Source organism: Colletes gigas, unplaced genomic scaffold, assembly GCF_013123115.1.
Source record: "Colletes gigas isolate AHSC1104 unplaced genomic scaffold, ASM1312311v1 Colletes_gigas_Sc00007, whole genome shotgun sequence".
Classification (NCBI taxonomy): Eukaryota; Metazoa; Arthropoda; class Insecta; order Hymenoptera; family Colletidae; genus Colletes; species Colletes gigas.
The window spans coordinates 6,979,113-7,121,704 of record NW_025106636.1 but is presented as its reverse complement, the minus strand read 5'-3'; the positions used below and the strand labels follow the sequence as shown (position 1 = coordinate 7,121,704).

The 142,592-nt window shown below is 42.6% G+C and overlaps 10 protein-coding genes across 13 annotated transcripts; 5 read left to right on the top strand and 5 right to left on the bottom strand.

Annotated features, from left to right (window-relative positions):
* The first annotated feature begins 8,003 nt into the window (after positions 1 to 8,003).
* On the top strand, positions 8,004 to 12,832 carry LOC122396178 (insulin-like growth factor I). The gene is made up of 3 exons (XM_043394348.1): positions 8,004 to 8,338; positions 10,763 to 11,015; positions 11,385 to 12,832. Exons 1-3 carry the CDS (start codon positions 8,004 to 8,006, stop codon positions 11,451 to 11,453), a joined length of 657 nt encoding a protein of 218 aa, XP_043250283.1. The 3' UTR covers positions 11,454 to 12,832.
* Positions 12,833 to 15,656: 2,824 nt separating this feature from the next.
* Positions 15,657 to 16,813, bottom strand: LOC122396602. Its single transcript, XM_043395155.1, has 3 exons — positions 16,609 to 16,813; positions 16,206 to 16,459; positions 15,657 to 15,851 (listed from the first exon to the last, which is right to left on the bottom strand). Exons 1-3 carry the CDS (start codon positions 16,811 to 16,813, stop codon positions 15,657 to 15,659), a joined length of 654 nt encoding a protein of 217 aa, XP_043251090.1.
* A 2,638-nt stretch (positions 16,814 to 19,451) lies between these two features.
* Positions 19,452 to 23,668, top strand: LOC122396148 (coatomer subunit beta). The gene is made up of 10 exons (XM_043394297.1): positions 19,452 to 19,579; positions 19,756 to 20,171; positions 20,246 to 20,579; positions 20,647 to 20,935; positions 21,002 to 21,342; positions 21,417 to 21,681; positions 21,760 to 22,127; positions 22,210 to 22,654; positions 22,737 to 22,972; positions 23,045 to 23,668. Exons 2-10 carry the CDS (start codon positions 19,804 to 19,806, stop codon positions 23,273 to 23,275), a joined length of 2,877 nt encoding a protein of 958 aa, XP_043250232.1. The 5' UTR covers positions 19,452 to 19,579; positions 19,756 to 19,803; the 3' UTR covers positions 23,276 to 23,668.
* A 153-nt stretch (positions 23,669 to 23,821) lies between these two features.
* Positions 23,822 to 31,987, bottom strand: LOC122396147 (transient-receptor-potential-like protein). Of its 2 annotated transcripts, none has more exons than XM_043394296.1 (18): positions 31,815 to 31,987; positions 30,755 to 30,972; positions 30,454 to 30,676; positions 30,170 to 30,367; positions 29,799 to 29,988; positions 29,248 to 29,433; positions 28,855 to 29,045; positions 28,611 to 28,789; positions 27,802 to 28,086; positions 27,542 to 27,732; positions 27,390 to 27,472; positions 27,214 to 27,335; positions 26,691 to 26,878; positions 26,369 to 26,559; positions 26,000 to 26,196; positions 25,654 to 25,926; positions 25,359 to 25,497; positions 23,822 to 24,119 (listed from the first exon to the last, which is right to left on the bottom strand). In XM_043394296.1, exons 2-18 carry the CDS (start codon positions 30,932 to 30,934, stop codon positions 23,836 to 23,838), a joined length of 3,300 nt encoding a protein of 1,099 aa, XP_043250231.1. In that variant the 5' UTR covers positions 30,935 to 30,972; positions 31,815 to 31,987; the 3' UTR covers positions 23,822 to 23,835. The 2 variants fall into 2 exon arrangements, 1 of the variants encoding a protein (XP_043250231.1); XR_006259016.1 differs by having other exon boundaries at positions 23,985 to 24,119; positions 25,644 to 25,926.
* Positions 31,988 to 34,198: 2,211 nt separating this feature from the next.
* On the top strand, positions 34,199 to 36,479 carry LOC122396601 (putative eggshell protein). The gene is made up of 5 exons (XM_043395154.1): positions 34,199 to 34,352; positions 34,470 to 34,552; positions 35,376 to 35,609; positions 35,991 to 36,134; positions 36,312 to 36,479. The coding sequence occupies exons 1-5, from the start codon at positions 34,199 to 34,201 to the stop codon at positions 36,477 to 36,479; spliced, it is 783 nt and encodes a 260-aa protein (XP_043251089.1).
* A 17,170-nt stretch (positions 36,480 to 53,649) lies between these two features.
* On the top strand, positions 53,650 to 69,024 carry LOC122396126 (allatostatins). The gene is made up of 3 exons (XM_043394264.1): positions 53,650 to 53,807; positions 66,665 to 66,944; positions 67,435 to 69,024. Exons 2-3 carry the CDS (start codon positions 66,684 to 66,686, stop codon positions 67,771 to 67,773), a joined length of 600 nt encoding a protein of 199 aa, XP_043250199.1. The 5' UTR covers positions 53,650 to 53,807; positions 66,665 to 66,683; the 3' UTR covers positions 67,774 to 69,024.
* A 283-nt stretch (positions 69,025 to 69,307) lies between these two features.
* Positions 69,308 to 76,395, top strand: LOC122396219. Its single transcript, XM_043394412.1, has 6 exons — positions 69,308 to 69,720; positions 70,608 to 70,912; positions 71,263 to 71,386; positions 71,491 to 71,725; positions 73,007 to 73,160; positions 75,461 to 76,395. The coding sequence occupies exons 1-6, from the start codon at positions 69,448 to 69,450 to the stop codon at positions 75,804 to 75,806; spliced, it is 1,437 nt and encodes a 478-aa protein (XP_043250347.1). The 5' UTR covers positions 69,308 to 69,447; the 3' UTR covers positions 75,807 to 76,395.
* A 563-nt stretch (positions 76,396 to 76,958) lies between these two features.
* Positions 76,959 to 106,617, bottom strand: LOC122396342 (cyclic AMP response element-binding protein A). 3 transcript variants are annotated; one of them, XM_043394650.1, is made up of 7 exons: positions 106,238 to 106,617; positions 102,059 to 102,263; positions 83,570 to 83,906; positions 82,696 to 83,027; positions 82,283 to 82,558; positions 82,060 to 82,203; positions 76,959 to 81,367 (listed from the first exon to the last, which is right to left on the bottom strand). In XM_043394650.1, the coding sequence occupies exons 2-7, from the start codon at positions 102,122 to 102,124 to the stop codon at positions 81,182 to 81,184; spliced, it is 1,341 nt and encodes a 446-aa protein (XP_043250585.1). In that variant the 5' UTR covers positions 102,125 to 102,263; positions 106,238 to 106,617; the 3' UTR covers positions 76,959 to 81,181. The 3 variants fall into 3 exon arrangements, with proteins under 3 accessions (XP_043250585.1, XP_043250586.1, XP_043250588.1); XM_043394651.1 differs by having other exon boundaries at positions 106,333 to 106,617; XM_043394653.1 differs by lacking the exons at positions 102,059 to 102,263; positions 106,238 to 106,617 and adding an exon at positions 85,658 to 85,873.
* Positions 106,618 to 107,337: 720 nt separating this feature from the next.
* Positions 107,338 to 113,149, bottom strand: LOC122396600. Its single transcript, XM_043395153.1, has 6 exons — positions 112,950 to 113,149; positions 112,819 to 112,879; positions 110,435 to 110,509; positions 110,053 to 110,356; positions 109,512 to 109,975; positions 107,338 to 109,357 (listed from the first exon to the last, which is right to left on the bottom strand). Exons 1-6 carry the CDS (start codon positions 113,147 to 113,149, stop codon positions 108,827 to 108,829), a joined length of 1,635 nt encoding a protein of 544 aa, XP_043251088.1. The 3' UTR covers positions 107,338 to 108,826.
* Positions 113,150 to 114,764: 1,615 nt separating this feature from the next.
* Positions 114,765 to 138,435, bottom strand: LOC122396429 (sushi, von Willebrand factor type A, EGF and pentraxin domain-containing protein 1). The gene is made up of 34 exons (XM_043394810.1): positions 138,364 to 138,435; positions 135,430 to 135,463; positions 131,442 to 131,523; positions 130,957 to 131,123; positions 130,191 to 130,331; positions 129,889 to 130,118; positions 129,464 to 129,817; positions 128,906 to 129,280; positions 128,664 to 128,832; positions 128,239 to 128,601; positions 127,971 to 128,153; positions 127,714 to 127,890; positions 127,446 to 127,648; positions 126,745 to 127,368; positions 126,556 to 126,679; positions 125,165 to 126,487; positions 124,630 to 125,082; positions 124,344 to 124,561; positions 124,014 to 124,266; positions 123,101 to 123,942; positions 122,150 to 123,033; positions 121,687 to 122,066; positions 121,453 to 121,618; positions 121,127 to 121,378; positions 120,495 to 121,036; positions 120,210 to 120,422; positions 119,973 to 120,128; positions 119,789 to 119,912; positions 118,333 to 118,523; positions 117,564 to 118,201; positions 117,007 to 117,356; positions 116,732 to 116,934; positions 116,555 to 116,668; positions 114,765 to 115,731 (listed from the first exon to the last, which is right to left on the bottom strand). Exons 1-34 carry the CDS (start codon positions 138,433 to 138,435, stop codon positions 115,700 to 115,702), a joined length of 10,632 nt encoding a protein of 3,543 aa, XP_043250745.1. The 3' UTR covers positions 114,765 to 115,699.
* Between the last annotated feature and the right edge of the window lie 4,157 nt (positions 138,436 to 142,592).

Here is a 142,592-nt window from a genome sequence, read left to right as displayed (position 1 = left end):
CTACGTGACCTCGAGGCGATCACAAGTATGTGATTTATCCCCTGGTCTACTAACCCCCACAAGCTTGAATGAGACCATATTGACCCAGAGTCCTTTTAGTTCTGGTTGAGTCTATAATTTAACTGCACCATAACCAGGTCCATGACCCATGTTGGTAACCTGGGTATGTATACATCACCAAACACTGTCACGTTCATTAATATGCACAAAACATACTTCTCTTCACCTTCACTTGCTTCAACCACCAAACTTCAGGATTGGTTCACAATCAGGCACATGACCTGAGTAGAAACACGTTAACCAAACACTATCATCTTCACAAATATGTTCAACACAAAACTCAGTTTACTTCATCTCGATTTACTCCTGCCTCATTTACCACTCACTCTTTCGCACCCTGCACCGACACAAGTCGATACAGGGTCCCGGGGGCCCCACGAGGAGGTGAGATGAGTGGATTTGACCGGAGGGGGCCCACCAACTTCGCCGAAATTCTCCGCACCAGACTACCACCTAAGTAGAAACCCAGATATAGGAGAACATCAGTTTCATCGGGGTTTTCCATCTGACCAAAGTCAAAAAGTCCCACTCCAGACTCATGCCCCCATGCCCAAGTATAAATCTATTCTGAAATATGAACCATCTCTTTTGTACGTCCTTAGATTTTACGAGATGTGGTCATCATATCATGGTAACCTGACAGCAAATAGTAACACAAGTGGGATTATTGTGAATTTATCTTGCTACCGTAGTTTCTCAAATTTGCAAATTGGACGAAGCCCAACTGTTAAACTAGAACAATTTCAGAAGAGACATGTTTTATAGTTGCCTTCTATTTATAAGGCGGCCCTGAAGTAACAGACAGAAATAAAACAAAACCTTTCCTCCGCTAAAATCGGATCCTACGCACAGGATGATGTCAAACAGTTCGATTGCCACGAAGTTTATAAATATTTCATGCGATGCTTATCGCCGAACATCCGGTGCAATCGATTTCGAGACCAGATATTAGGAAAGTCGAGCGAATATCAATCGCAGAGACAGGAAGTGTTGAAATAAATAATAAAAATCTGCACTGCGTGAAAATGTTCGAGTGGTTAAGTTTAGCATAAATATTCCGGGGGAAAAAGTATCCTTTTATCGTCATATATCTGATGCAGTCTCTCGTTTCCTGTATGAATCTGCGTTACGGATACTTGCAAATTGTACTATTACGCGTATGTGAGTTCGTGTCTGTATTTAACGTAATATTCAAGGTTGCACAAGGTCAAGAATTAACATTTTTAGAAACAAATTACTTAAGTAAATAATTTTGGTATTAATGGTACACTATTGGTTACAGAATATAATAATATAAAAATTAAAAGTAAATTCGCATGTATTAGTATCGATGAAGAGATTAAATAAATAAAAAGGATGTGTACGGAACTGTGGAAACTTAATCGTTGGTCAACCGTGTTTTTAATATGTATCAGATCCTCATTACTTTTATTCGTTATCACGCGTGACCTTAAACATTGTTATGTCATGCATCGTTCCTCTTGATAACCGCTTTCACGCGACGTAAATAAAGCCACAACTTCTTGATGCGCACAATTAACACTTAGCTAACCTAATGGGGAGATCTCCCCGCTTTCAAGTAAAATTGGTTAAGCGTTAAGATCACCTTCAAATTTATTATATTCAAAAATAGACTTCAACTTTTGCATTTCTTTTAACACTGTTCACACGCTAGAAAAATCAATCGACTTAGAGTATTCCATTACAAAACCAACGCGTCTCGTTCCGGGTCTTTTATAGTCTAACTTAATTGACAGAAACGAATGCAACCGTCGATAAAATTCCTGAACCAATAGTTAACAACAACAGTAACGATCACGATGAAAATTATCGGTCAATAAATGATTTTGTTTGTTTGTGCAACATGGTCTGCCGCGCTCTAAAACTAGGCCAATCAGCTTGAAGTTTGCACAGCAACAAACGGCATTTTTCCCGATCGAATCAAGGGAAAATGCAACGGGCGCGCGGGACGATTTGCCATTGCGTTCACACGATAAAACGAGTCAATTATTATTTCCTCGTTCGTCATATCGGCTTCAGGTCGTACACGAGCCGACCTCGGACCTCGAACAACGCGTCTCGCTTCTATCTGTTACCTCCAGCAAACTCTTCCATCGAAATATCTAGGAAAATTGCTCCCTTAAATGGTAAACAACTGCGTACGAGAAAATAATATTTAAAACGTAATATTCATCCACGTTTCATATTTAGATCTCGTGACTGGTCGAGTGCCTTTTAAAATCCTTAAAAGCTATCAGTAAGTCGAATACATAAGGTTACGTTGAATTCAAAATGGCGCGAACTGGAGGGAAATTTGAATCATTCGTAGTCATATCTAGTTTTTCATCGATATTTCTAGACGAACAATCCTCTTATTGACGCTTTCGAATACTTGGATTGAAATCGAGAGAGTCACAGTTCACGCAAACGTTTATTCGAACAGAATAAAGTGATAGCGTAGTGCAAAAGTAAGCGTTTTATTAACAGAAGTAGTTCAACCGACAAGAAAAACATCTTGCATCTATTTCTTGGAATGTCAAGTGCAAGGAACAGTGGTGCAACCGTCCACTTTACGCAGTCATGCTGAGTTTTGTAATTCCGCTATGAGCAGTGGAAGAGGTCGGTGTCTGAGCGGACCAAAATTTCGGGGACGACCGGACCGACAGCGTAGCTTTGATCTCGTAATACGAGCAAGGCGTAATCAGTGGATCCCGGCTCGTGATCCGCATATCGGGTCGAGCCTTGGCCAGACACTAGTTTCGTCTTCGTCGAATCGATAGGGCGGCCTAAACGCGTGCAGATATCGCCCCCCGCGAGCCTGTAGCTTCGATTTCAAAGTACAATCAACAGCGGCTCACGTGATATCCTGGACGCGGATCGGACCTAGATTCCACCAGCTGCACGACCGCGTTTCCGTTGCGATGCTTTCGGACGGCAGTGCGCGAAAAATTCAGTGCAAAACAGCCGATAGAGAATGATCGACTGCCGACGATAGGAGACCCGTTCGAACTTAACCCCGTTCGCGCGGCTCCCGGGGAGCACTCGCCACTTTTCGGGGCGAAGTCTAACCGGTCAAGTTGAAAAATCATTCCCCGCGATGTTCTACAGGACGGCCCAACGACAAATGTCATTCTAGATGACTTGGAAACTGCTTGGACCAACAGAATTGATCACCTCAATTCTCTGTTTTGAGGTACTTGCTCCATCTCTTGCTCTGGAGGAGGATTCTTTAGGTATTTGTGGGTTTATCTTTGTGGGTTCAGCCACTTATTGTCTAATTTAGGCATTACAAATGTCAAATGTCACTCTCGATGGCTTGGAAACTGCTTGGACCAACAGAATTGATCACCTCAATTCTTTGTTTTGGGGTACTTGCTCTACTCCTTTCTCTGGAAGAGGATTCTTTGAGTGTTTATGTATTCATCATTGTGGGTTCAGCCACTTATTGTTCAGTTTGGGTACTACAAATGTCAAATGTCACTCTTGATGGCTTGGAAACTGCTTGGACCAACAGAATTGATCACCTCAATTCTTTGTTTTGGGGTACTTGCTCCATCTCTTGCTCTGGAGGAGGATTCTTTAGGTATTTGTGGGTTTATCCTTGTGGGTTCAGCCACTTACTGTCCAATTTAGGTATTACAAATGTCAAATGTCACTCTCGATGGCTTGGACCAACAAAGCTGATCACCTCAATTCTTTGTTTTGGGGTACTCGCTCCACCTATTGCTTTGGAAGAGGATTCTTTGAGTGATTATGGATTCATCTTTGTGGGTTCAGTCACTTACTGCTCAGTTTGGGTATCGTGTAATACATGACAACGTATATAACCATGAAATATTGTTATTGTTGAATGATAAGCCTCTTGTTTTTCAGAAAAATTCTTGGCTCTCGTTCGTGCTCTATCATGCTCTACCACTTCTAGGTGTTAACCCTGAGACATACCGTGATATATCTGTAAGCTTAAGGTTTTCGTTTTAACAAAAATGTTACGAAGATTGCAGCAGTATTGCTGTTTTTTTCTTTTCTTTCTGCCACTGAAAATATTCAACGTTTTTATGACTGTTACAAAGTCATTGTTTGTAACGATCGAATCCATTGGAAAGTTTGTTCCAGAAATGTTCGAGCCAGAGATTCGAGTACCCATCGCTACTGGCAATTACACGGTCACTGGCAGCAGCAAATTGAAAAATGATCGCGAACATTCGAATCCACGCGGTCGAATAATCAAGCTGGACACGGGAGTTTCGTCTCGATTTGCTAATCTCTTCAGACGAAATTGCCGGCGTTGCAAGTCGTCGCGGGTCAACCAAACCGTCTGGATCATCGTTCCTCCTGTCTGACACGTCGAAATACAATCGCTTATTTATGGGAGACGATAACTGTATTAAGAACATCGATAACGCTTTCTCAGACCCAGTCGAATATCTCTAAATAACGTCCAAAGATCTCGTGAGCGTTTAATACACGAGGATCGCTAGATTCCAGGCTGGAATCGAATATTCTTGGGGACATTGACAGCGTCTATAGGGTGTTCCAAAAACAATGGGACTCCATGATTTTATAGGAAACTCAATTTTGAATAAAAATCGTAATTATTTTTCTTTGCGCACCAATCACATATCTCTTATGCTCTGTAGCAACAAATAAAGATAAATAGAAAATGTTGTAGCGAGTATTGGTTAAAAAATGCTTCATCAAAGTGTCGTTGCTGAAACATTTCGAGCGCTATGTTTCTCGAAGAGTACGTCATTTGTCGTACGATGCGATCAGAACCTCTTATCTCCTGTATAATTCCAATTCAAAATGCAATCTATTTGAAACCGTTGAATTTTTGTTTTTGGGGAAGATTAAAAGATGATATAATATATCGAATTTATACGGTAATAAGATATAATAATTTTTTTCCGTTTCCATTCTGTTAATTTAACATCGAAAGAAAGTTATAAATTCTCGGCCATGTTATTATATAAATTTTATAATTCTTCAGGATTACTCCAATGAAACATTCGATAATCCCATTGTATATTTTACAGTATTGTTATTTGTAATTATATAAATACTATATGCCAGCGAAAATGATTTTACAATATGTAAGTTCCAACTGTCGGTCATCAGTGACCACCATGGCAGACAACCTAACCAATTAAAACTTAACCTATTTAGAATGCAAATTGAAAGAAGAAAAATACAAACAGTCCGCAGAGGATATTGTACTCGCTTGTAAATTACCTTGCAATCAAGCGCAGATAAAAAATGAACATTCTCGAAACGGTGAATCGGCCAATTACACAAATGGCGAGTTACCCAACGCGATGCATAACGCGCGTCTCGCCCCGCTAGAACTGTAACCACCATTGATGGCTTACACGTGTCGCGTGCTGTGTCCTTAGCATCGTTCCTTCGCCCCCGGAATAATTTGAAGAATTTCCTTCTAAATCACGATCACGTGCATCGGAATTTACTATCGTTCCACACGTGGCGAGATCGCTAGCGGCTGAACGTGACGCTTGAGGTTAAACACCAACAATCGCTAACAGTGCGACGCACTCACCGTCATTGATAAAGGCGCGCGTCTTAAACGAATTCGACTTGGGTATGGGTTACCAACCCTGAATCATACAAAGAACAATGTATACAAGACACGGTGATCGCTAAAAGAAGAAAGAAAACTAGAAAATAAGACTAGAAATTGCAAATGCAAAGTCGAAATGGGTACAAATAAAACGTTAAACGAGAGTTGATCCAAAATAAGGTTACCTCGGTAATAATTTTTTTTATACGCTGCGAGAAATGTATATTTCCTTGACGTAGTAAGGCCACGTGCCAGTAACTTTATCAGGTAAATGAGCCACCGACAAATTAAAAACATTTACGACTTATAATAATTGAAGTTCCATTGATCTTTATAAGTACCTTTCTTTTCTAGGAATAACTAGTCAAATATTGCTTGTATCTAGTGATGTTTACAAGACCTATGCTCATTAAGTATTTACGTAACATGAGGTTGCCAATGCAACATAGTAGAAAGGGTTAAGTGTTGACTATCGCGTGGTAGTTTTTTTCCATTGTTTCCTGTCGGTCAGCCTGTACGACATTCTATAACCTAATAACATTAGCGAGCTTACAAATTGCAAGTAAACTCACTAATATTATTAGAATTTAGAAACTTACACTCGTAGCGAAGACTTTCTGCTTAGGGCATGCCTTTCTATCGTCATTTCTTATTAATTAGGTTTGCCTCCACCGACATTGTAGCAGCGTGCGGAGAAGTTAGGGTACACGTAAGTGCATATGCACTAACGACAAAGAATAAAGAGCTGCTTTGTAAGTTGTGTTTAATGGCGAATCTGGAAAATCCTAAATGGGGAAGTACAAACCCCTGTACCCCCTTGAGAAATAATTTCCCTAGAAGATCAAATATGACAATTTATGCACTCGTCGACATATTTTCCAGAGGTTATCGTCCCATTTGCAATTCGATCAAAGGATTCGGTCGAATCGTTTAGTATTTTATTTCGTCACCGGCTCGTCGGTAATCCTATATTCGACGATTCTCGACGGAATCAGCGCGAAACACGACGAGGATTGCAAAACGGCGGCATAAATATGAAAATTGATACAAACGCTGACAATTCGTAAACCGACGCCGCGAGGTTGCAGCGACCGTTGTACTCGTCGTCGCTTCGTGTCATTCCGATTAAACAGACCACCGGGAGAAAATACCCCTGAATCAGCGAACCAGACACGCACGTCGGAGCCCGAGGAAATCACGACGGTCGTCGTAAACAGCAACGTATCGCGGTCGTTTAACCGTAGGAGTAGAATAACCGGGCGTTACCTGCGTTCTAAATCGAGAGTGGAAAAAACTGTATCTAATCGGGGTGAATAAGACTCCGGTGATCGTCGGAACGCGAATTCCACGGGCAGAAATGAGAGGAGGACGGATCGAGCGAAGGCCTCCTCCGCGTCGTTCGAACGATATCGGAAACTGGTACGATCGTCGGAAAGAAACGAGGGTAGGAGGTCGACCGGACGTCTCCCGCGGTTGTATCTGTTCAAAAAATACGCGCGAATTTATCGGGTCGAGGCAAAATAGCCGTGATTAATTGACAGTCCCGATAATCGCCACCCTTTGTTGGGCGTCGCGCGGACACGCCGCACTGGACACTGCCGGCGACACTAGAGAACGTCTTCCTCGTGACCACCCGTGAAATCGATCGGGGGAAAAAAAGGAAAAACGAAAGCCAGAGGAACGAAACACTGGTACGATAGGTAATAGCAAGACGCTGGGTGTTGATAGCTGCTGAATCTGATAGGCCAAGCAGCTTCCTCTGCGATGAGAACACGGGAAAGAGATCGAGCGATCTCGCTTCATCGACCCCTTCTCCCGATCTACTGGGGAGCACACACGAGCACCGTCTACCGCCAGTAGTCCAGCTTGACCTCTTCTCCCTCCTCTGTCCTTCCATCTTCCTCCTCCGCCTACTCCTCCATCTTTTCCCCTCTCTCAATGTGTCTTCTTATCGTTCCTCTCCTCTAATCCGTGAAATCTGGAACAAGAACCGCGTGGCGAGGCAAGCCGGTACCAGTGGCACCGAGGAACTCGGTACCAGCGGAGGTCTCTTCAGCAAACGACTTCGAGGCTGCTGTACAACCACACGAGTCACCTAACACCTGCAACAACAGACATCCACGAACACCAGAGATCGATTCGACCGTTGAGACAGACCGCTGGAGAACCTCAGCCACCAGACAAAGACTGTTACATAGGATTAAGCTAGACACCCAACACGCTTGGACGTACTCGAAGACACGTGGCGATCAGTCGGAGAATGCCGCAGCTTGCGGTCCAAACGTGATCGAATCTCAAAAAACAAGAGTCCTCCAGTTTGTCGTGAACGATAGTCGATCATCTCGCGGACGTACAGTGTCGAAGAGCCAAGATGTCGAGGACCGGTTGTGCAACGGTGACGTCCAGAAGAATCAGAGCCGGTAGGCTGGTCCTGGTCGGGCTGATTCTCCTGGCGCTCCTGGACTCCGTCAGCGGCGTTCCCTACAAACGATCGTTGCTCAGACTGTGCTCCAGGAGCCTGAGCGACGCCCTGGCGCTGGCGTGCAAGGACCGCGGATACAACGAGCCGTTCTCTTACAGCGCGGAGGCAGATCCTCAAGACTCGATGGAGACGGGACTGGTGGAGGAGTGCTGCTACCGTCAGTGCTCGTTCTCGCACCTGCAACAATACTGCAAGCAGGACACAGAGGGCCCCGCGGCCGACGTGTGAGTGGATGTTAGTTTCTTCTTTTTTCTTTGGTATTTTCTTTCAGTGCTCGCCTGTACGCCTTGTTTTTTGCACGATCCCAGGTGTCCCCCTATCCCACGAGTTTCCAAGAACCGTATCGTCTCCAATTGGGTTCGCGGAACGCGTCTCTTGTCAGTGGACTTTGCGTCTCGATATCGCGCGAGTGCACAGGGAGGTGAAATTTAAAGGTCAGCTGTCGATCGAGGTCTGGATTAGGTTGATGGTGTCTCTCGTACTCGTACTCGGCCTCGATCAACGATCTACCGATTCCGTGGCGCCAAGGCCGTCTCGAACGCTAAATTGAACCGCTCGTTAGCTCGCTAGTTATGCAAAAACCACCGAGAGCCTTTCCGCCTTGGATTTTTCCATCTCCGGCCTGCAATTACGGGCAGAGAGATTAATCCGCGACCGACTAGTTCCGATCGTGCTCAAAGACTGGCTTGTCAAAACACGATTGCGTAACGGGTCGAGTGCACGCTTCTGTACGCCTCGTAATAGCAGCGTCGCGCTGCTTAGAATCGCTCAAGGCTGCCCAGGATTAGGTCTGAGTTACGTTGACTCTCGAACACCTGACTTCGAGACTTCATTGTCTCCTCCGTTGTTCGTCGGTGCGGTTGAACTGGGGTTCTCCAGCGATCCAGAGGCTGGAATCTCCGTCCAGTGGACACCTATTTACGCGAACGTTCCTCGAACCGCGGCCAACGAGCTGATCCCTGCAATCAACAAGTTGTTATTCTTTCGATAGAAGGCTTCGAGTGGACTTTTACCTCGTCGATAGTAGGTGGTTTACACCAGAGAGCGTGTTATTAACCGTGCACGGACGCAACGGAACAGAAAACCGGAACAACGCGCGCGGGCGAGCTAGTGAGAGCGTCCCGCGCTACGCTTTATCAACCAGCTCGACAGATAATCTCTGTCGCTTTTCCTAAAGTTCACGGCTGCGTGTGGTGGCCTCAGCAGGAAGGTTAGTCCGAAGTGCTAGGACAATCCGTCTTACTATCTCTCGTCCCCTGGTTTTTTATGCCTTTCTATCCTCCTTTCGTTTCTTGTCTTTCACGAGATCGCGCTCGCGCGCGTGTCCCGGCCACCGCCATCTTTACTTTTTCTTTCCCTCCGCGGTTTCGCGCCTCGAGTATCGGTTTCGCTGTTTACTCGAGATACGAGCTCGCACGATACACGTGAATCACGCTCCAATATTTGACCGAGCACTCGTAAACATCAACAACCGCACTTGTTCCGTTGATAACAGCTATTTGTAGATCGCCGCTCCGGGATCTATGCATCTGCGTTCCTCCCACTGTTCGCGTCTAATGGCGCTCGGTGTCTAGACGGATTTGCTTTGGGCTTTTAACACCCGTAATGGATACATAAAGATACGATCCGAAAGGGTCGCGTGCTCTCGCTCGGCGCGTTCTAAAATTGGAGACAGTAAATGAAAATATATTTGATTAAGACGTTTGTAGCTTGCGACAGATTCTTGCAGCTGGTACTTGTTTAGGTTATAATTACCTGTAGGAGCAATAAACTCTGTAGCTGGTCCTCAGCAATGGGTGTAAATTTTATTGGCCAACCTGTAAGGATAGATAGATCAGGTTAGATCATATTGTTTCAACTTTGTAATTATGTTGTATAAGTTTGCAAGATTACAGTGAAGAATATCTAGGTCTTCTGTCAATAGATGTAAACACTGACAGATCAGTTTACATTTTATTTCAATGGCTTAGATTCCATGGTTCTATAATTTATTATCAGAAGTTAAGATTACCGTCAACCTGATGTTTCCTCAACTAAACGGTTGATTGATATGTGCAATCCTGAACATAATCTATTATTTGCTGTCATTGATAGCTGTGTGTAAACTGAGACGTTTGCTTTGTGTTATTATCTTTCTTGACTTTGACAAAACTTGATGTACAGTAACGCCCACTTTAGCCCAGACCTAACCTAGATCTGAACTCTGATATATTACATAATGATGACAAGATCTTAACCTCTAAGATTTGTAAGATTTGGACCTAGGATAGAGAACATAGATGAGAGGCTAGGTACCCAGATAAATAGTTATCAGAACCACGCGTAAGGGGAATCTGAACTGAGTTCATAAGCTCTGGAAGACTACCTGAAACGTCTGACCCAACACGGTGCATGCTCCCTTACAAGATACTATCTTTTCCCATGCTCCTTTCAGGCCTATTCTCTCGAGATCCTAACTCAATACTAACTCCGTAGTATCTCCTGTTGGCATACACTTAACAATCTTTTCTAATGTATCCTTTGCTACTGAGGTAGTACAACCACCTGCTTCCCAAGTATAATTTGCTATCTGAACCAGTGCACGTTGCTTAATGTGTCTTGGCGATCTGGACCATATGCTCACGAGTGTTTTCTTTACGTTTCTTCAGAGACAAGTCGGTTTGGATAGAAAATTTACCGTATCCCTCCGGGAGGCTGGGAACGTCGTCGGAGGAGAGATCGAGATCGGACACTGACTACGACGCCAGCACGATAAAGTGTAGGACCCACGGGTTGCACGGGCCACGAAAGAAAGGAACTAACACGAACCACGACGACTGGGTTGGCTGCGATGTGAAGGTCTCGGTGAGGAGGCATCGCGGCGGCTGGCATCGACGCCAGATACGTCGTCGTCTTGGCAAGGTACTTACACCAATACCGCCACGACATCATCAGTTTTTCACTTTCTCATCTCTCCTGTACAAAGCATAAACAGGGGGTACCTCCGTTGCATAGTATCCCTAACGCAAATCGTTGCAAGAAGCGAGGCGTACTGTATATGGCTACTTAAGGCCACTGACAGGACATCCTCATTTCGTAACATTCAGGAAAAGTTGTATCCTCGAGGTAATTTAGAGTGGGGTTAGATGCTAGTTAAATTTGATCCCTCTATGTGGACCCAGAGATTTCACCCAACCGCCCATCCTCATCAACATCACTGACCTATCGCCCATCAGAAGTATGGAGGACCATGGTTCCATCTAACGTAAGGTGTTTCGTGGTTTGTTCCAGGTATCGGAGATGGCACTAGCCGAGAAGACATCGAGGATCAGAAAGTTCAAGGGTTTACCGTTCCCTTAAGACACGAAGTCCATAGGTCGAAGACTCAAGCGATATGGTAATCGGCTAGGAATGCGTGGAGTCACGGGATCATCGTCATTTCGCGTAACTCTTGTTTCTCGTCTCTGCGAACTCGGTTCTTCCGAAAAATCTGGAAGATTCGAGGAGAAGAGGGAGACGAGAAACCGACGGAGCGATGGCAACCAGAACCGTGAAGCTCGGTGAAGAGAGAAAGGAAACTGGAAATGGATGTAAAGAATCAGTAAGACGTCTAGTCCCATAGAAGAGTGATAATTGGTCGTTGTATTTGCGCCTAGAATCCACGGGACAGTAACTCGAGACAGACGTAACGACGCTAAAACGATTATTATAGCACCATACGTCGATTCGTATCTCGATTACGGCCTGCCAGCGACCACAGACGCACGCCTCTTCCAGACGCTTCGTCCACCGAACGAGCAAGAGACTGGTCGTTTAATTATTATTTTTTTTTTTCTATTGAACGGCTCTCGCGAGCGTGTTGCGTCGAGTTTTGCGACAGGATCCGATCCTAGAATGAAATTCGAACGGTCGGGCTTGATATTAGTCGCGCGATCTCTTAGAGAAAGACTTAAATAAGTGTTGCGTATAGATACAGTAGGACCTCGACAGTTGCAAGTATCGAGGTTGCAGTTGTCCGGTTAACCACGGCGAAAAGAAAATTCTGTCGTTGCTCGTCTGTTGCCAAGCCACCGTCCCTCTCGCGTTGCAACAGTCGTGCAGATATCGAGGTTTCGCGGCGCGAACATCGGGGTCCTACTGTATGCGTATGTATGTATATATTTTGTTTGTTTGTTTTTTTGTTTTTTTATAAACACACGTATACGTAAATCAGCCATTCGAAGAGCTGAAGGAGCCTCGAGCTGCTTCCTCTTCCGGTTGCCGGTAGCTTTTAGCTCCTTTTGTCGAACAATGATCTCACTAGTATTAAACCGATAAAATATTTTAACGTTAGTGCTAACTGAACTAGTCACTAATGGCGATTGGCCAGAAGCTACAGGCAACCGTTCTATCGAGAGAAAGAGCTGTCGGTGAATATACCGCGCGAAGGAAAGAAGATTAGAAACCGCGCGAAAGGAGAAGTGATATCGCGAGAAAGTAGAAACGTGTACGGGGTTTCCCCGTTAATTTTTGCTCAGTTTCACCGAAAACGTCCGATCCAATTTTCCTCGCAGCTCCTTTCGGGTTCGATCTTTCGTTATTCCATCGATAGTTGCGCGCCTCGCTGCAAAAAGGAACGAACACGATTGCAATAGATTATTGCAACGCTTGTATTGTACGCATATACATGCATGTTTGTGTGTATATATATGTGTGTGTATTTACCACGAGTGCTTTTGAACATTCGCTGTAGTCTGTATTCCACGTCTGTTAAGGATAAATGAGTATTTATACCGATTGAACTGCTACTTGGTCGTCTTGTTTTTCCTTCCTGTCCTGGCGCACCGATTGAGTGGGAGTGGGAGGAGGGGTGGGAGGGGTAGGGTAGAGGAACGTGATCAGCGATTTGTAACGGACACGTGGTTACTCTTACGTAACCAGCGGCGCGCGGGTAGCGATGGGATCAAAGTTTTCGATTTAGTTTTTCTAAAAACGACGATAAGTTTCGGTAAGTATATCGATGGAAAAGAAATTTTTCAATTTTCAAATATAACGTGGAAACGCCAACTTTCAGTTGTTTTTCAAGCAATCCTCGCGAAAGAAAGCCATTCGTTAGTCGTATAGTTGAGGTTATACGTAACGAGCGGTAGGATAACAAATTTGCAAATATCTAACGCTGCCATAATCGCGTTAATATTATTACATAATGAACGATAAAGACGTAACGCCGTTGCGGCGGCTTCAGAGTTTTATAAGAAACTTTCGACGGCGCCTGTGTGGCGCCTTCCGAGTAAGGGGTTAAAATCCATGTCCTTTTCATTGATTAACTTTTTCTGAAAAACAATTACAATGCAATAATTAAACTTGGAACGTTCATTCATGAATTCCTCCACCCCGGAGGAATTTTATCGTTACCTTCTATAGCCTGTTTCAAAATAAATGTCAATTGTACGAGGTGAGGTGACCCGCGTGGTAAACGAATTCTGGTGATCATTTCGTTTCGTACAATCTGAAATTAAAAATAGAGGAATGATTCTATTTATAGAATCCTAATGTAAAAATAAAATAAGTTATTGCATATATTTGAGGTCAAGGAATCTTTCTTTGCTGATCACCCAAGCAGTAATAAATTAATTATAGTGGAGATGACCTATCGATATTTTTCAGCCTGTTACTTCGACCATTAATCATGGTAATTGAATAATTAAAGAAAATAAACTGTTTAAATGCCAACGATACGTTAAGCGAACGTAAAATAGCTATTTAAATTGCATGAACATTTATATATATGTGTGTGCTTTTAGCGCGAAAATTTGAATATCAAATTAAAATTTTCTTTTCAATTTCAATCGTAATTATTCAATTAATTATAATTATTATTATTATTGTTTGTTATGTGACCCGACGTGTCATTCTTCCCAGTTTCTTTCTGGTAAGCTGATTTCTGAACGGTGCATCTTCTGACAGATTGAACTATTAACAGGTCACGTTGGCATCAACGTGTTAGACCATACTCGTGCACGAGAAACGAGCACGATGATAGAATCTTCGTCTTTTCAGCTAGCAATCAGTAGAAAGACACGTCGAATCTACGAGAATTCAATCTTTATTGAAGAATTTCGTGACGAGTACATACTTCGAAACAGTTAAGTCCGCGGTAGCCACATAAAATGCCACGTCTGCAATAGCGTCTCTCACAACCTTCGCAAAATTACACGTATTCAAATCATTGAATGTCCTATGTAACAATTCCCCCAAACCGTAACCGCTATCCTAAGCTCGTTACGCGAAACTTTATATAAGTCGTCTAAAAATAAAACCTCCAGAATCTCGTTTGCACACGTTCTTGTTTACAATTTTCTGTGCACGCGTTGGCGGGATCGTTCGGCGCAATAATAAATTTTATGGTTGCTACGAAGGTCCCTCTGCGAGCGTGGTAATAAAATTTTTAATTCGTATTGGAATAAATTATCCGAAATTAAAATTTATTAAAAGTGGATCGGCTTTGGGTAAAAACTTTTGTATATCGTTATGGGCTGGAATTATTTTCTGCGATCGTTTCGAGCGGACTGCACGTTTCGAATCTATCACTACCTGCAAGTAGCCCATTACACTGACAGCCATTAACCGCTGCACACGGTTCGCTTGTAAATTGGATGATAGTAGCAAACCCACTACGGGACATCGTCTCTCGCTGTTCTTCGTGCAAGTGCACTTCCAGCTGAAGATGATGCCGTTTGGGATAATAGATGATTCAAGGCTCGCCGGGGTGCGCGCGAACTCTTTTATCCGGAAGCGGGATACTCGCCTTGTTTACATTCGCGACGCCATTTCTGTCAGGTTCCGAGGTGGAAAAATGTCTTATTTAAATACATGTCTCGAATAACGTTTAGACAGCAAACGACTGTTTATCGTTAGATAAATATAAATAAAACTTAATTACTCGAACGAATAACATGTTACATGATGATTTTATCGATTATATATTTATACTTCGACTGAATTTTTATTCAGCTTGAATAAATTAACTTCAAAATTAATTATGGTACAGATGACAGTATAGACATATTATTTTTTTTTTTTTTTTTTTTAATTAAGATACAAATTGGTAAACCACGCGGTTGCATAACCTAAAATATTCACTCGAGTTGTGTTCGAACGATTATTTTCTTAAAACTAAATATAATTTAAATATGCATTAGGCTCGTTTGCTCTATTGTAGTCGATGCCAGGTCAACAGACCGCCCAAAGTCACTTTCTTGTCAGTAAATCACTCCTAACAGACCTCCCATTTTTACGCCACGCCCCTCTGAGCCACGGAGAGCAATGGGTACAGTCGAACGGTATAATAGTACCACTAGATCGCGTTTTAAAAATCATTTTACGTAAATGAATACTCTACTTAATTCTCGAACATAATTATATTTTACGTTTGCCTGTCTGAGTCGAATGGATTAAATTTTAATTAAGTCTGATCTAAGTGTAAATCAATTTTATTTAGTTATTAAGGACCCTAACAAGGTAAATGTTGAATACTCGTAGTTTTTTTATTCAAAATCACGGTAACGACGTTCGTGGGAACCGTCAGAATCCCATACACGGAATTACGTCCGGATTGTTATAGCACACCTTCTCGTCAGGGCAACACATCTTCGCAACTTTCAGGAAAATTTGCGTATTCAGAGCCTTGGAATTCCTGGGCATCCTTTCGCCCATCTCCCTGTGGAGTTCCTCGAGTTCTACAGCGCTCAGGTCGTAGCCAAGAAGCTCGTCAGGATCCTGCCAGTTAAAATTAAGCGTTATTAAGATGTTTAAAAATATTATCAAAACTTGGAATACACTAGAACGCTTTATTTTAATCCTGTCAACATTTTTAAAGCAAACAGTGTATCCGTAGCAATTTCTTTCGTTGTATAAACAATTTAATTCGCGACTGAAGTACGGGAGAAATTAATTGGCCGCTCGAGGCTATCCCCACCACTCTGACTCTATCTGTTACAAAAAGCTTAACTGATATTCTGTACTTCTGGTACACTTTTGTCCATGACAAGTTCTACATCTTTTAATATACTTCGTCTAGTGTTATTCATAAAATGAATATCAATAAATACGATCGTTAAGTACTTTGCTCACAGAATGCCTAAATTCAGGATTCATCATCGATCCCATAGGCTGGTATGGCATGGGCAAGTAAGCCTCGGGTCCGAACTGTTGGTTAACCGTATCAGTCTGACGGTCGTCGTAGAAATTTAATAATGGAGTCGCCAATTCCGTAATATGATGGCTTCCCGCCATTGAACCCGAGTATCCACCTGGCAGTCTCGGTGGTAATCCCCATTGTCGCTTTCGTTGGATCATGGGTGGCACGTTGTCCGTATCTACCGCGTCTAAAAGTCAGATTCTCAATTGATTGATTCATTCACGAACACTTCAAACGCCCATTTATTTTAAATTACATCCCCAATTCGAATACTCCGGCAATAAATACTCCAATTGTTCACTTATTCTAGTCCCTTGGTCGACTCTGATAGCTCACCAATTTTCATCTGGTCAGCCAATATATCCTGATCGAGGTCCTCGGTGGTTCGTTTGATCCTGCGTCCCTTGCAGCTGTTCAATATGACGTTCCTGGCGATGTTCTTGCAATTCAAAGATTGTCGTCTTTCGTCGTTGGCGACCGCCACTGCGACGAGCGCCGCGACGAAAAGCGCGACGCGGATTGTTTGCTGCGCTCGATGCATGCTCGTTAACGAAATGAGGTTGCCAGCTATTTACAAGTCGCGAGATTCTCGATCGAATGGTCCTTGTGCTACTCAAGACGTCCGTCGATCCTTCGTAACTTTTAATCCCGCTGTTATCCGCTGAAACGTGTCGCTGGCACGTTCTTGCAATCGGCTTTGTTTTCACATTCCGATCGTGTTTGATGCAATTCGTTATCGCGCGTCCCGAGAATGCCGTTCTCGCCTTCGGGCAGGTGAAACAGGCCGCATTTGCGTTTCATTTGCGACAAAACGCAGATCAGTCAAAATTGGATCCATCCGTAACTTCAGGGGAAAGTAAACAACATAAATTCTACCATTTTCTATGGAATAATCTGATCACTCGTTGGTCTAACGAACTATTTCCATTCGGTTGATCAAAGAAAACGTACGTATTGTATTGTATTCAGCGCCCGAATGAAATAAAAGAAGAACGATCTTGGCAAGTGGCCGCGAAGAAAGAGATCGCGCCGCCATGTTGGTAGTCGCGAGAATTAGCAGGATATATCGAAACTCGCACGGTTCGTAAAAATTTCGTCTGCGAACCGGTCGGTTAAGCGAGACAGATGAGGTCGTCTACAGAGAGCCGCCGACAACGTGGCAAGCGCGAAATAGTTTAGATCAATAACGATGATTCCGATGATTATCTTCACTCCGTGGAACTCCTTGCGTGGCCAGGGAGCGAAAGGGAGACGGAGGAACGTGTGTGTGACCCCCTTTGTGTGGAGACGATGCAACGGCCAGTGTAATAGGAGTTAATCAAAAAAAGTAGGGAAGACAGAGACGGGAAACAATTGAAGATTGGCTCCGGCGTCGCGTCGAGACGTTTGCAATTAGCTGGCGCACCCGAGGGCACGATGGTCTAGTCGCTAATTTCGTCTGATGTAATAGGAATGGTCGTGCAGGAATTTGATTTCAGGGTGAGACGAGGAGAGATCGTTCCTTTCTCTGTCTTTTCCATTCGTTTCCCCAGCGATCGCGGGTCGCCGTATGACGTACGGTGTGACTTTTATTTTAAAATACACTATTGGAGACTCGTAGTACGGTACTTCGTAACATCGTTAATGCACAGTTATCGTACGCAATGCACCTTATCGTGGGTCACCGATTACTCGTGGAGAACTTTCCGTTTAGATCGTACGAGACTTTCTCTATTAACATCGCCACGTACATCAGAATATCGTGGATCGCCGTGGGTCATCGTCGATACGCAAACTTTTCGTGCTCGAGAAGAAAGAGACTCGCTTGTTACGCAAACTGACAAAAAATGCACGTGCCAATCATAAAGATCTGATCGTTCGTTATAATAGATCAAGAGTTTATCGCGGCGTCGATAGTGACCGCCGCGCAAAAATCAAATATATTTTCCACGTCGGCAAAAAAATATACTCCGCGTGCTTGCAAAGCAGCAGTTGCTCTGAAATATTCTAAATAACCGATGTAATCGCAATTATGCAGGCGCGTGAAGTATCGTCGAAATAATCCTGTTTTCGTAACATTTCGTCGAGCGGCGAAAACAACATACAAAATATTTTTCTCGAATCGTCTAGAACATTATTACTACGGCGAATATAATTTATAACGTACGAAATTCACGAACAAGTTATTTGCTTCTTTAAACTCAATTAAGGTCTATTCAGTTCAGTTTGTTTTCTGGGTCAGTGGTGCCCCAGTTAAAGTATTGCATTAACGAAGATCGCTTATCCCTCGAGATATAAATTAATAATATCATGTAAAAAAAAAAATATTATTATAATCTGTCGGGCATTCGGATTTTCATATTTTTTACGTACGTGCCTTATATAAATCAAGTTATTAGTAAGTACGTGATCTGCGACGTCCGAATAACTGAATGCTATCGATTATGCGATTTAGTGACGTCTAATTGAATAATTTATGTTTCGAGTATGCACTATCTTGGTTTATTGTATATTTGCAAATGTTTTTCCATGTACTTGTAATTTTTATCTGTTAAATACTTAACATCGTTTCTTTTCGTAAATAAATAACATCACAAATTTATATAACTCGTACATATTATTTCCATCAATATCTTTCTGTTTAGTACAATTTTAGATGGCTATAATTGAACCATAAACCAAACAAATCCCTTCTACAGATTTTTTGCATTTACTAAAACAAAATTCTGGTAGAAGTAACTTTACTTGCGATAGAAACGAAGACAACGGGTTGCATATCTTCAGGGATCGTTTACGATACAACGTGTCGCCATCGTATAGCATCGGTCGGTTTATAACCTTACATAGATAAAGAAAACTCCCTGCAATATTATATCACAGACGTGTGCTAGGATTATAAAACGATCTAGACTATTCTAGACGCGAGTAACATATAAAAGTCGCCATTTTCTATTTCTTTCGATCCCTTTTCATTCGTATAAATCGATACGCGAAACATTTTACGAACACGCGATCGTACGGTCGTTTGAAATCAAAGTATTTTAGTACAGGGACAAAAACCGAGATACGAATTATTATCTTTGTAAATTATGAACGCTTGAGCGATATTTAACAAAAGAAACAATTACGAAAGTTTCGAAGATTTTTCGATCTACGTGGAGGCTTAGACCGTGGCGCTACCTGTCCTTACTTCAGTAGTTCCCGTGGTCTCCTGATTGGGGGGTTGACACGTATGCTGTTTCCCTAGTTTTCAGATTTGCATAAATGTCAGTTGATCACCGGAAGAATATTGTTGTCCTTTATTTTTGCGTGATTTTCTCGTGATCAGGTACGTCTAACGCCATCGACGCCCACAAATTCGTGTGCGTTCGATGTGTTGCACGATATAGCTACACTCGAACATAACCTCACTTTCGATCTATTCCGCGGACAACATTACTTCTTACTCATATCATTATTCATTTTTCAACAGTGAACTATACGTCGATCAATTTTATTTTCCAGATCACAAGACTAGTTTTTCTTGGCACAGTGTGAGAAACAATAGCAAAAATGAGCACGGTCGTTGAACAACCTTGCTACACTTTGATAAACATTCCGACCGATTCGGAGCCGTTAAATGAGCTCCAACTGAAGCAAGATCTCGAAAAGGGCGATGTTCAAACGAAAATCGAAGCCCTTAAGAAAACAATTCATATGATACTGAGCGGGGAACGCTTGCCAGGACTTCTGATGACTATTATTAGATTTGTCCTGCCCCTGCAGGATCACACAATTAAAAAGCTTCTGTTAATATTCTGGGAAATAGTTCCAAAAACGTCTCCTGATGGCAAGTTGCTGCAAGAAATGATATTAGTCTGCGATGCTTATAGAAAGGACTTGCAGCATCCGAATGAATTTGTCAGAGGTTCAACTCTTAGGTATTAGCCGTACAAATGGTTTATCACGTCGATTGAAGCTTGCATAAATGCAAGAATACTTTTGCATCTTTCAGATTTTTGTGCAAATTGAAAGAGCCAGAACTTCTGGAGCCACTGATGCCAGCAATAATTGCCTGTTTAGAGCACAGACACTCCTATGTCAGGCGTAATGCTGTTCTGGCTATTTTTACAATTTACAGAAACTTTGAGTTTCTCATACCGGATGCGCCAGAATTGATAGCAAAATACTTGGAGGGGGAACAGGATATGTCGTGTAGGAGAAACGCGTTTTTGATGCTCTTGCATGCCGATCAGAGCACAGCGTTGTCTTATTTAGCTTCTTGTCTGGACCAAGTGCCCAGTTTCGGCGACATACTGCAACTGGTTATCGTCGAATTAATTTACAAGGTGCATACGCGCGGCAAAATTTTCTAATCTTCATTCGTCTTCGATTCTAGAGCGTACGCGTTTCCAGGTTTGCCTCGCGAATCCATTGGAAAGGGCGCGTTTCATCAGATGCATTTACAGTTTGTTGAATTCCCCGAGTGCTGCCGTTCGTTACGAAGCGGCTGGCACTCTGGTGACGCTCTCCAGCGCGCCCACGGCGATCAAGGCCGCGGCTTCTTGCTACATCGAATTGGTCGTCAAAGAAAGCGACAATAACGTGAAACTGATCGTATTAGATCGTTTGATCGCGATGAAGGATAGCCCCGTCTACGAAAGAGTCCTTCAGGACCTGGTCATGGATGTACTCAGAGTTCTAGGTGGGTTTCAGAAGCAAATGCACTGAGAATGTTCATCGGGAAGGGAAACGTTCGTTCGTGTTGCAGGTTCGCCGGCATTGGAAGTCAGAACCAAAACGTTGGCTCTGGCCATGGATTTGGTGACCACTCGTACGATCGAGGAAATGGTCCAACTTCTGAAGAAGGAAGTGCTCAGAACGGCTGGCGGGGAACACGAAGATGCTGGCAGATATCGTCAGCTTCTTGTGCGGACTTTGCACGCTTGTTCCATTAAATTCTCCGACGTGGCGGCTACAGTGATTCCTGTGCTGACGGATTTCCTCTCGGAGAACAACGAGGCCGCAGCCACGGACGTATTGGTGTTCGTTCGCGAAGCGATTCAGCGTTTCGAGAACCTCAGACCGCTTATCGTTGAGAAGCTTCTTGAGGTAGGTATCTCGAGCAGTCGCTTACGTCCATCCTTGATTAAGTTATTCTCAATATCTTGTTTGTTTGTATGCAGGTGTTTCCACATATCAGATCCGTGAAAGTGCACAGGGCGGCCCTGTGGATTCTCGGTGAATACGCAACGTCCAAGGAAGACATAGAGGCAGTGATGGGTCGTATACGAGCTGCCCTGGGAGAATTGCCGTTGCTCGAAGCAGAAAACAAACGTCAGGCTGGCGAGAAGTCGGTGGATGACGGAAACACCGACGCTGCACCGGCGCAATTGGTCACGTCGGATGGAACCTATGCTACTCAGAGTGCATTCAGCGCGGCATCTTCACGTAATTATCTCTTCCTCCAACACGACCATCAGGTATCAACCGGGTTATCGTTTTAATAATTGCTTGGTGGAGCTGCAGGGAAGAAAGAAGAGAAGCGTCCAGCGTTGGTTCAGTACATGATGGAGGGCGACTTCTTCATTGGCGCCTCTTTGGCTACCACCTTGGCGAAGTTAGCGCTCCGCTACAAGAGTCTCGAGAGCGATCTTCAAAAGAGCAATCGTATGCAGGCGGAGGCGATGCTGGTGATGTCCAGCGTGTTGCAGTTGGGCCGTTCTGGTCTTCCCACGAAGGCAATGACCCACGACGACGCTGAACGGCTGTCCTTGTGTCTGAGGTCCTTGGCCTGCCCGATGCCGCTGGTTCAAAAAGTGTTCACCGAGGGTTGCCGCGACGCTCTTGGCAGAATGTTAGCAGCGAAGGCCGAGGAAGACTCGCAGAACCAAAAGGTTAGTTATTGAGGAGAGATGCTTTTATTCAAAGAGAATCGATTCATCGAAATGAAGAAAATTGGCTTGTATATGATCGCAGGCGAAGGAGAAGCCAGGTAGCATCGTCCAGGTGGACGACGCGATCCAGTTCCTACAGCTGAGTCGTGGATCGGATCTAGCCGGCGGAGCTGGTGACATGTTCGAGCAGAGCCTTAGCGCGGCCGTCGCTGGAAGACCTGGTGCTGCCGGAGATGCCCCAGCACCGAGTGCTTTGAGCAAGGTCACCCAGCTGACTGGCTTTTCAGATCCCGTTTACGCCGAGGCCTTGGTCCACGTTAATCAATACGACATCGTGCTGGACGTCTTAATAGTAAATCAAACCGAGGATACGCTGCAAAATTGCACGTTAGAGCTGGCGACGATGGGCGATTTGAAGCTCGTGGAGAGGCCACAGCCTATCGTGCTCGCCCCGAGGGACTTCGCGAGCATCAAAGCGAACGTGAAGGTGGCATCCACGGAGAACGGAATAATATTCGGAAATATAGGTGCGGTTGTGAAGCGTATCGAAACGAAGGTTAGCTTAGGTTAGAGTACATGATCTAAAATATGTCGATCGTTTTTGTTCAGTGTACGACGTGTCCGGTGCTGGGTCCGATAGGAGCGTCGTTGTCCTAAACGATATACACATAGATATTATGGATTATATAGTGCCTGCAACGTGCACCGACGCAGAGTTCCGACAAATGTGGGCAGAGTTCGAGTGGGAGAACAAGGTGTCCGTAAACACGACGTTGTCGGATCTCAGGGAGTATCTTGCCCATTTATTGAAGTCCACGAATATGCGCTGCCTAACCCCGGAAAAGGTACGTAATTTTAATTTTCACGGTCTATGGAACGGAAATACAGTCAACTCGGTATTATAATACTGTTTTCAGGCTCTTTCCGGACAGTGCGGGTTCATGGCTGCTAATATGTACGCGAAATCAATATTTGGTGAAGATGCATTAGCAAATATGTCTATCGAAAAGCCATTGAATAAACCGTATGCACCGGTGGTCGGCCATATTCGTATCAGAGCGAAGAGCCAAGGAATGGCATTGTCGTTAGGAGATAAAATTAATTCCACGCAAAAAGGTCCACATAGTAAAGTTGTTCAGGCTGCTTAAGCCGCATAGTTTTAAATCTATCCCCTCCGACGTCAGTATTCGAATTGTTTCGATAAAAATGTACCCCAATTTGATTCGTCTGATCCAAATGGCGCCTCCCTCCATTTTCCTTTGCCAATTTCACAATTTCAATCTTTTGCATTAGACATTCAGGTATATTCTATACGATATACGCTCGTACTAATTTCGGCGCCATTTTTATTTTACTTTTCCTTTGTTTTGTACCGTAAATGCCGTCGAACGATGATACTTACGTATCTGTAAGTGAAGACAATGTAGTACACACGATACTTTAGCTATAAGCCTGTATTTTATTTAATTAAAACTGATCTTTCTGATACATATTTTTTAAGGAATAAAGAACCAACACTACACACTCGTTTTCAGTGCCAGTTTATTCCCGTACGACATAAAAATATTCCAGAGTGCGATATGCTTCGACGAAGTGCCTGATCTATTTGCGCCCGTGAATAAAAAAAAAGTTGACTCGATTTGTACGATCTCGTACTGCTAAGACGACGTTCGGTACATTGTTTTAAACATTTTCGCGATTTGATATTTTACAACCAACCTCCCCTTCGAGGTGATCTGCTGGTCGGAAATCGCGGCGATTTCGGCATAACCGATACCAATTTTTCCTTATCCTCTGGTGTACCCGACATCCCAATACTCGTAATTTTTTTAGGACTTACTGTTGGCTTTACTCGCGATTTGATCGTTCGATTATCGGTAGCAGGCCCAGATAACATGGAATCTGTGGCTGCATTAGGTTGGTGGCCAAGTCTCGATGAACCAGATGGAACTTTGGGGGCGTTCATGGAATGGATGGACAGTGTTGATGCTTCTGTAATTTACAAATAAAATTTGAACAAAAAAAAACAAAGAAAATGTTTAAGCTTGGTTGTATCCAGAGGGTTTCGATGTCCTGCAATAGTGAAAGTGCTGTTACATAATAGACAACACTCATGTAAAAGTCGAATGACGAATCGTGACATATAGTAACTTTCTTCGAAAATCACTAGCGGCGTATGCGATGCCATTTTGTATCTAGCCTTCACATCCAATATGGACGTCGTACCATTCTAAGGTTAAGAATGGATGGAACTTAGAATATTTTCTAAGACAGGTTTCATAGAATTAGAAACAAAATACAGGAACGGGATTTTTACATTTATTAACTCCGGTGGTTCGCTTGCATATGGTTCCCAAAATCATAATCTTAAACCATAGACGAGGTATAGACTAGATGTTGCATGCAATGCTTTTTTCTGACGCAAAAATTTTCTTATCACTTCCGTATCACTTCCAACGTTATCGGTACACATTGGGATTCGAATTTGAAGAATTTTTTTCTCGAGACTGCGTTGGATTTTGAGGGTACGTCTATTCACCAAAAATGATTGTAATTGACCCCCGCAATAGAAAATAATTTTTTTAGAACGATTTGAAATTTTTTTTTTCGCCGAAAATTTAGGCACCAACCCCCTGTCGATTTTTCTTAGAAATTCGTTTTTGATTTTTAGTAATTTTGTTTGACGCTCTACAGAAAAGTTGTCTAATACTTTTTTTGACGGTATCCATGGGCTCTACTTCAGAAAAAAATTTCAATGAAATATATTCACTATTGTAGAAGTTATGGCCGTTCGAAAATTGAATCATTTTTATGGGGGTTTTCCCATTTTACGGGGTTAAGGAGTAACTTTTTGAATATTTTTGGAATTTCTACATATTCTCCATCAAAATACGCGTTATTTGCCTTTTGAAACTTTAAAATCGTCCAATCCGTTCAGAAGTTATGACGTTTTAAAGATACGCATGAAATTTCGGAGAGACATTTCTGGCTAAAAATTATATTTTCGGTAATGAATTTTTTTCTCATAAGTGCGTAGAATTTTCTCTAAAGTATTGATTTTTTACGATGTTGGTACTTCAATGCACGAACCAGAAATTCTTATTAAACGTTAGATCCATTGTACACTTCATTAGTGATAGTATTAATTATAATCTAAAAATTTATTTTCAAGCAATTGGTTTAAATCTTTAGTGCCACGGAATAATTTACTAGCGCTCTACCGAGCCTTACCAGTCGATTGTTGGCAGGTCGCCGATGATAAGTTTGGAGATTTTCGTTTGCTGGTGCACGATGGCGTTCGAGGCGGCACCGATGGTGTACCTTTACTAGATTTCTCGTCGACATAGTCCATCGATATCACTGGCTTCGGCTGTAAAAGAAAGTATACTTGGGGGGGGTGCTTTAAGCAATTAACAATCTTTTTATAAATAGTAATATAAGACTGTAAACAGTGGTATTAAATAATTTATGTTACTACCTTATTGGGCTTCGATTAAATCCTGCTTTTGCTCTTACCTACTCTTACCTTAATAACACGTGCATCGGGACTGGCCGTCACTGTCAGTTTGGGAGGATCAGATGATCCTTCCTGAGGGGCTTCGTCGGTTTCGACAATGTCTTCAAGAACGTGAAGAATCGTCGCCGCCGTGCTCTCGGGTAGTTCGATAGGCGACACAGGTGACAAAGGGCATTTGCTAGTCAGCTTCTGTGCTTCCTCCATGGCTTTCTTCAAGGTCTGCTGAGAGGCCTTGCTGTTGCTCTTACCGATTTGTGAGCTTTTAATAGCACTGTTCACGACCTGCAATCGGTCCCTTCGTGCAAAACTATCTACAAACTCCGGTGTAACAATTTCTAGAGAATCGAGATCGTACTTGGGTCCAACGATGGTTAGGCGATCGCATCACGGCCAGCTTGGCGATTCTTTTCCATCTGGCAACGTTGTCCTCGCCTTCGGCGGGTGGTTGAAGAGTCGCCATCTCCTCTATTTCTGATCCTGCGACCGGAGCTGCCACTTGGAAGTCCTTCATCAGCCTCCTCTCCCAAACCTTCATTCTCTTGCCTAGAACAGCTGGATACCATTTATATCCATTAGCAACGATTTTGTCACAGTCGTTCCTCGTTCTCTTTCCAGAAACAAGAGATAGCAAATTATGCGCAAAGACAATTCCATTGTAATTAATATTCCAGGACCTAGTCTCTCCGTTAAGATTTTCTCCTTGGTTGGGGATGATTGTGCTTACTTCTTTCTTTGGTGTCAGCGCCATTGATGTCCATGCCATTCCGCCTGAGGATCTCCAGCAGCTCGCACCGCCACGAGGACAGGTCCGACTTGAGCTCGTGAATGTCGTCCTCGGTAACAGGATCCATTTCGTGCTCGGAGTGTGAGTTCACGACGTATCGCCATACCAGGGCCCTCATAACGGCCCCGTACCTAGCGCAAAAAAACGTACAAATAAGCTCCGTCGTAAAAGACGAGAGCGCCTGGGCTCCCGCGTCGACGCCGTTATCGAGTCGTTATGTTCTTCTAGAGATCATAAAATTGCCATCCAGTATCATTATTACTTGTAGCCGTGCGTTCGCTTGTAATCGCTCGGCTGTCTGGCAACCCGTTTCCTCTGCAGACCGCACAGCCTGAACAGCAGTTTAGGCGGCGGTAGGACGTTGAACGGGGGCGGAAGCGTGCCGCCTTCCTCGAAGTAGCTCATCCACAGCTTCGTTCTTGCGAACTTCCACTCCGTGTCTGCGCGTTCCTGCCAAGTTAAATAAGAAAACGTGAGCCCCCTCGGCAAAGAGGTTTGCGATGGTGGCGCCACATGTCGCTTTCCAAGATGGCGGGAACAGCTGAGCGCGAGGGGACACTGTCTCGCAACTTCTATCGAAGATTTTCGCCATTCGAACCTATGAGAGTGAGTCAATAATTATCAGCAATTATTGTCCCCGTTGGCAAGATTGTCTATAGGTAGTCTCCATCTTATTGCTTCTATACAGTTTTGTTATTGGTTATGTTAGCCGTTTGCACCATTTAAATAGAATTGACTCACTCTAGTATTTTGCATGCATACTTCATAGCTAAAGACCCGTGTACCTCGATCATGGCGTAGCTGTTGCTCATCATAGCTATCAGGAGATTCAGCAGAACGATCACGTTGATCACGGAGTACGAGCCGAACATCAACAAGCCCCAAAATCGAGTGTAAGACTTGATTCCTGAAAATCCAATCGAGCTTACGGAACCGTCTTGCGCTTGCACCTTCAACTTACCGGCGAGTTCGAAGCTGTCTATCCCAATGCCGCCGAAACTGGCCCAGAACAAACTCTGACAGGACTCGAAGAGACTGCTGAAGCTGCATAGACAAGAAAAAAACGATCGGGGGTAGTTTTTAACGGACTGACAATGACATTGTGCCACGTACCTTCGCCATCGTAAGCAGGACTCACTGGCTGCGTCCCAGGAGGGATCTCCGAAGTTGATGTAGCACTTCTTTCGTTCCAATTCAGCGAAGTACCAGAGTAACTGATTCAACCCGCAAGCGAAGGCAAAGAGCACCAGGGTGTAGATGAAGAAGAATTTCACAATGTCTATCACCATCCTGCCTAGGGATATCTGAGGCAACAGGCTTATTAACCACGTGTCGTGAATAGAACATCATTCTACGAGAGTCAATGAAGGTACCTGAAGAGGACCCAGATGAGGATTGATGCTGAACAAATGGATCAACTTCAAAGCACTGAAGACATTGGCCCCCGCGAACAGACCTTCGGCTATCAACTGAGGATCAAAATCGCTCCAGGTTTCCCTGGGCACCATGGCCGCCATCGCGTCCTGTTTTATTTCAGTCCTTTGCTGAAGGTACGCGGCTATTCTCAACACCGCGGTTCCGACGTAGAGAAAATTCCTGGTAAAATCGATGAAGTTCCACATGTCTCGCAGATACGCCTTCAATCCATCCACGTAAGCCTTGAAATTTGAACGCAACACGTGCCTCTGTAAGCACTTCTTTATGCTCAAATTTACTACTCGAAGGAAGACTAATCTGCTACACCGGAATAGCTATTTTGCTTATTTTTATTGGTCAGGTACTTAGTACCTTTGAGTCTATAGTACTCTAGAACACTTAACATTCTAGTGTTCTCAGTACCTTTGAGTTTATAGTACTCTAGAGCACTTAACACCCTAAAGTTGTTAGTCCCTTTGAGTCTATAGTACTCTAGAACACTTAACATTCTAGAGTTCTCAATACCTTTGAGTTTATAGTACTCTAGAGCACTTAACACCCTAAAGTTGTTAGTACCTTTGAGTCTATAGTATTCTAGAGCATTTAACACCTTAGAGTTCTTAGTACCTTTGAGTCTATAGTACTTTAGAGTCGTTAGCTTCTTAGTAGCAACTTCAAGCAACAAGATGTAAGAAGAGAATTTAATCTTTGGTCGAAGCATCTTAACTACAATAGTAAAAATATAGTTGCTGGACATCTCCAGTACCTCTCTCATCTCTTGCCAAATAAATCCAAGAACGTATAAGACAACGATACCCTCTAAAAACGACGGGGCAGCGCCTCGTTGCCTAGCCAGATCAATTTCAATGTTCCTCTTCGCCTTCTGGCTGCTGAAAATTTTCACTAGTTCCACGTCTGCACGTTGCGACACCAATATGAGGATAACTGCAACGATCGTTCTTACTCGTAGCTTCATTGTGTATTACAATTAGATGGATCTGAAGACTCACATAGAAAGAATACGTAGGACGAGGCGTGAACAAGGAACTTGACGAACGGCCTTCGCATCTGTTGGCCATTCTTTGATCTAGGCGCCAGGAAATACATTATGCAATAAAAGGGGAACAGCATTGAGGTTTTTGCGACCACTCCGAACCTCTGCAAAGTGGACATGCGTCGAAAACCAGGTAAACCGTCGTACCTTTAATTGCAAATGGAAATTCAATCACAAATTAATGCACTTAAAGAGACGAAGTATTATTAACAGAGGTGTTCGCTTCGTTCCATTGTCTCGAGAAGATAATGAGCGAAACGGGCTTCGCAATTTTCTCGCGGCAATTCCGGAATGGTGATTCGGTAAATTCAAAAGCGGGAAAGTTGAAATAACTTGTTAACGAACTCACCAAATCGCCGCCAAGAGTTGCTGTACCCGGGGATGAGCGACGAAAGTTTTCTGTTTATATTGTATGGCCAGCTCCAATCTGGCCAAATGCTTCGTGACCAAATTGTTCTCGTCGTCCGGGTCGTAGTTGAGTATGGTATACAGTTCAGTCGTGGTTCGCACTTGTTGCAGCAGATCGACGGCGAACCTAATTAAAACCGAAGGGTGACGTAACACTTGATCCTGTTAAGTGTTAATATTCTCGCGTTTACAGGCACACAGCTATGGAAGACGTGCTTACACCACGCATTTCCGAGCTGGAATGTTACTATGGTGCTACTACAATAATGTACATAATTCATTCTCTAATACCATCAGCGTCTTATAAATCCTAGTAGTCAAACTGAGGAATTATGACCCTCTATGTAAATAGGGACCCATATCAACCTAGTCGTTTTTAAAACTTAGTTGAGGTAACTGCATCAAATGGATCATATATGAATTTAGCTGCAATGCTGGAGAAATTTTGGGTTCAATAACAATAAATGATAGATCTAGTAGAATGATCCTTACTTCTCTACTTGCTTACGAAGCTTCAAGTACTCTCCCCTGCTCTCTGGTTCGGCGATCGCCAAGTCACGAAGTTCCCAGCTTAATTGGAAGGCAGTTAACAGAGGATCTGGTGAGCTCAGTGCTATCAAGCATCGACTGGCCAAGGCCTTGTACTCGGACATCCTAGTAGCCGATAGTCTAAGAGGATCACCTAAGTACCAAGAAAGGAGATCGACATTGAAGATCACTGTCCACCTGGATACCTTAACATCTTAGAGTTCTTAGTACCTTTGAGTCTATAGCACTCTAGAGCACTTAACATCTTAGAGCTCTTAGTACCTTAGAGTCTATAGCAAAGATCTCGTTGTGCAGGAATTTAATGGATGTCTCACCCGTGGTAGATCGAAGGCAATCGCTACATCCGCACTTGATGTCGTGTGGCATGGGTAAGCTCGCCCCGCGATCCAACAATAACTTCAAGATCTCGTAATTATTACGCTGCGCGGCCAGAATCAGGGGAGTTATTTCCGGTGCATACCTAGCGGATACCGGATCGACTTTCTGCCAACTGTGAGTGATCTCTTGAACGTCTACGAAGGAATAATGTGAAAATGTTACAAAACTTTACGAAGCAGGTCCATTGAACATCCTCAACCGATGGCAAAAGTAGTCTCACCATTGTTTTCGGCTATGGAATCGGCAGTGAGAAGTTCCTCGTGCTCCAAGAGCAGTTCGACAGCCTCCACAAATTCCTGATCGATCGCGCGAAGAAGGGAGTCCTTCGTCTCGACGCCCAACACGATCAGCAGCTCGACCATCTCCAAATTTTCCGCCTCGATCGCCAGGGACAGGGCACTGCGACCAAGACTGTCCATGCAGTTTATGTCTACCGACTTGCCCTGAAAGTCAGGACACAGTTCCGATGGTTCCTCGTTCCTTATCAGACAGAAATATAAAAATTCTGGCGGATGACTCACGTTAACGCCGCCCTTGTTAGCCGACTGAATGAATCTCTTCACGTTGACCAGGTCGCCTCTTTCCACCGCCAGCAAGTACTTCTTCTCCTCGATGTTCAGGGGCCTGGGCAGATGGATGGTGTAGCTTTCTGTCTCGCTGGGAGGAGACTCCAGTTCTTTCTCGGACTTTTCACAGCCCATTTTGGACCACGGTTTGCACGTGGATCCCCTGACAGCCACTGTTGAAGAAGCCAAGGTGGTAAACGTCAAGGTGCAACTAGTTGTATCGACGTTTGCGAAGGTGCGAAGAAGCGTGACAATGTTTGGTTGATCTACCCAGGTTATTAAGAGATCGTGGACCCGATGGTGGTGTTGGGAAACCAGACTCAACCAAAAGGAAACGTCTTTAGATGCAATTGCACTGGGAGTTAAGATGAGTCGCTTAAGTATGTCCTGGTGTAGCTAAAGATAGATACTGTGGGATCTTCGAAGCTTGGTGTTATAGGTAAGTCAGTCCCAGGTATACTAGAGCAACGCCCAAGTTGCTAATTGAGAGTTGGTAGGTGGTGGTTCAAGAGGTGTGTAGCAGGTGATAGAATGAGATCAGTTGAACGACCCTCCAGGTGGCGTGCTCCGACAGTACTGGCATACTTGTCGCTTTCCAGCAATACGCTATCTTCGTCATTCCATCAACCATTTTAACAGTATACTGTCTACCTTGCAATTTACTAATTATGTCATCAAGAGGTCTATTAATGGAAGCTAGTGATCGATAAAAAGAGAGTATAATCACAAATTGCTCTCATGAAAATAAGACATTCTGATACACCTGCCTTGCCAAAGAGTTAATTGATTAGAGAAGAGAACTATAGAGTTTCAATTCTCATTTGACCACTAACAGTTACATCCTATGTTCACTAGGTTAATAAAGAGACCAGTTTAGAAACTAAAACTTCTGCTTAAAGGTCTAAACTAACACCACGATGCTGTTCCCAATTACGAGAGGTCTCAACCATTGATGGAAAACACTTAGTACTGCCCTAGCAGTAGCTAGGGGACCTGTTCTTAATTATTTACGAACCTCGGTCGTTTCCCCCGCCACGTCACGCCCGCACAAGATCCACGAGTCCCCGCAGTTTACTCAGTTTTTGGTATCGGAACAGCACTCCGGTCGACACTAAAAATCCCACGAGGTGAAAGGTCAATATCGTGAAATCGTTCGAGGGAACGACATGGGGCTCCGCGAAGCCGCAAACGAAGGGAAGTTTGCAGCTAAACACTGGTCGTCCACCGGCCGCGCTTATATAGCGGATGATGGAAATCGAATTACGAGCATTAACCGAGACCCTGTTTACTTGTCCGGTTGTTTAAAGTACCGCAAACACGCGGACTAATTTGCTTACCGATATCTCGTTAGCCACGCGAGGGATCGTTAGAAGGTGCCAGGCACAGAGAATCGAACAGTGTTCGTACAATACGAACGGAGATGATCCGGAGTGGTTGATGTCGTTTGGCGACGCCATGCTTTTACCTCGAGCTACAGTCCATCAGCTTGGCGCAACACGAGGAACGCGATGGTGCATTTTAATGCATCCTGTGAATATTCACGACTCGGTCAACCCGCGAGGATTGATATCTTTCAAGGATGTCAGAGGTTCGTAAAATCCGACTGTCGATGGGGGTTTGGAGCCATCAAATTACAGCTCGAGGAGCACGTACCGTCTTTACAACTCTGCAATACGATCGTCCCGGATCGGTGCTTTCACGCGATTCCTTTTTTTACGAGGATTGTCCACTCAAACGACCCCTAAAACTGACGACCCCCCCTGGCCCGTTGATTTTCCGCGTCGGTCGATACGGCGCGGGCAGAAGGCAACGAACGACAGGAGCAACAGCGCCCGGCGAATCAATATTTGGCTATTAATTCGGTACACAGTGCAGCCTCGGATCAACAGTTCGTCGATGTCGCCACGAAACGCGCTAGAAAACACGTGCAACGTGCGAATCGAATGCCCCCCGATCCTCGAATCGAGGCTACAGTCAGGGTGAGATCGAGTGACGGGTCAAGGCCGCCTTCTGGATCGTAAATTACCGCGGACATAACCTCCACTTCTGCGTTATGTTAGCTCACGTTTGTATTAGGAATTTGAATGAGCGAAATGCAACGAGAGTCTTCATTTGAATTTCAACTTTAGCTGAGGCATTAAAAAGTATTAAACAGATGTTTTTTTATTGGTTAATATTCATATCGAAGACAAGGATGAATTATCTCCTCGATTGAACGTTTTAAAAACTAATAGAGTTGCAGAAAAACATTAAATAGTGTGGGACTTAGATTTCTGGTGAGTAAGATCTGAATAAGAAGTTCATGAGATCGTAGATGGTGCCACTGTAGTCAGCTGGAACATCAGTTCATAGATATCGGAGGTGGCGCCATTGCAGACAGTTGGATCACTTGCTTATAGCCTGATTTATTTACATATTCAATTATTTTTCATCTTTATCCATTACTTTTTGATGTGTTCAAATAAATAAATATGTTATTTGAACATAACCTAAATTTAACTCGATATTGTATTCCCTCGTGTTTGACATGCGCATAATGAGAACGAAGCAGCTAAGAAATCGCGTAACGTCTTCGTGGCAAAGGCCTCAAAGTAACCAGTATTAAGGCCGGTTAACAACGCAATCCACAGAGTTGCAGCTGAGAAATTCATTAAACTGGCTCTGTATTAAAATGTTGAGCCGCGGGAGGACGAAGGTGGCTGGATTCATAAGCAAGAAAAGAAGCCAGCTGTTTACGCCGCGGCTTCATCCGCTCCGCCGTCGTTTCGTGCAATGTTTGCTCGGTGGCTCCATCCACGGAAGATGGTCGGCCATCATGGATCAGCTCGTCCCATAATTAATGCGAATTTTCTTTCATATTTTGTTTTTTTGTAAAATCTAAAGGAAAGTTAATAAATTCTACCTTCGCGCGTGCCCCATTATTATAATACTTCCTAGTTAAATAAACGCGAGCCAGTCGTAAATTTAACAAATAAAAAAAGAACAAAGAGAATAAGGAGAAAAGAGCTTGTCCCAGTTTTGTAGATCCGCTACAGGATGACTCGATGTCTCTATCGTGCCAGGATTAAACGCAAAAAAGTATTGTCTGTTTAAACCAGCTGGGTAAAAGGTATCACGTTTTCGCGGTCAAATATTAATATTGAACGACAGAAGAGTCTATCCCGAGTGAAAGCGGACGTGCCTGGGACGCCCGGATCGTAAAGAAGCGTCCCTTTGATCGCTCGGAAGCGAAAACTTTCTTTTGGCTCGTGAAACGGGGGAAAAACACGTCGGACACGAAGCGGAAAGAAAAAGGATCCATCGAACGCTGTCAATAAATCTCTGCCACGGCCGAACGAGATCTTCAGTGTCAGGATTCGTTCATCTCGACGCTCTTCGAGCTCCTGTGGTGTCGTCAAAATGGTGTCGTTCGGTCGAACGTCGAGACTCGTCGGGTTTCTCGTCGTTTCGACGATTCTGTTCGACGGTTCGCGAGCCACCGAGAAAATTAAGACGGCTTCTGTTGACTTGAAACGCGTGGAGGACCTCGAAGCTTCTCCCAGCGTCCATGGAGGCACGTATTTATGCTTATCGAGTGATTTGGAAAGATTAGAGCAGTCAGAAGCTGCCATTTTGAAAATTAACCAGAATGCACATTTTCAATGAACACATTTGCAATTAATTGAAACAGATGGAGGCAAATACGGGGAGAAGGGTGGAGGTACAAAGTTTCACGAGGATCACCATTCTGTCGATGAAGAAAAGGGCGACAAGGTACATTAATATTATTTCAAAAATGATCATATCGAGTAGTATAAATTTCGTGGGAGGCTTTCTGAGATGAGTGACCTCGCGAGCCAGTGGCTTTGGCCGCCATTGTTGCATCCTTCGCCCAGCTTTCTCCGTGAGCATCGATGCTAGGTGGGTTGCTACGCTGCAGGCGGATTTTAGTCGATCTTTAAACGCTTATCACCACAAAACAAAGACTCCGTACATTATATATTAACATACAAAGTGCATCGTTTGTTAATTATTCGAGAATTCTTGTGCAGAAAAAGGAATTCATCATCATTTGGAACTGTTAGAGCTGTTCCTGGCATATGAGACTCTTTCTCTCTCACTCCTTAGCCGACATCGACGTACCAGTGCTCGTCATTGTCGACGACTTTTTTCTCTTTTTATCGCCCCGTAATATTAGAGTCGACGGCATCCAAGGATTATTTATTATACGGTCGTTTTTACGCGAACGATATCCTTGCAGCACCAAATGACGCTTCTTTCTTCACCGGGAAAATATTCTCTGAAACGATACCGTGTTTTTCCGGACCCCTTTTGTACTACGCCGACGCTTCTGATATTGCTTTTCACTTTTACTTCGCGAGGGGACGCTGCCCGTGGGGTGATTAATTCGTCGGCGAACTCGTCGCTCTCCGACTCGATGCAATGCTTTGAAACCGTAAACGATGTTTGGACATGGCATTTAGTTTTTTTTGGGAAATTCCTGCCCGTCTCTCGTCCGTTAAATCCTTTGCAATCGAGACACGCAATATGCATACATTCAATGACGAAAGGGTTAATTATGCCCCGTTTGGAACAGGGCTACAAAGTTTTCCACGAGCACGATAAGGGCCAGAAAGGGCATCACGACATAGAGAACCATAAAGGAAAATATGATGAAAAGAAAGGGGAAGAGGAGAAAGAGCACGAGGAGGTAGATCATTACGATGAAAAGCATCATGGCGAGGAAGGCGAAAAGGCAGCGAAATTCGACGAGGAAGGGAAACACCAGAAGGGCTACAGCACTAAAGGTGGCCACAGTATCTTCAAGAAGGTTCGTTTGCTTTGTAGTTAATGTTAACTATAATTTCTGCGAGCACGCAAAGAGATATTAAACAAAATTTCATTTGGATCGGACAAAAATAGTAGGAGTTATAAGGGAATCACAAACACACAGATCTTGAATTTTTCTCTACGATCTAAAGTATACTTGGTATTTTATTATATTAATCAATTAATTAGGGCACCGTTTATTTGTCGCGGAGAGTCTTCGATACACTTTTTCTGAACTTCGTCGAACCTGTCGGCGAGATAAGTTTCTTTCTTGCATCGAGCTTGTAACGACTTGGGCGGACAATTTTCCGAGCATCAACGGCAGTGATGCAGTTAACGTATTAATTAAAAATTGCTCGGTTAACGCGAGATCGCGTTGCAGGACGAGTACGAAAAGAAGCACGACTTTTACGACGAGTACCACGAAGACGGTGAAAATGAGAAGCATGGAGGTTACCATCACGAACACGAGGGCAAAAAGGGTGGCCACGAGAAGAAGGGACAGCTGGACTCTGCTCGTCACGAGGTCAGTCTAAACGTTTAAATATTTACAGCATTAATTATTGTGATATTAGACCAATCTAAAGAATGGCGCTACGTGTAAATATCTCCTGTAGATCACGACAGATGGCGCCAACAGAGACGCTTTTTTAATAAAACGAAATCAATTATTCGAAGTGTCTCGACTTAACTGATGTTTCAGCATCATCACGGCAAGAAGAAGAAGCAAGAGCAGGGCCATCATCATCGTAATCAGAAGGGTCGTAAACAAAGCGAGGGCCAGGACAGCCATCATCGAGGCGAGAAGAAATATGGGAAAAATGGTGGACACGAATCGGGGAAGAAATGGTTCGCGAGCAACGGACATTAACACCTGAGGGAATTAACCTAGTTGTTGCGACAATATACAGGGTGTTTACGAGTAATCTTTTAGGGGATGATTAAAAAATCAAAAGGTCTTATAGGTTATTATTCGAATAAAATTTTTTCCAACTTTCCTAACTACGAGACATAGATATTAAAACAAGTCACCTTTTTTTTACTTTTTCACTTATGTAATTAACTATAATTTGTATCATTTTGCGTATAACTATTGTACTGATATAATAATAATCTCATTAGTAATACAAAATTAAAAATCTGTGTGTTTGCTTTGGGTTCAAGGACATTTAAAAGTTTCCCCATTCATTATTGCAAAATATCTTCTACGGAAAAACTATAGTTCCATGTAATTAAAAGCTCCACGGATGTTACACTGTGAAATTATGCAAATGTTGCATGAAATATGTAACCGCATATCCTTTGCTAGCAGTGTGGAGTGCGATTTTCGTCGCAGCTCGGAGAAAATGGTGGTCCAGGTTATTCGCCGGGTGCCGTAATTATTCAGAAAAATAGCCCATTGAAGCGATCCCCGATGCTTTGTAACACGATTCCCTTGATCGTTCCCGCGCGTTCTAATTACACCGCTACAACATTGGACGTGGTCATTTTAAGTGATAACAGTACCCGTCGCGAAAGATTACCTTTCAGCCGACGAAATTATACAGAGACCGACGAGAAACGGGCAAAAAATACCAGTAATAGTCGCCACTACGATTTTCGCGCCCTCGACGCCATTTTTCGTACATTTTGCCAACCTTCCATTGCAAGATTTGACATTTGTTTATCAATATTTCAACTATTTGAACACGTCACATATACATCGATATTTATAAAAAGCAATATACTTTTTTTAAAAAATTTTACAATTTTATTTTAGGAGAGGACTATCGCCATCGTTGTCCATTTTTATATCCGCCACTGTTCGAGGCGGAGCAGAACAGAAATTCGTACCCAGGTCTCTCGAGATGATGAAATATCTTCGATCACGCTGACCGATCAAGCGAGAAGTCGTTTTCGTCGCTCGGCTATACGCCGTGGAAAGTGAAAATCTTGGCGTGAAATTGGCTACGGTCCGCTACCTGTTCTATTGTCGCGATCGCGAACGCTCTATGAATAAGCGGCTGGTATGCGATATCGACTCGCGGAATTGCGAGTCTTCGCTACGACAGGAAGCCAGACGTCGCGTCTCCGAGCATCGGGGCTGCGTTCCGTTCGAAGAGCAAGCCTTTCTTCGCGTAGGAGAACGTTAATTACTTTCGCTGAATGTACACCGCCGTTACGTCGATACTTTTCCTCTTATTTCATGTACAAACGACGGCTGAGAAACGTCTTGCCCCTTCGAATCGATCACGAATTATTATCCACGTGCAAGTCGAACTCTGTGTGTTTGTGATTTCTCTGTAACTTCTACTAGCCTCGTACAAATCGTATTATACTTTGTCAAGTTGTAGTTCGTGGTCCCACGGACGATATAGGCTATCTAATTTTTGGGAATATTAGGTATATAGTAGGCTACAAGATTGTTTAAATGAGCGGGACATTGTATTATATGTCGAGTGAAACTTCTTAAATTTATCTATATGAGAGTATTCGTACTGCATTGTGAGCAGATTTCATTTTTATGAAGAATGTTATGGCATTCCTGCTGATAGAACCTTGCATAATACTGAAGAATGCCAAGAATGTCATAACAATACTGCGCGATGTGTGTAGGATGTAGATTAAGCATGCAGAACCACCGTAGTGAAATGTTAGAGAGAAGTTGGAATGGAATGAATTGACCGCCAAGGTCACTGACAGCTGTTACCCCCACCCTAGTCACTTGGTGTACGCTGCGTGCAGATAGAGTCCCAAGAAACTCGTAATGCGTAGTTAAAATCATGCAAAGCCTTTACTTCATCCGAATATAATTTTCTTAAAATGATTTTAAATGCTCCTAAACAACATTTATGCAACATAACAATCTATTTGCTTGTGTTATAAAACACTGCTGTTAATTTGAAGGCACCTAAAGTAGACTAAATTCCTGTAAATAGATTTTCTCATAGGAATACAATACTGCCTCGTTTATTGCACAAATCTGCGTTATGGATACATGCAACGAAGCCATCCTCACCACCAATTGTGGACGTCAAACTCCATTCGAGCGGCCCAATTTTGAGTTCAGTAGATTCCAAAAAAACGAAATCTGGTCCACACCTCTCTATATGCAATCTGGCAATCCCGATTTTATTGCAAGAAGAGAGGTACTGGTATCAAAAAAGCAGAATTCACCGATCGACGAACAATTTTAGAGCAAAGTTCAAAGAGGCGCAGGTAAGTGGTGACCGTAACGAAGTCATCGTTCGTAAATCGAGTAAAATTTCTAAGATGAGCCCAAGATTGCGCCAAGAGATAGTTAAGGGCACCTGTTTGCAGGGTAATGGCGCACGTCGTAGGAGGTTTTGTGACGCTAGGCTCGGTGAATCTTCTTTGCCGCCAGTAAATTAATCGGCGGAACTAATCCCGGGGTCCTTTTTTTTGTTCCATTATTTCACTCCTACGTTATCCACTCCCACGCGACGCTTCTACCTGTAGAATCCTCGTTGTAGATTCGTCGACCATCAATTTCACCTTTTCTCGTTAAATTACTGCACTTGTTAGCTCTGTCCACGACCTTCTAGACTTCGAATCCTCGACTTCCAAGCTTCTTTTGGTTCTTATTTTTTTTTTTAAACGAGTATGAGCACCATCGATTACTTAGGGGTGGATTCAATCCCCTTTTCCCCGAGAACTAAGGTTATAAAAGTTCCATTCGAACCGTTTCGACGGAAGTTGTAACTCGATTAAAATTCATAAAATAAATAAATTCGATTGGAATCAATCGCGTAATTACAAAAGCGGACGCAAACGCGTTGGAACTCGTTAATTATTCTCAATCGTTGGAGATTATTTGTCGTTGCGAACGATGATTGTTCGCGCGCCACGTTAATCGAAATTGTCTCGTTAATGTTATAAAACTGCGGCGAGGGGACCGCTGAAGCTCGACGGGAGGCAAAAAGAAATCCGTTGCGAAATAACGAACGATTTGTCGTCTGTTGCAAGCGAGCATAATCAGATTAGTCCTACGAATCGATTGGAAGTTTCGTTCATTTTCCATTTTTATGAAATATAAAAGGTATTTTCCAATAAATGCACTTACCAAAATTAATAACATTTCTGAAACTATAATATAGGAACAATTTCTGATTTTGATGGAGTTTTCTATTTTTACTTTTTTTTGGAGGTCACGTCAAAGTCAATGTAAGTTACGTACGATATTATGTTAGATCAAACAACGACGATAAGTTCAGTGGTAAATAAAATTTTATCAATCAAAATTCTATTTAATCGAACGAATCGTCAGCCATTTTCAGGTTAATATCTTCCTACTTTGCAATCGTAATATGTCATTCTTTTTTATACGATTTCACGCGCGAAGAGACGAGAGTTGTGTTACGCAAAATCGCGAATCGTAAACGGGGATTTCCCGTGTTTCTATCGGACGGATTACGTGACGGAACGTGTGCCATTTTTCTGCGGGTTGTTGCAAAAGTGAAAGTTTTCGACCACAAATGAAAAGCACCAAAAACCAGCTGAAATATATTTTACTGTTCGAACGGATCACTGAGAAAATAGTGCACAGACGCGCTGAGTCGATTTTGTCACTTGAATCCGGGGTAAAAATTGTCACTTGAAAGCGGGGGCTACTTCCAAGGCGAATAAAACAAATATTAACGTCGTTGATTAAATTTTTAATGCGATCTTTTACAAATGTCCTATTTTGGAATCATCTAATTCAATTTCTTGATCATCGGTTCAAAATTAAAGATCAATAGTCGATCGAGCGACACCCAAATGAAAAAGAAATAGTAAAACGATCTCGCGGAGACTGTACTTTTCTACTTTTAGCTTCGACACACACTTCCACCATTTACTTTCATTTCCACGAGATCAAATATGTAATCGAAGTTCTTGTTAACCACGATATACGCTGTATATTCTAGCTCTGTGCAACTTTTTTTTACGATCAACGATCTAATAATTATTTTCACTGTTGTTTCTAGTTTACTACATTGTTGACGTTACGAGGGAGATCTTTTTGCCATCCGGATTTCTGTGATTTTAATTGACCGATTGCTCGGTGCGATCTGGCCGAGCGACGAATTCTTGTGCAACTGTTCGGAGAAAGGAGGAAGCCGAATCGAGAGAACGATCGACAGAATCGACGTGATTCGCCCCGGCGCCGTTGCTCCCTCGGCTGAACGCGCGCCTCCTAATCGCTGTGAAATTGTCATATTATTCGCGAACGGTTTTCTAAGACGGGAAATCACACGATATAATTGCCTGGTCAGCCCAGAAACACAGTTCAGTCTCGGTTGTGTCCCCGACGAGCCATGCAAACCGCCCGACCAACGGCGGCTACCCTGCTGCTTCTATTTTACCTGGTAACGTCCATTTTTTAAATATTCTCTTCCAAAACACTCTTTTGGTAATTTATTTACATATAATTACTATTTAATTTTTAATAGATCACAATATCTACTGATATTTCAAGAATTTACCATTTTTGCCATTTTTACCATTTTGATATTTCATAAGTAGATCGGCATATATTCGTATATAGAATATAAATGCTTTTAATGTACGATCTATTGATGTTTTTAGAATGTTTTACCATTTTTAATTTTTCAAATGGCCAATAATTAGAATTAATGATATCTACTATAATTTATGTTTCACAGACAACAAGACCAGCCCCCGCAAACGGAAACACCGTCAGATCGTGGAGATCCGTTCCATCAGCTTCAGATCAGATCGCCTTAAACGATACGACCGCCATAAACGATGGTAACGACGAACGATCGACCAAATTCCCAACCATTCTCAATCCAACGAAGATCAATAGCGAGATTTTGTCGCTCGTAGACAATGAAAGTGACGATTCAGGGAAAAATATTGCTCCTCCGAGCACCGACCAACAGGTGAATCAATCCGAGATGCGGATCGTCATGGCGGATGACACCTTAGACCCGGAGAGCATGGAACATGCCTTGTCTGTCGTCGAATACGAGCCCCAGAAGATCAACAAAAAGACCAAACGAAAAACTATCAAAGATCTCAGCATTAATTCCGGTGAATAATTTCGACAATATTAAAATTTCAATTTTTAATGTTTCATTATTATTTAGTGAAAAATTAATATTCGCAAGTATCATTCTAAACAGATTTAAAAATAAATTTCACTTTCAGGCTCCGTAGAACCCATCATAGAGAGTGCAACCCTAAGCGTTGACACTGCATACTATGAGGTGCCACGTACCAAGCAACCGAAGAAGCCATCGTTGCAGTATCACTTCAAACCCGGCTACGAAAGCCAAAAACCGCTCGAAATCGATCCAAAACTCACCCCCAGAGACGTGCACTACTCATACGTAGCGCCAGTGCTGGACAAAGCGATCAAACAGAGGAACTTCAAGGATCGTGCATCAGTGAACCCTCAAACTACCCCCTTAATAGAAGAACCTAAGCTGAAAAACGTTCTTCCGTCGAAAATCCCTGCTGTGTACAGGTACTCTTCGTTGACAGGTGATCAGAGGAGGCCAACGAAGCCATTGGTGGAGTCAACTATCACCACCACCCCTTCGAATGGGGATTCTTATTCCACCAAAGCACCTAGAAGAAGGAAGAGTCGCAAACGGGTAGCGGAGAGGACTTGGAATCGTCGAGATACGGTCAATTCCCAGAACGACGACAACAGCTACGTCAGCGATGCACCCAAGGTTCACAGAGCGATCAATCTCGAAGGCAGGAACAAATCTAGGTATTTGGGATCGGTTGGCAAGCATGGCGTTGCGTCCAAGACGCTCGCCAGGTCTGTTAAGCCAAGCCAGAAAACAGGGGTGGAGAGATTGACGGATGAAAGCGCAGCTTTAAGTGGGAACCGCGAGTCTAACAACAGGAATCCTCATCCGAAAGCATCGAGGAGCAACGACGGAGAGTCTAGTGGTCATTTCCGGGAGACTGAGTCGGTCGGGAGTCTTCCGTCCGGCTTAAATAGAAAGCTGTACGAGAGACACGACAACAAAAAGAGCTCCAGCGAGCAGACACCCGTGAACAACGGTCCTCTGCCTTACATAGAGAAGCCAAATTCGCTCGAGTACTCAGAAACTGTCACAGGAAGACCTCTGTCTACCTACAAGACTGGTCTGCCAGAGGACAGGAGTCCTAAACTGAAGACTCCTGGGTACGCAAACGACCTAGAGTCGGGCTCTAAAGTCCCATCGGTGGATATCTATCATACCATCAGAGCTCCAGGTGCTGGTCTAGAGTCTGCTAGCTCGGTATCCTCCACAGTGTTGCCTCTAGTATCCCCAAGCTCTTATTCGTCGAACCTGGTGCTCTATCCGCCAGGGTCGACGACTTTGGCACCTGTTCAGAGCCACGAAGCCACCTGGACCCCGCAGGGGGAACAGAGTCATCAGGACAGGGATTTGGGATCCAGTGAAAAGGGTCAGAAAAGGGAGGCTGAGGCTACAAACTATGGAAGCAACGAGGATGAGTCGAAGAGTCAAGAAAGGGTTAAGATCCCTGACTCTTCGGATGGAGGACACCAGGGTGGACCTGGGGATCAGGATCAACACGATCAGAGTGCACACGGAAGTGGTGAGGATCATGATCAGTACGATGGCAAGAGGTATGATCGGTGGAAGGACGAGGTACATGGCGATAGCTCGCACGAGTCCTCCCAGAAGAGCCAACGTCATCAGGACATGAACGAGGACGGAGACAAGGAAGGTGGAGGCGGTGACGGCAAGTTTGAGAAGGGCGAGGGCACCGAGCACACAGAGGGCCATCAAGAAACTGAGGGTGATAAGGGAGAGAAGGTAGAATGTTAATTGGATTAACCCCAACTCGTGCTAATGGGGGGAATGATGTGAGAATGAGAGTAAGCGAAGCAGTTGTGATTGTGTTATCTGTGGTGGAAATCGAACTGAGATCTTTCAAGACACCTTGCATTAAACATTTCTCTGTTTAAAATTAAGAAATGGTCCACAGTGTCTACTATAGAAAGCAAAAGATTGTTTTCATGTGATTTTGTATTTCCCATAGGCCTACAAGAGCTGGCACGGGCACGAGAAGGCCAACAAGGGTTACAGTGACAAGGAACGCAAGAGCAATTACTACGACGAGAAAGATGGCAAGGAGAAAGAACACAAAGACGAGGGCGGTTATCACGAGGAACATCAGCATGGCGAGAAGGGCGAGAAACAGGCGGAGTTCGACGAGAAGGGCCAGCACCAGAAGGGTTACAACACGAAGGGTGAACATTCTGTGCATAAGAAGGTACGTTTGAGATGGATCAATCGGTCTGCTTGAATTAAATCGATCGCCTCTGAAATTCCTAACTCCGCGCAGTAGTCCTTCGTTTAATGACAAAAAATCGGTTCCCCCAGACGCCAATTAGGGAGAGTTGAATCGAATTCTACTTCGGGCAATGACCCAACCACGCGAGAACCGACGAGAAAAACAAATACACTAAAAAGTAACAGAAAAAGTAATTAAAAACTTCTTACATCTGTGATTATATCACCACAAAAGTACTATTAATGGAGTGGCGAGACTTTCCCAATAAAAATAAAAGTTCCGCAAAGAGTTCAGTAAAAATATAAAAATTTCAAGACGTAATTATCCACGTTTCTTTCGATGGGGATAAAATTCAGTCAATAAGCGAGGGAATACTGTATGTCTATGGATCTCGTTAATTCCTGTTCAAGGACGAGTTCGAGAAGCGGACAGAGTTTTTCGACGAGTTCCACGAGGATGGCGAACAAGAGAAGGACGGTGAATACTATCAAGAGCACGAAAATAAAAAGGGCGGTCACGAAAAGGTGAGCCACCATAAAGAGGGTGACCTGGAGGAGAAGTATGGCAAGGAGGCGGAGTACATGAAGGGCAAGCACTATCACGAAGACAAAGGTCACAAGGTAAACGAGGGCAAAGAGAATCATTACGAACACGATGACATGCACGGGAAGAAAAACGAGTACAAGGATAGGAAGAAGTGGGAGTACAAAAAGGGCGATGATGGAAACGCGGGTGGCAAGGATGAGAAGTCTGCTCATTGATTTGCTTCTGCTGGGGCGACTGCAGAAACTTGGATGCAATTTTTATCATTGTCCGATCGATATTTTAATATTCTCTGGAGACATTGTGTAACTTTGTTGTAAAAACTAGGTAGTTAAACATTCTAAATATCGGTTATAGTTTCTAGTTATAATTATTGATAGCAGGTCAGAAAATTTAATCGTTTCTATACTTTAAACTAGTACTAGTTATCGAATCAAAACTTCTATTTAAAACTGCGAACATACGCGAGCTGTGGCCGCACTCGAATATGGCGCCACGCTGCGAATGCACTCAACGACTTTGAAATGGTTTTTCTCAAAAACTGAGCCTAGGATGAAAAAATTTTATTCCACATATTTGATATATTTCGTCCCAAGGTATCGTTTTCTCGACTTTATAAGGAACTATACCACAGTGATAATCCGCTAGTATACTTGTTTATAGATAGTTTGTTGTATCTCTGTACTTATGATGTAAATTGTAAAACTATTGTTGCTTGTTGAAATAAACAGAACACTCGAACAGTGAGACCACGATATTTTGATAAATTCCAGAGCAAAAAATGGCACGCACGGAGTTCAATTTCATTAACCCAGCTGGCAGACATACACGGTGCTGGTAAAATTCATTCGTTAAGTTTTCAGACACACGTTGCTTCCTTCTATCGTTCCTTGGACGAGAACAAACGCACCGGTGTGTGAAAAATGAGCATCTGCGCGAAACTGCGAGAAGGAAGGTCAGTATCATCCGCGACAGGAGAATATAGGGAGCTTTAAAAAGCTTCCAGTGTTACGCAAACTGGCTGGCCGTACGTAGCTTTCCTCAAAATTGCTCAAGAAACGAGGCAAGAAGCCACAACGGTAATTTTAGTGTGCAATTCCTGGTAATTCAGTAGACTGGGAATTCTATAAATGGTTCTCAAATGGTGTAAACGAATAAAGTGGTTTACTAGAAGGGATAGGATTACCACGTGAGCCAACAGAAAATAACGTCTTTCATAATTAGACCCAAAGTAGTATGGAATATTTGCCCACTAAAATCTCTGTGGTAGCCTTTCTTGGACGCAAAGGGGGACCTAGGAATACTTAAGGACATGGCGCAGTGCCATCCACAGGATATTTATGATAATAAAGATTACTCTTAGATCAAAACAGTTGTATTAACCCTTAAGTGGATTATTGGAGCCCTTCACAAGTTTAAACTAATACTGTACAATATAGTATGTATTGATTTCCATTTACCAATTTGGTAAACATCAAAATTGAGTGAAATAATTCAGTTGAGATTGAGAGTCAAGCTCTAGGGTTAAGTCGACACGTGACTAGATGGAACCCATCTCTCATAATGCAAGTGCATGACACACAAATAGAGATCACAGCTGATCCAATGAATTGGAATAAGAAAGCCCAAACGGATCATTTAATGGCGATTAGCCTGGTCTGGCCAACTGTCCTCGAGGATTTATTCGACATACTAGAAAACGACGTCCACCTTGCACCCACGCTTCCGGGGCAAACCCCTAAAGCTCCCTACTTATCGATTCGTCGAGTTATTAGGCTCCTCGGAATCACGCGAACGATTCCAGCTGCTAGAATCGCGGATGCTGGCGACAGGTGATTTACAATAGGCTCCTACGGAATAAGATAAAGGCCGCGACCGAAGATGATTTACGCCAACGCCAGGACGAAGCTAATGGCGCGAATATTGCTGGTCGTTAGTCGGTTTTCATCCCGATGAGCCCCGTGCGAAGCGGCAGCCAGCATCGCTTGGCGGGCCATCGGGCTATCGTCACGTATCGCAGCACCCTCGTCGGTCGGACGCGTGCCTCCTGATGACCCACATGCAATAAAATAGATACACCCGTTATCGGGAGATCCCTTTCGGCGATAACTTTTTATCGATCTCGATCGGACATTGCTGGTTCTCACGATTATGAAACGCCCACGCCGTGAGTGACAACTGTGAGTTCTGCACAGTTTGCAGTAACGTTTGTCGAAATTCTTTGATCGCCAATAACCCTTTTCGCCTCTTACCGAAATTATATCGATAGACTGCAGATGGTAGATTACAGACTGTCTTCGTTTTTAAAAATCAACACTAAGTAAGATTATTCAGTTGAGATTGAGAGCCCACTTAAGGGTTAAAGGGAAACAAAATGTTGAGAAAAAGAAAAAATGATCCTTGCAAGGAGGCTTTAATCTTTGACTACGTGATGGTTTTAATGAGCCGTTCGATGGTCAACAATGGATCATGATCATAAATGGTCAACAACTCAACTTAGAATGACCTTGAGTTGCGTTCGTGCTAGTCTCAAGAATTGCAATCGAGAGAATTGGAAGACAATCGGGTTGTGCGTCCTAGTTTCTGCCCGAGCGTCGCGACGTATCGCAGTAAACGACGATAACGATTAAATGGTGGCGAGAAGAACAATATCTAATGACGTCATTGCGCATAGATCTTCAAATCTCTGGACCTAAATTGGTCGAAATTGATGAAATTTTGGACTTCTATTTGCTCTCCGAACTTTCAACTATTATAATTCTATGGATATTCTTAGAGAACTTCCTCGTTAACTTTTCATTATCCTGAGAGACTTTGCTATCAGTCATTGACGATATCATCCTCCTCCTCCATTTCAAGCTTTAATGTTTAGTTTACGTTCGTTACGCCCGCGAAAGTGAAAATCCATGTTGTTTGTCAAATTGGACGCGATAAGTTTCGGATACTTGTATTTGATTGCGTTATCGTCAATGACAAGGGAATTATATTAGCGATTGGAATGATCAATAGAGACTAGCATCTATAGTGTCGCTCTTTGATCAAATTTAGGGAAGTATGGAACAGCTGCACACTTGTTACGACAATAATGGAAAACACATCCGAAGCTACCTTCGTATCTTTTAAGTTACGTGCATATCGGGTCTTTGAGTTGGTATCTTTGCTTAATTCAACGATCTAAATCCGATCCTATTTTATTCCTTCCTGTGTTTACCAGCGAAAATACAGGATAAACGAACGTAATTACTCGACAGGATGATACATTAATCATCATCGACGCCCACGCGATCGTTTGTTTCGTAATTGCATTTCCCAATTAGAATATTAAATTCGCGATCATGTAACTTGTTTATTCGTGCGATAAAATGATTTATCGACGGTATTTCCATTAAAACGAGCCCAAACACGATAGCATTCGGATTATTTTCAATTATTCATCCCTAAAATTATTTCTGAAAAATTCTCGAATACGTGGAAACAAAACTACTGCGAATAAGGTCGTGTTGGGATTCATTTTTGCGAGAAAAACCTTACTAATTCACAGATGATACAGGCAATATACGAATTTAGTATGTACTGTCACATCAATGGGCGCGAGGCATCGCTTTAAAGTTCGGTGACCGAGCACGTGTAACACGATACGCGCTCGTTTCTGGTTCACGCGTGGCTGGGTCTCCACTCCGGGATAAAGAATATCGATCCCTGGAACGAATTCGTGTCCAACCCCGGCTATATGCAAATCTCGAATGCCGAAATTTTGCATGTAACCGGGAACCACTGCGATTCTTCGGAAAACTGCACGCGACAGAGGGTAAAACTTTTCGCGAAACAAAAAAAAATGACACGAAAACAATGAGGACACCGAGCGAGAGCATATTATTGCGTCGGCTTACTTTGTTCGAGGGGGTTCAATCAAAAATGCAATGTCGTAGGAAGCCCGCGCGAAAGTGTATCGCGGGGAAGACCAACAGAAAGGAAACTCAATTTCGCGCGAAACACATACGCGGCGGACAGTGCAACTTATTCCATACACGAAGAGGGAGGAAGTCGTGGAGTGGGGCAATATCGAGAGAAAAGGGTGGATACACGCGTCTAGTTGATGCGGCGAGTAACGTCAGGAAATATTATTACGCGATGATCGCGAGGCGCGCGTTCGTTTTTACGCGCGAGACGTTCGCGAAATTCCTGACATTTTCCAGCTGCGATTTTTCGTCGCTGATGGAAATCCCTTTTTGCGTTTCGCTTACGGGGAACCCGTTGCTCGGGAAACTACATACGTGTTTCTATCAAAGCCGGTACAAGGTGAAAATAGAATATTACACGGGGAAAATTATTCGAGAATTTTTTTTAAAAGTCTGCTGAAATATTCTTTTTCGAAGCTTTCCTATGCAGATGTTATCGATCCCTGCTCACTGCTGCGATTAAAAACTTCGTAATGGTTATTTAATCTCGATACTTTCGAGACTCTCGGTCCTTAAGAGAATCTACCCTGTTTGAACGAATATGGAATTTTGCTATCGTCTGGAATCGTCGCTAAATGTCGGTCGTTCACCCCCCCGAGGGTCATTCCGTGCATATCGCTTGCACTGTTGGACAGCCAAAAGAAAAACAAACACCGACCCCACTCCCCGCGATGATACTGTTTGACGAGAGCCATCTTGAAATTGTGTTTTCATAGCCGCTTGAACGAGCTGGTGAAAAAAATCGTTGGAAAATCGTGCCGCCTTTTACCACGAACTGTTGAAGCAAATGTCGTTTGACGCACATCGTTTTTCCCCGAAAGAGACCGTGTCATTGTTCGTATGACAGGTACTACGTATAGCAAAAAAAGGAAAACCAACAACTTTCCGCGCGTTCATTTCGTATTATACGAAACATCCCCGAGTCCCGTTGGGTTAGGTCGATTTTTTTTATAGAACTGTTAACAGACAGGTTATAAATCTTCAGCATTATCAGTTCAGTCAGCTTCTTCGTTTTAGATTATCTACACTCTGTTATTTAATCTTTGGGTATACAAAACTGGGAATAGCCACACGTGCTCTATTACTTATATGTGTACTTTGGCCAACCTAACCTCCACCGCGAACATTATGAAGCACCTTTCAAAATCCACGCCTGCTTTTGAATCAGAAATTTAAAATAAATATTATATGGCCTAATATTTATTTAAATATTGCAAAATTTCAAGGAATAGGAAAAGTATATTAAAAATAGAGATCGTTAAAACACTATTTTCTGCTTTGGAGGTTAGAAAGTGTAGTTTGCCATTAAAACCCGCGATATTGATCTTGAATAATAAGCGGGAAACCGTGTAAAATGGCCGACCGGCTTATACATTAAAAACTCGTACACGTTAATGCATTACAAAGTACGTGTTACATCGTGAAGTGGACAGAAAAACTTTTTCGATATGCTGTCGCCTCGACTAATAAAGTTCTAGAGATAGGGTGAAGTTAGAAATGTTCCGAGAGCCGCCATTTTTTCAAAGGAACGAAATAAAATGTCACTGCGATATTGAAATAGTTATAGTCTTCGATTTTTATTTTCAACGCATGCTAATTTTAAACGCGATGCATTTCGAAGATTACAGCTACTCGGATGACGAATTTCTCGATCTTTGATAGGAGCGTTTAGTACTTTCGAGTGAAATTGCTCCTAATTCGCAAGGGATGCCTAACGAAGTTGCTATCGTTAATTGAAATCGACCGTTTCGGACGCAAATGGCTCCTTATCCGCTACTATAGTTCAAGAAACATTCGAACTTTTCTGAGATTGGTAACGATTAAGCCTGCAATATTGTCGCTAAAACTCCGTTGACCCGATTCAGCTTGTTTGTTAGACGATTTCAATCCCTCGACTTTTATAGCATGCGTGATTATAGTAACAATTTTGTATCTTGTAATAGTAACAATCTTGGTCGTTTAGGGACATTTTTTTTCGAAAGCTGGATACGGTTAACCACGTGCCCCAGACTGCTGGATTTCCTCGTTGCTCGTAAAGTAAAAAAACTCGTAAACGCTTGGTCGCGAAAAACCCGACGAAAGACGAACAACAAATCCGTGTGATCAACGTTTTCATGTTTGTGCAGCCGCCAGGAGCACGTGCTGGAGATGGAAACGTGTCCACATTTTTTTTTCTGTTAAGGTTATAAAATTTTTAACACCTTTTTTCGCCTGAAGTTACACGCGATATACCACGTGGTTCAAATAAAATATTACTAACTGTTTTCTCAATGATGTAGACTTCATTTTTGTTTATTAAATGGACTGGGGGACTAATATTTTTATATAGAAACTTATCATTCGACGCAAATTACCACTTGTCAATAATTGTTGACTACAACGTTCGACAAAGTTATTTACGATGGAAATGATAGTACGATCATTTTGCATGAAAAAGTGAGTCGAATATGTAGAATAAAATTTTGTTCGTACGACGCTTCGTTTTCAAGAAAATTGATTTTTAAAATTTTTGGGGCACGTTCACGATTAAGTATGACTTGTGTGACCATTAATTGTTATTACTATTTACGTTTGCGTTCTTAAATATTAATTGCCTATTATGTAATACATAGAAATGTCCAACGCAAGTAGAAATAACGATCAATGGTCAGACACGTCTGACTTAACGTACGTGTGTCCCACGAATCTTCTAAATTAATTTTCTCGAAAACAAAGTGTCGCACGCAAAAACTTTATTCTATATTTTTTACACAGTTTTTCATGTAGAATCACTATGCTGGAGCTCGCATTACCAACTATCGGGTATCCTGCATATTTAGAGTTTTTCTGGGAATCGGGAGTATCTACATAACATGACGTCTCTTTTTCAATTACAATTATAATTAAATTACATCCGATACTACATTTAATGTTTATAAAAACGAATGTTAGCAATTATATTTAATTTCATGCAAAATTTTGTAATGTGATTCATTTTTAGACGTAATATTAAACTATGTAAATTATTTATGTTTCTACCGGAGAGTAATTTAAGGAATAAATTAGTTCCAGTTTATCGTAGCATAGAGTTCACAAATTTGCTGCAATTAGTTGTTTTACAATTTAATTAACCAGCGTCCGAGATTTCCACTGAAACCGTGAATGTTCCAACTCGCGAGGGCTGAAAACAGCCGAGCTGGCATTTCGAGGGGGAAAGGGTGAGACGATCGACCTGTTGCCTGCGCCGTGGAAAGCAAAAAAGCGAGTAGTAAAGAGAACAAAAATACCTACGAAACGACGGGTCGTGCGTGGGTGTACTGTCGTTGGAAAGGATGGCGGAATGGGAAGAGGGATGATCTACGAAAATGCATATATGCGTGTCAGGTGGTCCACGAGATAGGCACGGTGTGTCGTCACTAGCGATAGGTTCGAGACTCTCTGAATCGCTTCAAATTTCAAACAAATTTTGGAAACTTAACGCCAGAAATCACCATGATAGCTTTGATTTCTTATTCTTATCCAAATTAATATTTGGGGAGCTTTTTGAATCCCCAATTGCAAACTTAGATTTAAATTTTTTTAATTCGGAACGTTCGATTTCAAAACTTTTTTATTTTCGTGAAGTCGGTACCTAGGGTATTTTGGTGATTGATTTTGAATGCAGTTAAAGGGGTGTCGTAAATTTAATCTGAAATAACAATTGGGCATGTGCTTTTTAAATTAAATTAAGGGTTCTAAATATACTGATTGTAATATAGAGTACCACAATTCAGCAGTCGTTTGTAATACGGTGTGGCTATCTCCTATAACTTCTGTGGAAGGAACTGGATGGGTGGGTTCATTACAGTACACGAAGCCTCGAGAGCATCTGTGACGAGCATTGCAAGAGACATGAAACAATACATGAGAAAAGACAATCCAAAACTTGGATACCAGAATGGCGAGCTGACGCCAGCCACTGAAACAATGGGCTATACATTCAGAAGGATGTTCAAGAATAAGAAATATTATCGGAATGTCTTTTTAAAAGAAGCTAAGTAAACGTAAAATGTAATTAGGTGTACTGAATAATACTGGACTGGTCATTTATAATAAATTTCTATTTTAAGTCCAACTTTGATAAAGCATTCCCATAGTTCCATGCATCATAGTCTATCGCCAGAGGTGAGTGTACAAATACCACCCCAAAGTTTGAAGCTGTTTGAAACTAACTGAAAATTAAATACTATAAAAGTTGAACTGATATTTGTCTTCCCATTAAATTAAAATTCCTTTTCTATGGTAAAAGGGACATCTGACAATACTGAGCTTCATACATGAGCTAATACAACGCTAGCCAACTTGCATATACCCCTATCGTGTTAATAGTTTTGTTTTCTACAGAAAAGGACATTTTCTAACCTACAGGTTCCAAGCTTCTTAGCTAACTAGTGGCTTATCGCATTAAACCCTATAACCAACCGCTCAAACTATCCAACAAGTTATGTGCTTAGAGAATTTGGCGTCCGTTAGAGGCGTGTCAGCGATTTGACCTATAACGCTAGCAATAACACTCAATAATCAACCAGCAGAAATTGAACTGCACTTTACCGATCTTTAAACCAAACTTTGAATTTAATTTAGATTGATTAGAAAGACATCGTACGATCTCAAACTACTCCCAACCATCAAGCACGCAATTTTAAAGAGTTATCCCAGTTGTACTAAACATCCACCCAATGGAAGTTCAATTACACTTTTACCAAAATTTTTGACTAAATCTATTCGTCATCCCATTAATTTATACTAATAAAAAAGACACGTGGCCAACTTGCACAATGATTCAATCCCAAACTTCTCAAACCCGTGTCTCTAAACCCTGTCAAACGACAATTTCAAGACATTTCACACTCCGATCGTGCTAACATTTTTATTTTTTAAAACAAAAAAACAGCTACTCCTAATCGTTGCACCGGTTTCTCTATGGTTTAGTGCTTCGAACGTTACAACCAACCGTTCTCAAACTATCGAACACGTTACTTAGAGAAGTTTGCTTCCGTTAAAGGGTTCGGAGTGATTCGAGCCATAACGCGAGACCAACTTGCTCGAAGCTTGCAACAGAGAGAATTGAATGCCCATGGTCGACGTCGGACCGCGCGTATGCGCAAACGGAAGGAAACGCCGCGGGTGGAAGACAGGACCGCGAACAGAGGCATAGGGGATGCCCAAGACGGAAAGAGACAGTACCATCGGCGCTCACACACGTATAAAGGGTGGCGTCGCGATACCCTGCTCACCATTCCCGCGTAGACAGCTAAGTTGCGGTGCCCAGCGTCGTCCAGTCAACCCCGACGTTCCTTCAGCTGCAAGTCACGTGAGGATCCATCCAGCCCCGTTCGCGAGAGTCAAACCGGCGGTCTGCGATTCCCCGAGGACCACCAACTCATCCCGTCGCTTTAACCCAGCAACAGGTGAGCGGCTTCTTTCTTCAAAAGACGCGATTCCATCCATGGATTAGGCAGATACCCGATCAGTGTACCTTCGAGCCCTCTTTCCCGCGATACGTGACGTCCAAGTGCTTCTTAAAATCAAATTTACCACTTTTCAAACTTCCACAGTGTCGTCAATAGTTATTTTTTAATATTTCCGTTCATAAAATTTGCAAGTGTTCGTCGATTGTATATCCAAAATGGCAGGTGTTCACTGGAATTTTTTATAGTCAGAGCAGTGGTCTCTGTGTCTCACTTTTGGGATTGGAAATTTTTATGGAAAAGTGACTTTTCGAATATTTAATTTCCATTCGTATGTCCAGTTGTCCAAGTGTTTTTTAATTAAAAATTCAAATTGACATCTTTCTACTGTGCTAGAGTAGTAATAATAACCTGTTGTTGAAGTGGTCCTGATTACAAATTGAAATCTAGCGAACAATAAACGAGCCTCTAACTTCGTCCTATATCGAGGTACTATTCTGTGCATCCTAAATATCCAGTTTGGAAACATCGATACTGTAGTGTTTTTAATTTTCAAAACCAAAGTAGCTTCTCGAAGTGACATCTGATTAGAAATAAAAATTTCCACTGTACTGTGTTGAGCTAGTGTATCGTAAAATTTATGTTCTGGAAGTATTTGAAGAATCCGTGCAAGTTTCTATAATCTGCTAATAAAAAGAAAAATGCACTACGATTTGATCGACTCGAGAACACGGTAAATTCTATATTCGACACAATGGAAACATACAAGCATTATTGGCGTTCTCGTAACGAAATTTCTTTCCAGTCGATTTAGTTCCAACTCACGTCACAAAGCACCGGGAATATTTCAACGATTTCATATCGTTGCTTCGTGATTTAAGTTTACCCGTCGAGTCGTACGTATTTTCACACTGCACGGAACAATCAGGGAAACTCATTTCTGAATGACCCTGGAAAATGGGACAAGCACGAGCCGATGGAAAATATACTCTTTATTCCATGTTTATTCGACGAAGCTTTTTCAGCATTCGATATGACGCGAAATTGAACAATTGCATTTAGCGACATTGTTCCACTACTTTTTCTCTCAAATTACGAAGAATTCCAATAATTTACGAATCGAACCGAATATAAGAATATTAAAACTTCGCGCCTAACGCCTAAAAATTATAGAATTTAAGCAATTAGTGTAATTTGTAATCGCCTTACGCTTCTCCGTCGTACGCCATTTACTTCTTCGCGCAACAGGTGACCTCTTTCTGAATCTCATGAATAAAAAACTGCACCAACTTTCTTGCTCGATTAATTAACGTTACGACCGTTTTAACGCAGTTTCCATTCAGTGTCTCTTCAATTATCTCCTCAAAGTTCCTATTCCCCAGAATTAAAACAACGTATTTAGAATTTCTTCAAGTATCTTCGTTGTTATTACATTTCCTAATTTCTCTTCTATATAATATTACTCCTTTTTTTATATTTTCCGAAAATTATATTGCAACGGCAATAATTTACGCGAACGACGCAATTCACGCAGTAATAATTTAGTTTGATTACACGGCTGGTCGTTCCTTTTGACAGCACGGTATCAATTTCCTTAATTTATAGAAAGAGATTGGCCTCTTATTCTACGAATTAATGAGTAGCTTCGAGTAATCGGGCTCCTTCGAGTTACAATCGCAAATAACACAGAAGGATTTCCTATCGACAATATCTCTGAACTATTTTATAATAATTTCACTGAATTTGAATTGCACGTTCCTGTAAACGTCACCCCATTGTTTATTGCACAGAACGACTCAGCTCCGCGACTTCGGTCGTGAAATTCCCTCGGCGCTCGTTTGTGAACATTTCGAGGCTGCAGCCCAGGCATTCTAATGCTTTCCAAGCGTGCAAAGGTTGCTCGAGCGTTTAAAGAATTACTTGTGACATTTAAAATTAAGGGGAATAGAACCGCTTTTCTTCAGAATTGCACAATTCTCATCTTGAAATGGAACAATAATTTAATTAAAAAGATAGAATGTCACGCAAACATATTTTGAAAACGTTGATCGACTATCGATGAACTCTAGTCGCCATATTTGATCGCATCACGTTTTTCAATGCATGCAGTGTGGTTAATTTAGAGTCAAACGCTAAAAAATGAATTACTTAGCAATTTTTACAGCGGAACAATTTAAACTACAACAAAATTTTTAAACACATTAAATAAATTAAACAAATAGATTTTCTTCGCGATTTAATTATCGATTCGTACTTACGAAATGTTTTGTACGCGGTAATACAGTGAACAATGGAGAAAACTGTTTGCAATTGGTACGTAAGAGCAGAATTCTGTTTAAGAAATCAATCTCGAGTCGTAATTTAGTAATTTAACGTCTGGCAATTGCCAGCAACGAGACTCGGAGTCGCCCGTATCGTTCCAGAGGATCGCGTTCGTTGTTTATGATCGTTGTCGCGAGAATTGATATCGAAACTTCCGTTCCAACGAAGTTCGCGAGCGAAAAAGTCGTCAGCTGCAATCTTTCCGTCGCGAGACGCTTTTTCTTCCCGTGTTCCGACGGCGCCGCCTTCGATAGAGGGGAGATAATCGAGGGCTTGCAGTCAAACGCGAAAGTTCCGTTGGTTGTTCGGCGTTGTCGAGATACTTGGGATATTAGTTGAAACTTCGGGTCGACGTGATTGGAAAATATGCAACAACGCGACGTTGTTTAATGCATTTCAAATTATTCGCGCTTTGAAAAATGCGTTAATCAATGTGTCAAATATATTCCAAAATGGTCCACCATTTATTTTTGGAGCACCCTGGTTATTAATATAAACAGTTTCACCGAATTTAATGGAAATCTTTCCGTTAGAAGCTAAGAGAGACTATTCCAAGATCGCAGTAGTACGAGTCAACCATTCGACGCAGTAGAATTAGTCGATATTTCTCAGCCCATGTCTCTACTACTTTCGTTCACATTAAAAATACTAATTTGTTTTTAATACTAGCAGCGTCGAGAAACAATTTGACTGGTTGACTTTGCGATCACAAAAGTTATACAAAAATATTTGCATCCCTGATAGAAGCTGCCATTGTTGAAAGAGTGTATTATTTTTGTTTGTAACAATATTTCCAATAAGCAAAGTCCACATCTATTAGGGTCGACTTCCTTATTTGTTCCCCTTTCATTTTTACCTCTCATGAGATACAGAGATGATACAATGTAAACACGTATTAAGGGGCCGAAATACTGGAACATTTACTCGTGATAGGTCGAGTCATTGCTCGGGGCCAGGATGTTACACATGTTTATTCATTAGCGTACCATATGAGACGTGGCCAAATTTAGGACGACGGTTCCTTGTAGGTTGCGAAACTAACATACTGGTGAAGCTTTTTTAGCTAGACGTAGCAGCTCTATGTTCGTAAATTAATTAACAGACAAACTAAACAACAATTTCCAACAGAAATCATAAAGAATTTGTTAAAACTACTTGTGTCCCCAATAGTTCTCGAAATAGAATACCGGAGTGAGTCTCGCGAGGGGTGGTTTCACCCCTTAAACTTGAGTATCTGGGTGCTAAAAATAAACACGTTTCCCTCACGCGTGATCGCCATGTGAGCCTACAAAATTTCGTTACAATCGACGGTGGACGTTTCTTGTCAGCGACACGAAAACAAATTCAAATTGCTCACCCGTAGGTTCCCGTCGGTTCGTGGCGATAAATCGCGTCGTCGTCCCAATCCAGGGTGTCACCACGTAATTCGTGTCGCGTGTTCGACAAATTGGGGCGAATATTGCTGGGAAAGAGGCAACGAGGATCGTGTAATAGCCGACGACGCGTGTGCGTCGTGGCATCTCCGCCCGAAAAACCGATGCTCCGCGAACCCGACACGGGAAAAATAAAAGATAATGGAAGGAACGGCGCCATAGGGGTGGCACGGGAATAGACAAAAGGAAAAGAGAAACGCGCGGATCAAGCGTGGTTATTAGAGCCACGTTATTGCCGGACTTTTTGTAGCTTATAAGCTCTGCACTCGCGCGCGTATAACACGCGCTATTACTTCTAGCTGCCGCATTATTTCACGCGAATGAAATCCGAAACTGGGCTAATCAGGTCGGGTTCTGCCTCGGTCGAAACAATCTACGTTCCACCAGGTTTACTTACGGAAGTGTCGTTTAGTCGAGTATGCATTTCGATGTACATATTTGGCATCGTTGCGCGCCCGATTCTGCTCGCGTCAGGCTTCTCGGTCGGAATTATAGTTTTTTGCGTTTAAACGTGACCTATGCCATGCTAGATACCTGAATATAACATTGGATTTACGATTGGGACGAATTTTAACTTCGGACCGATGCGTCTGGAACGCAACGATAACAAGCCATCGTGTAAAAATATCATTTGTTGAGCTATAGAAAATACAAAAAATATGTACAAAGGTGGTGTTAATCTCTTGAAAAGATTCGAGGACATTTTCTCCGATGTTCGTCGATATCCCCGTCCATGGAAGGTTTCTAAGTTATGACGAAAGGTCATAACTTGCGAATTGACTTTATTTCTAACAAAAGGTATGGGGTAGAGAGGGGGTGGAAAGGGTCGATTTTTCCACGGTGCACTGTAACGAGATTGCTATCGTTTCCGCGGACCATACCACTGGCAGATAGCAACACGGTTATTGGAAATGCCACGCCGTACGTGAAATTCGTCGAGCGACGTTCTTTACAACGCGAGTAATATAACGGAACATTGCGATTTTTATGAGTCATCGTGGTTCTTGTGTCGTCACTGTTTTCGCGCGGCCCCCGCGTTCCTCGTTTGATGTTTCGCGAACGTCGTCGGCGTGACATTTATTAAATAGGAATAGCTTAAAGCGTCGGATACATCGCTAACGCCTTTTGTCGTGGATCGACGGAACGTCCGAGCTTGTAATTTCCTACCCCCGGATAAAACCCGCGTCGGTGTTTCGACGGTCGCAGGTCGCAGTCGGCGGAAAGGAAAGCCATCGAAAGTTTAATTGAATTAAGTGAAAACACACGTTACCGCGCTCTGCGTCAACAGTCTTTTACTTTGTAGTTAGAAAGTTGGAGTTGGAAATAATAAACTTAAACTCCTTGGAATTATCGGGAGTACTAAGACTATCGATCGAGGATTCCGTCTCCATCTTTGGCAAAGTAGAGCTCGGAAAAAGTTTACCGGGGGCAAACTTCGTCCTAATCCTTTGCCTCGGTTACAAAATCAACATAAAACCATCAGACGAACTTCCAACGGGTTCTGAATGATGTACGAAGCACTTCGCTAGAAATATTATTTATACGCTTTACGTGATTCGAGATGGAATCGACGATGGTTCGATTCCCGATAGAAAAATAAACCGACGGTGTGCAGCGTGATTTTTCTGTTCGAGTCTTCGTTCGCGAGATAAACGACTTCGAAGATCGTGTGCTCGCGAAGTGCAGCGCCATTGCCGAGCGCGCGCGCAGCTTGGCACCATTGTTAAATTTTCTTCGAAAGGAAACACCGTACGACATAAATGTATTCTATAATTTCGACTTATTTTTGGGCAAAGAATTCACTCGTCTAAATTTTAAACCGTATTTTGTGTATTTGATATATTCAAGGAATCAGTGCAGAGGCTAGCGAACCCGAAGTTATGGAGAACGTCGTAAAGAACGACGAGAGGCAGGGACTCGGTGGTCTAACGAGGTTTAATTTCACGCTAGGGGGCAAGTTTCTCGTCTCCCGGGGGGAGGAATATCGAGAAGTGACGTTAATCTCATTTCTGGACCACGGAGTACGAGTTCTTGTTCACGGGATGGAGATAAGATCGATGGTAATAACGGGAGTAACGCATCCAAACCCTTTTCGAGAGGGGTCGTGACCGCGTACAGTTCATCAACAAACCACCCCTTTCGTATTGTTTCGTCCTTCATCCGCGGGGGGAACGAAAGGTTTACCCGCCGGGGCTCTAGATTTCGAAATTGTTGTTGTTTTACAAGGGAACGGATCCTCCTAAACAAACTTCGGTAAACCGTTATTGCATTTGATCGGACTCGATGGATTATATCAATTTTCAAAACTGATAGATGTTTCCTTTAATTATTTCTAGCCACTAGTAGAGAAAGCAAAATTAAGAATTCTCAAATAACTCTAAAATTAACTAAGAATTTTATGTCTACTCCTGGGTGCAAGGTTCAATTTACGTCCTTTCGATGAAACTGAAATTGGAAGTAAGGTCTATCGATCGATAACTCTGCAAAAAAAAAAAAAAGGAGAACGTTCGTCCAAGACAGTCGATCTCGTCTTGGAGAAAATTCGATCTCATTAGCGGGAAATGGAAGGCACGTGGGTGTCCGTCAACAAGGGTGACCAAGCTCGACCGGGGAAAGTAAGAGACAGCTTAAAATTTAATTAGTGAATCGCTGTTGGCCCAGCCTCAGGCACGTCGAAGGGTGCGTTAATCTCATTTCCGGCCACGGAGTAGATCATAGAAAAGCGTCGCTGGTATTAGAGAGACTCGACATCCTGCTGGGGGTCAGAAAAGCTTACGTGACTCTCGCAAATAGACCGTCCGTGTGCCCTTCGGTCTACAGGACTCTCCTTTTTCTCATTCAGCCCCGTCGGTTGCAATTCCGCTTGCAAATTCTGCGAATTGGCCACGACTGGCCTGATTTACGCCGGGAAGCGTCTGCAGTCGCTTTAAATCAGCCGGAGGGGCGATAGAGACTCTCTGGATAGAGGATGCTCTCTCCTCGGCGTCGACGAATCACCAGACACGGTTTCCTCCTTCTCGATAATCTGGAAAAAATAACTCTGCGATTTTAGAACCGGATCTCTGGGTCGTTGACCGTGACTGTCCGCCATTTTGGGTGTGAGAACCGAAAACGTGTGGATAATCGTTCATAAATGCCTTGAGTTGTATCTAGATTAAATTTGGAGCAGGTCTATTTGTAAATTAGATCCTAATTAGATATTGGATAAGACTGGGCCTAGGCTAGATTAGGCTGATCAGATCTGGATTTGGCTTTGAGTTATATCCGGAAATGTGGCACAAATGGCCGTGGGTAACTACCAGGTGACAGAAAGAGGGGAACATCGATGTCATCGATTCTTCCTGCCCTCTGGGTTAAGAAGACATTTGTGTCACCTGCTAGCTTTTAGATCTAAATATACTTGTTGTCTCTAGGTCTTGAATGAGATCTAAGTCGTGTCTAGTGTAACCACCACCTGTGGGTTCCTTTAAGTCTCAGCCAATACTACTACAAATGTCACTATGCGTTAAATTCCATCTGAGTTAAGTACGTCTACTAATAAGTAGTCCTGTATATCTTAGGATCAGATATCCCACTACTACCTCTAGGTCTCAGGTTATACCTGATTAGGATCTAGTACTCCTAATACTGCTTCTACGGCTTCAATTACATTTTAGTTAGCTACTAAACGTCTACCTGTTATAGATTAAGTCTGAGCGAACTACTAGGTTTTAGGTCAGATTAAAGTTAAACTATTACTGCTGTTGCTACCTATATGTTTTAAAAAACGTTAATAGGTTATGTTTTTCATTATCCTACCTTACCATCAATCGAAACTGTTAGTGTCAATGAAATTACCACGATGGCGCCTCGGAGAATTCGTGAGTGCACAGGTCACTCGCCATTGGCTGTCAGGGAAGTGGAGGTGGTTAAATTTTCGAATTAGTTTTTCTCGAAAACGAGGCTACTTACAGAAAAATTTTCTTCTACATTTTTCACTTGTTTTTCCACGGTGAATCATTTAATAGTGTCACTTGTCCTCTCTTTCTTCGTGAAACTTCCATCTTGGACCACTGATGCACCATGTAGCGACGCGTTTCGACATAGCACGTTGCTCGTCGATGCCATACAAGTCCTTGAAACCTACTGCCGCGGACAATCAGTCGACTATAGGTCGGATTATGTAAACGCGTGTTTCAAGACCGCGCGATACCATTCCATCGATCAATCAAGCGACGGGAGGGAGGGAACGAGGTTTAAACAGTGAATGACAATTATCCGATATCATCGAGGTGAATATCCTTTAGGCTTATTCCTTTAGTTTTTGACGGTTTCAAATTTTTCGCGACACGACGCGGTAATCTGCTGCGAAAAATAGCCTCACCGCCCTCGAGAGGAGTATCTAATCCTCCAAGAACTCGCGAAGGACTTTCGAGAGCTCCGCTTAATCCCGAGTTTTAAGCTCGCGAACGACGATTCCTTCCAGGTAACTGTCACAATGTTAAGTGGGATCGTCGGAGGCAAGGTAACCGGGATAATCTGATTACTTTTATACGGTGCGAGTGATTTGCATGCGGATAAGATATATTCGATTAATTGTTGACGCAGAGACTGAAAATTGATTAAAGCCAACTTGTAGTGTTTCGCTTCAGTGCTCGGTTGAACGTAACGATTCCGTATTATACGAATTTTATTGCAGCTTACTCGATTCGGTATTCTGTAAAAGATTTATTCGGTTCTACGTAACGTTGAAGATATTAATCGAACATGGAATCGAAATATCTCATCGCATCTTACTGAATACATTTTGTTCAAATATTTTCTGTATTTTCTTTAACACGCTCGCTATTCACAGACATTTTGTTTTTGAATTTCTACGTCTAAAATTAGATATGTACACTGTTGCACGGGGAGGCTAGCTGAATTCATGCGAAATATCCGGCAACACACAAAAGTTATTTAATTCCAAAGTTCGTCAGCTCTTTGTCGTTCGATAAATTATTTTCAAACGCAAACAATAGATCTGTCAAGGATCTTTGGTCGTTCATTGTCGTACTTATCGCGAATTTTCATCGATAGTACCATATATATATTATTATGCCGTGAAACGTTTCGCAGAATATGAGCCAGCCATTCAGACGACGTCTATCGTCCTGTACATACGTCGTTTATACGCTCGAACAAAACGAAACCATGAGACAACGTTAAATTGGACGTGGCATGCGTAAAAAAAGTCACGCATTTTATCGTGCACCTCCGATCGAATAAACTTGATTTCTCGCTCGAGCAAAATTAGAAACTTTATTACCGTTTCTCTCTTGATAGTTTTCCAGGGCGTTGAATTTCGATGGCTTCGCGAGAGGCTGAAAAATTTTTTATATATATTATTTAGACATTCTGACAAGTGTTTGTAATCTCGACATTTTGTGGATAGTCTTATTCTTCAATATTTAAAGAAAAGGATACTTATTAAACGATCGTCGACGGCCAGACGCATCGGTCCGCTTCGATCTCGAATCCATCGTTGCATTCGGCAGTCTGGGACCCTGAAAACAATATATAAGTTGAAGAAGCTGTTCTAAATTTTTAGAAAACATTTTTTTTAAATTGTTCGAGTTTTTTGATAATGTATCGGATCTATGCAAACTTCTACGATCGACAGTACCTTCTATTAAGGTTCCCTGGTTTCCTTCGATGAATTCCATTCGCGTGTAGCCTTTCTGGCCATTATCTTAGCCATTCTTACGGGCCGTGAACGCGTAACGAATAAATATCGTCGTGAATCGATGGCCAGATTTCTGCCTCCGACTGAGTATTTTCAAACGATAATCGAATTAGTCTGGTCGCGAGTCTCGATATTTTGTAATTCTTCCGTATCGATCCGACACCGTGCCCCTCGTTGCCCGTTGTTTGCATACACGTCTGCACACGGCTGGTAATAATCCACTTCGTTACGCCACGTATCGTGAAAGCCTCCGTCAGAACTACGGCCATTTATCGCGCACGGACGCGGAAATTGCATTGGGAAACGCGACCGGAAGAAAGAAATTCACGGAAACAGGCTTTCCTAGCGCGTTCTAATTCTGCAAAATCCGTTATTAATAATGCTAAACGGCGATCAGTGTTCCATTGTGCTTTCTATTCCATCATTGTTGTTGTTGTGGAGCGCTAAAATTAATTTCGCGAAAATATTTGCAGAATTCGAGAGTGTAAAAAATATTAAAATTTGAATATATAATTTCGAAGGTAATAAGAGACTCGCGAGGTGTTACACTGTCATTAGTCATCTCGTACGGTACATAAAGGCTCAGAGACCGGCAAAATTGTATTAGTATAATAAACAACCAATAAAACCAACGAATAATGAACAGATATTAGAGCACAACACTTAAAAACCGCGATACAAAGACAGAAACACTATGGGAAACGAAATCGATCGTCGCAACAGGTGTTAGGACGCTAGGCGTCGCCGCGCTGTAATTTATTTTTTAAACACATCCGGTCACGCATTTTTATTTTGCGGTTGATATCAATTTGCAGTGAAATTTAATTGAGTAAATAAATGGAGGAACGAGGAAACGATGAAGCACGATTTCATTCGTCGAATGTTGCTAAACGGCAGACATTGTCACTTGAAAGCGGGTATTATTGAGTATTGCAGTAATCCCCGCTTTCAAGTGGCAATTCTTGCCACGGACTTAAGGCGTAAACATTACTTCTGGTTATATATTAATCGAGTCGTTCGCCAAATAAAGAAACAAATGAAATTTGCATGCTCGTTCTATTTATAAACTAGCTTTTCAGTTCCATCCTCAAAGGGACGGAAAGGTGTTTCTTTAATCCGACGTCCTACATTTTGTTCCACTTCACCTGATAACGAAAATGGATGGGGACAGTAATTCCCAGTTCTTTGAAGATGGAATTATAAAACCGGATCGTTGGTGCGAGTGACAAACGTAGGAGGATCAAGTGTAGCAAAATGTAGCTTTGGGGGAAAAGAAATTTTATAATAAATTGAAAAAAAAGATTTATTGATTCCTCTTTGAGATTCCAATTTTTTTACATACTACCTCGTATCTATTTGTATTCAATAACGACAACTCCAACGCTTTTTACACCGCTGCCCGCTTTCAAGTGACAAAATCAGTACCACCCAGTTCGCATCAAAGCGGGCTACTTTTATCACGACTCAAAGAAATTAAGGATCGTCCACAAACAATGGAGTAGATAATTCGGTTGCTTGATTCCGATACAAATACTGTCACTTGAAAGCGGGGAATACTGTAATACACATTACTGCCCGCTTTCAAGTGACAAAATCAGTACTACCCAGTTCACATCAAAGCTACTTTTATCACGACCCAACGAAATTAAGGATCGTCCACAAACAATGGAGTAGATAATTCGGTTGCTTGATTCCGATACAAATACTGTCACTTGAAAGCGGGGAATACTGTAATACACATTACTGCCCGCTTTCAAGTGACAAAATCAGTACTACCCAGTTCACATCAAAGCTACTTTTATCACGACCCAAAGAAATTAAGGATCGTCCACAGACAATGGAGTAGATAATTCGGTTGCTTGAATCCGATACAAATATTGTCACTTGAAAGCGGGGAATACCGTACTACACATTGCTGCCCGCTTTCAAGTGACAATTTCTGTAATTTAATAATAATGTATCGATTCAAGGGGTAGAATTTATTTTGGTGCTTTAGAAGAATTCGGATCTCCTGGAACCACGGTGTGGCGATTATAGACCGTGCAAATTACACGAAACGAGACCCGAGAACACGTATTTGAGCTTTCCCGTATTGGCCTTCTCCTCGACGGAATTGCCACTTTAAATCGAGGCCGATTTAATTTCCAAGACATCTTGCGAGAAATGAAACGCCCGGGAAAATGTTGCCCGTGCAAATTTCACCGGTTTCGTAACGAGGATCTGGCGGGCTAATCGATGCAGCTAACAGCCCGGAGGAATTAATTTCAACGCGACTGTACGAACATTGATGAAATTATTAAATAATAGTCTTCGACTTAATCAAGGCTTATGAACTCATAAATCGGGAAACGACCGTTTTCGACCAACACGGTGCAGCATTTTGAGTCACGCTTGTCAAACGTTAGGCCACGGCAAACCCATCGACGCTCTACAACAGTGGGCCTTTCCACGTCGGTTGTAATTTAGTCCTTTAATCGACCAATACCTCAGGTCGTGATTTCACACACTGGTCCACGCGCTGCCCAATAATTTCATTAATTTCCTAGCGATTGTCATTAAGCCCAGCTGATCGAATTTGGACGTCTACCCACGTTGGATCCGCAGCTCGGATCCCACTAAATCGAGCCTGTAACCGAACACGACGAAGGAAAACCGTGATTTCCATCGAATATTGATCAACCAGCGGGGTTGGCAATCGTGGTTACGACGATTCCTGGACGGATCAACATTTAATCTCTATTTCTAAATCGAATAGCGAATACCTAATGCCGTGCAGATTAGCCCGGTACGTCGTCCAAATTCGACCGCGCTCGATACACCCTGTGTTCCCGATTTCCTGATGAATTCACAGGTATTCGGGGCTTGTGTCGGGATTAAATTCCGTCAATTGACAGTGTAACAAAGGCGTATCTAATAATTGTTAAACATACTTACTGAGTAGTCTAACACTCTATTTAAGCAAAGGATCGATGAGGACCTTGGACAGGGTCGAACCGATCGTAGTTCCTTTTCGTTTTTTATTTATCCTGCATCGTTCATCGAAGCATATGATTCCACGAGTTCAGCAACTCTAATTACCAAAGAGATCATCCCCCTTTTAAATGAAACGAATCGATACTTGGCGATTCACTGCGAACTAGGAAGGCGCGGAACAAAGCAAATTCCCCACGGATTCTAATCACGGGAAAGCAATTTTCGTGGCAACGTCGGCCCGTGTTCGTTATTTTATCGCAAACTTTGCCGGTCGATCTGAAATTGAGAAACCGCATTGCCTCCGATGTTATTTGCGTCCGAGTAAAATATGATCCTTGTCGAGCGAGACGTAGCATCAATTATTATTAACGAGCAAACTTTCAGCGACACTCGTAAGTAGGAAGAAAATATTTTTGTCTGTTCAGGATTCAGCAGAGCACGAAGATGAGGTCAAAAACGTGCTTCGTGACGTCCAGCGTCGCTTTCGTTTGCATGGTAGGAATCGTCGGAAAATCAGCCGCGGCTATGGAAGAAACACCAGCTTCTTCCTTGAATCTTCAACGCTATAATACGATGCTCAATTCCGCGGGTCTCGACGAGCCCTTCCCCGAGAAGAGGGCATACACCTACGTATCCGAGTACAAAAGGCTACCTGTTTACAATTTCGGCATTGGCAAGCGCTGGGTCGACAACAGTGACGACAAAGTAAGTTCAAAGTATCGACTAATACATAAATACTTTAATATATTTCATTATATCGCTCTGAAAGTATCACCGATACGCTCGCGATATTCTCCCGGTGAAAACGAGTCCAAACACGATCTAGTTTGGACCATATTTAATCACGCGTGCATATTTGCGAAACTCGAAAATAATTTGAATCGCGTTTTACTTACGCTAAAAGTAATCCAAACTAGGTCGTGTTTGGGTTCATTCTCATCGGGGGAACCACCCCAATACGTTAATAGTATTATCGTACCGATATGATCTCAAACTATAAACATTGTAATTTTCGTTACTGGATAAAATTCGTTCTTAATAAGAATCGTTATTGCCTGTGGACACTGCTATTAAAAATTATTAAATTTCGCACTGTACCTGACCAATCATTGTGGGGAATGATGTCTTTACTCGAACCAAGTGTCAAAATTATCATTTAAAACTGGTCATCAACGCATCGACTCTGATTTTTCAGAGAGGACGCCAGTACTCCTTCGGGCTGGGCAAACGGACGAAGCAGTACAGTTTCGGTTTGGGCAAACGGACCGACAACGCGGACTACCCGATGAGAATGAACCTGGACTACGTGCCCCTCAACGGGCTGGCTTACCGCTCGCAGGACAACACCGACGACTTCCTCGAGGAGAAACGGGGCATACAGCCGTACAGCTTTGGATTGGGCAAGAGGGCGGTACGTCTGGCGGCAGGCGAACCCGCGGGGAACGGAAAGAGACCGAACGACGTGTTTGGCCAGAGATACCACTTCGGACTTGGCAAGAGGATGTCGGAAGACGAGGATGACTCGTTAGAATAGGAACTCGTCGAGGAAGCTTCGCGCGGTGACCGTGCGAGGAACCATCCGCGAAGCAGCTCGCGTAAACGACGTAGCTCTATTTCGATGTCACAGAGTTCTGTTGTCAGACGAAATATAACGATAACGCACCAATAAAGACACGTTTTGAAGTTTCAAACGCCTCCTTTCCGATCTCTGTTCTTTCCTTGTGACTGTGCCGGGATATTTGGCGGTGTATGCGAGGGGATGGTCGAACACAAGTGGAAACGCGCTATTTTAACCTCGAATTTTAGAAGAGCTGGTCAAGAAATCATTTCATTTTTGGTATATAGAACCACTTGGTTTTTAGATGTTTCGAATTTTGTTTTAATATTAGGTTTTGGGCCCCAACAAATGTGATGGCGCAGTTCTTCTATTTAAACGTCACGTGAGGCAATATGGCGCCGCGCATGCGTAGTGCGTTGGTCACTTCTCGAGTACTCGCGCGCCATACTTAAAAAGCTTGCACTTTCTGCTATAAATATTAGTTCTAGATAAATATAACATAGGACTTTATAGCTTTATTTTCTAAGATCTATTTGTTAGTATCATTAACCTCGAGTGGTTTTATATATCTGAACAAATTTCTTAAGCAGCTCTTCGAGACTCGTAACTATTATAGACGAATAATTTATTATTAAAATGCGTTTTCGCTTCTGATCATCTCCTTAATCAACAGAGAGAATGTGACGAGTGTCGTTGGTTTTTGCGCAGATCAGGAATTGATTTCGTCGGTGTCACCTCCCCAGTAGAGATCCCCAATTTCGTTTGTAATAACAGTTGCAAATCTGGGCAAGCATAATTTTAAATAATTTTGGAAGTCACGATCGAACGCCAGTTAGACAAAATATTTGCATTCGGTTCTCGATCTTGATCTTCTAGAAACTTTCATTGATAATGGTGTTGTATAAACAATTTTATCGTTTGTGAATATTTTTCTTTGATAACAACCGAAGCATTGATATTTACATTTCAGATGAGGAGAATAGAAATGGACCAGTATTAGAAGAATATAACTAATGATTAAACTATTCAAACTGTATCCCGACTGAAACTTGTCCAGCTGTGCACATTTGTCACACACGAAAGTAACAACATTTTTGGCAGTTGTAAATTCGATTAAACGCGTTGTTGAACAAACGGATATACGAGTATCCTTCTATGAATCAAATGTCAATTTACATTAAGCCTGATTGTCACCTAACGCAGAAATTTTTTTTTGCGTTTCGTCGCAGCGAATATTGTACGTCTCTTTGCGGAATCGTTCGAACTTGTGTTTAACAGTTTATCGAATAAATGTTCTCCAGTGAAACGTTCGTAAATTATTCACACCCCAATGGCCCGAAATTTCAGCCGCACTAAACAAGAATGAAAAAACATAGTCGATATTCTCGTCGACCCGTAAAATCGTTGAAATTGAAACGATTCTGATAAATAACGCATCTGTGCAGCAGCCTATCAGTGGATCGGACACGCCCCCTATGAATCTCGATCATTCGCCGCAGTTTACGTTCGATCGTTTCTGTAAAATTGCGTCGAAACTCCCAAGATAGATTAAAATGTCCTAAAATTCGTAGTAATTCGAATTTCAAATTTTTAACGAGTAATTTGGTACTTAGGATGGACAATTATTAACTTATCAACAATTTTGGGAGCATGAAGGGTAGTATTCGGTTCGAAATCTTGACATTTTTCGCGTTAGTGGCGAAACTGACTTTTGGAGTCGAAAAGTTTTGGCTTCCGGACTTGCAATGGCAAACCGCGAGAAATTGGATGGATAATAAGGTACCGGAAATTGACAGTCACGTGGTGTTTCCGTTGGAGGCTAGGCACGCCGTGGGTATGCCGAAATCTGGAGATTTTAGGCTAACTGGGATCGATCTTGCTAGGTTTGGATCTTTGATATTACCAAGGGACGGAAAATTGAAGGTATGTATTGACAATAGTAAAAAAAAAGTGAAAATTTCGACAATTTTCATACGCGATATTCCTTTCACACTGCGAATTTGTTTCAAAGCTCGTGGCGTTTTTTGCCAGAGAATATTTATAAAAGTAGAGGCAGATAACGGAAGTATGCAACGCGCATGGACATTTTGGAAATGCAATAAAACTACACTACGTTTGAGCTGCGCGCTTTGAACTACAAAGATGACGTAGCAAACGTTAGAATCTGTTTGTATCGTAGTATATTTCGCGTTATTTAATTTCAAAAGTAGAATAGACATACAGAAGAATTAAAAATTATTAAAAAGTTTAACATCGTAGTATCGTTGTCATATTCGGTATTGTAATTCTTCGACAGAAGTATTAAATTATCCCGGAATCGCACTGACAACGTCCAGTTTCTAATTTTTCACACGACAAATGCGGAAAATATGGACGCGTCACAGGGATTTTCGCAACGCGCGACAAATTACATGGAAGATTGGAGTAGAATTTACTTGTTTGATATTACAGTTACTCCGTGCAAATGCAATCGAGAGAGGAGGTATAAATCTGAACGTATGATCTTGACGGGAAATTTATCGAGTAACACTGTGAAACGATAAATATAGAATTCAGCCATTTGTCCAAGTTTCGATCAAAATTCTCCCTGGTATTAGTTCAGAACGTATCAAATTTTTTGTTTTTAAAGATAATTCTAACGTCCTTCAGCCATCCTAAAACTTGTCAGTGTTAAATCAACGTCTGTACGTGATCTCAGTAAAATGGTACCAAAATAGAAATTTGTTTTACTCGAAAAATCACTTTTCCTAACACGGAGAGCTTTTAACTTTTCTGTGGAGACTTTCGAATCGTCTGGTTTGTGACAACAGCTAAGGGACTCTGGAAAATCGCCGACAAGAGTCAGTCGATGGCTGAGGGAGGGTCACCTTTTCTGGGCGGATCCGGAAAATTGGAACGGGACCTCGAAAGCTGCTCCCCATCTCGAGCAAGTTCCGTGTCGTCAGGACGACATCGTGCTACCGGACAAAAATCGAGCCTTCAGCGCTCTTCTGCCTATGAGGGAGATTCAAGTGAGATCGATCAGAACATCTGACAGAAGGACACCCTATATGGCATGGCAGTGGGATGATTTCGCGAACAGACGAGAGTTCGACAAAGGAATATTCACTGTCAAGTAGGATCATTGGAAATTTATCAAAACATTAATATTCCAAATGTTAGACCGTTGCAAATATTCTGTCCACGATTAAACATACACTCTATATTGAATTCTTGCAATGCGCCATGATAACCGTAGTGAAAATTAAAGTTAATCGATTCCTCCTTTAAAAATAAGTCAAAAATGTAGAATAAATTTTTTCCATACGAGGCTTAGTTCTCGAGAAAATTGAATCTGAATATTATGCAACAGTTTAATCGAGTTAAAGATCACTTCATATCTTCCTAAACGTGCTATTCAATTTATGAGAATTTGTGTAATAAATTTCAAGATAATTTTAATAATTTTAATTAAATTCCATGCAGATATGCAGATTATAGTTGCGAAAAATGCCGCTGTCAGGACGATCCGAATAACGATTACATGGAGGAAATTTGCGCGATTCAAAGGCCAAAATGTGGATTCACTCCTTGTGAATATCCTTTGAAAGTAAGGTCACTGAATAAAAGAGTTTTAAAATGGAGGAAGAACGTATATTAATTCCTGCAAAAAGGAATGCAGTATCTCAATAGGCAATTTCTCAAATACTTCAGGTGGAAGGTCATTGTTGTCGATACTGCGGTGGCCGGTTGTCTTTGTCAAAGACAGCATATTTGTCAGTGGTTCGAGAAGCGGTGATCAGCGCTTTGGAGGGATACACAGAAAGAATCGCGTGGCATGTCAGGCGTACTTGGAACGGGGCGGCTGAGATTCTGATAAAGGAAAAGGGCGAATATTCCGGACTCGATATCCTGAAAATGGTGAAGAACATCAAGGAGAATTTGCTAGGTAAAATTCCTCGTTTATACGAGTCTCCTTTGCATAAAAATTGCCAATATTGTGGTCCCTCTTCGTAGGAATGCCTAGAAAATATTTACTATTACGAGTGACGCAGCTTCGTTATTTTTAGATCACCCTTATGTTATAACACCATTCACATATGCATGCGAATATTTTACAGATTGATTCTATAGACAAAAATGAGTAAAAAATATTCTATAAATAAATATCGTAAACATCATAGTTTCTGAGTTATGAGGGATTAAAGAGCGCGATTTGCAGCCGGTGCGCGTGCAAGCAAGTGCGCCCTGAATAATTCAAACATCATCTTTAAACTTCTGTAAACCAGAAACCATAGCATGTACGACCCATATTCATATAACATTTTTGATTTGTTTTTGTGTGTAGATTCAATTTCTAAAATATTGGCATAGGTTTATGAATCATGTTGCGACTAAAACCTTTGTGTAAAATGATAAACGATCGATTTGTTTGAAAAAATAATTACAGTTTGCTAGTGTATTTAGCTTTGTCTATCTACAACGAAGTAAATGACACTTGACTCTCGACATTTGACACAAATAGCTATTATTTAGCGCGTAAAATTCGATGACAAAGGGAATTTTAAAGGAGAAGCGAAAGGTGATATCGGTACCTCTGCAAAACGAATAAAACTTTTGGAAACATTTTTATGGATTCGACGAACCACGACGCACTTTTCCAATAAGCAAGAGGCTAATGACGGAAGTTATTGTGCTTTCCAGGAAACGGAGAACAATAAACCGTGTTGGCCCCGTCAACAAAGGCCCTGAATCAGAAAAAAACGTTCTCTTTATAGAAAAGCTTCGAACGACACTGCGAGCTTTAGATTCGACTGCGTTATTACTTTCTCTGGAGAAAAAATGCAATAATAGACGCAGGAAAAAAAGGATCAGAGAATCGAGAGTGAATTCACTTTTAAAAATTAAACCAGTCGATACCAGTCTCTGGTTTTTGAATTTTTCTTAAATTTTAAGGAATAATATAAATTAGATGTGGTAGTGTATTCCTTCAAAGTGGGTGGAACACGCAAAGAGTGAGAGAGAGAGACAGAGTAACAGTACACGAGTCTCGTATTACATCTATTTAGTGACCGGTAACTTCAAAGCGATGTATGGGCGTGGCGATTACTGGTACAAAATAGAACCTCCAAGTTAGGTCGAAACGTTGCCTCGATTAAAATATTAAGACAAAGAATATTTATAATTTCAAAGAACAATGGTAATTTATAACACTTCGTTTTTTAAACAGGTATGAATATAGACATATTGGGCACGCAAGTATCGGGTGCAGCTTTGCAAGATCATCAACTACCCGCCACGTTGGTGCCACTGTTTGGGACGCCGTTCGTCATCCTGTTCCTTCTTTTCCTCGCTTTACTATACTTTGGCTACTCTTCCAGATAGTAAGTTCAATTATTTTTTTATTTAACTTTTCCAATTCAAATATACCTCTTAAGCAAGACGTGTACAGTAATACCCGCTTTCAAGCGATGCTCTCTATTTCGGATTCAAGTAACGGAACAAAATAATAAAAAAAAATGAAAATAGTACAGTAACTTTTGTTTTCAAGTCACAAATGGGGGAGCAATTAATTCGCTTGAAACCGGGGTAGGTAGTGGTTTCTATCGAAGTCAATAAAAATCGCTACCTATCCCGCTTTCAAGTGAATTCATTGTCAATTAACTCCAAAGCGTGTATCTATGGATCCGTTTAATCCTAATTCACTTTTGCCACGAAAACTGTGCACCAGATGTATTGTAAGAGTTTAAGGGGAACTTGTCACGTGCTCCACCCTTATATTTCGTTCGTCCTAACATCAGCGCGATGGAAGTTAATTTCGCAGACTTCCGGCGTGCAACATAAGGGTTGGAGGAGCTCACGAGGAGCAACCACTTGCAAACTGCGCCTCGTGTTTCATATTCCGTGTAATTACTTTTTTCCCCCATTGCGTTCTCTTCGCCTGGTCTCTATTTCCGTTTCCACCCGTTGCATCGACATCCACGTGTCGGTCGAATACAAGGATCCGAGAGGACGTGGCTTATGAAAAACTTCATCGCAACTTTTCCGGAACATTTCACCCATAATTTTTTCGATTTGACTTGTTTTCTATACGAAGGTCACGTTATCGTATTAACTTTTTATCGAATTTATCGATTGGACTTTTTTCTAGTGGACACTCGTGCGTGGTTGGGTCGTGTTTGCCCTTAATCTTTCGCCAGCTACGCTTTTTTTCAAGACTCTCTTCTCCCCTTTCAATCTTCTGCAAATGACTTTTGCGATTACTAAATATTGCTTCTTTAAAAAATCGGTAAATTACGTTTTCAAGAGAAATGTAATTGAACTTTACAACTTGAAAGAAACTTTCGAGCAGCATCGATAGAACTTATTAAACGGTGCAAAATTTTCTAACCGCATTGTAAATAAAGTTTTGTCGTGTTCCAGTTACTAGATACTATTCGTTAACAGTTTGGGCGTCAAAATGGTGTAGGCGTACCGAAGAAGTTCGTGTTAACTTTCGTGAAATCGAATAATGAAATGGCACGCGTCGAGTGGGGGCGTGTTTCGCAGAGAAAGGGCAGGGGTTGTCTCGAATTCCACAAGGCGTGTGTATTGGTGTTTACGCATAGTAAACCGAATTTCTATTGAATCCTTGTTGGGAGTCCACTGGTGAATTGGAAACCGTCCACATACCAGAGGTTTCCTTTTCGTATATTTGCCATTTTTAATGCAAATGGATATGGAAACCAAAGTGGCTTAAATAAACAAAAAATACAGTGACCATAAATAATATCAAATTCGTATTGAATCCTTCGTTACCATTTAAATTTCTAAAATAATTATACTCTGGCTTATTTTTGCCATTTCTGGCCACACATTATATTTTCAGTAATGAATTTTTTTCTCGAAAGCGCGTAGGATTTCGGGGATATGTCTATTGACCAAAAATGATTGCAACTGACACCTGCAACTAAAAATAATTTTTTTAAAATGATTTAAAATTTTTTAATTTCACATCTACTCGAATTTTTTTCTCGGAAGTGGTTAGGAATTCGGGCTATACCTATTCACCGAAACTGATTGTAATTGACCCCTGCAGTTAAAAATAATTTTTTTAGAACGATCTGGTAATTTTGTTTTTCGCCGAAAAATTTCTCCACCTATACTGTCGATTTTTTTAAATAACCGAAAGCCGGATAATCAGAACTGTAATGTATAATGAAAATAGCGTATAAGAGGCGCAGAAAATATTTCAGTTCGCCAAACACCAGTGGCAACGGCCTGGCATTCAGCGAACTCGGCCCCGTTTACAATTTATCGTTTTAAACTTGGCAATTTCTTCGTCGACGCGTTTCTCTGCAACCCTTTCGCTGGCTCGTAACGTTTAATTAACTCGACCCGGCCAATCAAGTCGAACGGTTTATTTCTCGCAGCAACTGGGAGTGAAATTGGCGACGCGATTTTTGTCGAAAGATATTTTGCGATAAAATTCGAGTTTACGTCACAAAGATGTTAACAACAATTTATTGAATGTCTCCACCTTCTTTGATGATCCACAAAAAATGGATGACTGATAAATCGCGTTTGTTTATTAAATTATATAGCGATCTTAAATATCTGGTTGTCACTACGAGTCTCTAAATATAAATATTAAATTGTTAATACTCGGTTCTAAAAAATTTTCACGCAAATTTTAATTTTCCAGCATTCTTTCGAGCTGTGCAGAGATTTTCACGTCGGTTCGGGATGGAATTCGCACGGACAAGCCAGAAGGCAGCAAACCGTTTAGTTTCGCCCGTTTCGAGAATATTTCCGAGGGCAACGTTCAAATTGCTGACGTGGCCGGCAGCAGCGAACAAAAGCTTGGAAAGGACGGTACTGTGGCCAAGGTACCCTCCGGTGGAAGATTCGAGAACCCTCTGTACAGATCGAAAAAGAGACGCAAAGATGAGAAGGAAACTTTGGACATGGAGGCGCCGTTGAGTTTGGCCACCCTTAAGAACAGGGTGGAAGACAGCATGGAGGAAATAGAAATGGACATCGATCAATAAAATATCACAAATATTTCTATTTTTCCATTCTGTGAAATACGTTTCCCACTTATATTTTTTTTTATGAATGGTGGACCTCTAAAAACAACCCAACAATTTTGGCTTCTCTTTGTACGAGGTTTTAGATTAATTTTTTTTTTGTTAAATTGCGATATTGTCTTGTTTCTATCTTTTCTTCTGTTCGAGCTATGTCTTTTTACGCGAAATTCCTCGACGATTCACGCTTTAATTACTCGGGGAACCCATTAAATGGTTACCATGGGCTCCCATTTTCCAGTCATCGTTTGAACTTTAAGAGCAATTTATTTCAGAGCCAACATTGCCACAGTCCATCGAGTCGTTTCAGAAATAATGTAAATTCGAAAGAGTGTCGCTAGAAGACGTACCGAATGTCTCAAATATTCAAAACATATTAAAATAAAAAATCTATTAAACTCCAATTAAATGTCTTTCTTGCCTGATAATGACAAATATTACCTAATAGTCGACAGAAAAAATTCCATCACGCTATACCGCTATACATAGTTTAGTGTCGTAAGCGACGTAACGTATAGTGACGTAAGTTGTTTATTTTACTTCACGATGCATGACCCTGAATACTTCGAGAACTTCTAAACATAAAAAAGGTTATTGGTAAATAATAATTGGTTTATTTAGATACGGTACGTAATATTATAAGAGGATTCGAAAGATGTTATTTAATAATACTCCAGTAACCTCGGACTAAACGCACTTTCTACGAAACCACCTGTTTCCAATTAAATAACACCTCGCAAATCTTCTTAACGGATTGTGCACCGTACTGAAATAAGCCAATTATTGTCAACTAATTTTAGTAGCCAAAATTGTACTCATTAATTTATAAAATAAAAAATGAGAAGAAATAAATTTTCTGTTCTTTTATCAAGTGTGCAAGGACCAAAAAAGAAAAGCACAACTACTGCCAGCTTTAGCGTAAGAATAGTAGTTGTGTCTCGTCGTTTCTTCGTTGGTGGCGCTACTAGTAGGGGAATAACCCCTTTCTGGTTAATATTTCGGGTTTTCTTACACACGTATGCTTTCGTAACGTTTCTAATAATGTAAAATTATTTCGAGGCGCGGAGCTGCGGAGGATAGTGAAAAGAATTAGAAAACGTCAAAGTCACGTGTGTTTATTCCTCGTCGTACAAACGTTTGAAGTCGAAGCACATGCGTGGCCGACCACGTGGCTTCAGCACGTTGTCCAATGGCGTAGGACACCTTCGCGTACAGATAATAGGACGAACCGTCGCAACTACAAACACGTATACCGATGCACATAAAAGTCACCGCGGGAACAATTATACATGCAATACATATGCAGTGAACGGGTCACGAATGATCATTTTTCGCGATAACGAATAATCAACCGCGATGAAACAACACACGGTTCCGTGGACGCACACGCACGCATCAAACTTTCTCTCATCGTGTCGAGCGTGTATGTGTATGTGGTACGCTTCTCCAGTGTATACATATATTATCTGTTTATATAGAAACATCTTATGTATACATATATATAGTGTATATATATATAACCATTTATATAAAGCTTTATTTATAGAATATATTAAACTCTCTCTGTTCTCGGTAAACTTGCGTAAATTGGCATTTTGTACACAAAACACGATCCCTTTTCGCGGCCAGGCATACGCGAACGATTCTTATCTAACGACGAAGGTACGAGGCTTCTTCGTACAAATGTTTGTTGCGCGGAAAGTAGTTTGGACGAAGTCGACTTAGAACGGATTTCCGGGATCAGCGTATTGGTTGAAATTATACGAACGCGGGGAAAATGCTTCAACGCGGCGGATCAAATTCTCTGTGGCCTTAATCAGCGATGAATTTAGAAAAGTTCACACAAAGGTGACATATTTTTTTTAAATGAAATCATATAATTTTTAATGCGCCAATGAATGCAGATTTTAATTTCTTACGAAAAAGTGTTAAGCTATTCGCGACGAAATTCATTAGTTTAGGAGATATTTTAAACTGAGTACTGTAAAGCGCCACCCAGGTTCGAGGGCACTCTACGATATTGAGATTAAAATATCTTCTAAACTAATGACTTTTCGATGTGAATAGCTTAACAGTTTTTTATAGGAAATTAAAATCTGCATCCATTGATGCATTAAAAATAAAAATTTTATAATAAAAGCAATTTAATTCTGACATCGCCAATGGTTCCCGAGAAAACGGCTCGTAACAGTTCACTCTTTGTAACTCAAACGTTTATTCCTATCTGAGAATGAACGATGGCTTATCTTTCATTCGTTATTTAAAATTTCCTCTGACGCAAATGCGTGGAAGAAAATATCCTCTTCAAAGCGGAGCCCAGCCAGGCACTCGAGTAGCTTCGCTTTAAACGCGTGTTGCACACATTCTTCGAACGTGTGTGCTCGGTAGAAGCAAAAGTAATTGCAGGACGCACGAGCGAGCATTTTTTGCGCGTCTTCTTCTTCTGCTGCGCCAATACGGTGCCCACGGGCGTGCATTTTTTTCTCTCCCGCTAAGAACACAGTGTGACATCAATTTTTGCACCATCCATTCGTTCCTTTTGAATTCCTTTAAACCGCCATATCTCGGGAACGAATTATCGTATCGATTTGAAACAAAAACCATCTTCGTCCATATGCATCCCTCTACGCTTTTGTTACGGTTAAATAAATGTCTAAAACATGAATTATTTTTCGAGTCGATCGATCGTCGACGAGAATCAGTCTACGCTCTTCGTCCAAACTGTTTCACACTTCAACTCGCAAACCGTTTCAAGTTCCAGATTAGCTAGTGCTGGTTCGCACCTTTATTGACCCTGTGCACGGCGCTCGCCGATAAACTCGATAACTCGATTGAACTGCGCGCGGAAATTCAATTGCAAACGCTTCCAGCCGCCGCGGGATCGTCCATCAATTCCGGAAGGAAAGTTTTCCGCGCGTCACGTGACCGATTCGTGACGCCATCGTGCGAGAAAAAAATACCATTCGCGCCTATGGTCCCTGCGATTCTCGCAAAATTTTACCGTTTCTGTACGACTTCAACGCGCGCCGTATCGATCACGTGACAATATAAATTAGTATAGACTCTCCCGATCTATTATCCTCGCGAATAAAATGTCACTACACTCTTTGACTTTTAAAAAAAACTTAAATGTCAATGTGGGTCCTCGAGGTCCCCTTAACCTGCAAGTTTTAATTCATTTTCAAATTCCACTGGTCCTTTTAACATATAGATTTTATAAAAGAAGATTCGAGAAATGTTTGTAAAAATTATTAAACCTGAATTGCTTTCAGGTTGTTGTAGAATATTTTTTACTACAAAGCCTCGCTATATTTCTATCTCGATCGACACGAGCGCGTTAAAATTCGCAGTTATGTTACCCCGTCGTATCGGTTCGAAACGTTTTGCGTTCGTTAAAACACTTCTTATCGTAAAATACGACCCAACAGTAAAATTCACGCGGTGAAGACACTTTCAACGATTTCAACTATCTAATGGCAGCATTGGCGTTGCTGTCAATATATACGTCGATGCTTTTAACTCTAATTGTGACGGTAATCGATGATATTTGTACCTACGAGCCACGAGAAGGTAAGAAGACGATCGTTCGTTCGCTGGGGCCGACAAACTCCAGCGTAGAACAGACCGTGGCCATATTGGCGGCACAAAAGAGCAGAAAACGATTCTTTGTCCAAAAATCAGTCGAAAATGGCCGATGAATTTTTTTCCTACGACGTTTAGTTTTCGAGAAATTTGACTTCGAATACTGTTGCATCGTGCGGGCGATGCAAGCGCCTCAGTGATTGTCGCGCGTACTAGCACCACTTATCGCACGCAGCAGTATTTAAACTCGTTTTTAGCAAAAACGAAGGCTCGTTCGAAAAAATTTCATTACGCATTTCCGACATATTTTGTGACGAAGAGTCACGCTTCGCCCTTCATTATACCATCGTAATCCTAGAAACTCTTATTCCTACGTTCTGTGGCGCGTTCATTTATTTAAAAAAAAAAAGGAAGATGTTCGAAGTAGTCGTCATTGCACATTGTCGTTAAAAATCTTGAACGAACTGTCCCTCCGACGCGCATTTGTTTTCAAAATACAATATACAAATTTGTGTTTAAAGTGAATTATGTCTAAACTAACAAGTAAATTACTACATACGATATTTCTCTCATGTGAAAATAGACACGTACGATTTTCAAATTCATTCTATATAACATGATGACGCGACTCTTCGTTTCGAAGTTCGTGCGTCACATTTTACGTTTACACGTCGTTACACGCTACCATGGACATCCACGCAACTACACTGACTTTTGGACGAAATATCGGCTCGGAAAATGCACGATAACACCATTAAATACTTTAATTAGTTAATATGAACTCTCTCGTGCTTATCACTAGATTCCTTACTAATTTTAATCGAAATCAAACGTCACGTCTCTTCGTGCGTCGCAGATTAATCTATTCCGCTTATCGAACTTCGTGTGTAAATTATTTCCGCGAATATTCACGTGTGTTTTGGCTGCAGCTGCTTCGATCAATTCGTCTTGGATCAACCAATAATATCAAATCCGAACAGATACGATAGAAATTCCGATCGCGACTAAATCCACCGAGCTTTCCCCCACACCAGTGGGCGTGTCGTGAACGTGGGGAAGTGGAATTGATTCCGTCCCAATTGCAGATCGGGTGAGGGTCTTGTACTTTTAAGAAGCAATTTTGCAGTTTTCTAAATTCACGGCAAGCTGCGCGCCGTAACAAAATGTGTCAAAAAAAAAAGAAAAAAGAATCTAACATTCCCCTAGTCGCCGCTTGAAGGAAGGTACATCAAAACAAGCGAATGAAGGCACTCCCGGCTAAATTCCATCGAACTTCTTCGATTTCGTTGCAGCGGAACGGGGAAGACGACACGGCCCAACGAATCCGCGTCTAATCTTAGGTAAAATTGGTCGTTAAACAGCGGTCTTGCTCAAAAATACTTACTCGATCCGCCTCTACGCAAGGAAGACTTCACAGGAATGTAAAGGAATTGCACGAGTTCCCTGGAATCAGGCTACCCTTCTAACTTTCGTTTCTGACTTAGAGAAAAAGAAGAAAAAAAATTGAACGAGGCTCGACGAAGAATCGACGACTTTCTTTCGAGCACCTGCCAGACGGATTGCACTGAGGGAAACGAGAAAGGACTGTTCAACGATCGGGCAACACTGTTAACAGACTCTGTCGGGAAACCGTTCCCTGGTCTTCGCGTCGATCGCGAAACTGGTGAACCCCCGGAACGACCAGGCGTCTTTCCCGTAGTCTTGGATTGCGAAGTCTTCGATTCGTACGAAAACATTCGATCGCACGGAATTAAGATCTAGGAGTTCTGCAGTTGCAGCATCGTTTGCAATTGTTGTAGCTCCTTCAATAGCTCGCGATTCCGATCCTCCAGTACGGTCAGTCTGTCCCTGTACGAGGAATTCTCATTCGTCAGGAGGGTGACCCGTCTCTCCAACCCGTCCATGTACTCCTTTTTCTTTCGCCGCGACTCTTGCGCGGATATCTGAAACGCGAGTCAAGGTATGACCTGCGTGGTCTTCGTTTCTTCAAGCATATTGCTCGCATCCGATAACGCTTAGAAGCCAAACACAGGGTATGCTTGCATGCTGGAACGGTGTTGCGGATTAGGGTAGGCAGGCGTTCTAATTCGATTTCACTTGAGAGTACAATATGAGGATACTCCTGTATGTTGAGATAGGTATGGATTAGGTATAGGCTAGTCATCTACTCATATTCTCAGCAGTATTCATATGGGGGGTAAATGTTAGGTCTGAGCTAGTCTAGACAAGCATACACATCCAATTGCACTGGGGATCCAAAGATACCGCTACATATCGAGGTATAGCTAACAGTCACATTCATATTCGATAACACTTGACGTCCACATGTAAGATATATCACGCACAGTTTAGGCCTTGACAAGCCTAAACAAACGTTCACATTCACTTACACTTGGGATCCCAAATGAGGATACCTTTAGGCTAAACAGACATTCACTTGAAATGCACTTACTTCTAGTCAACACTATACATATATTCACATTCAGTTACACCCGATGTCCACAGGGAGGCCATGTTAGAATGCAATTGGATCAAGCAACAAAACAGTTGGTTAGGTTATAGAGCTTATAAAGGCATGCTACGATAAAACAAAAAGACTGACAATCACCAGAAACATTAAACACCCTAGACTCACCTTGTTCTTAATTTTCCTGCGGACCTTCTTCAACGACTTCTCCTCCTGCTTGGTCAGCGGCAGTTTCGTGGGCACGGGATACCCCTCGGCAATCAGAGTCCTCTTCTCCTCCTCGGTCAGCGTGAGAACTCCGGTCGATCCCTTCTGCAAAATCGATTTCGCGTAATGTTACGCTAGAAGCTATGCGGGGCTACGTGTCGACTTCTATCCGCGATGTGCTCACCGGTTGGCAGGAAATCAAGGGCGTGTGGATCGGCTGTCTGGTGGTGTGCGTGCCGTTCGTCACGTACAGCCTGGGCGTCAGCAGGCCTCTGAGATTCTGTGCGTGCGTGGAGCTCTGGGAATCTCGACGTTCTGGCGAGCAGGAAGCGGAAGCAGTGCCCTCGCTGTCGGAGCTCGCGCTGCTGGGTGGCGTTGGCGGTAAACCTTGCCTCGATGTACGCGAATTCGTCTCCTTCCCGACGCAGGCCACTCTGTTATACTCCTCCACCTCCATACTCTTCGAACAGGGAAATTTCAACGGGGTTCAATACAACGGCAAAGAATTTTCAATGGCTCGAGTTTGGATGCTATCATCACTGAGAGGAATCGGAGTTTTGATTAAGAGGAAATAAAACAGAGCCTAACGAAAGCTACCTGGTAATATTCCTCGTCGTCCTCCTCGCTGTCGCTGGTCTGCGACAGGTGATTCTTAGAGAAATGAAGGCTCTGAGGGAACACCATGGTTATCGTGCTCTTGTCGTCGACTATCGTCGTTTGACAGGATTCCGAGGGACTACTGGGCGCGCTGAGCGGTTCGCCTTTGATCTCGGCGCATTCCATATCTTCAGGTACTAGGTCGTTGGTTCTCTTTAGAATAATGGTTGAGGTAGACGACGGCGATAGGGACGACGACGGCGACGACGACAATCCACCGCGTCCCGAGGCGGTATTCATCGAAATTGCCGGGAAACACTCCTCTTCCATGTCTGCAATCAAAGATACCCGTTTCGTTCACCGAGTGTCCTCCATCATGGGTCCCCGTGCATGTTCGTCGTTTTCAATTTCTGAGTCTAGAAACCGGTTCCAGATATTACGTAAATCCAGTCTATGGGGTTGTGATAGAATTCTTAATGTAACCTTAACGTTTTGCATTCGAGTATTGTCTTTTTGCACACTTAGGGTCTTTAAATATTTTTTGTTATTTCTGTACTACACATTTATCGTCGAAGCAAATACAGTACATGCATTTGTTTTGCATTTGTCGTGGCATTAATTGCATCGCAAATCCGAGTGTAAAGTATAGCGTGGACAGAAAGGTGTCGTCTTCGGTATTTAATGGATCGACGACGTCCGCGCGTCACGTAAATCAGACATTACTAGCAGGAATAATATCGCTATTTATTGTATAAAATTAGAAGAAAATTTATCGTGCCCCCTTGTATCCTATAATACTATACTACTCCATTACGCGAGGTGTCAAAGATCTCCGAATAAAAGCTATCCACCATCAGCAATGTATTTCTCTTACCGTCGATTCTACTGCGAATATCCAACGATTTATGGTGATCCATGTTGTTGGAGTTGATGGAGGAACTGTTATTAGAAAGGGATGTGCCAACTGTGTCGGCGGACGATCCAGAATTAGGCGTGTGGGGGTTGGCGCCGGGTGTCGCCGGACTCGGTGGAGGGCTGGACGTGAGAAGACTGTAACTGTGTTCCGATTTTATCGGTCGAGGTCCTCCGAGAGCCGCGTCCGTCATCAGACGATCCCTCAGCACCACACCCAGCGAGGATTTGTCTCGCACACAGAGTACGTTGCCCCATTCCTCCTCCTTGGTCCCCATTAAAACATCTTGCCCGAGTGCCTGTGAACAAAAATGTCCTCTTATTAGTCCTTGAGTTACAAGTCCCCAAGTCAGACTCCGTGGCGACAAGTTCCTCCATTCCAAGGAATTGTAAATACCAGTTCCGGTTTAAGGGGACACGTAGTGCCGTGAGCAAGGGGAATGTGGACACTGTCGAGTAACCGTAAGGGTCACGTCCCTCGGGAAATTGTCCTAGACTCTCTAAGAAGGACCCCAGAGTACTCCTTTATAACTGAATGAAGAGGAGACTAGTTGTTGCGAGTTCGAAAAACCCTGGCAGCGGTACACCGGGGAGCAGAACACGTTCCTGACCTTAGATCCGAGAAGTTCATAGACCCCAGGGCCTGGGCACTCCTGTACGACCATAATGCGTTGATCCCATTGGTATCAAGCTTTAGCCTGTGGCGACAGAGCCCAAGAGTGGCGTGAAATGAATCTTTGTGACCTATTTGACGAAGATGGCTTTGGACATCAGCGTTTGAGACGCTAGTCCTGAATATAGACCCAGGAGGAAAGGTTCTCACATGCAATGGTAGTTGGAGTTAAGGTGGGATCCTTCCTCGATGATACGGAGTAGTAATTCTAGATCCAAATCCCTTAGTATGGAGTGACGACATAAGGGAACTATGAGTAAAGGAGTTATCAACCTACTGAATAAGGACGAAAGGGCTAGTTATTTCAAGAACAATAACCCCCTAACACTAGTGGAGCCAGGGATAGAGCACATCACTCACAACACAACACTGTCGAGTAATCGTGCTCATTTCTCAATCTTCCACCAGCTCAGAGTCTCTGTTCATAGTTGCAACGCTATGACCAAGTCAGAATCGTCTTCTTTCGTCTGTAGTTTTTCTCCCCAGCTCGTGGCCCAGAAATGCGCCAAAGAAGCATCAATTCCCGATCGAGCAACATACCTTCGAGCCATTAGAAAGGTTTCATCTCGTCCACGCTAGCGCGTAGTTGCCAGGCACCGACCAGCCGCCGGACGAGCGGTGCAAATCAATGGACGGGGGAGCAACGCTCGAGGCTGTCAATGGCTGCCAGTTGTCTCGAGCGAAGGTGTCAAGGACCCCGCATCTAAAATTGTACGCGCGCGCGCGCGCGAGGGGGGTATTCCCGGAGTGGTCACAGCGCACTGCGTCGACGAAGGAGAAGGGCGCCCGGGCTCGTTGAGCGGTCAAGTTGAAGGTCGAACAGCGGTGGACGAGTGGCCAGAACCTTTTCGACGGCTCTCTTACCCTTGTTCCGCAGGGCCAACGATCCTCGACCCTTTCAGAGGAATCACCTTTGCAATGCGGAACTGCGAGACAAGGTCAAGGCGAGAGGACCTTCTCTCGTTGTTCTTTTTAACGCTGAGCCTACTGCCTCGGTACTTGCAACGTCAGGGATACTTGATACGTTCTTTCGATTCAAGTGACTGGCAGGTGTTTAATTTTATATCTATTTGACTAGCGAGTTTTAGTTTGATCAAGTTTAGTTTCTGAGCTACTGATTTGACAAAGAGAATGTCAGTACTGATCTTCACCGATTTTAATCAAATTTGTCAGGTTCCTATATTCATTATTTGCAATAAGCTTGCAAGGGTTCATTAAAATCGACAAAAATCAGTACTGACACGCCCCTTGTAAGTGCAAGAAGAGAGGTATATCACTGTGTGGTATTACAAATTGCATGAGACTAAGAGTACACTCGAAAGACGTCGAGAAAATCTAATAGTCTTCCAACGTATTCGATTCCAACTGTTTCCGTACCTTTGTAATTTCCATCGTGTCTTCTGCGCGTCACGGGTCGTTTGCCTAACGGTTACCCCAGTGATTTTCCAGAAACGGAACAATTATTTTGCCTTAAACAATTAGCAGCCAACAACCTGCGACTGCTAACGTCGCGTCGCCTTTGTCTCCGCGTTTGTCCCGTGACAATCCCCGAGAACGGACTCCGCGAAAGGAAACACTTTTTCTCCCCATTTGGACGGCATGAAAGGCCTGAGACAACCGGTCGCGTCGCCAGTTGGAAACTGACGCGTTGCAACGGTCGGATTCGCGAGATCTGTTGCGCTTCAGCAATGCGGAACTCGGACCCCCAAGGTCGCGACACGACTCTTCCTTTTCTTCGTCACCTATCTGTCTCTGACTTCCCCCTCCCCCATGGCCCCTCCTTCTTCTTCGTTCGCACTGGTCATCCCGTTATGCTTCGGTCGCAGCATCGCCACTTATCTCGCGCCTTCCACGCTTCCGCCGGAAACGTACCGAATAACGGTTCATTTTCTTCACCGTCCCTGACGAGATAAGGACGTTCTGACCGACAAACGAATGCTTTTTTCCCCTCTCCATTCAAGTTCTGTTCGCCGTCAAGCTGCTGCAAAACGCATTTTTCTACTTTAAGAAAAGTACAATGGCGTAGCCTTTGGTTCCCTCAATGTTTAAAATTTTCTGAAGTTCCATCAAAGTTGTACTAATTGTAACCAATATCGATTAATAATTCCCCAGAAACGTTTCGTTTTAGTTTTCTATTGTCTTTATTTAATGGGCGTCGTAATATACGAGACCCATTTTAGTATCGAATTGAGAACACAAAAACAATGGAGATTTATATGGACATATGACCTATTTGACCTGGTTCCCAAGTTATAGCCATTTTTGTACCGCAGTAATGTGTATACTTTTATAGAAAGTACTCAAAATGGCTACCTTCGACACCGATGCAGGCCTGCAGTCGTCCCGTCATAGAAATTAGGCCATATGCTAGACAATAGAGCCTGCATGACCTATCCATTTCCATTAACACGAAGGTCAAATGTCGCAACGTAAAACTTATTTCTGACTCACTGCATAACAGATTATGCAGACTCGAAACACTTCCTTTGAACTAAAAATAAAACGATACTACGTATTCCGCGACTCTCTGTAAATTGTTAAACTTTTGGAATGTTTTGATATCTTCGTTATTAACAATAATGATTACCGAATAATAGCTGTTTAAATTTTATATTCGAAATTTTACTGTTGGATAACAGGACAGTTCAAACGTTTAAATTTCGGGCCAAATTATGATCGCACATACACCGGGTAACTTAGCATACAGAATTAGCATAATTATGCGGCGTAAGGCATTACAGTTATATCGTTCCCCATCCACGAGAAAAGACTGTTGTAATTACTTAATTATTATAATTTCAACATGTGTAGACTATGTTACGACTTGTCCCAGGTATATTTCTACGAAAATATGCAACATGTTTCTTCAGATACAGAACATATAATTTAAAGTAATCAAAGATAGAATTCTAACCTTAGAGGGGCACTTTAATTTACAAATATATATTTCTAAGCTTGTCTAAAATTCAGTAAAACTGTCTTTTGTTATGGGAACACTGTATGTACTTCTTATTATTCCACACAACGTTCGGAATGCTTACGGGACTTCGATGAAACATTCCACAGAACGTATAATGTAACGATTTACAAATTTACTTGGAAAAATTTCCAAAATTTGTACAGTGAATATTCTTAACTCCACGGACGTAAGAAAAATGAAAGTTAAAAATAGAAAAATTGATTGAAAAACAGATGAGTTACTGTTTTACCATCAGTTGGAATACAAAAATAAATCCACAGAAGAACCTTCAAATAATCAGTATCAATTTCCATTGGATTCGCAGTTGGGAAGCAATTATCAATTTCGCCATCTACATGAATTTGCTGATGAATGGAGAACGAAGTGCAAAACGCGACTCGGCTAGTTTCCTTAAAGGAGTTATTTCGCCATCTCAGCTCCGTTCATGTCAATGCCTTCGCGAAGCAGTAATCTGTGATTGCCAATTGGCAATTTTTACGTAGACATTGCGACAAACTATTTTCTCTTCGACTTCCTCGAGCTCGCTTTTGCGGTGAAACGCTATTCCTGGTCGTCGATACTACCGCGTCAACGCTCAATTTCTATCAAAGCGATTCCCCCCTTATAAATTTAGATTTTTAAACTATTTTTACAACTCTGATGCATTTAATAACTTTTGGCAAATAATTCTTCCTTTTCAAGGGCACTCTAGGTTCCCTCGAGTTGTCGATACGCATAAAAAATTCGTCGAAAGGCGTTGCTTCGATCGAAGCACAGTTTGCCCGACGAGTAATCAATATGCTCGCTGCGTCTTGTAAATTAATTATATAATCGACGTTAGCGGCACCGTGGGAGAAACAAAGAATACCAGAAACAAATACGACGAAGAATGTTGTTGTCAACTTTAACGAAAATAGAATTTTCCGTCGTACGTCGATGTTAACTAAATTACGAATACGGATAAAATTGTGAATTCGAACAAACTTGAAGAAATAAAATGTTTTATTTTAATAAGGTATACCCAATGTTTTTCTTAACCAGGATACGATTCTGGAAACTGGTACCGCCTGTTCGAAAGCAGGAAAACAATCGTCGTGGGCCGGCAATCGAGAAAACAAGGCTATCGGAGTCACGCTACGTATTTTACGGAACTGACCTTTCTACTGGTAAGTTCGGCAATAAACTTGTGCACTCGGCTCGAGGAACGATCGTACGCACCGTGGGCACGCGCCAACAAATTAAAGTCACGGCCAATATGGTAATCGGTTCGACAAAACATACAACGAACAAAAAGAAACGCGTGAAACGAAAAAAAATCATGATTTTCTTCGAAATTCGATAAAAGCAAGGTTACAAATTCTCCCATTATTCGAGTTAACCTCAATTTCATTCATAAAATTAGTAAAGTCATATGCAAATCTTTTTCTTCTCGGAAAACAAAAAAATATTTGTATCCTCGTTTATTTTTGTTTTTGTATTAAATATCTTTTGAAAAATTTTCAAATAAATATACTCGACGCGAGTACTATTGTAGAAATCGAATAATTGTCTGCGTTCGTCGTCTCAATGAACAAACAATTTGAATAAATTCGTTTAATGGGGCCCATAGGTCAGTGGGGGGACGCCATTATTGCTGGATGAATGCGGTTCGTTTGAAAAACGTGCAAAATCACGAGCTGCAGATACACCATCAGACGAGATTGTGCATTCTCATGTAGTAAAATGTTTCGATTAAGTCGTTACGATCTTGATTGTTGGGTCCCGGTAATGTTCGTTGGTTCGTGACGTAGAAATGACCGGTCGCTGTTCGAAGAAAACACCTTGCACGCTGCCGCGTGATCAAATATTCAGTGTTACATAAATTCTTGAACTTCTCGGCATCGACTGCCAACGAAACGGGAACGAAGCGTTCGATGGCGAGAAATTGTGCTGGAAGAGCTCAAAAACATTTAATACTGAATATTTGATCGGGTTTGCGAACGCAAAATTATTAAATTTCAAAAAAAATTTTTAAATTCAATGATTCAAGGATCCAAAATTTAGTGAATTTCTAAAGTCCAAAACTAAAAAAATTATCGAATGCTTCGGGATTGAGAGTTCCCAAACATTGAGAACTCACCAGTGTACGTCGCCATTTTACGCCACGGTTGACAAGACGAGTTCACGTGGTTTTTGGGGCCCGAAATTATTCGACCGAAAATTTCCAGTGACTATTCAAGAGGTTCTTAAAAGTCACCGGGCACGATCATGGCGGCCTATGGGATTCTAGTCGGTGGAAGCCACTTTTACCAGCGTGTACCAGCCTCGATGAAGTCACGAAAAAAGGTGAACGTCCTCGAGCCCCGTCCAAACCGACCCGTCACTTAGATCTAATCCCCTCTACGTCCAACGAACTACGAACGACGACGCCGACGACGACGCCGAAGACGACAACTGGTCTCTTGCCAGCGTAGCCATGCGACTTGTTTCAAAACCTGATCCCTTCCTAACAGGTACCACTCGTTGCTGTCAACAATCCCAGGAAAGTCGAGAAACTCTAGAAACCTTGAAACGCAGAAAAAAAAAAGATCTGCCACTTATGCCAGTTGCAATCCACTCGTTATAGTACCGAAAGTACGTCTCATCGTACACAAGTCCTTATTTATTCTAATATCCACTGTGACAATATTACCTCCATCATTATTCCTACGAAGTCCTCATACAGCAACATTTTTACATTTATTTAATTGAAATTAAATAAAGAATTTGTTCGTTAACATCTTCACATCATAAAATACCCTAATACTGTTTATATACCTAACCTTGCATTTGATTACCGTAGCCATTACTGTACTCCTCCGACGTTATGGTTAGAAATATTTACATTTTCCCTTGAAAATGTAAATTAAATTCATTTCAAATTTAAACGAGGTAATTATTTTATTCGTCTAACATTCTCAAGCCGCATCTTTAGCGATAAACACGCGTGTAATACAGCTGATGCGAAACCTAACCTAATTTGAATACTGCTTTCATTGTTGTACGTTTTTATACTTGACTGCAAAGTGCACCTTGACTTCAATTATGGTTTTACGAAGTATCGAGCCGCGGAACGAGGTGTATTATATGTATAATTATTCGAGGAGACAGCAGATGTCGATTATGATACCGAAGCGAGCCTGTATAGTAAACGTGACTTCACTGGCTAATTAATTCTACGCGTCCTAACCTCCCACGAGCTCAGACCAAAGTAGGGGGCGTGACTCCCCGGATGGAAAATTCTAAACGCCGACAAACGTGGATAATTTAAACATTTCTTTCCGTATTAATACATATATCATCGAAGTTTAACGATAATTTAATAATTAACACTGGCAACGATCAAACCAGAAAACAATGGGGGATGTCAGAAGTATTGACACGTCGATTTTCGTCGAAAAATTTGAAAGTAACCGAGGTTTAGATAATTTTGACTGGTATTCCTGGTAGAGGGAACAAAAGGCAGGTAGCTGTCCAAAAATCGTCGAATCAGGTGGAACAGGTTGATGGCCTGCTCGAACCCGAGTCACCGTCGGCTCGTTTTACTTGTTGGCTCTCTGGAATTCAGTCGAGTTCTCACGTACCTTTGGGAATTATTTACGCCTTGATTTCCTCCCCGGGACCCTGTAGCGAACGCACGGACAACAATTCCCCTGCTCGAAGTTCAGGCCGATTCAACAGGTAGTTGGTTCTAACCGAAGGATTACATAGCTGCTCCCAAGGAAAAATACACTTTCCACGAAGATGCCTAAGCCGATCATCTTCTTAGCACCAACTTACAACTTGAACAGGATAGAGGGATTTTAAAAAAATCGAGCCCATTTATTTTATTGCATTATTGCGTCGCTTTCGAGGCTACCCATTATTTTTGTATTGGATTACATTCCGAGGTTAGGTTGCCAACAGCAAATATAGACAAAATTTTACTCAAATAATCAACGGCGATTTAAACATTTTTAGTTCAGAGTCTTTGTATTTTTATATTTAGAATTGCATGAACTTAAAGATGGGTCGTTGGTGCTATAATTATTATAATAAAATAATATTGCCATTGTTGCACAACTGAAGAAACTACTGTAAAATATCTGAGCAATCTTTACTATAGTCATATAGCTAAAATAGAATTTCAGAGTTAGGTTTAACATTCTCTCAGCACGAGTAACGAAGACGACACAGTAACGATAATTGTTGCATTTATTTTGGCTGACTGAATAAATTCCACGGTATGGCATAATGTATGCTAGTATGACAGAAACGAGAAACGGAAATACGAGACACGGTTTTGTAAATCGGTTCCTCGATGAATAGATTAATACGATCGCGTGCTGTCAACTTCCGCTCCCACGCACACCCGTTCAACCAACATCTTGATCTGTGCTCTAAAGTGTTTTAATTACCAGCGACGGCTTTAACGATGTCAGCAATTATTCCATTGACATTGTGGATAAAAATAAATTCTCAAACGCTTTTTTTTAACGATTTCAAAGACCAGTGGTTTCTTTTCCAAATATAAAAGATTCGATCAACTTTGTAAAAATTGTATATACATTATCTTTAATCACTAAATCTCTAAATCAATCCTTGACCTTTTGAAACGGGTACAATATGGTGGAATGTGCGCGTTACTTATTGTTAGACTGAATTTCAGTATTTCCAACTATCAACGCAACGAGTAACGGCATCGTAAAAAACGAGAAAAATTGTTGAAACACAATCGGACGGTGGAATAATAAAATTCGAGTCATCGTTCGCCGACAATGTGTCGATAGCGTTAAAAAATAGCGTTTCAACTTCGATAAAAAAATACGGAAAACACTTATGTTCGAACCTGATGTCCGATAAGTAAAAAATTACGGTTGCAAAACATTCGTTACGCTTCTGTCGCTCTACTGTAGAATAGCTGCACAATGCTATATACTTTTACTATTATATAGTAGTCTCATAGCACTATCACAATAGTTGTATCAGCGTCCTATAGTATTACAATTACTTTATAGCCGCACTATTATGATATAGTTATTCTATAATTATTCTGCTATAATTGCAGTGTACTATAACACCAGTATAGTACTAGTATAATATCTTAATATTATATTACTCCTATAGTAGCTGAAGTAAGACTATAGGAAAGTGCTATAGTAGTACTATAAAATCCAATCTGATGCAGTCACAGTACTAGTAGTAATTCATCACTATTACGAGTGTAATTTACTCAGGGCATACTGTTTGTAAGAAAACTATAACTCTATCTAAAAATAGTTCTGTTCGTAATTGAATCCATCGAAGGAGACAAACCTTGACGATTGATATCGTGTTCTTTCAAGGGGCGTGAAAGTCGAGGGGGTTGAAGAGGAGTTAATGGAAAAGGAAACCGAAAAAATTGGATCACTCGATGGAAACCGAGGTAGATAAGGTGTTATCGGCAAGCATGCATGCATACGTACACCGGCACGTAGTTTCACGTTGAACCGTTTGCTTTATCACAATCTATACCTGCTGCGTTCATTGCTCACGTACGGTTTTACGCGCCCGATAAATACGCCCTCTCCTAAAAAAAATGGGGCACCAACATGATTCGAACGCTGCTTGAATATATCTAGATCAGAGTTTAGAGTCGTCTACAGCAGTGTTTCTCAACTGTTTTGGGCTCGTGATCCTTTTCCACAAATAATCCATTTTCCATCAAATGCAAAATGCTTTTGTGTATTTCTAGAAATATTTAAAACTGGGGTACCCAACTTTCTTTTACTCGTCACCCTCTATTTTTAACTAAATGGGGGCAGTATATCAAGTGTTTTTTTGCAGGTGCAAAATGTTTTAAAATTTTTTATCGCCCAATTTCGTTCCGCCCAGGACGGACGATAATGTATCGGTTCTATCTTTGATTACGATGATCGTATCGTAGCGGTAGTAGGTCGGTACATCGTTAGGACAGTCTAGAAATATCGTACATCAAATTCCTTGACACTGTAGTCATTCGTGGATTCGGCGTATGATGTAATTTATCTCTTTTCTAGAGACTATTTGCGAGATACCAGCCCACCAAAAAAGAGATCACACTACAGCAAACCTCAAGAATATTTTTTTCTCAGTTTTCGAAACGTTTATTATGGAACAAACACTGCTCGTTTATACTACTACTAGCTTTACTATTATTCAACGTTTTTTTTTTTGCACGTAACGTACACGATCTGTATGTTTGTGATTGCCCTATAACATCCACTATTTTTGTCAAACCCAGATGAAATTTTGTTCAGTTATTTTTTACTATCAGACGAAAAGTACTAGGCAACGCAACTTAAATAATATCAGTCGTAAAGCAGGCTAGCATGCTTTTAATGTGCCAAAAAGTCTAATTGTTGACTAAAATTGAGACACTAGGAGAAATTAAGACGTCCAAACGTATTCTAATAGCACAGGATACATAAAAATCACACGATCCTTTGTGTATATCTCGTCGTGTAAATTAACGTCGCCCGGTTAGTGATTTATCATGGTAATTTCGAGCCAAGTGAAAAGCGAGAAAGTTGGATTTATCATTCCGTCGACCATCGTTTCGTTTCACTCCGTAAACGTACGGAACGTTTTTACGCTCGTCGTTTAATTTTACGTTCGAAGACGCCAAACGATTCGTCGATCGCCGAACACTTAGGCAAATTGGCTGCAGAAGGTGATGCGTGCGCGACGAAATATTTAAAATTGATTCGCGATCGCGTAAAAATTTATAACCCTCGTGGAGTTTTACGAGCCATGAAAACTGGAACAACCCCTCGTAAGTTGTTAATGTAACCTATCCTACGAGCTATAGTCGATTGCTTTATCTACTTCCTCCGATAGTGCTCTCGCAATGGCTGATAAAAATGAATGACAAAGGAAAGTGTCCATCGTCGGTTACGAGCTATTCAAATGAAGCATCGAAAAATATGGTTCGCGCTATGTAATTTTCGAATTTGAATAGCGCTGAATAATCGAATCTACTGGTTCCCGATCGCAACACGTGTCTGATAAAGAACAGACTGATCGATACTTCTTCATTCAAGCGCGGATAAGTATACATTCGATCGCATTACTGACAGCTGCCGATTACGAAAATCAACAAGTTGTTAATTAAAACATTCGTTACGAAAATTGTCAGTTTGATCAAACAACTCGTCAGACCATCGTGCTGGTAACTCAAACACGAGTGAAAGAAACGTATGGCAGGACCCCGATAAATGTGCTAAAACGAGGCTCGAGCAAACAGTGCTTGGTACTGAATTACTTCAACCTAATTACCTTCTTTGATAGCTATTTTCCCGAACTGTACACGGTAGTTTTAACCGCGAGGGGAGGCAGTACAAAATTAAAATTCCCCTCGTGCAGGGAACGAGGTTTCTGTGCAAGTATAGGGGTTCTGCTCTAGCAAGATACTTAGAGCAACCATATTGGAAATCCATAGTTGTTAGAATGTAACGTCCCCGTACACTAGAGATATTGGCTATAACATTATGACTTCAGTCGTTAGTCCCTTAAGGTACAAGGGCAAAGCTAAAACTCTTGCTAAAAGGTAAACTAGGAGTCAAGGGACTATAATCCATGCACAAGGGGAACGTGACCAGTGGCGCCACTTCTGTTAGACCTTATGTAGTCTGACTAGAACGCCTGACCCCTCGCGACCCGCCATTTCTTTCAGAGCTCTTCTTTCCAGCTCCCTACTTTATATGCTGGTATATGCAAGCGGTCTCGGTACTGCCAAGTCACCTTGCAGGCCAATTTGGTATTCGAGACAGGGCTGCACCAGGCCCTCAACCCCTTTTGCACGGAGTCTCCATGTACTGTACACATTTAATATACAGGATACGTCGCGCAATTGGGTCGAGTCGTAGTACGAACGCGATTCTTACAGTCACTTATCTGCAGATAATTCAGCGCGTCCTCGAGGAAGCGTTCGTTGCTATCGCGGCAATAATAACAGCAATTTCGCGCTAAGGAAAATGTCCGTCGAATGAGCAAGGGAACACGTTTTGATCTTTCGCCTTTGTTCGGGGAATAACCGGAATAAATAACGAATGCAAAACGCGATGGTCGACTTTCGCGTTCGGGGAAAAGTCCCGCGACATCTAGATTCTAGGAGGCAACCGACATTGGAGGCCACGGTACAGTGAACTCCTTGGCGTATAACCTTCATCCTTTCCAATTTGTTGCCACGGATTGTACTGATGCGTAACAGCGATCACGGAAGCGAGACGAGCGCGAAAAAGAACATGGGGCAACGACAACAACAACAATGGCGACTGAATGAACGCCGCGATTCAGAACCAAACACGAGGATCCTCCATTGATCGTTAGGGGGGACGAAATTGGATACACTGTTTGATTCTCGTTAACTTGCTGGAGGACATTCGTGTCCGGAAGTTGACAAGAATATAGAATCGTTTCGGAGAACCAAGTCGAAGCATAATTCTAGCGTTTCTCTGTTCAATTAGAATTCTTCGTACAGTGATTCTCATCTTCGGTGCCTAAAGATGGCGTTTCGTTTGTTTGGTTTCTCCAGAAACCACCAATTATACAATTTTGTATTATTACTTAATTATTAACCATTCACTGATAAGAATTGCAACGCTTGTTGTATATCATTTTGTAGGTTAGTTGGTCGCGTTTCTTAGAAAATAAGTTACCATGGTTTATTGTGTACGTAGTTCTATTTCTGTTGATAAAGTTACAATAACACTTTTTGCAATAAAGAAGAATTTTACTATTTAAAAAGGCTTAAATCATTTTTTTGACGCAGTTATCGTTTCGTATCAGCGACACAAATTATCAAAATAAACGTTGAAGACACGTTCGATTATGTTACGTAAGTACTAATGATTGGAGGAGGAAACGTCTTATCGACTTTGCAACATCGTTTTATCGGAATTCAATAGCACTTCGACGTATTTGTAGATAGGTTAACCACTTCAGGAACAAATTATTTTGTTTGCAAGAAAAGAAAAGTATCTGGTATTGACCTGTGACATGTACCAAACTTGTGAAAATTTAACTACGTATATTTATGTATAATTTTTAAAATTATTCCCATATTACAGTATTTAGAGTAACTTGAAAACTGAACGTATACAATATCAAATTTTCACGGAATTCTTTCATTAAAGTTACAACAGCTATTTATCAGTTTGTGCTTTTATTTTACTTTTTTGCAACTTTTGTCAGTGAACTTTATATTGTGCTGCTTAGTTTATTCTCCCACCTACCGAGTAAATTATATCACTTTTATATTTCCGTTCTCATTTCCTTATTCTATACTAGTTATTCCATGTTTTTACTGTTCCCAAGGTTAGGTTAATAACTGCATATAACTGTATCTCGCCTTTTTGCCTTAACGTATAATTATTTTTAATTCTACGCATTTGTTTTCGTTTTTTCTCGCGCTCAATTCTGAATTTCTTAATGTATTCAAGTTTGGTGCGCAAAATTACTGTCGTATTTATGTAAAGCTAGTGTCAGGTTAATAATAAAAATAAGTTTTTTAAGTTTCTATAAAATCAATTTTATCCACGCGAAATCTTAAGTTTCTGGGGTTCCCAAGGAATTCCTTCGGGTGGTTCAGCGTGTTTTCGAGGGTCTTCGAAGAGGTTAACGCGATAGATCGCGAGCATAGGTGGCGCCACGAACGGCACACGCTGGAAACAATAATTCCATCGTATCGCGAGAGTTAGGTAGGTTCTTTCTCGACTGCGTTTCCGGTCGTGAAGTCTAGTATACGGGTACTTCCGGCTTTTGCATCGGAAAGCAGCCAACCACGACATTGCCGCTAAAGTCGACCACAGAAAGCACACGACAGTGCGCTGCTGTTATCGCTACCCTAATTAGATTAGATACTTAATCGACAATTATTGCATTTATATGACATCGCGATGTCGGTGAACGAACCGCACGACACACCGTGAATAAACCGCAGAACGCAAATAAATTGAAACAACTACGGTAACAATTTGATTCGAAGGGGTTATCTCTCGCTAACGTATCAATACTTATCTCATAAATTATAAAATGGGGAAAAAAAATCTTTATTGCGAAGGGCAACGTACAATCCGACCAGAAAGTCTATGACTTATAGATTCGCAACATTATAGAAAATTTATAATATTTTAAGAAATATTTTAACAAATACTGTTAGCAATATGGTTGGCAAACTCCGCTAATAGACCACATCGACAAATAGAAAATACAATGGGCGGAAAATTTACATACAGGTGCGACGAATAGTGTCAAATATTTGAGGTTCAGTTTGAACAGCAGCATTTCAGCTGTGCCTCTTACGTACTTGTACTTCTAGTTTTTATTTGTTCTATCCGTGCATCTTTATCTTCGCATATGCGTAATAAAAGCATTTAATGATAATAACAATATTGCAATATACCAGTGATGATAATAATAACACTAGAACGACCGTGTTGTTCTAGATAAACAATTTACCACCTATTTTTAAGATCTATTATCCGAATAAAATTTCAAACTTTCTACAAATTAAAGCAAATTCTTTTGAACTACTTTTCTCGAGGACTGTAAGAAACTCGATTTTTTTTGTCGGCCTCAGTCTAATCTCTACAGTCCGAGTCCTTGGTTACTCGTACTCTAGTTTTGCTGCAATTTGGTACATGCGATACGTCCCACATCGTTTTACATCGCCACAGACGTCGCTTACACAACGTGGCTAAGAATAGGAACATCGGGAACCAGTAAAACCAAAAGTGGGAGGTGCTCTTCGATCCACGGCAAATTGGGAGCGAAATCTCAGCCACCAAAAACTTTCGATCGCGATTTTCAAGTTGCCTGGCAAATTTTTTGATCGCCAAAAGCATCGATACGCGACACAATTATAATAAAAACTAAAGACTCTCAATTTTGTGACCCAACTGATTAATGGTATAGAGCAAAATAATAATATAGGGGAAGAATAGGGGGGAGGGGGAATAATAAATGTATCTTTTTAAGATTGGCGAGGTTTTCCCGATGAGAACGAGTCCAAACATGACCTAGATCGAACTATTTTTGATCACACAGCACTCGATTTAGTTTTGACAAACTGTCAACTATTGTAGGAAGAGCGAAAGATTAAACCTGGTAGGAACTGCGATTCGTATTGAGTCAGACGTTTCAGTCAGCCTCGGTATGGCCTACGATATAACATAAATTACTCGACAGTGTCCACATTCTATTGATTGATGATATTGCACCAACCTAGGTCTAATTTTTCTTCGTTGCTGCAATACATATAGCTGAAAATAATCCGAACTAGATCGTGTTTGGACTTATTTTCATTGGAAAAACCTCGCCAATCCATTACCAATACTATTACGCCTCGAGACACCTTGAGATTTTGAAAATTCTAACCTGAAAGACTTTGTGTCACATTCCTCTCTCCATATTATCTTTCAATAAACGTAAATGCTGAAGGGTACGATTCAGTCACTTAAATCCGACATAAAAATTGTCGTTAAGTGGACGTTATGGTACCCATAAAATGCTTTCTGTTATTTGGCGGAGAATTTAATGCACGAGTTGTAAAATGTTAAGCCAAGGAATAAAAGGCACCGGTTAGATTTAATGGTGTGACGGCAACATCTGTTACCGCAACTTGGTGCTCTCAATTGTACACGTAAATGTGCTTTCGAGGTTAGGGTAATAACAGCATACATCTGTACCACGTTTTTGTATTGTTAATATATATTTATCTAGATAAAATACTATTTATTATTGAGATAACTTGGATATACTATTATTTATTGCTCGGATGATTCATTCGTTCGGGCGAACTGTTATTTATTATACAGATAATTGTTCCTAGGAACTAACCTATATTCGTGGAGATCATAAACGACCAGAGAACAATTCGTGAAACGTGTGTTTGGCTATTTTCTGAAACACGTTAGATATTTGAAAAAAAAAATGATTAAAGAATGGAAATACTCGGGAGTGTAGAAAGTCTAGGCAAGAAACTCCGGCGTTCACGGCCGCCATTGTAGTCCCTAATCCTACGCGGCGTCTGCGTGTTCACGGAACAACGATCCCCGACGGACTTTTCCTCCGGCAACCACCGTTAAGTTTAACGACTTCGCTCGCTGGAAAGCATATACTCGCCTCTACAATACAGTCCGAGAGATGACGTAATTGAGTAAAAGGGGATTGACCCCCTCCCCCAAATATGACGAGCCATCCAGCTAAGTCTAAAGAGGCACAGATTGGCCTTTCAATTTCTATCACGAGGAGATTAGTATGGCCGGGAAGTCGGTTACCAAATGTGAATCCGTCGCAAATATCGACCGCGTGTGAACGTGTTAAAAATATTTCATAGGTTATGCAATCTACCAACTGAATTCGATAGTTAGATCGGGGTGACATTTTCAATGTTTGTTCTCGAACTGTATTCAATTTTCATGGACGGTATTAGCATCAGAAATGTTGTGGAATAACACGTGAATTTCATTAAATTAAACTTACGCCGCGAGCAGAGAGCGGCGACTGTAAAATGGCGGGAATTTTGAACTCCATCGGCGTCTTTAGTTTGTATATAAAGTGGCGGGAATTTTAAACTTTAATCAGTGGCGTGAATAATTTAAATTTATTTGTCTTCGACGAAGAGCACTATTTTCATAGTGTTTCCAAAGTACACATGCGACGCAATAACTACGTGCATCGCAGTATTATATACTATTTTTTTGTTACATAATTCTTTGAACAATCGAAGAGGGCATTGTTTCTATTATTCACCGTATCACTCAATTACATCTCATCCGCGCAACAGCTGATGTCTGCTAAAGATTAAGCCATGCACACGATCAAGTCCTCGTAAATAATATAGTAATCGACAGAGATGACTTCATTTTTACTTTGCATAATGTTAGAAGTCATATCGAACAAAAAATATCGTTTTTTGTCTATTTACATCCGCATATAAATATATACTACTAACACTCTGTGTACCAAGAAAATAATTAACAGAGGAAAGTGATTAAATCTACCTTTATTGGCAATACAAATTTTTTTCTTGCCCTTTACTTTGTCGCTGATAGGCTATGAATAAAAATGGCTCCTGCAATTACAGCGTGTGCCTATTTTGTGCTCGGAGAGACACCGTCGTTAAGAATGACCGTAAAAAGTAACGACGGGTCAAGGGTTAAGGAAATTATGCGATGAATATTCGATAAGATTGAACACCGTAGTTGCTAAATAATAATTAGCGAACGGTAAAGAGATTATGTAGTCAAGGGGAGCACGCTGAAAGCGGTCAGTGACTAATATGGCGGTAAATACGATATTAATGACGCAACGATAATAAACGAGATTGAACGCGTCTGGCAAATGAACGCGTTATTTTTAAACATCGGTTCAACGATGATTACAGTGTCATTGTGTTCCGAGACTTTTCTATCTATTATACGATATGCAAAATTTCATTTACTATCTCTTCGGTCCTACAATGCGCAAACATTAAAGCTATTTTAATTTTTATTAAATACGGCACGTTTCACGTAAAACTACATATTTATATTGTAAAAGTAAATTTCATTCATAATTTGAAACGTATCGATTTAAATACATTGTCAATAAAGGTCGATGTAATTATTAAAATCCACGATTACCAGCACTTATGAATGTGAGAATCATGCTAGTAGCGACAATTGAACATAAACAGGGTAACAATAATATATACACACTTCCTTGGTTGAGCAGAGATGCCAATGTTGGCCTCTTCTAGCCGACACTTGTTTATACAGGTGAATAAACTGACGCTAATACGCGTAGCCTTTACGCTCAAACGCTAAACTACTTCCGTCGAACAGATGAACACTCCTGGGCACAGGCTTTCAAAAATATTCCTTTCGTTATGTTTGCGAAACGTAACCGAACCGTAATGGAACAAAGCTGACACGGGTACCGCGCGAGCCTATTTCAGAAATAATAACAGTAAATATTCCACTGTAATGACTTCAGGAACATTGCCCGATATTTAATTAAGAGGATTACGAAATTGCAATACACGTGGAACAAATTTTATCGATCACACAATTGCGATATGCGATAATTTACATTAGCAGAATTTCGAAATATCATTCTGAGTTCAGAAATTACGTCACACCCTTAAGGGAACGGAGATAAGGAAATATATTAGATATATAAAATCGAACTGAGTGGAGAATTCCACTAGAAGAAAAAATCTTTTTTCGATTTCAATGATAAAAATATTGGTATCTCTTATCTAATCCGTTCCTCGAATTAGAATCATTTTAAGTCCACATGGCACTCGGTACTGTCCCAATCATTCTTTAATTGATACTCGAAACGGTTAAATACTGATCGAGCTTCGATGCTTGAAATTATTATTGCCATTTTGTATCATGATTTCCAAATAAAATTAATTCTGAATTTAATATCTGAGTATCGTTATTACTAATATAAAATTTGATGAAAGAACGAGCTTGATCTATAATTGGCAGATTGGTATAGCAAAATTGCGATCCACGGAGTGTTTGAGCGGACGAAAAGTTGGAGCAATCGAGTACGGAAAAATTCGTCGAGTGGTCCGTGGGCCACAATGGAGTCACGAGTTTCAGGAAAGGGGAAGAACAATGAACGCGAGAGACACGATCGCGTCGTTGTCCATTTTTCCAACGCCCGGAGAGCGTCGTTTCCTTTCGTTGGGGCGATCGAAAACAAGCACTTTCTCGCCGGGAATGAAGAACGCTCGAGAGAAACGGAGTTTACGTCCGAGATTATTCGGCGAGACCGAGATGAGAACAGAGGCTCTTGGTACTCACCGACTCGGAGAGGTAAGACTCCCACAATTCCCTAAGGTCGCTGGTTCCCACGTCGTAGAATTCCATGATAGGCTTCCTCGGTCTTTCCTAGTGGTTCTGCTGCCGGTCGATGGATCGTAGTGTCTGCCCATGGGAGAACGAAGATCATCAGAAGAACACGGACGCGATCTCTCCTCGGGTATCCATTGTCGGCCACGGATGCGTTCTGGAAACAATTACTTTTCTCAAAGAATTCCTTCAGGCAACTTAACACATAAATATATTTTATATTTATTTTTCTCTTATTCTATCTGTTGTACTACAGAGAGAAGAATTAAATTCCTTCTACGGAGCCCCCCCCCCATAAATTTCTAAGGACTGTTAGTCCAGAAGAGAGGCTACAGAATCCCCTCTACCAAGAGCTGCAAAATTTTTAAAAATAAATGTTCTACAGTATGCACTTGCACGAACAAATAATTAATGTAAATTTTGGTCTCGAACAATTTGGTTTGTTTACTTTAGATAAGCAACCATGCTCCATCGAAACAACCGTATCTTCGAGGATATTAAATATTTTTGCACGAAAGGAATTGTGTATACTTCTTAAGTACAAGCCAAAAACACGCGATGAAATCCGATAAGGAAACGCGATAGCTTTCTTTTCTATAAATTCCAAAGAACACGCGAGAGACCGGCGTCTAGAATACCCTCTGTTCTATGGTTTGGTAACGTGAGGCAGTCGGGCACGATTTCGCTAAATCGACATCGATATTTTCGCGACAGTTATCGACGATGGAGATCTACGCGAAGCGTTAAGGGCGTGGAACGTCGGAGCGCTCGCCACCGGCTTGATACTAAGCAAACAAACGCGATAATTAATCTTGGAGACGCGTCTCCGTTGACAGATAATTTTGCGCGAGAGTTCCGCGCGTCGATTCATTTTACCAAGAATAACAGACGGTGCACTACATTTTCGTCCGTAAGATATTGACGGAGGCGCGTGTCCCGCTGCAACAACAACAACGCGAACTAATAGTCGAATGCAAATTGCGTCGCGTTGCACGCGCTCACGGTTTGGCATTTAATACCTTCTGTTGTTCCACATTGCAGCACGATGCAACGACTGCATTGCAGGGCGCCGCGCGCTCTAACGAGATCAATGGACCTGTCTCTATGGGTTAAGTATGCTGTAGGGCATGTAACGGGTGTCCCGCTACACACAGTACCCGAACTAAAAATTGGAAATCTTGACTGGATTCTTTTGAACCAATTGACGAGAAAGTGAACCATACAGAAGGATCGTTAGAAATTGTATAAAAAAAATATTTTCTTGAACGCTATCTAAAAGACAACACGAAGTATATCTATGCGTAAAATTAAAGGGATAACGTGGAATAAAATTTTTTCTACGAAGCTTAGTTTTCGAGGAAATCGAAGTCAAAGTTGCTGAACCCGGGCGGCGACGCGCCAAACAGTTAGAGAATCGATTTTCTCGAAAAGGAAACGCGGTAGGAAAAAAATACACTCTACATTTTTTATTTATTTTTACGGGTAAAGTGCCGTTTACGTGTCTTTTTTGTACCACGCATCGTGGAATGTCCTGTGACGCGCGTGGTCCGCGAAATCGGAAGAGAAATCGAGCAGTGAAATGAGACGCAGTTCGATAAAATGATTCTCGACAGAATCGTGCCGAGAAACGTTAATCCAAGAGGAATACAATTCCCGAAATAACAAATTAGACAGCGTCTCGGGATATCGTTACCGCAATCGCCTAATATTTGCGCGCTGTGTTTGCCCAATTCTGGCGAATTATCAGCAGCTGCGGGTATCAGACAAATGTGTTTCTCTTCTTGAAAATACCCATGTCGAAATGTTGTTCCAGGGAGATGTTTTGCGCGATTTTTCGTCGCTCCCCGCTTTCATGCAAATTAACGCGAACGCCTTTCGCACAGACGACCTTTCGCTCGGCAGAAGGTTCTTGATCGTCGGTATGAATCGGAAACCGGTATCTCCAGGAAAATTACAGGCGAGAAAATACGACGATCCGAGTGTCCCTTAAGCCACTTCGATGAATAAGAAACATCGACGTTAATACAAACTTTTATTAAGTCCTTAAGGCCCTCATTTGCCTACACAAAATAGTCCATTGGGAATTATTCGAATATTTAATCGAGAATTTAAATTCGTACATCCTTAATAAAATGTCTCCATGAAACTACTTCTAATAAAATGCAACAACCTTGATTTATAGCTTACATCACACTGTTCAAATAATTTAGTATTCAAACTGTATTCGTAGAGAATCGCTAAAATCTTCGAATATACGAATAACAGAGGAATTCGAGAAGTCTTGGCCTTAATTCGGATTGGCACGCATATATCCCATACGCTAAAAATTCATCTTCAATGTTCGCGTGATCGAGATAAGGAGTAATGGCATTTTTTGTACATTTACGTGGCTGTAGTGAAAGGTAAATACCTATATCGCGATTATCGAGGAAACGTGGAAGTACTTTTACGATCGCTAACAAATGCAACCGATCTATTTTAAGCGACCATAATCGTGGCTCTTACTTCCATTACCCATTAGCGATACCAAATCGTTTCCTTTGTCGAAATTCTTATTTTTCGTAACCATCGCGCGGCAATGAAACGAAATTTGATACGAGCGAAACTATTTTTAGAACGATCCATTAATGAAAATCTAAATCATTAAAATTTACGAAAAGGAAACAATTTGTACAGTACACAATGAAAAATAAAGTGGAGTCGCTCGAGCAAAAGCGATTGGACGGAGCTCCAATCAGGAAATTTCCGATATCTCGTTTGTTAGATTGCGTTTATAAAAATCTGGTCCCTCGAGGTGATTTCCGTTTCTGAAGCAGTGTTTACACGCAGTCGAACAATCAGCTAGTGATATTAATTGACGTTCAATTAAACGAAATTAATACACTCGCCGACGAGCTATTAATTAACGTCATACAAAGTATCAATGATCCTATATCGACAGACATTTACATTCTATACTAACACTTCCGAAAATATTTATATCGTGCGTGTAGAGGCATTAAAGTAACACCGAATACGTCCAAGTGCATTTGAAAAACTAGACTTTGCGCCGTTCCAGATAATAATTTAAATATTTCACGCTATCGACGAGTGTTTATCTATCTTGGCGTGATTCCGGTCGCGTGAACCGCCCTTAACAGCGAAACAACGTTCCAAACCTGAATGCAATACGCGTTCCCCTACCCGCATTTGGCTTCCACATAACACAGCCGGTATCATCATCAACGGTTAGTTTCACATTCACGTTAATAACCTACGCGATACGGAGTGACTCAATACGGAAAGTATTTCCATCGTGAAATATTCTTGCAAAATGCTCCGACAAAACGTCAAAGTCTACGAAAATATTCAAGGGTTAATCCCCTTATCAATTTGGAAAAATACTCTTTGCACCGACGAGTCCTTGATTAGACTATCTAAATTAAATTAGTCCACGCTTATAAACATCTAAATGGCATGATTATATCTTTCGAGCTACTCTCTTTAACTCTCGAATCTGAATTTCATTATTTCGCATTCCGATACAGAAACGTTGTTAGTTATTACAAAACCAAAACTTCAAGACTATGAAAGGAACAGTTTACATACGAACCTGGAACGCGTTGGATTAACAGGTTATATGGTTTGTTTATACGGATCACATGTTTAACACTTTTATTTCTTCCGCACGACGGTTCTAACCTATCGAAAGTTTTTGTTATATATCATCGTAAAAAGTAAATGAATTTATGTTTCACCGTATAAAACTAGACGTGTCAAAACTTCGCACAGACGACTTTTAATTAAGAGTTCGCTTGCTTTTGTTACTGTATGTACATGCGTGCATAAGACGCGACAAGTGGTCCACCCGTATGCCGTTATGTATAAAACGAATTTCTCGAAAACACTGTCGGGCCAGCATCGCTGCGGGTTGTTTCCGCATGAACCGCGAAAGGGGTCGGCCCTCGGAGCGATAATAAATCCATTCGATGCAATCGAAACGCACCAGATGGAACGGAGCACCGGCTCAATGTGACCGACTTGTTAGATGCGTGCGCGTACACGTGCACCCGATTGCAGTACACTGCGCCGCGATAATGTTGAATTCGAAAAGTACCAAGAAAGAAAATGACACACGCAGACGTTACTAACCAGTGACGAAAGTCGACGGCGTGCAGTTTCGTTCGGCCAGACGATGGGAAGAAATCACCCCGCGGGAATCGGAATAATTGCACAAATATGTATACCTTGAGCGTAACAGAAAGGCCACACCACTGATCGAACGGAGCCCGCACTGTACCATACGACGCACTGTTAGCAACCGAGGCGCCAATGAACATGCAGGAAATCGGAACAGCAAGGATCGATAGCCAACTCCCGTGCACCTACGAATGTGTCGGGCCTCCAATAGGGAAGGTTTCGCGCCCGCGGAACCAAGCTCTTGGCGTAAACTTTCGACAGACAGGTTCGCCCGTTGACCCTCGATCGGTAAAGTGGACTTCCGCAAAGAAAAGACGGAACGATACGTGCGCGTTCACATCCGTCGCGTAAATGCGCGACTGGCCGCACGTGCTGCCGAAGCGGACCTTTCCGATTCTCATTTCTTGGCCAATCAGCGTGGACCACCTGTTACCAGCGTACTGTGCCGGTTCTCCATGAACGCAGCGGCCGCCGTTGCGCGCGCAACCGCTTTTTACCGCGCAATCATAATGGCCGCTTGCCGGTTCGAAGATGCGTCGCACGAAGATCCTTGGCGGACGCTTTTCAATTTTTCAATCGATGCATGCTGTGTGAATGATTTCTGATTATTCTTGGACGATCTACGCTGGTACAGAGGTATGAAAACTACTTGAAACGTTGATATAGGTATATGAAATGCAACATGTCATTGAATTAGCAATATTCTGTACGATGTTATTTCTTAAACGACTTAATCGTGAATCTTCGTTCATATAATCGATTATTTCGCGAATGTTTCTATCAGTTTCAATATATCTTTACAGCGACAGTGAATTGTGTGATGATGAGCGTTTGTGTGCTATGCTGTAATTTTGTGAACGAATGAATGCTGAATGGTGTTTTGCGAGATGGAACCATTTTGTACAATTCTTTGCTTCTGCCTGCCCGTCCTGTCCTTGTTCGAGAATATTTGTAAGTGCAATTAATTACTTACTATGTTTCTCGTTAATCTACAAAAATGGTGATTTTTAATCAAAATCAAATGGGATTGTATAATTATTTCAAAATTTAGGTTCTAATCGATGAATTGCATTTATTAATAACCACATTACATTTGTTGAATTATTTTTATACATTTCATAATGTAAAGGATAAACTCTCAACATATGCGATAAGCTCAATTTTCATAGTTAAAATTTTCAATTGCCAACTGGGGACTATGTTGGAAAGCTTATAAGAAATACAAACGTAATTCTTATGAACGTTGCATGAATATTATAAAAAATATACATTTAGTTAATCACTCTTCATAAAATTTAAATATACCATGGAATAGAAATGTTACTTTGCTTGCATACATACAGGACTCTGTTACTTACATTTCTAAAGTAATGGTTTTCATTTTTTATGTATGATATGGGCAATATTTGTAATCTGATACATAATTAAATTTGATATCTAATTATTAGGGGACGTAGCAGTAATATTGTTGGAAGTTACTACTGTTTTTGAAGCAACAGCAGATATTTCCACAATATTTACAACACAGCCTATTTCATAGCATTTTAATTGCAAAAATCCCTTTTTTGCATGCATAGTTCATTTCTGCTGTTAAACTAAATTTGAAATTCACTGTACGAGTGATTCAAGCAGCGAATACATGATATAATGTTTTTTTTGTGTTCTATCGTTTAACATCAAACGAATTAACATTCTGATTACAACTTGTTCGTAAGCAAGTTTTTATATAGGAATGACTAAATTTAGATACTCGTTTGTTGTTCAAAGTTGTGATATATTATTCAGTGTTTAAGTCATATAGTTTATGCTTGTACCATTAAAGTCTAGAAAAATAATTCTCTTTGTTACAAGATAAATTTTGAAGCAACTTCTTTATTTGAAGATTATTGTACATCATGTCACTATTGTGCCCATGCCAGTAAAAAAATTATATTTTTACCAATCATAGTTTATCTTGTCCGAACCTCTATATTCATACTTTTTTTTATCAGGTACAATACAAGGCTGAACAAAACGATTATGTAATCTTGTTCTTGATAAACTTTTGAAAGGATACATTTGTAACTTTTCCAACCTCTCTTCCTTTGTATATCTCATGTTTTTTTTCTTTTTTTTTTTCTTTTGATAATATGGATAATATATTCCATTATAGTATTATAAAATATCGTAAATAAAATCTCCTTGATGAACTTAAACACAAGCATTGTGCAACAGATACATAAAACGTCGAGAAATACACCCTTTCCTTTCAAAAATTATTTGCTATGTATAATCGAAATTCAATAGCTTTTTCTTTTTACCTTGGTACGTCAGAAAAAAATATTTATACCAAGTATACCATTCTGGGCGTTCATAATCCTAATCATGTAATTCTTGAGAAAATAATGGTTCGATTGCTTTTCTCTTTCGTATTAGAAAACGTATAACCCTTTGAAGGAAAAAAAAAAAAAAAGAACAAAAAAGGGAAAGAACGGAGAAAGTACAACAATCATTTTATGCGATATCTGGCGCATAATGAGCGTTGAAAATAATAATAAACATTTAGAACTCTTTCTTCAGAGCAGATCTTAGCAATGCGCTGCGCATCGACGTCACAAGTTTCTCGAGTTCCTCGACCTTCATTTTCAATATTCGATTATCTCTTTCCAATTCCATTGCTTTCATAGTCATCTCGCACTCTTTCGCTTTTTTGTTCATACGTGACTTTCGTGAAGCTTCATTGTTCTTTTCTCTAGACTCTCTATAATGCGAGCCGTACGTTTGATCGCTCGACGAATCGGTTTCGGTGTCGCGTCTTCTATCCGGCCTCGATCGTTTCGCTATTCTATTGTAAGTTTTCTCCCCTCTACTGGTAACAGCTGCCCTTTTTCTTTCGGATCTTCGCGAAGATACCGTGGATGTCTCTTCCGTAGTAGGCAAAATTAAAGTTGGCGCTACTCGGCTTTGTATGTCCGACTCGTTTTCGGTTTTCATCTCCTCGTAAGCGACCGGAACTACTGTCGTGGGTGATTTAGCGAGGGACACGATCGAACCATCTATCGAGACACTGCCTTCCGGTGAACTAACTTCATCCTGTAACACATACACGGACGGTTCAAGACTCAAACAATGATATTCGAATATTTAGAAAATATTGGAACGGATCCAGCTCTATTTATAATAAAAAGATTTTCGAACAGGCAACACGCTGGGTAGTTTCTCGCGTTAATTATCTGTAGAGACTCACATCGCAAAGGTACGACAACAAATCGAAGGATTCCGATCCCGTGGTCTCGACCGATTGCAACACGTCCCACGTTTCTCGCTGATTTTCTGCAGAACCGAAAGAAGTCGGACACGCATTATTCAAATTGATGTTTTCTATCTTACACCTGGCTTGGAATGGTATACTAGCATCTGTATCATTCTGTTTGTTCCATGAAGTTACGTTTGCGTTTGATGTTATAGTAGGTGGTGTTCGTTTCGATAGCTTCAACCACAAATTGGATGTATCAGAGCCTGCAGTACTATCTTTTTTGTCGCATTTGCTAGTTACTTTTGATGTAGATTGTAAGCTGTGACAATTATTGTTCGTATGTTCGGTTGACCCGTTCATTTTTATGCTCCACTTGTCTTCGTCCGCTACACTTATCAAATCTTTCAATACCCCCTCCTCTGAAGCCAAAGCACTGTTACCCTCGTCTTTTGTACCTGGAAAATACGATTACAGGGAAAATAAAATACAACCCTTCTACGATTGATCGTGATTAGGCATGTTTGGTACGTACCTGATAGTTTAAAAATAGGTGATTCACCTATATGAAAATCGCATTGACCCTGGAATGTATCCATACACCAGCCGCTTAAATCCTGAAAGTTTTCCTCCCAAGCAGACGGCGTTGCTTTCTTCCCTTCTTTTATCGTTAGTTTTGATTGTGGAAATACCCATGGTTCCTTCAGCAATTCTGTTTCCATGGTTGGTGACAATAAGGGGACTGTGTCCATTTTTGAAGATTCTCCCTCCGGCGGCTCCAATCTCACGCCACGAAAAACAGATGACAGATGCGGCTGACGGTTGCATGGCTTCGATACCTGTAAATTCTTTTCACTTTAGAGTTTGTCCACCCACTGTCTCACCTCTTAAGTTGGTGTACATTTCTAAATACTCACGTTAAACTCGCCTCTCTTCTCAAATGAAATGTTGCTGGCCGTTGGGCGTTCGTAAATAGGAGGGATTTTGGATACCTATAACAAAAATTATAATTTTAGATATATCGAATATTTATTAGCGTAATCCGGGCCACAATATAGCGGTTCAGCTCCCGAAACAAATGAATTGACAGAAATACGAGCAGCTAAGGGCTTTAGATCATAGTCAGGGCCCTACGAAGAAATGTTTTATCTAGTGTCGCCATTTTTAGAGGTATCGTAACAGGTAAAGGTCTTACTCAAGTCTTTAATATCTTAGTTTACCTGCTTATAATATATGCATGTAGAAAATGAAAACAGATAGTGCAGTTATGGGCATAGAAAGACATTCAGAAAGTGCCGCAGCAGGAGTCGGTCCCAACTCTCAAGAGTTTGGTTTACGACCTCGTTATATTGTGGCCCGGACTATACCTAGTATCTATTTTCAACTACTTCTTAAGTTGATATAATACATAGTAAATAACACATTGAGCGCCGGCACCAGCAGCATGTAAAAATTTTTTATATTTTATAATGTTACCATTGGACTCAATATATGTATAATTTAAATGCGTTAAACATTGAACAATTTAAAAGAAGCAATACTGTTACACATTATCGCGGGGCCAGCGCTCAAGCGATAGACTCAGGAACCCCCTTTTTCGCGGGCCCGACGCTCAAGCGACAGACTCGGGGAATCCCGCGTTTTCGCGGGGCCGGGCGCTCAATGTGTTGAATCGAGTGAAATATTACTTTCTGGTACAAGTATACCGACAAGAAATGCTGTTAATTCCTTCCTATCATGTTTAATTACTGACTAACAATATGAATGCTAATTAATCATGATAACAGTATACACATTTGTCAGAAAAGATAATATCTCATATATTAAAGAGATCGTATGAATACCATTAAATATGGCATTAAGATCCTTATCAACTACAGTCAAGACTAAGTTTAATGTAGATAATACGTTTATTGAAAAACAGAATTTATGCAGACGTAAACAATAAATTTAGAGTTACGTGTGAAGTATACCATGTCAAGGCCACTCGTCGCATAAAAAATTAAATAAATCTGACACCTGAAATGGAAATAAAGCGTTTTATCACAGGAGTATAATCAAGTGCATTTTTTAAATTGTTTTTTGCAATTATGACTGTAACAGTTTTCCTTTAAACATACGATGTTTATGTATGGAAGTAGAGTGTATCTACAACCTGTCTGGTCTACGTATCTCGAGCACAAGATATTTTTGGGATGGAAAGCGGGAGTGTACTCCAAAAAGTTTGAAAATACAGGGAGGTCGTAAATTGTTGACATGCAGTCACTAGAATGTAGTACGATAGATAGAATTTCGAAAAAGTGTTAATTTAGATAATTGTAGCGTAGTTTATCATAAAAGTGTGAAGGGTTCCATATTTGAACAAAAATTATTTCAAGTACAACAAAATTGAAAATTCAAGATTTTTTTAATAGCATTAAAGGACATTGGTGGGGGAAAAAGTTGCGAAAAAGGTAATAAAAATCGAAGAATAAACTAAAAAGAAGTGGAAGGAAAACTCACGAAAAATTTCATTCGATCATGGAGATCGAATTTGATTATACTGATTATACTGATTATTCTATGTATCACGTTACATTGTACCAACTACACGAAAACAATTTAATTTGTAGGCTTGGCTATATCTTGGATCTTACTATATTAAGAGTTGATATCAAGTACTTGAAATTTTCGTACGTTTCGATACCTTGTTTGGTATTTTTGAATCGAAATTCCTGGAACACCTATCGTATCAGTCCCACTACTAAACCGTCCACGCCGTATCGCTCACCGACCGCGTTCGTAAACGCAGCGACCACGTTTTATCGAGCAACCGTCTCGGTTTCCAATGTTTCTTATCGATCGGGAAAGCGACCGCGCGCACACGTCGAGTAACGTAACTAAACGTCGCTATCTAACCTCGTTATGTAACGCGTAGCTTAACAGCATGCGACTGAATTTTTGCAAACCGGCTTTACATACGTTACACCATACGTTTCGATCGACCCACGATATTCGTCCGGAGAGCACACAAAAATCGTCGTCGTCGCGTTCAATATATACCGTTCGATTGGAAATTTCTGGACTGCTATATTTACACGACACGAAATATGTATATGCAGGCTCGTGGTCGGTGCGACGTTCGATCGATCCTAGCCACGATGCGCAGTGTAATTTTCGTGCATTGCCAGCCGTTTCGACAAACGACGGAATTAAACTCGACGGTTATATAATCTATTCGGCTATAGCCACGAGTAGAACCACACACAGGTATAGAGGCACGACGATTCAACGAATTTACGTTTGCGTATAATTCACTCACCCTCCTTGAAACGATCCGTGTTATCGTACCTTCCACTTGGAACACGAGAACTGCTTCGTACAATTACGATCGACTATTCGTTCACAGATGAGCTTTCTATTAGAACGATTCTCGCAACGTGACCGACGTACTGATCGATGGTACCAACTCCTCGGATCTTCTTCGCGGAATGCGAGCCTGGAACGTCGTCAGTGCCGGGATTGAACACGTCACGAGACAAATACTCACGCGCACTAAACTGGTCACTACTCGTGCTCTCGTTTACGTCACTTTCGGCCAATCGGCGCCACCTGAGGTCACCGTCGACCAATAGCCGCCACGCGACGCCCATTGAACAGAACGTAACGAGCTACACGCGAAATTTGAGTCGCAGCGACTCGTTTCCAGTCGATAAACGTTATCCTTTCTTTTTTTTCTACGCTCACGACCCACCCGACGATGCAAATTTTTGGAGTTATTGCGCAACCAGTTTCTCCGGGATTCCCAGTTAATTAACGGACTCTCTTTTCTGGTTAAGATCGAGGATTTTCCGTAGGAAGAGATTCCAACCTTTCTGGCGGCATGCGGACGTTGAAGCTCGTATGTTGAAACGTATGTACGTCGCAAGGACGATGGAACGATAAAAGATTACGTGACGATACATCGATTACGGAAGAATGCTGAGGCGATTTTTTTGTTTTTGTGGAATGTGCGGCGGCTCGGAATCGAGCGCATTAATAATGAATCACGCGGTGTTATCGTTTGAGCGTATCGTTGTAAAGAATTGAGCGCGTGGCGTTGCTAGATGGAGCTAACGGCACTCGTTACTTACACGCCAATATAAATCGAGTACCGCGCAAATGTACGGGGTTCTCTATTTGCATAGAATTTTAACGACTGAAGTTTCTTGCATCAGCCACTGTTGACATTTCTTTCTTTTTCAACGCGTATCACACAAGAACAGCTAAATATGTATATCAAATGCCTGGCCAATTTAGAAATCCCACATAAAGTTAGCGTAATTTATCGTGGTCAGTGTATGATGAAACACTGGCACGATTAGCGTTAAATAGCAGACAACGAACGGAATAATTTATTGCTTCGGTTTATTTTTAACCTTCGCGTAAAAATTTTTCTACGTACGTGTGCGTGTATTTGATTATTGAAACAGCGAACGTTTCTATCGACTAAACAATAACAGTTCAGCAAAATGTCGTTTACAATTTGATATGTTAATCAACGAAAAGAAAAGACAAAATGGCACAAAAAAAACATGGTAATTAATTAGTTAGAAATGGAATAAAGTTAAATACGAACGTTTGCGATGGATAAAAAAGATTCTATGGATTTGAAGGATCGCATCGAGGTACAGCAACGATTATTGCTATTTTAAAATAGCAACGAAAATAATAAGTAGTATTACTTTTTCAGTTACTGTTGAAAATAATGACAAACGGATGCGCAGAAGGTGCATATATAAAATAGTATTCTTAGATTCTCGGTGAAATGAACAAATTTTAATTGCAACAAATTTATTTAAGATTCTAAAAACGTCACGGGTTCAGGCTATGTTATCACCTCCGAGGAATCGGATTCGGATAGCGAATCGGACGATCCACTTTCCTCGGATTCGAACGAAAACGAAAACGAAGACTGTTCTGATATTAAAGTACGTTTAAATAAATTCTTCGAGGATCATGTGGAGAAAACGGAGAAACACTTACCTTCGAACGTAGCCTCTAATGCTGGAAACGATTTCCAATTCGAAGAAAAAATGTACAGAGTTATTCCGATATGGATAGACAAGAAAGTATCTAAATCAAAGAACTCGAATGAATAATGGTGTGTCGAAGCTGCGCGAAGGCAGCGTTGAACAAGGTATTATCGAAATACATTTTATTAATAAAAAAAGAAAACAACCGTTTGTTAAAGTTTTTACAATATAAAGTGGAAAACAGCGTCGTAGGCATACTCGAATGTACATTAGCGTTATTCTCGAATGGTTCCTGCTGATTTTTATTCCTTCTGAAATGCTGACTATAGTTGCGTAAAAAAATCGACTGCTCAGGGTCACGTTTCCGGCAGTAACTCGCGCCAGACGCATCTTCCACTTTTACATTGCGTCGGAGCGGGGGTCTGGCGGACGTCAATGGTGGGGGGCAGCGCCTCCGGTGGCCCTGAGCGACCAATTTAATTTCCATTCGTCCGTGGACCAATAAATCTATCAGAACACATACGTTCGCGACATGCAACGTCTGGAACGCGGCATAAAATTTAAATCCTATATGTTTCTTTCGTTTCATCGGGTGCATTGCGTCATTGCGCGCCTACGCGACATTATTTTACAGCGTGTGATACATATCTATAGTAACAAAATATAAATTCGCTTATGTATAGGCGTATTAACATACATGCACACACAGGTTCCTCTCGTTCGCACCGTTAATCGTAGAAGTTAATTAATAGAAATAGTCCTTAACGGCTAGGTGGTATTAAATTACAAAAAATTACAACCTCGCGCGTAGTCTTTTCATGTTTTCATTTTTTTGTTTTAATCCGTGGCTCTCGTTGATCGACCGACGGGTGCCGAAACAACGATCGGTTTGATCGTCGTTCCAGGACTCGATTGTTTCACCGTCGATTAACGCACGCCCCCTCGTATTGTGCTCGCCGAGCATCAGTCCGGGGAGATTAGCCGCGGTGTTTGACTCGGTATCAGTTCGACAAACGTCCGCGAATCTTCGTAAGACGCGCCACTGGTACGATCTTCGTCTCGGGAATAATAAATAATTATTGGATTCGACGATGGAGCAACATTCCCCGTTGCTGTTGCGTGTCAGGGACGTCGACAGTGTTTTTATTTTATATTCTACGCTGGTAGAACGTCGAATGCTCTTCGCGGTCACTGGCCCTCGCTATCACTGTCGCTTTTGTCTGCAAAAATGTTTGTCGGTGTCATTTCTTTTATATACCGGGTGTCCAATTCAACTTATCCCTGAGATGGGGCGTATTAACCCTTTCGCTGCGATTTCACGCTGCGCGGCAGGAGAACAGCGAACGGCTGCAGAAATTCTCGTATATTTCGCGGGTATTCGAATGCTTCGGGCAATGTTACGTCATATGTACTGTCGACAACGACATCCTATCAACTGAATAAAAAGATAAAAATAGTAGATCTAATATAAATTTACAGATGTATCTGTACCAGAGTTGGCCGTCGTTCGAACAACTTCGAATTTTATCTAGGTAATTCGTGTATAAATGTATTATCTAGATAATCCTTGATCGATCGTTACTCACGGCGTACGTCCGTCACAAATACAAGCTTGTCCAGGCAAACTTTTATTCGTGATCAGCGGCGGATTAAAATTTATGCAACAGATCTTTTAACTAGATAAAAACACGTCCAACTCTGATCTGTACATCCTTCGTAAAATGAACGTCGCTTGTGGAGGGCGTACGTATACGTCCTTCGCAAATGAGCGTCAACTTATTGAGGCCGTATGTATACGGCCTTAGCAGCGAAAGGATTAATTCTTTCGATGCTAAGATCGTTGTTGTTGATCGTACACCATACGCGGGACACTTATGCTCACAGAGGCCAGCTATATCAGGTGAACGCATACTTTGAGTGCACACGTGGATGAAAATGTTCGGAAATTTTGCAAATTGTTTAAAGCAGGAATGAGAGAAGTTTTCTAGATAGAATGCGAGTGAAATAGCAATGTCTGAATGCTTATTCGAAAGAACTACCAACCTTTCTTGCCAGGATACGCGTGACGCTTCAGTCTGTCGTACAAATCGTCTTTCGTGCCGTATATACTGGCGTTGGAACGAGCGAGACTGTTCATTTTACCATTGTGTAAACTCTCTGAAAAGTGGAAAGTCTCGTTAACACTCTCAGTTTTCGTGATTTGCGTTTCGCGTTGCTTACCTTTCATGTAAGTCTCATTGTAAAAGTTGGGCATTTCCCAACCGTCCTCTTCGTCGTCGTAATAGTGCGCGTAAGTGCTGTGATGTGACGGTGCTATGGACTCCGCGTACGGCGTGGGAGCACCGTAATAGAAGTTGACTTGCGACCCGTTTTGATCGGTCGCTGGAGTGAGCATCTTCTTGGGCTCCTTCTTTCGAGAAGCTCTGTAGAAACAATTTCGTTGTTTCACGACAAACGAAGTCCCTTCAAGAACAAGAAGAATAAAGTATACTGACCTGACGCAGATCATCCACACCAACAGAACAACGAATATGATCAAGATAACACCACCAGCGATGCCACCCGTGATGTAGAAGAACTCGGATTTCTCAGTGCACCGTTTTCCAGTGAAGCTACCGCTGCATCTACACGATGGTTGTCCTCGCGAGTCCTTCAAGCACACCCCCTCGTTGTCACAGTAGCCCATGCAGACGTCCGTGCATTCGGTACCAGTTCCGTTGTAACCTGGCTTGCACTCGCACTTGAAGTCGCTGGTTTCGGGTATCAGCAGACAGTACGCGTTCGCGTCGCAGTGCATCTCAGCGTCGCTGGTTTCGCATGGGTTGGTACAGTCAGCTTTGTTCGTCTAATTGGAACAGAGAAACTGGCATTAGAAACCGTACGAGAAGAATTTTGCTGTGCGGCGGTTATATGTATAAGAGAAAGTTGTTCAGAATCTTATTTTCTACAACATATTTCAAAATCATTAAAATCGTAGTGCAGGTCCCCTGAAGTAAATAATTACCGAAGTCTTTAAAGTGATAGAAAAAGGAGAGAAACTCGAGGCATTTACCGCTGATGTTCCTTTGGTGCTGGTATTGGGTGGACAGGGTATGCAGAAGGTCTGCTGAGGCTCCGACTGATAGGTTCCCTTCTTGCACTCCATGCATTCGTTCAGGGTTCCGTTCAGATAAGTTCCCGGATCGCAGACGGGAAGGGAGCACTCCTCGATGGCCGCTGAGCCCATGTTTGGCGTCGTCCTGCCCACAGGGCACGCCTGGCAAGCAGCCTGAACCCCTTGGGTGCGATAGCTTCCGCGTGGGCAAGGCTCGCACTTGCCTTCGACGGCCAGCTGCTGCCCAGAGCCGCATTCGTCTCTGCATTCCTCGCGGGACACCGCCTCGGGTGTCCTGGTGGTCTTGCCCAGGCCACACAGCAAGCAGGAGAAGCTGCCTTCGTTGGGCTGATAGAAACCGTGGCCGCAGCTTCGACAGAGCCCAGCCACGTCGTCGTAATACTTTCCAGCTGGGCAGCGCTCTTTGCAGTCGGCTGCACTTCTGGCGCCTGGCCCGACCGTCACGCTAGGGCGTCCGGCTATCACGGGACAGGAACTGCACTTCAGTTGCCCTGACTCGCTTTGGTAGCTTCCCACTGGGCAGGACAGGCACTGCTTCGTTTCTTCGTCGTAGTACGTTCCCACGGCGCAAGGCACTACAAACGAGATGGAAACGAAGTTATTCTATGCGTACCAGTGAATTTGAACATTCCACAAAGTTAATTTACCCCAGAAGAAGAGTTACTTCTCTCGTGTTCGAAGAAATCTTTTGTGATTAAATGCTTACCGCAATCTGGCGCCATAACGACCTGTCCCACTGGGCAGTCATAGTCAGATTCAAGAATCAGTGATGCTGGATCAGGTACAGTGTTCGGCAAGATGTAGTGAACGTCGAATTGATCTTCCTCCAGGATCAGTCTCTCCAATAAGGCCTGGACGGTCGCCCTCTCGTTCGAGTTAGCGTTCAAAATCGGATCGCTATAAAATACAGAGGACTGTTAACGAACTGGGAATCGATAGATCGTATGTTTTAGCGATAGGTGAAGGAGAGTATGCGCAAATATATACAGCCGTTATCTTAAGGCGAAGGTAACCAGGCAGCCTTTCCATTGGATCCTCAGCAAGACGCAACCTTATCGACACCTATTAATTATGTACCTACGTAATGCTTAATGCTCAAGACGTCCTGGAATTCTAATATACAACATGGACGACGTCAAGCGTCATTGTAGCTTTTCTGTTATATCGACAACCTAAGCTGTTTGGTATCGATGAATCAGAGAGTACCCGTGGATTCATGAAGGTATTCGAGCCTGATGGAAATGGTCATCAGTGCTCGTAAAATGTCGTTAACCCAACAGCTTGGTTTCCAGTCAGGTGTTACGCCGTTACGTTGTTATTTCACTATCTTATCGTTGGTACCTACTTAAGTACCCATATGAATATGTCCCATTTACACTAATCGGTCGTGTATGAACAGTTAGTAAACAACGTGAATACCAATCGGTTAGGGTCGACTTTATCTTTGTTCATTTACCCGACAACTTATTTAAATCGACCCTGTTCGAGTTTCTTCTAGTATATGGACACGGAGAAAATTGCTAGTTACTTATGACTCGTTACATTTACGATCTGTTCAGGTTTATAAACAGATCAAACTCAACTGGCTGTTTAAGGCAACCGAGAGACGGCTTTCTCGTTTCTTGAAAGCGAAGATAGGAAACCGGTTAGTGGGGACAGCTTTGACCCGGCAACCTGCGGGGCCAGTTGATTTTGACCCGACCGCAATAAGGTTATGATAGAGTAACATATTTCCTTTTCTCCGTATGCCCCTCATGCATTGCCGTCTAGTATGGTATATTCATGGCCGCGAATGGATTTATAAGAATGTGAGATGATGTCGGATATAACCGGGATGACGAGAACACATGTACAGTGATACGTTTCGCACGTGGCATAAATCGAGCTGTCCTTACTTTATCGCTGGGAACGAGATCTCCACCTCGTAGGTATCGCTGCCTTGCCGCGCTTGTCTCGTTCTACGATGCAACACAAGTAACAAATTGCTCAGTACTAATTTAAGTCTTCGAACGAAGTCTGATTGAAGCTTGTCTGCAAGCTAATGCTAGATAGCTAACTGAGTAATTCTCCCGTCGATAGGAACGTCGGGACTCACTTATGTGACGCAATTTTCAAAATAGAGAAGCGTGTGCAATTTAACGAATCGAAACGTGGATACTTACGGTTCAGCTGGTACTACCGCGGAAATTATGTATGTTCCGCCATCTTCTTCGTTGGTATCTCTGGTGGAGCGTACACGGTGATCGCATTGTACGTCGATGTTAAGATCCTTGCATTCACGAGTTCCTGCGAATATTAAATCAAGATTAAGAATCGAGCAAAGCCTGAGCGATAACGATGACGTACCTTCGTAAGAATACGAACAGAAGTTCCAGTCCCTGTTCAAGGAATTTACAGCATCCCGAACCTTCTTCTTGAGCACTCCTTGACCAGCTTCGTTACATAGAACCGACGTGGGGAAATTCATTTTAATTCTGAATACACGCTGAGCTGCTGTTGCACCTGAGTAAAATAAGAAACGTTGTATACCGAAATAATCAACAACTGGAAAGACAACGTCAGAAGAACAGGGTGTAACATTACTTGTGCAAGCGGGATACACCAACGGAAGAGATGGATCATTGGTTGGTCTCCAGAAGCCTTCTGCTCCACAAGTGTAGAATTTAGGCACCTCTTGAGAGAACCTGAGACCAGTGTTGCAGAAGATTTCACACACTTTGAACTGACCACCGGAGCCCCAATCTTTGCATTGTTGAGTACCTCCAATTGGATCAGCCAATTCAGGACAGAAGTCAGCTAAAGAATAAAACATGATCAATACCGTCCAACTACGCTTCGTTAAAACACCAGGAATAAAAGATGACTTACACAGGACATAAACTTTGAAGTTGCAACTAGCAGAATTACCAGCCTGATCGTAGGCCACGTAGCTGATATCATAGGTACCCCACATCAATGTTTGCCCAGATTTGTGTCCATTTTTCTCTTGAACCTTCACTATGCCGACATTATCGGTAAATCGTGGCTCGTCCCATGTGACAATAGACGAACCGTTCTTGGCGATTACCCAAAGGTCGCCTGGACAGTGTTCGACCTTTGGTGGAATCTTGTCGGACTCCAATTGCTGACACTTGCTGCCACCATAGCCAGGTGGGCACACTCTTTGCCCACAGTGGGATGGTACAACTCTTTCCACGCCTCCAATTGTTTCGTCGTATCCTGCCCAAGTCAACACCAAGTCTTGGTAGAGGACAGGTTCAGTGCGACAGTCGCGTACTTGTTTCTGTATTTCGTTAGTCACGTGCAAGGCTCTACTCCAAATTTGAACCTTGGTTAGATGCCCTTGGAACCCGGATTCGGTGTAGCCCTTTGCGTTTTCGCTTTGTGGTTTCCCTAGAACTGCCCAGGCACTGAAAGAAATTGTGTCAATTAAACACTTACGTGATCACTTTCATTATAAGTCACACCTTCGTTGATTTTTATACATATAGTAAACTCACTAAGCCGGTAGAGATCTGCCACTTCCATATCCCTCGGTTTTACTGGCAATTAATCCTTCTGTGATGAGAACTAATTCACCGCCATTTTCGCCGTTCCAAACTACAGCAACGTGATGCCACTGACCGTCGTTGATCGTCGCGTATTCTCTAAACGGTAGATAAACGTCTTGCAGATCATGGAACAAGGATACTTGGACACCGTTACTGTGTGCTTGGACCATGAGTCTGCGGTTTATCGGGACATGAGGCGAGCTGTACACGAAACAGTTCGCAATTAGAACGCAACATATCAATAGTTTTGATTCCAATTGTTATTGAGTACTTACCTCACGGCATAAAGGGTGAAGAATATTCCAGCCTCATCTTTTTGGGTGTACTGTACCCACATAGCTACGGTTAGGCTCTTCCTTCCTCCGGTGAAGAAAGGAATTACTTGGGCGGCGCTGCTACGCGCTGGGTCGCTGAAGTATAAGTCGTAATCCACTTGGATTGCTGTAAAAATGTGATTAATTGTGTGTTACCCAAAGTGAAATTGTTATTACAAGAAGCACGATACTTACATTTTCTACAATCGTCGCCAGTTAAGTTGAACGGACATTGGCAGAAGAATTTGCCAGTGAGATCGATGCACGTTGCTGATGGAGGACACGAGTTCTCTTTGCAATCGATTATGTCCTCTTCGCAAGTTTTGCCTGTATATCCAGGCGGACAAACGCAAGCGAATCCAGGACCATCGTCGACGCAGGTGGCTCCATTTTTGCAAGCACCAGCTTGGCAGGCATCGTACTCGTATTGACACCCGATTCCAGTGTAGTCATCTGGACACGTGCAATTGAGTCCCGAGCCAAAATCTTGGCAACGTCCATTGTGCATGCATGGGTTACCGATGCAACGCTCCGGTGCAGTCTCGCATTGCTTTCCGTCGGTTCCTGACGGACATCTAGAACATTCAAGACAGGATTGTAAACAAAGGGCCATTTGTTTATTAAACAACGAGCTACCTTATGTCATTGCAATACTTACACGCAGAAGTAATCCATGAACAAGTCAACGCACGCAGCGTCGTTTTGGCAAGGGTGGTTCTGGCACATTCCAACGTCGATCTCGCAGTGAACACCGTTCCAGCCTTCTGGGCACATGCACTTGAATCCGCCAACCTCGTCTCTGCATGTAGCTCCGTTCAAACAAGGACCAGAGCTACAATCGTCGATGTTGATCTCGCACGCAGCGCCAGTGTAGCCTTCGCGACAGTGGCACACGAACGTGTTGTCAAGATCAACGCAACGATCCGTTCCGACAGGGCTGCAAGGATCGCTGAGACATTCGTCCAGCTCAGCCTCGCATTGGAGCCCAACGAAACCTGGCCTGCATTTGCAAACGAACCCTTCCAATTGATCTAAACAAGTTCCTCCGTTCTGACATGGTTCCGAGGAACAGTCGTCGATCGTGTGTTGGCACTGTTTGCCCGTGTACCCTGGTTCACATGTGCAAGTGAATCCGTCTACTTGGTCGATGCATTGGCCATTGTTGCGGCACGGTTTGTTGGAGCATTCGTTGATGTTTGTCTCGCAAGCTGAGCCAGTCCATCCAGGATGGCAGATGCATTCGTGGCTGAACAAGTTATCCACGCAGATACCGTTCAAGCAAGGATTGCCCGAGCACAAGTCGATCTTCTCGTGGCATCGTTTGCCGGTGAATCCAGGCAGACAGTCGCAGCTGAAGTCGGCCACCAGGTCGGTGCAGTTGGCTCCTAGCAAACAGGGTTTCTCCGCGCAATCGTCGGTGTTGATCTCGCAGCTCTGACCTTCCCATCCTGGCACACAGTCGCATTTGTAGCGACCTTGTTGCAGGGCCACGCAAGTCGCGCCGTTGTTGCAAGGATTCCCGCTCGCCGTGCAAGGATTTATCTGCAATTACAACATAGTGTTACGAATAGTTAAGATACGCGATACTTCGAACGATAGATAAACTTACAGTGATGTCGCAATCGACGCCAGTGTATCCAGACCTGCACAGGCACGTGTAGTTGCTGAAACCGGGCTCGTCTTTGCACATCGCCCTTTCAGGGCAAGTGTCGTTCGTGCAATCGGACTTTTCTTCTTGGCAATTGATTCCGGAGTACCCATTGGCGCATTGGCACCTATACCCCTGCGGCAAGTCTATGCAAGTGGCGCCATTGTAACACGGTTGAGACGCGCATTCGTCGATATCGATTTCACAACGCCTTCCTGAGAATCCGGCAGGGCACAGACACTGAACACCGTGGCCTATGGGCACGCACAAGCCTCCATGCTGGCATACACTGTCGGTACACTGCACCGGCTTGCACTCTTCGCGACCAAGCGCGCCTGGTCCGTCGGTGTACATATTCGTCGGACACTCGACGCACGTCGTCGCTCCGTGTTGCGGCTGGAAGAAGTCTTTTGGACACTGAGCACACGGGGCCAGTCCTGTGTCGGAGTACATGCCTGGAGAACACTTTGCCCTGCATCGATCGCGCCCTGGCGCGGCTGGTTGATAGGTGAACGTTCCGGCTGGACAGGTCTGACAGTCCTTGTATCCACCGATCGGTGGCTCGCCGGTGTAACTGTTCCTAGGACACTCCAGACACGGTACTAGACCAGTTGGAGAATATGTACCGTATCCACAAACCGGTATGCAGTCGTCTATGCTCTTCGAACCCTCCTCCCTTGTGTATGTTCCAAATGGACACCGCAGACAGGAACCCTGACGATCGCTGTTCTGATAGAAACCTTTGGGACACGATGTGCACTGCTTTTGCTTTTCTCCGGCGAATGTGCCAGCTGGACAATGCACTGCAATGGAAAATATTTCGTTTAATCTCGTACAATACTGGAATATTACGCAATTACGATCGATTACTCACAACATCGTGGTACATCGTTGGTGTCCATGTTCAAAACCTCGCCAATGCTGCATGTGAAACCCCGCGTGATAGACGACTTCAGAGCCCGAAGTGGTGGGCACTGATTTCCGATAGATGATACGTTCAACAAGGGCTCTATAACTGCGCTAGTGGAAGGAACCGACAGATCGAAAATTAGGTTCAACGTCGAGCCACAAAGATCGTACAGCTGAGGCTGGCGTACAGCAGGAACGACAACGAGAACGAAGTCCATCTGAAATTTATAAATATTTCATGGTTAATGCGATGAGATCGACGGCAAAGATCCTCGCACAAAGTGTGGGTGCTCACCTTCAAGACGTTTTCTTCGAGCAAGTACGGAACAGATCTCACAAACGACACGTTCATGTTTACGTTGACAGCAGAACAACGTTGAGTCAGGATATTATTCAGGTCCATATAGTATTGAGACATCAGATCCTGGTACTGTGGCAGACAGGACCTCGAAACGGCGCCGTTAGCGCGATAAGTTACCGCCGCGACGACGTGATAGTTTGCCTGTTGAGTGTCTGTTAAACGAGAATTTATTTAAATCTCTAGTCGAATGGCATTTGGAACTGGAGGAAGGAAGACTTACTTTCAGAGACACAGTCGGGGACAACGGAAGCTGGAGTCCAATGCTTGTTGACGTCACAGGTGAACGTCTTTACGGGAGCACCATCGGTGAACCTGAAACCGTTCTTGCAAGTTGCTATGCACTGTTGACCTTTGTCACCAGGAACGCATTTCAGTCCTCCGTTGGCCGGTGGTTTCAACTCCCAGTCCACGCATGGCGTTGCTTGCACCGACACTTGGAAATGGCAGGATGCTCTGTTGCCGCTCGCGTCCGTTGCGTAAACCGTTACATTTTCGAAGCTGCCGATCGGTATCACCGCTCTTTCCGGCGCAAACGTGATCTTCACTGGACCAGAAGGATCAGTGGCGTTGATTCGCCTTCGAGTCTCGTTGAAATTGACCGTGTAACTCTCCTGCTTGTCGACTAGCTCGATCACGTAACTCTGCGGGCAGCTGAGCTTCGGTGGTGTTACGTCTGCAAATGGTGTTACAGTGTTACAGTGATAAGTGAATATTATTCTTATGAATTGAAGTGAGAAACCAGGTGGTATACAGACCAGGAACGGTGATGTTGATCTCGCAAATGGCAACGTTCCCGTCGTAATCGAACGCCACGTATTTAACCACGGTATCTTCGAACACGCGTAATGGCGTCCTGAAACTACGAGGCTTTACTTCCAGACGCGCGATGCTACCGCTGTTGTCGATGGCTGTTGGTTCAGTGAAGTTCACGGGCAACAACCCGCCATCGGCTCCCTTCTGCACCACTATCGGTTGTTGAGGGCAATTTTGGAACACAGGAGGCTCGTTGTCAACGCAAGGGGAGAAACCATAATCGTAGCCCAACAACGGTTCCGCCACGGGTTCCTCGCACCCCATCAACTCGAACTTCAAACAAGCGGTGTCCATGTAACTGACGATACCCAAGATCACAAAGCGCGCTTGGACGTATTTGGGTAAAGTGATCATCGCTAGTTCGCCGTAGTTTCCAGGATCTCGCATCGTCAGGTTGAAATTGGGGAAGTAGACCACGTAATTCTCCACCTCGGCTTGCTTGTAGAAGAACCTGATCTCCGTTGGTCTTCCAACGATGTCGTTCGTCACCACGCCTTTAACCAAGATCGCCTTCACTCTGAATACCTGGCCCAAATCGACGCTAACATAAGTGAACGCCTCCTGCTTGCCGCACCAGCCTGTCACCGAGTTCAGGCGAACGTTTTTCGCTTCATAGTTTGGTTTCTCAGAGGTGGCGTTGATGGCAGAGTCTGGTATGCGCCCGGAGGCTAATCCTAGAGGTTTCACGACTTTGCATTCTGGCTCCCGGACGCAGACGATAGGCCTTGGATTAATGAGGATGTATCCTGGTCTGCTGCAGCCGAACTGAACCTCGGATCCTTGCTCGTAGCTCCTGGCTACTTGGTAGCCGTCGCTTGGTCGACCAGGGTCTTCGCAAACGGGACCTTCGCATCGTAGATTGCCAAAGTCCCAAATACCATTCGCTTGACACCTGACGACGTTATCGTGATGATTCGTTTGACCAGCCAGTTTGAACGTGTCTTGACAACCGAAGTAGAATGATGACTGGTATTTGGTATCGAGATACTGGCCGTACTCGGCCCCAGGAGTAGGCAAAGGCTTTCCACAGTCAGCTCGAGGACAGGCTGGCTGCGATCCCGAGAGCCAGTATTCTGGTAAACCAGGTTTCGGATCGTAGACGCATTGACGGAAGCCTGAAGTGGCTGTGTTCCTCAGATATCGTCCATTACTGCCGCACTTCAGCGTGACGTTTTGCTTGAAGGGTACCAGGACACTTGCTTCGTCGGTACGGAGCACCGACAGACCCTCGTTTTTGTCGTCTGGTAGAGACACACACTTTGCATCTGGAGAGATTTATAACCATTAGTGACCTGTCAGATATAAATTACTTCGACTGCAATTGGTTACTTACACTGACACTCTGGTGTGGTTCCATTCCAAGCTCCACTAGAAGTACACACGACAGCCGAGGAACCGGACAACACGTAACCAAAATTACATTGAAATTTGACTAGGTCGCCAAAGTGATGCTGTTGCTATAAACAAAATCATAATAACAGTCATAATGGCGTTACTTAGAGTGTGTATATTAGATACATACCTTAGTCGACAAGAGTTTGCCATTTTCCGGCACCGATATGGATGGACACATAACCGGCACGCAAGTCTTGTTCTTCTGATACAAATCACCATCTCTATCGCCAGTTTCGTACTTTTCGATGTTAAATCCGGCTGTCCCGTTGCTCTTGTACAACTCGAAACCCGTGTTGCACATGCAGGCGTAGCTGCCAGGGTTGTTGATGCACTTTTGGTGGCAGCCGCCATTGTTGATGGCGCACTCGTTGATGTCGGTGCACTCCAGGCGAGTACATCCCATTATTTCGAGCTTCATGCAAGGCGCGCCGACGTAGTCCTGTATCCTGAACCTTATGAAGCGTGCTTCGATGGACACTGGCAGATTCAAGACGGAAAGAATAGGCGCCTGTATCCTGAACTCTACCGGAGTACCGTCAGGATTCGTGTAGTCTTTGAAGGTGTCTGTCAAGTCGTCCGTGTATTGAATTCGGACTGCTGAAGTGTACGCTATATTGCCATCTACTCTCGCAACGCCTTGCGTTCGGAAACCACGAATGATCGTTGGTGCTTTCATGTCGATCATCACCCAGTTCGTCCCGGGTTCGATGTTATTACCGCACCAGCCATCGCCGTTGTTCAGACGGACACCCTTAAAGTCAAACAGCTGGTTACATCATGTTTCAATTAAATACGAAAGTACTGTTGTATTTGGACTTAATGACTTACAGTCCTGGCGTATCCATTCTCAGAGCTTGAAACGGTAATTGACTCATCGGGGATACCTCCATTAATAAGCCCAAGATCGCCTATAGGCCTGCACTCCATAGTAGGAGCGAAACCTGGCTTGCACTTGCAGGTGAATGCACCAGCGTTGTTTATGCACTCGGTGGAAGCCAAGTCGCACTGACTCGACGCACACTCGTTTATATCTGAAACATCGGAGTCCGCGGATAAAGAAGAATCCAAAATAGGATGGTGAACAGTCGATTCGTACCTTCGCAGGTTGGAACGTTATCGAATCTCTGATCGGGCCCACACTGTATGATGTTGGACCCAGAAAGCTTATAGCCCCTGTTGCATTGCACCCTGGCATCGTCGCCGTACAAGTAGTCCCTGGTTGAATCGACGACGAAACCATTCTTGATCGTAGGCAGTAATGGGCATTTCGCTCCTACACACCAAAGTATCGTCAATCGAAACGAAGCGTCAGATTTTGCAACCAAACACCCTTGAATCTAAATAGATACTCACGAGAACACGTTGGCACCTCGTCGGACCATGTTCCGTTGCTCATGCAGAGAATCACGGGATGTCCGCTTCTGACGTATCCTGGCTCGCATTCGAACCTAACAATCGTTCCGTAACTGCGACCGCCTCCGTTCAGAATAGTAATGTTCGAGTGGGGGGCCTCCGGAAGCGGGGAACATTGAGATGCTGCACAGGAAACGCATTGGTGTCACTTGGAGATCAATCGTGGTGTCTTCGTTATTGAGCAACGTGTTACTAATGACCGACTTACCCAGGCAAGAGGGTTTTTTCTCCCATCTTCCATCTGCCATGCACGAAATCTTCTCGGTAGGACGACCAGTCGGAAACGCGAATCCAGCGTAACACTGATATGTGGCCAGACCCTTGTACGTGACGTTGGATGATCCAATCGAGAAGCCATTGTCTATTTGGGGCACGGGTCCGCAGTAGACTTCTTGGCACTTGGGAATGTACGTGACGGACCAGTTGCCACCTGGCAGACACTCCGTGGTAATTTTCGGCTTCCCAGTCGCGAATTCCTGCCCCAGGGGGCAGGAGAACGTCACCTGTGTACCGAACGCAGTGTCCCTGCTGGAAGCTAGGGCACCTTCGCCGGACTGAAGATACGGACAGTCTGTGGAAGCCCAAGAACGTTAGTAACCCGGATCACAAGTTACTTGATCGCGTCTACGTCACCTGCTGAGAATTCTGCTTGCCAACCGGGACTACTATGCAAGGCGTCGGAGGTGAATCGGACGAGCATCTCTCCGCTCTCGGCGGTGAGCGTAATCTTTGGCCTAGTGTTGGACGTGAATCCATTCCCAGGGTGCAAACGGAGCCCGTTAGTGTTGGAACCATCGTAGATCTACGGAACACATTCACAAATTAAGACTTCGAAGTTCTTGCGAAAACTTTTCCATGTACGACTTTGACGTTACCTGAACGAAGTCAGTTTTGTGGACGTTGAAGTTAACGAATTTCAAGGACAACGGCCTCCCTTGCGGATTCTTCACCCTGTACATGCACTCCTGGTTGTTAGGGTAATCGTTCAGGCCGAACGATGGCGACTGCACCGTTCCGTTTCTCGCGATGATCGTGGCTTTGCAGCCCTGCGTGTAACGAATGCTGAAGCCGCGTCTGGAATCGCCGAGGCTGGTTTTAAAGTACAGGTACAAGTTGTTCCCGGTAGACATTATCACCGCCGGGTTGTCTTCCGACTTTCCAGTTAACCGTTCGATGGGCCTGCTCATCGGCGAGTCGCCGTCTCTTATCAAGATGTAGTCACGATTCATCTCGAGATCCAGATCCTCGATCTGCAAAGCATCGCGTAAAATCCCTCGAACCGGTCGTCCCGCGAAAACAAACAATTATACAGAGTGTTCGGCCACCTCTGGGAACAAATTTTAATGGGAGATTCTAGAGGCCAAAATAAGACGAAAGTCAAAAAAATTTTCCCCCAGGGGTGACCGAACACCCTGCATAATTCAGTCGCACACCTCCAACGACATGATGCGACCCGGCTGAGCCTGTAGGATGTACAGGCATTCCAAACCTCCCGGATAGTTCTGCGGATATCCTGGTGATGTAAGCACTTGTCCTTGGGGCGTAGCTCGTAGAACTCCGCCGCAGGTTTGCGGCTCGGTCTTCCAAGAAGCGCGGAAACCTTTCCTCTCCACCGAGGAGTCGGTGCTGAATTTAATGATCATAAAGTTCGACGCCGATACGAACAGCTTGTTGCTGAGCTCCTGCTTCCCGGATAGGGTCGCGAGATTCACGGACTTCTCCTCGGTTCTGCCGCCCACCAGGATCTGCACTATGTCGAAACTCTTCTCCGTTTCGAATTCTTGAAACTGGAAACCGCGTGTCGCGTGATACATCGATATATCGTTGCGTTCAGAATAAATTACGGGCGGTTGCGTACCTGCAGGAGGATGTTGTGGCCTTGGGGCCCCTCTAGGGTCCACTTACAGTTGCTGAGGGGTGCATATTTGTGGGGATAATTGGGACTCTCGACCACGTCGCCGCTGCTCGCCATGTAAAACTGGCAGTTCGCCGGGCAGTCTATCTCGTCCGAATAATCGCCGCAGTCATCCTGTTTGTCGCACCTGAACGCCGCGTTCACGCACTTGCCGTTCGAACAATGAAACGAACCTGAACAGATCCGTCATCACCGTGAGACCCAGCGAGTTCGATACGATTTTCGTCATGGTCGTGGTGACTTACCCGCGGGACAAGCGTTCGCCCTGCACATGAAAGGAAGCAACGACTCGCACGTGGTCAGCTCCCACGTTTGTCGGTCATCCATCAAGGCGACGTCCACGCATTCACCTGATTGCGGATTCGGTTGCTTCGACGCCCAGAAACCTGAATACCAGAGCTGTTAAGCGCCACTGTCGCGTAGAAACTACGGTAAACCCTTTCATAGTGTCGCTGGCTCGGGACCGGGCGGTGACACGACAAAAGGGCGGATGGAGGAATTCAATAAGCAGTTCCAGGAACTGATGGAGATGACTAATGGCGGCGCAGTGTTTACGTTTCACGAGCGAACACGTTTCGTTCTTCGATGGGGAGAGTGAAGACGAAAAACGAACGAATGGTGAATTTTAACGACAGAACGTCTCGATAGGCCCGAGAAAAGCCAAAGTGAAAGAAACGTTATGCAAATGCCCGCATAACGCGCCAGACGAGCAAATTGCTGCTTGCGTCGCGACAGACATAAAAGCGACGGTATCTGGGCATTGTTGTGGGAAAAGTGTGTCTTCGTGACTGTATACACTGTGCAGTTCCGCGTTTCCGTGACCCCGATGGAAACCGGCCGGCACGCACACGTGCACGTTTAAGTTCGATCGTAGAAAAAGACGTTCGAAAGTCCACGGATCTCGACAGTTCCGAATTTCGAATCGGAATAAAACGCAGGATCGTCCATGGTGCCAACGATGCGTGGCGATCACGAGCCTGAAGTATTAGGAAGAAGCAAGATTCTACCAACCTGCGTATTGGGAGACGAGCATTCCAGCTGCCGATTCGAGCGTGTTGGTCCGGAGATCGTCGAGGGACGCCAGACCCAGCCAATAACGATCCAAATGCCGGCCGATCATGCTCGCGGACATGTTGTTCTCGCTGTACGACTCCACCACCATCAGCTCGCTGCCGTACCTGCAATCCCACGTCAATCGATCTCGTGCTCCGTTCTAGCGTGTAATAACGCGACTACAAAGCCACCTCGCGTTTCCCAAGTTTCCTATTTTTCAGTTATGCATCGCGAACGTTTGCCCACCGAACTGTTTCGAATGGGTTCGGATTTTCTGAACCGAAGGAGGCGTATCTAGGTGACTCTGAACATTAAACTGTTGGAGGGAACTACTTGTTCCTGGAAATTTCTTGCTAACGCGTAGGATCATTTGTATTTTATTTGAGACTCGATTGTATCAATAGTAAGAGGACCTGGGTTCGGTGGAGGAACTATCGACTTACCTTCTGCATAGTTCTGCCGCCTTTTCCCAAGAGTGCCTGATGTTGAAGAATTTGTAGCAGTGTATGCCTCTCAGTTCCCATCCTGCGGAAGAAAGATCGACGTCTTAGTTTTTATTACGCGTCGATTAGGCGTATGCTTAATTGGATGACGGAACACGTCCTAGAAAGTTTGCTTTGTAAATAATATTGGACAGCAACTAAACAAAATGTCATCCGGATTGGACCAAGATAGTAGAAGTTGTAGGGCAATCTCAAACACACGGAATGCCCGTAAAGTGGGCTGGAAGGAAGTAGTCCAGTTAGAGATGGGACTGAAAAGGGTTTAATCTCGTGTTGGGCGACGCCATTCATCGCGAGCGCGAAAAATCGATGATACAAACGTGGTCACGTGACTCGACAGATCGATCCGCGACGGGCGATGTCTTCGACGCGACTCCGTTTGGCGGGAAACGCGGTTAACCGGTGACCTGTACAGACAGTGACGGACGTAACGACCTCGATCGTTTTTAGTGCGACGCGTGGAGTCAAAGGTAGGTCGGTGGGTAAACGGGTAACATTGCACAGAGGAACGAGTGAAACGTCTTCGCATGCTCGCGTTGTTGACCGTTCGAATTGAGAAGTTGCATATGTGTTGCTCCCAGCGTGTTTGAGTCATCGCCTAACCTAACAGAATATTTTACATTCCCGAACGAGGAAGTTTCTGTACCTTTTCCGAGTCCGTTCACGTTTACGGATGCTTAAGTTCCAAACTTTATTCGGTAGAATATTTCTGATCGTCCGTAATATTTATTAAATACGAAGTTTTCACAATATTAAGAAAATGATAACTTCTGGTAAAATTCTTATATGTACAAGGATGAGACAAGTTGGTTCTACAAATGAAGTTATTATAAATTCTAAAAATGGCCACGCTAACGGTACAATTTGAATTCCGATGAAATATTCATGACGTCATGCGCGAAACGAATGCGCCGTGCCTCGATCTACCCTAGATTTTATGTCAGTCGCCATCTGGTGGCGTTTCCCAGAGGTTCAAGGCTGTTTTCTATGGTTTAAAATATATTTAAGTAGAAATATAATCGGTCGAACGATTTGGAGAATTTGAAAATCATTTTGATCAATTTGCGAGACTGTGCTTCTTTGGACGAATACGTGGACGCGTCCGTATGACAGTCACATTGCACACGGATGTCCAGGAAACTGGTATGTCAGTCTGGTTACCGAGAAATCGATTGGTGCCACGCGAGATCGCCTCGCCGACTATCCTACTTGTTTTACGATTCCTCGAGAAGAGGCCGTTGGAAATCAAAAGTGCTACGAGTAACCGTGTTCTTTTTCCGGAAAGGCTGTGATCGATCGATTTCTTAGCATGAAACGACTCTAGGATCGGCAAACAACTCCAATGGGTTAATAGGCCAGTACACGGCGGTTTTTATAGTTCGATAATTAAAAGTAGAAATTTTATTTCCCGAACGAATGTACTTAGTTGGCAATTCACTGCATTAAATTTAGATGTGAAATAATATTTTATTCGCTGGTTTCCAAACGAAAACAATATTGAGTATTTTCAGTTTTGTAAGCACAAGAGTATTTTACCTGCGAATAAATTTGCCAATAAATTTTTTTCGCGTATTTTACACGCAAGATAAAGCTCCAACGCGTTCGTGTCGATATCACGGGATTCTTCGATGATTCCTCGATGTAATTCGAGCTGGACTCGCCGCGAAAGACACGCAGTCGGCCTTCCTTTCTTTTAAAAGGTTAAACGGCCATGTTGGTACCACGTATGCCGTATCTTTCGCGCCTATTAACATTTCCCTCATCCTGCTATAGCGCAGGCGTGATATTTTCCAGCGATTTTATACCTCTGTTGTGGGAATTTTATTTTATCAAACGGGCCGGATGCTTTAAATCAAAACAGCAAACTAACTCGAACAAGTTATGCGGTCTACGACTGCTTCTGTATCCGTCAGTCATCAGGAACTACCATTTTGCTCTAAGTAACCTAAAATTCAGATTTTACGACGTTGCCGGTGCGTTATGTAATTGGAAAATATAATTACCGACACTAATTTACAATTTTAATGATCAGTTCCGTATTACAATATTTCAAACAACTTCAAAACCACACGTGCTTGAATCTCTGAAAAGGTTAACATGTAGACCGTGTAATTCTTTAATCATAAACGCCTACGTTTGCGTAACTAACAATAAATAAAGGCAATTTAATGCATCTACGACCATAAGATATACGAACGTGGCACAATTTATATTAATCCCATCGAACCTGACGCCCAGGCATATCTAAAAAGTGTCCCAGAATGCTCCAAGCTCCCACGATCGATTTTAAAACGGAGAAAAGTCGCTAAACATCGTACGATAAAAGATAATATAAAAACTAGATAGTTTTTTTTGCATAGAACGCGACGAATGATCGGTCGGTGAAGCACGTTGCCGGATGCTCCACTTTTTGGAATCCCGTTCGAGGACGCTGCTCGCGCGTGCTCGGTCGAGTTTACCTCGTGGAAGGTGGATAACCGTGACGCGAATTCGCGTGGTGTATTTTTAGGGTCGCTCGTTTACATACGACGATGCTCAACGGCGTCCGACTCGATTGCAGGGAAGGATTCACGGTTTAGGAATGCCGTCTCGTTTCTTGGCCCTCCTTCCCTCCTCCCTTCTCACGTTACCACTATACCTGTGTGATCCTCCGGCTCCGATATGCCATTATTGCGTAGCAGGCCGAGAATTTTGGGCCAGGTGCGTGAACGGAGCCTGTTCCGAGCCACAGAATCTTTCTAAACACGAAGACTCTTCACGCTAGCAATGGCGGGCTAAGAATGAATCGAGAAAAGGTTTCGAAAATTTGAAAATTCCACGCTAAATGCCTTTAAACATACCCTTGTATGACTAAATAGTTGATGAATCCAAATCAGTAATAATTAAATGGTAAATTTGGTATTAAAGAAGTCATTTATTTGGAGATTTCAATGCGTGGTTAGGTGTCATCGCCATGGGAGATTTTAACGCTCGCAGAAATTCCAGTTATTGAACAATACCTTTCTCTTACTTTGGCGTAGTAACTTAAACAGGTTTTACCATGTATTTTTTTGCTGCGCCCATGGCTAAAACACTTAAAGATGAAACGCCACACGAAACGCTTCGCTTTCGAGGCCTTGGGCCAAGAATACCCGATTAAAATAAAGTTGTTTTCGTAGCTGAAATCGACGGAATTCTCTTGCGTTGAAAAACATCGTGAATTCGTCCATACGCCTAGATCGAAGTTGAAATATCTCAAACGCACGCGACAGAAGACGGTCAACGATCGAGGAACTTCGTACTGATACGTGCAACCTACTTAATTGCAACTGGTAGCTACGAGGAAAAGTGGAGCAGCGTTACGAACGGCCGAACTCTTATCCTCATTGTCCCTCGCGCGATATATTCATCGGACGCGTCATGCCTCGATATTTCTCTTTCAACGATGCCACACGATTTCTTGTTCAAAAGCAAATCGAAAGTGTAAAATACGATTTTTTCATCCGAGTCTTTGTTTTCGAGAAAAATGGCTTTGAACGTGGATGCGCGCGCAGCAAGCGCCCAAAGCGACTGTTTCTAACAGTTAAATCGACTTTACACCTAAACTACTGATCCTAGAGCAACGATGCATCAGACTACTTCGTTCCTTTCTTCAAGATCTATCGTTCAAAGAAAGAACGAAGTCGATCCGACAATTTTCATATTTTTAAACCGATGATAAATATTTTGTAAATTATCCTGACAGAGTAAGAATCGATGGAACAGGTTTTCACTTGGTGGAACAGGTAAATCGTTTCGGAGCATGACCTCGGTCCACTTGTTTGGCAGTCTACCTGGCCAGGTACAGGGCCGCCAGATGCGACCTTTCCAAGGTAACCCAAGGTCCAGTTCGACTGTTTACCTGCTCCAGCGATCATAGAAAAGCAGAGAAATCTTTGATGTTACTCACCGTTCGGACAGGTGAAGACATTCGTGGCTGGAATCTGCAACAAAGAGAGAAAGGAATGCATTGGAAACGGTTTATAGCGTCGTAAATCAAAGGGCCTGGCCGCCCGAGATGCTTTCGGGTAATTTATTTCGCTAAAGAGACTCGTAGTTGCAGCGGTAAATTTTGTTAGAGGTTTTCCTAATAAAATCTGTGAACGTTACTTCGGTCTCTCGAACTTCGCCAGTTCCTTTCACGTTTAGCTTCCTCTATCGACGATTTCAATTGGGTCCACGTAACTTGTAGAACTAGTTTCTTCGTTCATTTATCTAATTTAGGGTGGAACACCCTCGGCCCGCTTAATGCATACCATTTAATCCCCATTACACGCTCCATGATGACTTAAATTACTGGCACAGATTTCTCTCGCGAACAAGGATGCTATCTGCGTTCTTGTGCGTGCTCGATCTTGCAATTAGCCCGACGTGATTACCCAGTGACGAAACGTCGAAGCACCAGACTCTCGCGTATATCGTGGGACACGGCGGATAAATTGTAGGCGGAAGTATCGCGGGAGCCCGTCGTAAATTACGACGTTGGATTACATAAAAAGATGACACTATAGTTGTTGGTTGCAAGGTGGAGGAGCACGAAGAAGAAAGTGGGTCTTTTTTTATTGAACGCAGGGAAGGAAAGAGTTGAGCTAGGTTCGTACCTCTTCGCTAGAACTGAATCACCGGAGAAGACTTCTAACACCACATTCCCACTTATAGAAAGTGATTAATCAAGTAGTTGTTGAAGTTTTTGATCGTACAGACAAAGTGGAACAATGGGGCTAGTTTATAACGCCTCCGCTAGAGTCGTACAGCGTGAAGAGCAGCCTAAAGCCACATTCCCACTTATGGAAGTAACTCTGTTAAGGGGGGATTCCCATTATTCGATAATTATTGAAATTTTTCTGTCAATAGTTAATTTACGAATAGAATTAGTTTCTATGGTAAATATATCACCGTAATCCACGTATTAACAGATAAAATAAGCGTGATATTCCCAGACGCATCGGTCCGCAGATAAAATTCGCTCCGATCGAGAATCTACCGTTACGTTCACGAATATCAAAAGGTCACCGATGTTTAACGATTACTTCTGTAGTTACAAGTTTCCTCGGAGCATGTGTAGCAACGATCGTTAAATTCCCTAGGAGTTTTCTTAGTCATTCGTCGAACTAGATCGATACGTTTCGATGTTTCGTAGGATTTTCGCGAATAATGCACCTGGCAACGCGAAATGGCGCGGATCCGCAGGTGGTTCGAGACGAAACAGGGCATTGTTATTCCCCGGTGGGAGAAAGTGAAGAGGCAATCTACCGGCGGATCTGTGCTCTGGGCCCGTCTTTGGCGGAAAGCGCAGCGTGCTGTTCGTGCGATGGAAACCGACGGGTCTCGACTCCTTTTCATCAGCGTCAGCGGGTACGCGCACCGGAATATCAGTGACATAACGGTGACTGCATTCTTGAGAGAGGTGCGAGTCGTAGCCGACCGCTGGATGCACGGGAAAACACTCGTTGGAGATTACACGCGATCGCGCGACAATCGCTGATGTGAATCGCGGGAATATCCCTAGGCTAAAGCCCCGTTTACAATTACCGAACGAACGCGATCGAATTTTGAGCTCGCGACTCTTACACGACACGATCAATTCGTAGAGAAAGATAGATGAAAGATAAATACAAACAATTTCTTCTTAAATAATTACTTACATAATTAAACTCTGTTGCATTAGTATGAATGTTACGCAAGTTTATATTAAAGCACGCAGTTACGTAAGTAACCTACACGTCTCGTGTTAACTTAATCTTGTGTGACCAGTGAAAATAATACGGTGAGACCTTAGTTGACTAATGTTTCTAGTTCAGATGGCTCACCTTGCTATCAAAGGAACCCGTATCTTATGTTAGGACTCGTTATGTAAACTATAAACGTAGCTTTCTTATTCGTCAGGCAAAAAAGTATTTCTAATATTGTGGTGAAAGGGTTATGCATTAAATAATTAGAATTAATTTTCGAACACGAAACAAGACTGCGGACGACTCGATAATTCAGAATCCTGTTTACATCGAATTTCTCTTGAACTTTACCTAGCCTTTCCCTGACGTCCACACTTCCTGTACACAAAATGTTGCAACGGTCGTGCACGCTATAACATTGTTCGCGCGTCGGCTAGGGCGCATGCGTGTACGCGAGCCGCGCAGAAATTCACTTTCACCTCGCGCACGCCACATCCACCGTGGCCAGTGGTAACTCCTTGCGGAGACCACTTGTCAATTACTTCATAATCCGCGGTTCAATTTCTCAAGAATCCTAGGCAGCCTCTTATCTCGAAAGTATACGAGAATTCCCGATGCTGATTTTCATTCTCGACTCGCAATTAGGTACTGTTGCGTGATGCTGTTCGCACACGAATCGATGGAATCGAATTATAACTTGAAAATTACTATTCGCGTTTATCGAGAGACTCATATGAATAATTAATCTCTAAACATCAATTTCTATTTCTTAGATATGATTTTTCTAACATCAAGACCCTCATTTTGATCATTTTTAGTAATATAATTATATTAATTTGCATGGACGAATATTTCTTGGAGGTAGTTATCATTTTTGTGAATTTCTTTGTGAATATTAAATACCATCGCACGTATTTAAAGAAATTACACTTTTGTGGTTTCTGGTTTGTGGTGTGTGGTTTGTGATTTATGATTCTTGAATTGTGATTTATGACTTGCAATTTGCGGTTTGTGACTTATGTATTTTGAATTGTGATTTGTGACAAAAAAGACAGGAAGATAATATCGAACCAAGCAAGAAATAATCGCGGAACAAGTGGGATTCGTGGGTTAAACAATGCTGTCCGCGATGTGATTGGCAAGCCATAGGAGAATATTAATCGAACGCTCACCTGAGACTCCGTTAGCTGAAGATGGCACAAGAGGACGGCGACCCACACGGCCGCCAATTCTCTTATCAGCATATTCCTGCAACAGAAAGAAACACTTCGTTTATACGGGCTGTTCGTTAGCATTGACGGTTCAATTTATGCTGACGGTATGCAAAATACACGGACGCGGGGAATGTGTTTCGAATGTCTTAAACAAGGATACCTTATAGTCCCAGGGTACTTTCGACATAATGTTTTAACGAAAACGAAGATAAACAAACGAATAATCACCGAAAGTGAAATCGTCCGGAGACCAAAGATTCCGAGGCAATGTTGCGTCGAAAGCTCGACGAAGCTGGAGTCGGGCGACGAAAAAAGTGACGAAGAACGGATGATTAATTGCTACCTGAACGCGAACAGTAATTAACAGCCTCGCGTAGCGTACGTAAGATTCAATGAAACTTTTCGTACGCTGGAAAACACGCGGAAGATATCGTCGTTCTACTGTATATAGGATGTACACCGGTTCCCATAAAATTCCTTACGGTTTCTGCGGCTGAATTGTGGCACAGCAGTTGCATACCTTGCCGCGTAACCGAGAAGCGTGATAAATCTTCGCGGATAGCGACTTATTATTTAACGACGATGCACCGTGCTAGCACACGATCGATAAAAGGGTCATCCGCGGGTAAATCGAACTGAAAATAAGAAAATTTATTCGAAACTGATAATTATCTTATTTTCAAATTATTTTATATACTGCTCAAACATGATCAAACGTCTTCAAACTGGACACAAGAGGACAGAGACTGTCGTGCTACATCGAAAACGCCTACACAATGTACAGAGCCATTTCAAACACCACGCAACTCTGATCAAACGTCTTCAAATTAATTACAACACGAGCATACCAAACTGTTGTCAAACAGGGGAGCAAAAGATTCTCCATTGAATTTGTTCTAGAAGCAGTTATCTTATTTCCTCAAGCTTCAACCTATATTTTAACTTGTTCAAACATGGTCAAACTACTCGCAACAGGGAAATGAAGCCCGCAGTCCCTCTATTTGCTCATATTCAACAGCCACGCGTACATACGCGGGATCGCGGTGCTCCGCGCCGAAGAAAAGACACGAGAAACGACGTACCCCCGTTGGGAACCGTTATGCCAGTTACGGACGGTCGATTATCGACAGTCACCGGGTGAAGGTGGCGGCGCAGAGGCGTTTAACTTACATACCTAGTCCGACCAGATTTCCTGCGAGCGTAAACGTAATCTCGGCGTGGTCAGCTTAGACGATGCAGACTTCCTGTCGATTGCGACTAACGGGTCTTCCGGCCCGGTCGGACGATCATCATAACATTCGTTGAATGACTACGCACCCTAGTATCTCAACACGCTTTGCAATACAAGAACAAACGAATCCTCGACTGAATCGATGATTAGAGAACCGACCTAATTACACGTCTCCAAAGAGAATCACAGAGCAGTGCCTTGTTGGAGTACCGTTAGCGTTATCGAGTATCCTGTCACGGTATTGTCTGGCTCTGGTTTAAATGAAGCTTCCAGGGTCGCCCAGCAGTACCTTTAAACGAGCCTTTGTGACTCGTTTGATACTGTTGAACGCGTTTCGGAAGTACACAATGAGGCGAAGAAGTCATCAGGATAAGGCCCAAAAGAAAACATGCAATAGCACTCAGAGTCAAAATGTCATTTGAGTATCCTACTTTGATGATATAGAGAAGATCGAGGACACTATTCTCGATGTAAACCTCTTGGTATGTAGGTGATATAGCTGAAAATGTCCGTTTTACCGTAGCAAGGTGGTCGAGAAATACCTAAATGGTATGGAAACCGATATTTGTAACGGTAATAACGGTGGTGGTTAACGAATGTATTCTCCGCCAGACAGGCTTTCAGCTCTATTTATATCACATATTGCGAAGTGATATAACTTCCACCTATATAACAACCACCTCCTACTTATCGACACAATGCAACGAACGTGCTTCGCGTATAATATCGAGGTTAATGGTCTATTATATCCTCAATGTCCTCCAGTCTTCTTTGTTTTAGTCAGTACAGTTCGAATAACTATCTATACTAAATATAGAGATCGCTACTGGAGACAAAATATTAAACTGTTATTCGGCTGCTCAGATCACTTTTCACCTACTTTAAAAAGAGGGACAAACTACAATTCGAAACTTCAAGAACGAGGACCTCGCTAAGGGGTTAATAAAGACTCATTCATTCTATGAACCTATTCAACAACAAGCAAGGAAACCATGTGTGCTTGATTACTGCATATAAAAGAGTGAATAAGACTCCAATTTAAGGCATCAGTTTCCTGCCTTTCACAATAAACTCAAATATAAAGGCCACAAGTCTCATTCATCTTATACACAGACTAACGTGTCTCTGATCAAACTCCATACAAAATAATAATATGTTCCTGTCCAGACCAGCTGAATAGGTCCCCATTTCGAGACTTAAGTTTTCTGACTTTTCTCCGTGGTTCCAAAGGTAGATGGCGCCACTGAGGAATCAATAACAAATCCTAATCATGTGTCATACAACTCATGTACCGAACGGGTCTTCAATTTGGGACTCAAGTTTCCCTTCTGATCCCCGCGTCTCTTGAGGCAGATGTCGCCACTGAGGCGTAAATAAAAAATCATCTTCCACTATGAAACCAGGCGTACCAATTAAGTATAACCTGTTTCTGGGTACCCAGTACGAAAGAACAAATAAGAGACCCTAATTTCCTCGGTTTCCCAATGACCCCGAAAGGCAAACATGGCCGATGGTGCGCTCCAGTTGGTCCCCATCGGTGCGACTCGCGCGTCGCGATGGAGGAACAATGGAGCGTTGCATAAAAGCGTCCGTATAACGGCGATGAACTCCGCGTCGCGAAATAATAAACTTTCGCGATTCACCGGCGTTTCCACGCGGCTGGCAACACGCTCCCCGCGACTGGTGGGTGTACCACGATGCATTTCCCACGAGTTCGCTACGTCCAATCCACGGCAAGACGGTTGCGTCACTCGTATCCTCGCAATTAGCCATAACCCGTCGCGCAAACGTGCGTATGCGTGTGCTGCGCACGTGCAATCGTTCCGTTTACTCTCGGGGACTGTTGGATTCTCATTGGACACTCGTTGAATTCTCGTTTGAGACCGGCTCGTCGAACGGGTTGCGCGACAGCTTGTTTTCCAGCGTTCTGCAATCCGTCGATCGACAATTTGGAAACATCTTGTTGGAACACCGATTATTTGAGGTTAGAATGCTAAAACAGCGTTTCTGATTGCGTCTTGCCTGTTGAGCGTCTAAACTAGGCACGTATTGCGTGAATGGAGGTGAGCATAATTGCGTTCGTATTATAGATAACCTATAAGATCAATGTATAGGAATTTCGACTGATCAGAAGCGAATTGAGGACATTTTATATTATAATAAAATGTTGTATTTTGAGGAACAAATGATAATAACCGAACGAATGGTTCGTATACTAAATAAGGAGAAGATTCGAGACGGGCGTTAACTGGACGCGGCAATTAGAGTATATCAAATTAAGAGTCGCGTTCTTCTTGGCGCTGTTGCTATGGCGCATCACGCTCTTTACACCGCGGAGGCCTCGATTTGCACGCCAGCCTCGTCGACTTTGCAAAGTACTTGCACGGAACTTATTAAAATCGGTAAACAGAATGATCGCTCGGATAATGGCGCAGGAAGGAACGGGGAATCGTGACGGCCCGACGAAGGGTACTTCCACCGAGGCCATCATAACCTAAGTTCAACATCCACATACTATACTGCTAAACCACTACATCACAAATCATTTTTAATATCAACAACTTTACGTTACTTGGTACATCGACGATCTAGTGGTGGCTAACTAGTTTCATAGCTAATTCTTGGTTTAATACTTGCTCATTACTGTACTATAAAAGTACTACGAAATTCTAAGTTATGTCTCGACTAAATTTGATTGATTAATCCATTAACAACAAATGGAACGATGCTAGGTGTAATTAGTATTCGATTAATAACCTAGACCTAACCTAGAACCTCTTTGTTTTTTTATAGTATGTATCTATTAGTTATCAATAAATATAGATATAGAGGTTGTAGAGTTTTAGGTTAGGTCGGCCCCATTTTCACCCCAACGATATAATATATTAATAGATATACAAAACTAATTTCTTGGGAATAATTTTCGAAGAATGTAATAAATGATTTTAATCTATGC

Excerpts from the sequence above, each read along its gene's own strand:
- LOC122396126 (XM_043394264.1), top strand. The coding sequence starts at position 66,684 with ATGAGGTCAAAAACGTGCTTCGTGACGTCCAGCGTCGCTTTCGTTTGC. Across the intron at positions 66,945-67,434 it reads TCGACAACAGTGACGACAAA|AGAGGACGCCAGTACTCCTT; the intron begins GTAAGTTCAAAG and ends CTGATTTTTCAG.
- LOC122396600 (XM_043395153.1), bottom strand. The coding sequence starts at position 113,149 with ATGGGCGTCGCGTGGCGGCTATTGGTCGACGGTGACCTCAGGTGGCGC. Across the intron at positions 112,880-112,949 it reads GGAGTTGGTACCATCGATCA|GTACGAAGCAGTTCTCGTGT; the intron begins GTACGTCGGTCA and ends TCGATCGTAATT. Across the intron at positions 109,358-109,511 it reads TGTTGTCGTACCTTTGCGAT|GATGAAGTTAGTTCACCGGA; the intron begins GTGAGTCTCTAC and ends TATGTGTTACAG.
- LOC122396147 (XM_043394296.1), bottom strand. The coding sequence starts at position 30,934 with ATGGGCTGTGAAAAGTCCGAGAAAGAACTGGAGTCTCCTCCCAGCGAG. Across the intron at positions 28,087-28,610 it reads TTTGGCAAGAGATGAGAGAG|GCTTACGTGGATGGATTGAA; the intron begins GTACTGGAGATG and ends TCAAATTTCAAG. Across the intron at positions 24,120-25,358 it reads GACCTGCCAACAATCGACTG|AAGCATCAACACTGTCCATC; the intron begins GTAAGGCTCGGT and ends TGTAAATTACAG.
- LOC122396429 (XM_043394810.1), bottom strand. The coding sequence starts at position 138,435 with ATGCTGATAAGAGAATTGGCGGCCGTGTGGGTCGCCGTCCTCTTGTGC. Across the intron at positions 123,943-124,013 it reads CAACGATGTACCACGATGTT|TGCATTGTCCAGCTGGCACA; the intron begins GTGAGTAATCGA and ends TTTCCATTGCAG. Across the intron at positions 115,732-116,554 it reads CGCGTATCCTGGCAAGAAAG|ACAAAAGCGACAGTGATAGC; the intron begins GTTGGTAGTTCT and ends ACATTTTTGCAG.
- LOC122396219 (XM_043394412.1), top strand. The coding sequence starts at position 69,448 with ATGAAGGGTAGTATTCGGTTCGAAATCTTGACATTTTTCGCGTTAGTG. Across the intron at positions 69,721-70,607 it reads CAAGGGACGGAAAATTGAAG|CTAAGGGACTCTGGAAAATC; the intron begins GTATGTATTGAC and ends TTGTGACAACAG. Across the intron at positions 73,161-75,460 it reads TTTGGCTACTCTTCCAGATA|CATTCTTTCGAGCTGTGCAG; the intron begins GTAAGTTCAATT and ends TTAATTTTCCAG.
- LOC122396602 (XM_043395155.1), bottom strand. The coding sequence starts at position 16,813 with ATGCATCGAGCGCAGCAAACAATCCGCGTCGCGCTTTTCGTCGCGGCG. Across the intron at positions 16,460-16,608 it reads GGCTGACCAGATGAAAATTG|ACGCGGTAGATACGGACAAC; the intron begins GTGAGCTATCAG and ends TCTGACTTTTAG. Across the intron at positions 15,852-16,205 it reads ATCCTGAATTTAGGCATTCT|GATCCTGACGAGCTTCTTGG; the intron begins GTGAGCAAAGTA and ends TTTAACTGGCAG.
- LOC122396342 (XM_043394650.1), bottom strand. The coding sequence starts at position 102,124 with ATGGAATTCTACGACGTGGGAACCAGCGACCTTAGGGAATTGTGGGAG. Across the intron at positions 82,559-82,695 it reads ACGACGAGGAATATTACCAG|AGTATGGAGGTGGAGGAGTA; the intron begins GTAGCTTTCGTT and ends CCCTGTTCGAAG. Across the intron at positions 81,368-82,059 it reads GCAGGAAAATTAAGAACAAG|ATATCCGCGCAAGAGTCGCG; the intron begins GTGAGTCTAGGG and ends CTCGCGTTTCAG.
- LOC122396601 (XM_043395154.1), top strand. The coding sequence starts at position 34,199 with ATGGTGTCGTTCGGTCGAACGTCGAGACTCGTCGGGTTTCTCGTCGTT. Across the intron at positions 34,353-34,469 it reads TTCTCCCAGCGTCCATGGAG|ATGGAGGCAAATACGGGGAG; the intron begins GCACGTATTTAT and ends TAATTGAAACAG. Across the intron at positions 35,610-35,990 it reads GCCACAGTATCTTCAAGAAG|GACGAGTACGAAAAGAAGCA; the intron begins GTTCGTTTGCTT and ends ATCGCGTTGCAG.
- LOC122396178 (XM_043394348.1), top strand. The coding sequence starts at position 8,004 with ATGTCGAGGACCGGTTGTGCAACGGTGACGTCCAGAAGAATCAGAGCC. Across the intron at positions 8,339-10,762 it reads GAGGGCCCCGCGGCCGACGT|AGACAAGTCGGTTTGGATAG; the intron begins GTGAGTGGATGT and ends ACGTTTCTTCAG. Across the intron at positions 11,016-11,384 it reads TACGTCGTCGTCTTGGCAAG|GTATCGGAGATGGCACTAGC; the intron begins GTACTTACACCA and ends GGTTTGTTCCAG.
- LOC122396148 (XM_043394297.1), top strand. The coding sequence starts at position 19,804 with ATGAGCACGGTCGTTGAACAACCTTGCTACACTTTGATAAACATTCCG. Across the intron at positions 20,580-20,646 it reads TCGTCGAATTAATTTACAAG|GTTTGCCTCGCGAATCCATT; the intron begins GTGCATACGCGC and ends ACGCGTTTCCAG. Across the intron at positions 21,682-21,759 it reads ATTCAGCGCGGCATCTTCAC|GGAAGAAAGAAGAGAAGCGT; the intron begins GTAATTATCTCT and ends GTGGAGCTGCAG.